This window comes from Trifolium pratense, linkage group LG2 (genome assembly GCF_020283565.1).
Source record: "Trifolium pratense cultivar HEN17-A07 linkage group LG2, ARS_RC_1.1, whole genome shotgun sequence".
Classification (NCBI taxonomy): Eukaryota; Viridiplantae; Streptophyta; class Magnoliopsida; order Fabales; family Fabaceae; genus Trifolium; species Trifolium pratense.
This window is the reverse complement of record NC_060060.1, coordinates 43,001,960-43,125,055: the sequence shown is the minus strand read 5'-3', so window position 1 is coordinate 43,125,055 and position 123,096 is coordinate 43,001,960. Positions and strand designations below refer to the sequence as shown.

At 33.2% G+C, this 123,096-nt stretch overlaps 5 protein-coding genes, 4 long non-coding RNA genes and 2 other non-coding genes across 18 annotated transcripts; 4 read left to right on the top strand and 7 right to left on the bottom strand.

The window, feature by feature from the left end:
* Positions 1-1,794: 1,794 nt before the first annotated feature.
* On the top strand, positions 1,795-3,194 carry LOC123907753. Its single transcript, XM_045958133.1, has 2 exons — positions 1,795-2,152; positions 2,844-3,194. Exons 1-2 carry the CDS (start codon positions 1,832-1,834, stop codon positions 2,925-2,927), a joined length of 405 nt encoding a protein of 134 aa, XP_045814089.1. The 5' UTR covers positions 1,795-1,831; the 3' UTR covers positions 2,928-3,194.
* Positions 3,195-4,744: 1,550 nt separating this feature from the next.
* On the bottom strand, positions 4,745-10,661 carry LOC123907752. The gene is made up of 7 exons (XM_045958132.1): positions 10,444-10,661; positions 10,232-10,309; positions 8,512-8,644; positions 8,285-8,388; positions 6,711-6,882; positions 6,462-6,602; positions 4,745-6,351 (listed from the first exon to the last, which is right to left on the bottom strand). The coding sequence occupies exons 2-7, from the start codon at positions 10,279-10,281 to the stop codon at positions 5,125-5,127; spliced, it is 1,827 nt and encodes a 608-aa protein (XP_045814088.1). The 5' UTR covers positions 10,282-10,309; positions 10,444-10,661; the 3' UTR covers positions 4,745-5,124.
* An 11,579-nt stretch (positions 10,662-22,240) lies between these two features.
* Positions 22,241-23,400, top strand: LOC123907751. The gene is made up of 4 exons (XR_006809370.1): positions 22,241-22,697; positions 22,785-22,838; positions 22,946-22,976; positions 23,211-23,400. It is a non-coding gene; the product is annotated as an uncharacterized LOC123907751 (long non-coding RNA).
* An 11,536-nt stretch (positions 23,401-34,936) lies between these two features.
* Positions 34,937-39,036, bottom strand: LOC123907750. 4 transcript variants are annotated; one of them, XR_006809368.1, is made up of 5 exons: positions 38,706-39,036; positions 38,141-38,247; positions 36,533-36,750; positions 35,688-35,800; positions 34,937-35,215 (listed from the first exon to the last, which is right to left on the bottom strand). It is a non-coding gene; the product is annotated as an uncharacterized LOC123907750 (long non-coding RNA). The 4 variants fall into 4 exon arrangements; XR_006809367.1 differs by having other exon boundaries at positions 38,715-38,747; XR_006809369.1 differs by lacking the exons at positions 36,533-36,750; positions 38,141-38,247; positions 38,706-39,036 and adding an exon at positions 36,124-36,272 and having other exon boundaries at positions 35,688-36,015.
* On the bottom strand, positions 37,224-37,320 carry LOC123912020. Its single transcript, XR_006810874.1, has one exon. It is a non-coding gene; the product is annotated as a small nucleolar RNA Z103 (small nucleolar RNA).
* Positions 37,446-37,544, bottom strand: LOC123912016. The gene has a single exon (XR_006810870.1). It is a non-coding gene; the product is annotated as a small nucleolar RNA Z103 (small nucleolar RNA).
* A 3,236-nt stretch (positions 39,037-42,272) lies between the features above and the next one.
* On the top strand, positions 42,273-57,113 carry LOC123907749. 5 transcript variants are annotated; one of them, XM_045958131.1, is made up of 3 exons: positions 42,273-42,539; positions 56,122-56,457; positions 56,592-57,113. In XM_045958131.1, exons 2-3 carry the CDS (start codon positions 56,238-56,240, stop codon positions 56,798-56,800), a joined length of 429 nt encoding a protein of 142 aa, XP_045814087.1. In that variant the 5' UTR covers positions 42,273-42,539; positions 56,122-56,237; the 3' UTR covers positions 56,801-57,113. The 5 variants fall into 5 exon arrangements, 3 of the variants coding, with proteins under 3 accessions (XP_045814087.1, XP_045814085.1, XP_045814086.1); XR_006809364.1 differs by lacking the exon at positions 42,273-42,539 and adding exons at positions 55,026-55,700; positions 55,806-55,900 and having other exon boundaries at positions 56,122-57,113; XR_006809365.1 differs by lacking the exon at positions 42,273-42,539 and adding an exon at positions 55,040-55,900 and having other exon boundaries at positions 56,122-56,386; positions 56,458-57,113.
* LOC123907748 lies at positions 46,234-54,490 on the bottom strand. The gene is made up of 12 exons (XM_045958127.1): positions 54,182-54,490; positions 53,756-53,910; positions 49,659-49,941; positions 49,342-49,569; positions 48,678-48,932; positions 47,926-48,596; positions 47,649-47,843; positions 47,444-47,548; positions 47,276-47,342; positions 47,088-47,183; positions 46,902-47,004; positions 46,234-46,774 (listed from the first exon to the last, which is right to left on the bottom strand). Exons 3-11 carry the CDS (start codon positions 49,932-49,934, stop codon positions 46,912-46,914), a joined length of 1,986 nt encoding a protein of 661 aa, XP_045814083.1. The 5' UTR covers positions 49,935-49,941; positions 53,756-53,910; positions 54,182-54,490; the 3' UTR covers positions 46,234-46,774; positions 46,902-46,911.
* LOC123904741 lies at positions 50,317-53,571 on the bottom strand. The gene has a single exon (XM_045954368.1). It carries the CDS (start codon positions 53,569-53,571, stop codon positions 50,317-50,319), a length of 3,255 nt encoding a protein of 1,084 aa, XP_045810324.1.
* Positions 57,114-60,458: 3,345 nt separating the features above from the next.
* LOC123908389 lies at positions 60,459-61,287 on the bottom strand. The gene is made up of 2 exons (XR_006809619.1): positions 60,932-61,287; positions 60,459-60,667 (listed from the first exon to the last, which is right to left on the bottom strand). It is a non-coding gene; the product is annotated as an uncharacterized LOC123908389 (long non-coding RNA).
* A 6,053-nt stretch (positions 61,288-67,340) lies between these two features.
* LOC123908390 lies at positions 67,341-68,428 on the top strand. Its single transcript, XR_006809620.1, has 2 exons — positions 67,341-68,012; positions 68,170-68,428. It is a non-coding gene; the product is annotated as an uncharacterized LOC123908390 (long non-coding RNA).
* Positions 68,429-123,096: the final 54,668 nt, after the last annotated feature.

Below are 123,096 nucleotides of genomic sequence, written 5' to 3'. Positions count from 1 at the left end.
AGCATTCTTTTCTGAGTCAAAAAAAAAAAAAAAAACTAGCATTCTTTTCTTGACCAAAAAAAAAAACGCATTCTTTTTCTATAGACACTAGACAGGATGATAAAACTCCGTTTGAAATATGTATTATTTCCAATTAGTTATGGAGTAATACATTTGTTTAAAATATGTATTATTTTACATATTTAGCCAATTACTTATTAGTATCACAAGACAGGGAGAGAAAGAAAAGAGAGAAAATCTGTTTTAATTTTCTGGTTGTAAATTGAATTAAGTAGAAGCATTCTTGTCAAGGGCCCTCTTTTGTTAAAAAAAGAAAAAATAATAAAAAATTCTTGTAACAAATCGTTAATGCATATGAAATTTTGTAAAAGATCATTTAAGAGATAATGAAAAATTGAAAATGCACTCTCTCCTGATCCGCAACCGTGACCTAATTTCTTAGGCGGTTGTGCCAAGCTTAGTTGAAATTGAAAAATGGACGGTCCTCAAAGTCAAAGAAAGATAAAACTGAGCTAAAGAAGGTATGCCAACCCATTAAATTAGATGTCGAATGAGGTTTTGTAAAAGAAAATCTATAAATTCAAACTCAATTGACAATATCGATATTGTTAAACCGAACACTTATATCCACCGAGACCTCGTAGTGTTAAATTCTAGTGAGATTTGTCATTTCATCTATAGACAAAATAGTGGGACGAAGTGAGTGTATTTTGTTTCCTCCTTTATCTTATTTAGAACTGGGACAAGCTCCTTTCCGCGTGTTGAACTGGGTTACCTGATCCACGAATTAGCAAAGTAGACCATACGATGGACACTCCCAATTACCGCTCAGCAGGGACATATGGTCTGTTTGAAAAAGTCACTTTGCCATCAGACAACACCTGTCACAATCACAGGGGGCAGTAGAATATTCTATGTTTTTACAACCCTAATATTTTTCCATATATAAATTTTGTCAAAACGATACTTCAAGTATGCAATATATAACCCTAAATACCTTCCACTCTACAACGCTTATTGACTTGACTGGTGTGTGCGCATGTCCCACTGTCTCCTTCACAACGGGGTTTCATTAACAACAACCAACTATATTTCACCGGCCAAAGTCCTTACACATCGACTAAAAGGGTGTTTTAGTGAATAAAATTTATTTACCATTGAAATGAACGAAACTAAATATTACTTTATAACCGTGCACAACTTAGGATACTATTTGAGATTAAGGATCTGTTTGATATGTTAAAAAAAAATTAGATAGGAAATTTATAGTTTTGCTGTGTTTGATTTAAAAATTATTTCTGGGACTCGAAAAATTATGGTCAAACGATTGGATAAAAATATTTTTTTTGTCTCTCACCAAACTATAAAACAAATTTTTTGTCCTATAACTTAAAGTTGTTTAAAATACTAAAATAATATTGTCAACCAAACATCATATAAGACAACAAGATGTTCAATACTTTAAAAATTTATGATATATATATATATATATATATATATATATATATATATATATATATATATATATATATATATATAGTTTTGGAATTTGGATTATGCGCAGTCGTACAATCATAGCTTCCTAACCGTCCGATCACGATCAAACAACCTAAAATTTTATGATTGAAATTTCACATTTTATAAAATCAGAATATTCCTTTATTATGGACTGCCAAATCAAAATCAAACAAACAGAAATCCATGACTGCACGATCATATCCTGATCCGTTGTTTTTACAACCTAAAGAAGGACAAAATGTGGTTGGTACTTATTAATAAGCGTGTCAACCCACCTGAAAAAAAAACATTGAATAGCAATTAAAGCACAAGAATGGGAAACAAAGATCAGTCAAGAAGAACAATGGAAGAAACATCAACAAATGAAGAGGTAGAGGCTACAAATGAGAAGAATACCACTTTTTATCTTTACCATCCATGTTCTCTACTCCAAAAATTCCTTGGAACTCTCTTCAAATGTTTAGGCTTTGAGATTGAAACCAACAAAAAAGAACATGATGAGGTAAAATCTCCTTCAGATACAGAAGAGGATGTTAGAACTGATGACAACACAACAAGTGAACATGAAAGTTCCCAAAAAGTTCTTGCATGTGCAGAACAAAAGGAATGTTCATCGAGTACTACTTCAAGTTTTGTAAGCTTTTCTCTCTTTTTAATTTAGAAATCAAATTTTTTTCTTTTCTTTTGACCATATTTTTTTTTTTTCTCTAGATATTTTCTATGGATTAATCTCTTTCTTATTTCTTTGATCCCATTTCTTATTTTTTCAATGAACATCATTTTCTGAGTTAAAAAAAATATTTGGGAGAACTAAAATGAATAATTTTTTTTTATATTTTAATACATTTACAAATAGTTTAGTTATTATATTATTTCTATTGAACAATCATATTTTGTTGGTACTACTATAATTGTTAGTATGTTAGTGAGTAAATTGGATCAAACTCAACCTCATAGTATCAAGTGATTCAAATCAAGTGGTTAATGTGTTCTTGGCTAAAGTCGAGACCCCTTCCTCTAAAAATTGAAGGGTTAAGTAAAAAATTCATGTATAATTTATTATGCATGTATAATTTATTAGTCATTAACTTATCATCAATAGTTTATATTACTCATTTTACATCCAAAGTGAGGTACTTGTATAAGAGGTTCTGAATCATATAAAAAAGTATTCTCTAAAACTTACATTTGCCCTTTTTGAATTCTTAATTTCGTTAAAGTGACAATTATAATTTCAATCTTATTTCTTTTCAACTTTTTTTATTTTATTTTTGCAATTTCTAAATTATTATCAATATTAATTATGTATTCTCTTTTTCTTACAGCAATTTATCAGAACTTTGATAATTAGGCGTGGTGGACCAAGAAGATCAGGATCTAGTTCGGGATCAGGTCCTGGGATTAATTAACTAACTAATCCAGTAGTTGATTCTGATGTATTAGTAGTAATCTAGTAGTAGAAACAAAAATATCGTTCCATAGATTCTTTTTCTATATTGTTTCAACATACAATCTTTCTATCCTTCCCTAGGGGCTTTCTATGTAAGAACTTTTGTCTATGTGTGGAAATTAACTATCTATATGTGCATGACAGTATGACACTACTAAATAATGTTCCCCGTTACCTTTGGATCGATTTTGAAGCAAGAATTTACATAAACAACGAATGATTTAAATAGTATGTTGTTTAGTATAATCTTGATTACTCTTTGGAAAATATTTGATTTGCTATCAAGTTCAACGTCAATTACCACCGGATTAATTAATGATTGATGTGCGGATTTTTATTTAACAAATAAAATTCATACGATTATTGGCTTCAACCACTTCCTCTTTGGTTAGTTTTCACAATAGCTTTTCTAATCTCTTTATATAGTAAGGTAAGTGATCGTGCTGACCAGAAGAGTGCGACTGCGCCGGCATTGATGATGGCAAAGCCCCTGTTGAAGCGGAGGGGGGTTGTGTACCTGCAGGCACTCCGACGCTCAAGTCAGTTTAGAGTGTAGAGTGGAAGTTTTCTTAGCTAGAATATGCGTACCTTGTGAATGGAGTGGAGTCACATATATATAGACCCCAGCGTAGGGCCAAGGCCCTTGATGGCATTAATGGCCATCAAGTGGCTGCCGAAAAACGGCTTGGAGGCCTTGATGTGCAGTAAATGCCCATCATTCCGGTTTACGGCCGTTACGATACGTGAGAGTATCAGACCATTGGAGAGTCGAGCAAGGCTCGCGGGCTCTTCATGGTAGGCTAGCTTGGGACGTTATTGTTCGACATCCTCCTCTGCCCGAGCATCTGTGCTCGGCCCAGAACAGTAAGATATGGGATTTGGGTGGATGGTGTGTGAGTGAGTTTGAGCATCAACAAAGGTGATAGGGAAATATTGTTACAAAGGCTAACTACTCATGTGAATCTACACAAGAGAATGGTTATTAGAGACACCATGCCACAAAGAAGCTTAAAAGAAGCATGTGTACACATTTGATACTTCTGTTCTATGCATTGATTTTTTAGGAGGCCATGAGCATGATATGTGCATGCAAGACAAAATTGCTCTGTCTGGCAATGGATAATAGAAACATCAGATAATACATTGATCCTACCTTAACTATGTTTTTCATGGTTTAAATTGTAGAGATCTCATATACAGCACCTTAATTGTACTGTAAATATTTTCTAGTGGTCCAAAAGTTATGTATTAATCATTAAAATTTTACAAGTATCTTTTTCATTTCCTTTTGAGAAGTTTCTTTCACCTGTTTTGCTTTTTGGAAATAATAGAATGGAGGTATGTTTTTTCAAGATGCACTGACCTGCTGTATTTCAGGCAGCATGCATTTTGTTGTTATGCAGTCAATAGCTTATTTAGTTGATGAAATATAATTCAAGAGGTTTTTCTTTTTTTATTTTTGTCAAACATTCATTGCTACATAATGCCATCTAATTGGTAAAGGCACAAATATTCATGTAGTAAAACAAACAAACAAACAAACAAACAAACGGAACAAATAACAATTCGTATAACACCGTTAGTCAATCGCAAATAACAGAAAATAGTATTGTTTATTCAAATTCTACTACTCTGTTATGCAATAGTATTATAGTGTCGTTATAACACCGTTATTTAACACCAATGATAACAATGATGAAGCATCATTGGCCAGTCTCAGCTCTGGAATATGGTGCAAGTGTGTAACTCATTTTACATGAATGAGAAACCTAATGATGTGATAAAGTCAATTGCATTTAAGTAAAGTGATAACATTCACACTGTAATATTCAACAATATTACAATAATTACAAACGAAGCTTTGAACGTATTATATGCCCTGTATCCTCCTATAATGTAAAAAACAAAAAGCAAAGCTGAAAGGTTTTATTCTGAAACTATCAGATTTCCACATTGCAATTAAATATTTTCAGTGATGTTCATTATGCAAAGCCAGCCATAGAGTATACTATGAAGAAAAGAAAGACAGGAATTGCATGCTTTTTGAAAAGAAAACCAAAGGTAAAGTGGATTCTGCAGCAGCATAAAACACACTCGCAAGGAAGATTTCAGGGTTCGGATTTGAAGGAAATGTGTGGTTGAATGATAGCTCATTGTCACATATCATAAGTGGAACGGTTATTATCTGAATGAGTGTAAGATCCAACATTTGAGTTTTGAGATGTAAATAAGTTGGGATATGAGAAATATGGGTCGTCATCCATTGAAGCTAACCTTTTAGGCTGGTGACTACTGGAATTGTCATCCAATACATGATCAGTAGGTGGGGAATTACCAAAATCTTCCTTGAGTGTATCGAATGACGGAAAACTTGATGAGTGAGAGCCTATTGAAGTATAATGATCCTCGTGAATATCATGATCCTCAATAACATTTCCATTAGGGTTATCTGCAACATTTTTCTCAGTGAAATTATCCCTCTCTGTTGTAGATTCACTGTTGCCTCCAGCATAAAAAGGATTCTCAGAGCTACTGTCAGGTATATGTTCATTACTTCTCATCTTGGTAAGCTCGCTAATACGAAGTTGAGCAACACTAGCTGCTGAACGAGCTGCAGCTGCTGCACGTTCAGCCGTTTCTGCAGCAGCATGTGCAGCAGCTACAACATCCTGCAAGTTCAAATTATCTTCAGATTTTGCAGTTGACAAAATGGGAGGTGAGTCACTATGTCTTGTTGCACTATATGATGCAAATGTTTCTGATGGAGGGGAGACAAATTTTGCAGTTGATAAAGTGGGAGGTGAGTCACTATGCCTTGTTGCACTATATGATGCAAATGTTTCTGATGGAGGCTCGACAGGTTTTGCCGTTGAAGAGAAGGGAGGCAGGTCACTGTGTGTTGCACTATATGGTGCAGATGATACTGATGGAGAGGAGATAGATTTTGCAGTTGATAAGGAGGGAGGTGAGTCACTATCCCTTGCATTATATGATGAAGATGGTTCTGATGGAGGGGAGATGAATGGCAAAAACTGTTTACTTTCCATTTTTCCAAATGAAGTATGGGATTCATCTTTGTGAACGATTGATTCAACATGTTCCTGCTTCAAATCTGCAAAATCTCCAGAATGGCTTGATGAATGATGATCAACTTCAGGGTGTGGCTTAGCTGCTGGAGGTATAACCATGTCTGGAGCCGTGGCAAAATTCGCATTTGGCTGGACAGATGCCTTCGGAACTTCAGGGAAGTCTAATATGTCAGAGTCCGAATCAGAGTCAGGTTGCTCTTTATTGGGTGTATCATGAGTGGAATACAACTCCTCATTGTGTTTTTCTTCAGGAAGGGGTAATTTTGACCCACTAAAAAATTCGGTCGGGCCATTCTGACAAGGAGAGGAATGTAATGTTAGCCAATGGTGCGTTAAAGAACAAATTGAGCATAGCATGATCATCATTTTCCCCTTCTAGCTACTTATTGCAAAATAATACTTACCAATAAGTCTTCATGTTTTTTCAAGAACTCAGTTTCCGCAGTAGCTGGATCCCAATCTAGGTCATGTTCAGCAGCAATGTCTTTTAGAAGATTGAGTTTCTTTTCTGCTGAAGGAGCACGAACTGACAGCAGCTCTATTAACTGCAATCGAAATTAACATTAAGAACAACATACAAGAAATTAGTCTTCTGTGTAAGATGTCCACGAAAGAAAATCAAGACTCTGTATAGCATGAAAGATTCACAGAACCTGGCGATTAACACCACAATCTGGCCTGAGCTCAGTAGCGGCAGAAATAAACTCCTTCCCATATTTGGTCGCAAATTGCATCTGAACTTGTATCAACTCTGGCAGATCAGCACACCTTGGTGCAGCAAAACATATACTAGATATAGCTTCCTTCAAATCTAGGGGACATTCCCTGAACAACATTAAGACATTAGATACATAATAAAAAGAATAATGATTTACTCTTTGTGCATTCCAAGTTTTCCCTATGATACTGAGAACTGGTAGCACAAATATTCTAATAATACTGAAAAAATCAAAGTAAAATATACGCATGTTGCTTTGCAGTGTATGCTGCGGAATCAAAATATACGAAATAATGATATATGACATTCCCTAAGAGAAACCATAAGTTGAATTGTTGAAACCCATAAAGAAGCTGAAAACAAAGCTGTCCTAAGAAGAAATTGTCAAGCAAACTCTTGAGAACAAATATCTGCAGATTGACTGTCTTTTTATATGGGAAGGTTGATTGAAAGGAAAGCGGGGGTGATGGTACTACTCATATACAGCAATTGTAAAGCATCAGACAGTATTATAAGGAAATTATTTATTTAGAATATCAAGAATCAAGATGCTTTCAACCTAACACTAGAAGGAATAAAATACATAATTGACTTGTTGCATGTAAACAGCGATCGGAAGAGTGGAAAGGGTGGTCACAAATATATAGCATTTGAAAACCATCGACAATAGTTATCATTAGTTTAAAAATTTGGAGCAAATATTGTAGTAAATAAGTTTCTCAACTACAAACGTGGTGCTCAATTGCTCACCAGAACACAGCTGAATCTAATGATGGTGATAATTGTGACAGTTTGGTTAGCTGTGCATAGTTTGTAAATCATAAATTGTCGGGATTTTTTGTTTTTGACAAAATAAATTGTCGGATGTTAAAAGTGCTAAAATTACCTCAATAACATGCAATAGCAAAGACAGTAAAAAAGGCCGTAGATTCAAATTAGTATCTACTAACAACAAAAACAAGCATTTTGCCTAGATGGATCATTGACACTATTGGGCTACAGTAGTTTTTAACAAAAGCAATTTTCTGTAAAACCATTCAGAGCAAGAACTTGTTTTACTAGTTCCTCATAATGTTTCCTTAGGTCTACCTCTATCTCATTTAATTGGATTGTATTCGATTTGATCCACTTTTCTTACTGGAGTCTTTGTGGGTGACCAAACCACCTTTCAAAAGTTCTCATCATCTTCTCCTCTTAGGTGCTATTTTGACATTCTTTGCATACATCAATATGTAAATATAGTTTTTGTCACTCGCTTAACTTAGTATTGTGAATATAGTCATCACTACTTCATAGCTTACTAGTCCAAACACTGTCACAAATTCACAATGGCTTTTGTATTGTTTTGTTCATAAAACAAATCCAGCATCCGTACTTACTGCTTGGTAAGTTATGTAAGACATCATTTATAATGAATGGCTAGCATGCGTTTAATCACTTTTACTATCACACAAATTCAAACAAAACGCTGAGCTAGTCAACTAGATTTTGATTTGATCTCTGAAATACCTTTGAGATTCAATTATTGGAAGGCGGACAGAAACAAGTTCACAAAAGAGTTCAAGGATCTCTTGAGAGGCCATCATGTTCTCCTCTCTAATAATATGCTCTACCTGCATAGATGATCATATATCAATAACAGCACTAAAAATGTAAAAATATATCAAATAGGTTTCTTGTAACCGAAATTGGTTTAAAATTTTGAAATCAAATATGCAACATGCAATTGGGTGTACCCGAATGCGAGCTGTGGCCTCTTGGCCAGTCTCAAGTAACTTGGCAATGTCACGTCGCATATTCTTCAATTGAATCTCTCTTCTGTTTCTGAGTAACTTTATCCGTGGAATTGTCAGTTTAAGCAGAGTTTTGCTGAAAGTGTCAAAATTTTAAATTAATCACTGTTAAATTTTAAAAACTAAAAGAAATGTCAATAAAACAGAACTCTTGTACAGATAACAATAATTATTTAAATCTAAGAGATTCACAATACTCATTATTTACGTGTAAACAATTTTGTTTTGATTGTTCCAAGTAAAATGTGGTCATTAGAGAATAAAGCACCCAGTATTAGATAAGTAACTGATGAATTAATAAAAAATAGGGAAAATTATCCGCAGACACAGACACACACCCTTACTTGAAAAAAGAACTTGATTTACCCAAATATTCATACAAATTTATACAAAGCAGAGTCGTTTTGCATCTGTTAGAGCAGAGCAAAAAGATATCTTAAGCTTCACATTTATTCCGACTCTTCACATTTATACAAAGACTTGTGGATTTGATTTAGACCCTAAATCTAAGATGGTACTAGTGTTTATCCTAAATCCTTAATTAGATCACTTGTATTATCCATGCCCAATAGCTATGAGCATGAGGGGGTGTGTAGCAAAAAACTCAAGTTCCAATTGACAAGAGATATGGCCATAGATAAGAGTTTGTAAAATCTTAATTCTCACCTTATGAGCTAGTTGTGTGTTTGAGTTATCCCCTAAATCTAAGACAGTAGGTTCTTTTTATGATCAACTCTAGTACAGGATCTGAAACAATGAGGTAAAACGGTCCATTGATGTTTATTTACTAAAGGTTAAGTTGGCGCAAATTTTTGCTTTAATTTTTATGGGAAGAAAGAAAATTGGGATAGCTTCATATGGAAAACAAAATTTTTCTAACTACATATCAGTATGAAAGAAATGCAAGAATAAACCTTCAATTTACTAAGCGACTTCCTTAATGGATTTATAATAGTTTAGAGACTAAATTGAAGCTTTACTCTCTAAACGAACAAACAGTAACATGACAAAGATTAATCATGTATAGTGCAAAATCCACTTATATACAGCCTCAAATCATCAATGATTCTGATACCATACTAACATGCAACAGAGTGAAAGACTCAACAGGGTGTAAATATGGATATTAGGTGCCCGGGTAAAAATATTAAGTGATTAAACAAATAATAAAATTAGTGCAATTTCCTTACAAAAAATGCAATTAAATCACTAACAATTGATTAAAAAATCGACATATGTTCAACAAAAGGTTAAATAGGACTGAAAAGTGGGTGGTATAGACCCTAAAAACAAAACTTAAGATGATCATATTTGTATCCTCGCAACTATCTAGACTAATTCCTCGATCCTTGTGGGAACCAATTGGATGACAAACTACACACTCAGACTGTGTTTTGAACCCCGGGACTTTAGTTAAGCTAGACGAGACGAGACGTGTGTGATCTCATTTAAGTGTGCCGATTATATAGACTAAAACATATTTAATTGAACAAATAAAACAAAAAATTGTTCAATTAACAATGAATTATCCCAAATAATTCTCCACAGCCCCTAATTGACACACCATACAGAAAAAAATTATACACAAATCACATTAACAAACAAATCCAAAAGCAGGCAAAAAAGTAAAATTAACAGTAAATGAAACATATATAAATAGTACCATTTAGCAGCCTTAAAACCCTGAGCGAAGAACGAATTGAGCATCGACATCGTTTAGGGTTTCGATCAGAATCACTTCCTAAATCACAAAAATTAAACAATTAAAACACAGAAATCAAATATTAGATATCGAAACTAGAGTATAGTGATTAATTTCAAGAAGAAAAAAAATTGAAATTGAAGAAGGAAAAGGGATTGATAAGTGTATAATACCAAAGAAAAACGATGAAGAATTAAGGGATTGAGAAATTTAGAGGATTTGATTTTTTTAATAAAGTGTAATTAATAATCTTTTTATTCTTCCTTAATAAGTAAGGAATTTGATTTCTTAACGAAGGATATGTGAAAGGTCGAAGATCTTTTTCGTTTACTTTACGTGTTTTTTTCATAAATAAATACTTCACTTTCGATTTGTCAATCTATTCGGTTCCAAAATAAGCTTAAGTTTCACCTGTTCATTTTAAGGGTGTATTGAATTGAGATTTTAAAATATTTTTTTAATAAAAAAAAATCTTAAAGATTTTAAAAATTTCGTGAGACTTTATTAATTTTGTGAGATTGTAAAAGATTTTTTTAAAATTTCGTGAGACTTTATTAATTTCGTGAGACTTTATGATTTTTACAAGACAAATTTTTTAGATTTCAAACTACTTTATAAATTTTTAAAATTTTGAATAATTAATTGAATTTTTTAATATTTTAAAGAATTCATTGAATTTTAAGAAAAAAAATTACAAAAGTGAATAAAAATGATGATAAAAATATTCTTTTTTTTTACATATATAAATTCTAACTTTTTATTTATTACATAAATAAATTTTAAAGTTTGAATAAAGCAAATAAAAACAATTTTTTTTATAACAAATTCATTATTGCTTACAAAAATAGTAACAAATTGATTATAAATTCATGTTCTTCTAAGTAGTCTTTCTCTACATATTTGAACCTATATTAGTGCCCATAAATTAGCATCTTTGTGATTGGGTTGTGTGGATCGAAAGAAATCATCGATTGTTCAAGGGCTCAGCAAACTCGGTGCATCATATGTTGGACAAGATCAAGACTTTTTCTTATAGGTGGTTGAAGCGACGAATAGCACTTTAGGTTTGAACTGCCATAGTTGGTGGTCTAGTCCTTTGCTTTGCTTGAGCTTTGTATAGTTTCTTTTGGTTCATGTATTTTTGACATTATTTGTAACCTTGTTTAGTCTTATTGGCACGTCTTGTGCTGAAAGACTATTATATATATATATATATATATATATATATATATATATATATATATATATATATATATATATATATATATATCATTTTGGCTTGTTCAAAAAAATAAAAAATAAAAAATCTTCGCGTTCCTGCTCTTGTATTTGAACAATGGGTTCATAATTATTGTCTTCATGATTTGGTAACACCGAAGATGAAGATGAAGACTCATCCGTAGGTCCGACTCGAAATTCATCTGAACGACAATCTTTACGAAGAAAATTATGAAGTGTTGCGCATGCCAATAAAAGCTCCGCTTGTGCCTTAAATGGAAATGGAAGTGCTGACTTAAATATTGTGAACCACGATTTAAAAACACCAAATATTCTCTCAATCACATTCCTTAAGGACGCATGTCGAAGATTGAATAATTCCTTGTCATTTTTAGGGTCATTACCATTACCTGCAAAATCTTGTAGATGATATCGTACACCTCGATGGGGATAAAAATTTGCATCTATTTGGAAATCCACAATCAACCAGAAAGTATATATGTGGTTCGATTGAACACGTATTTGAATTACAGGGTATGTGGTTCTATTCACACGGAAGGCAAAAACTCCACTAGAGAGGGGGGGTGGAGAAGATCGTGAGGTGGCATTGTCGGGACCACCTAAGGTGGTGGGGCCCGGGCTGTTACACGCTACAAATCTGGGGGAGGAAAAAAAACTAGTGGCGCGCTAGAAATCTGGGGAGGAAAAAAAAACTAGGGGGTGTGCTAGAAATCTGGGGCAGGAAAAAAACTAGGGGCGTGCGAGAAAATATGGGGGCGCGCTAGGAAAAAAATGGGCGACGAAAAAAAAACAGGGTGGTGCGCAAGAAAATCTGGGGGCCGCGCTAAGCAATAATGGGGGGCGTGTTAAGCAATTTTCATTATTTATGCATGATGCATAAGGAAAAAGCTTATGCACCATAATCACTCCCATTGTTAGATATTCTCTTTAAATATAGTATAGATATAGATATATATAGATGTATAGATATATAGATATATAATAGATGTATAGAATATATGAGTTTGTTAATAAAAGATTTTTGCTGTTAAAAAAAATATATATATGCCTTATATATGTTAGGGTGAGTTTGTTAATTAAAGATAAAAAAATCAAGGATATTGTTGGTATTATAAAAAGTTTACACCAAAAACAATGTATCCTCTTTATATTATGTATAGATATAGAATAAATGTTTCTATTTCTATATTCATAATTTTATGTATTCAGCTTGTTTGTTTTTTCATATTCTTTCCATAATTTATTTTTATTGACTAAACTCTCTATAATTTTTTTATTGTTTTTTTTTCCTATTTTTATGCATAGGTTCCTACGTAATATTTTTTTTGTACTAATCTTATTCTTTCGTTATTTTTTGTATATATTTTTTATTTATCTTATATTCTTTCTATATATTTTTTGTATATTTTTTTATTTATCTTATATTCTTTTTATATATATATATTTTTAATTTTTTATTAAAATTACAATGAATGATATAAAACTTGCAACGTGGTTAAAAGTAATAAGAATAAATCAAAAACTTTAGTGGCAATCGATTTTAATATATCTATATATATAAATCCTAGATAGTTCTCCTACCACTATTCTAACCCTAATTGTATCAACCAATCATAGCCTTTAAATTATTCTCTTCTATTTAAAATTAATTGTAACAATTTTAATTACAACCTATGAAATCCCACCTAATGTATAAAATGAAAAGTTTTCATATCGTTGAATAAATATACAAATAAAAAAAATACAATTCATCAATATTATTGTAGATTAATATCATATTATTTCCACTATGATGGAGTGTTAAAATGCATGAACCCACTATTATGATGGAGAATTAAAATGCTTAAATGCTTTCATATTTTTGAAGCCAATATAATTGCTCTAAGTGTACCACCTCTCAATAAATTCTTATGGTTATAATTGTTCACTCTTTTCTATTCTTTTCATTACCCGTTATAAGTTACATATATTGATGCTCATACTCTCTCTATTCCATTTAAATACCACATCATAGTGAGTCCTTCTCTCCATAAACCTCATTCACATCCTTATTTATTCATTTCTTTGCCTTTTGTATTCAAGTTTTATTGTTTTTCTTTGCATTTTTATTCTCTTATTTGTGATTTTTTGCATTGGGTTGTATGATATTTATGAAACTCTACAAATAAATTGTTTGAGAGATGCAAATGTAATTCATATTGTTAGACACCTTGGAGGTATGCTTTTTTCTCTAATATTCATTTATGTGCAATTTTCTCTAATATTTAAGTTTTATTTTTCTTCTTTGTATATTTATTCTCTCAATTGTGTTTTTTTTTTTTTTCAGTCGATTGCATGATATATATGAAACTGTACAAATAAATTGTTTGAGAAACAAATATAATTCATATTGTTGGAAAAATTGGAGGTGAGCTTTTTTCTCTAATATTCAAGTTTTATTTTTTTTCCTATGCATTTTTATTCTTTTATTTGTGATTTTTTTTTCAGTGGATTGCATGATATTTACTAAACTCTACAAATAAATTGTTTTACATGCAGATGCTAATGTAATTCATATTGTTAGTCATTTATGCATATATAGTTTTCTACTATGTTTAGTTTTTACCTGAAAAGAAAATCACTATTTGAAAACATGTTTTCTAATACGAAGAGGAACACTTCTATAGGTATAACTAAAAAGTATTTAAATTTAGGCACACATACATATTTAAATAAAATTTAAAGATAAAAAGATTAATTGATATTGCTTGATGTGACAAAATTATTTATAATTTATTTTTTATGTTTGATGTGTGTGCCCCTATATGTAAAAGATTTGAGATTGTGTCCATAGTAGAATTTATCCTAATACACAATAGCTAGAACAACAAATTTAAAATAGAGGAAATATTTCGTGGACTAATTATTTTATTATTTTAGTGGACTAATTAAATTTTTTGGTGGACTAATCAAGTTAAAACATTTGAGCCATTTTTATATATATTGTTTCAATTTATGCAAATAATATTTTGACGTTATATATTATAAAACAGTGCATAAGATCCGTGCATCGCACGGGTAAGCGTCTAGTTAGTAAAATAATAGATATATATATACTTTGATGTTTCGAAATCTAATAATATAGTGGTTATTTTTATGATTAAGATAATGACTTAATTTACACCAACATATAATAAAGATGTGACTAATATTGCATTGACGTTAATAATGTCATTTTTTGAACCGTAAAAATGAGCAGGGTCGTAATTTTTATTTTAAAAAAATATTATCGACGGTCTTTAGAATTTCTTACTATTTTAATCATTGGTCCAAGTTGGACCACTTGTTAAACCGGGCCACAATACCATTAGCATGCATTATGTATACAAGATGCCGGGATTTGTTTACTATTAGGGATGACAATAGGTAGGGTATGGGCAGGGTACTATAGTACCCGTCTCCATACCCGCAGTTTGAAAAAATACCCGTACCCATCCCCATATCCGCGTGGGTAACAATCTTTGTACTCATGCTCATACCCTATGGGTATTCAAGTACCCATACCGGTACCCGCATTTTTGCTAAAAATAAATTGATCAATTATAAAATATCATATCATTTTAATAGAATTAATAAAAATTCAAAGGGCAAGCACACCAGAAGCACCCGCACATCACACTCCACCTGACCTGGAAGACGGCCCCAACTCAACCAGACAGAAAGGAGAAAGAGCCAAACCAACCGAAGCAGAGCCTGACAAAGAAACCCCTATCCACCTCCACTATCTAGTCCAACACAGGGAGGGTTCCTCCCCCCACTCATACAAAGAGCAAGGGTGTCCCGATGTCTTACTAGAGAACCAGATCCACGATGAGCGTTTGGCCCATGCCTAATCGACGATATAAAACTTCTAACTCTCCTATTGACCCCCAGCCCCACAAAAGCCTCGTAATGACCCAAACGGTCCCTCGGAGACACATACCCCACTCTAACCAATAGACCACACTATACCGACCAGAAATACCTTCTAGCGTCCACTTTTTGTATCTAGCGTCTCTTTTTGGTCGACTCTCTTAGAGAAGTTTTGTTGTAGTGGACCAACTTCAAACCTAAAGTAAATTTAAGGGACAAAATATGCAATTAAGTCAGAAAATAATATTCTTATAAATATCTATTTTTTCGCAAGCATTTTTTGATCGGAAAATATGTTTCTAGCTTTCAAATAAGTGGTACGTTTGCAAATTTGCAATTGCGTTGTATCACTACTACACATTTACCTTTTAGTAACATTTTATGGCAACACGATAAAAAACGAGAAGGGAAATGAGTGGTACCAAATGCATAAGCACTGTTTCTTACCGACAACATTGGAGACAATGGCCATCATGAGAGGACAAAACATTGTGGGGAAGAAGATTGTTTGAATACTTTTATATATGCAAATGCTAACGAGAATCTCAGGGCACTCTTTAAAACCTTAAATAGTAAGTTTTTTATAGAATGACATCGTTAGAATTGTGTGTTAGAAGACCCAATTCCTGAATATAAGTGTTGTTTTGCTCATAATGTGTGACATATTTGGATCAATGCAGCGATTTGTTATGAATTGTAGACTTATCGATGAATGTTTTACTTGTAGGGAAAAAGGTTATCAACTTTTGATTTCTTCTTCCAGTAACTTAACATCCCCTTTCGCTTGTTCTTCTTTCGAATTTTGTTGTTATGCAAATTCTATAGGGGAAATTAGATACTAATTTATATATGACTTTTAGGTGAATCAATAAGTGTTAATGATTTTTTCTTTAAAAGTTGGGATTAAAATTCTAGATTTTATTGATGAATGTATGAAAAGATGAAAAATGTTAAGAAAAAAAAAGTATTGTCATTTTAGTTCCTCGTCACATCATCCATCAATTTGTCTCACAAATATGTCAACTCAGCGTGCCACATATCCCAAAAAAATATCACATCAGTTTTTATGTAAAGTTAACGATCATTTTTAACGTCAGGGATCAAAGTGACTAACGGATTGCAGAGTAAAAGACTATTTTGTATTTTTTCTTGAGTCGGAGACCATAATGACAACGAGTCGCACATTCAAGGACCAAAATGGTTATTTCCCCTTCATTTAATTATGATCATTTTAGAGTAAAAACGAAGCTTTCATTTAATTATCATCTTTTTAGAATCTATTTTTATTTGACGTATTGCAAAAATTAAAACAAAATTGAGTGCCAATACAATTATTGAAGTTGCTTAAAACAATAAAATTATTGAAGAGATTATTTGCTTGTGGGGGAACTCATCCTTCGCGGTGTTTGTGATTTTGATACTCTTCACAATAGCCATCAATGCACATAAAAAGTTCATGTTGCCTACAAATATTTGTCGACAATTGATAAATGTTGCAGTGAGATTTAGCTTATTATCACCTTCCTCGCTATAAAAAAAAAAAAAAAATTATAGCAAATATAAATTTAAATTAATAGTATAAAGTCAAAGTTGAAAGGTGTGTGAAATATTTGTGAAACATCCAAAATCAAGAGAGAAAAAAAAGACAATTTTATTTCATTTCAACATTATTTTAGAGTACATTGCAAAGTTACAAACGCAACCAACATTATTTTAGAGTACATTGCAAAGTTACAAACGCGTGAAATTAAAAAAGATAAAAAAGTATTGGTTGCTTATCCGGAGAAGTATTCTTCCCTACATATGAGGTTTCTGTAAGTATATCGCAGTGGGTTTTATACAACAGCCATCTGCGCATAGAGAAACGATCATGCCGTTTTCTATGTCATAATCCGGACAATCACTAGTGGATGTACATTTGATAGATGTTGGAGTGAAGATATAACTATAAGGAATATCAAGGGCAACCTCCTCAGTAATAAAAAACAGAAAAACTAATAAAATTATAGCGGGAGCTAACATAATAGTTTTACCCATATTTCTTTTCTTTTTGTATTTAACATATAGATTATGATTTTGTTAATTTATATTGTATAAAGCTCTTCAAATGTTTGTTTAACGAAAAAGCTCATCAAAGGTTAAAAACAATTAAATATTTTGAGTTTACAAATTTTTTATATTTGGCCCTTGAGAACACTTAGTATAATGTCTCTTCGGATTCGTTTGATCTGAAAAATATAAATACTGGATAGAACAGTACAAAACTAAAGGAAAAGACTAACTTGAAACCTAAAATAAACGTAAGGGACCAAATTAATACTTTTTAAACGTAAGGGACCAAATTGAAACCTAAAATAAACGTAAGCGACCAAATGTGTAGTTAAGCCAAGATATGAAAAAACAGTACACAATATTTCAGAATATTTTCTAACTTTTATTTCAAAAACTAGGCAGAATCACACATTTTATTTGCTATAATCCTTGTATCACATAAACTCCAGGACACTTATTAAAATTTGTATGATGCCTACAAAACTGAGGAAAAAAATTGAAACTTCTAGAATCCTATATGATGCAGTAAAAGGAAAAATCACTCAACCAATAGAGTTAACGGATCTCTACTATTGAAGGAAGTACAAACTGTTTTCACTTTCAATCATTTTGAAACTGATTTTTATGTTTCTCGTTCGAAGAATTGCATTGCTTTTAATTCTAGGTTTAACTGAAAGTTGTTAATTGGTTCTTATTTTCAAATATTGCAGAAATTGTTATAGTTGAATTGTAACTGATCTAGCTTCTAGCTAGAAGAATTGCTAAACGAGGGCACGCGCGAAAGGAGCTTATTACTTATAAATAGGTGCCTTGCATTGGCTCTAAGAGAACAGAATTTTGCATCAATATTATATCAAAAAATAATACTAATCACTTTCATTACTTTTACATTTGCTAATATATTTGCTTGAAAGCTCTTTTATATTACATAGTTTACTTTGTAGTAGTTGTGCTTCAATTTGTTATATCTACACATTTGGTGTAATCTTTCAATCTTGTAATTTCTATTTGTATTGGGTATGATTCCAAGGTTTTCAAGAGATGTGATATATCTTGGTTTAGAGGCTCTTGCACAAGGGAAGTAATATCCAATTGTTTGTGTTGAGAGTTCTCGGTTGTATAGATTATTATTAGCTTATCCTGTTATAAAAGCTTGGTTTAGTGAAATCTCAAAGTGCTATCTTTGGGGACTAGAGTAGGCCCTTTGTTTTTAGCCGAACCAGAATAATTTCTCCGTGTTCTTTCTCCTTTCCCTTTCATATCTTTTATTTTCCTTGCAAGTTACTTTCATTTTATTTACTTGTTTTCCGCAACTTTATTTGTATTTTCTTATTTTATTTAAACTTATTTACAAGCATTTTATTTGATTAAATTTTTTAAGTGCTTATTTTTAATAAGTTTTTTTTAGTACACAATTCACCCCCCTCTCTTGTGTTGTTTGCAGTCACTTGACCAAGAAGTGGCATCAGAGCTTGGACTCTTGTTTAAAGACTAATCGTCTCAAGAGCCGAGATGACTTCAAACAATTTTTATGAATTGGAACTATTATAGTGGATTTCCTTCCTGGATTGGTATCCCCCAGATTAGGTGACGTTGCACCGAACTGGGTTAACAAATAACATGTGTTATTTACGTTCTGCCCTGGGATGAATTGTGCAAAGTCCACAACCTTCGGGACAAGGTTGGTTTTGTTGGGGGAGATATTGATATGAACCGGCCCAAACAAGGTTTTAAATTGCGGTTGCGGTTGTGGATGCGGTTGCGGTTGCAGTTGTTGGAATGTGGTCACTGCGGTTGTTGCAACGACAATGCGGTTGTTGCGGCGTGAAATCATTTTGAAATTTCACAAGCTATATCACTACAAGAATTCCTTGTGATTCCTACTAACATTTCCTACAAAAATTGGATTGGTAGGTGAACAGTGTCATTTCTGAGCATTTTCAGAGAGGCGCGACTTTCAAGGAACATTTCCTACCAAATTTTTTGTAGGTTATGTACTTTGACCGTTGAATTGTGGCACATGGGTTCCAAGGAACGTTTCCTACAAACATTTTGGTAGGAAATGTTTTATTTTTAAAAATAAATTGAAATTGTAAGGACACATCATATTTTTAGTGTCCTTTCCTACCAACATTTTGTAGGAAATGTTTTATTTTTAAAAAAAAATTAAAAATGTCAGGGATATCATCAATGCTGCAACCACCATTACCACTAAAAAATAAATTAGTTTGTCTAATTTATTTGAAATTGTTGGGATAAAAAAAATATTAACGTTATTCATAAAAATGTTAGTTGGTAAAAAGTGGAGGTAAAAAATATTTTTTAATATAAATATCATTATACTATATATAGTTTTTTATAAAAGAAAATGTTAGTTAGTAAAAAACTAATTGTTTATTAAAAAAAAAATTTACGTAGTTAGAAAAAATATATTTAATTAATGTGTACAGCGTGCTAGATAAAAAAAAAAACTAATTTGAAGTAATGTCAACGATATACGCAGGAGATAGATCAATATATATCTCATCGAAGTTTGATGTTAATGTCGACGCTTCGAGCAGTGGAGCGTAAGCAGAGTGTGGAAACTTTGGCCGGATGCAAGAAATGGTCGGTGACGCTCTCGGAGTGAACATGTCCTACGAATGTGATATTGAACGGTCAAATTGATAAAATTCGAAATCTCCAATCAAAATCGGTAGTTTTAGTCAAACTTCATGACTCTTTCATTAAAACTAGTTTTCCAATGAAACTGTTATTACGATCTACCTATAGATCCGAAGTCCGATGATCAAAATTCTTTTTCTCATTTGTTTGTTAGTCCAATTAGGTGATATTGAACGGTCAGATTGATAAAATTCGAAATCTTCCATAAAAGTCGGTAGTTTTAGTCAAACTTCATGACCCTTTCATTAAAACTAGCTTTCGAGTGAGACTGTTATTACGATCTACCTATACATTCGGAGTCCGATGATCAAAATTCTTTTTCTCATTTGTTTGTTAATCCAATTAGGTCATATTGAACGGTCAGAATGATAAAATTCGAAATCTCCAATAAAAATCGGTATTTTAGTAAAACTTCATGACCCTTTTATTAAAACTAGCTTTCCAGTGAGACTGTTATTACGATCTACCTATACATCCGGAGTCTGATGATCAAAATTCTTTTTCTCATTTGTTTGTTAGTCCAATTAGGTGATATTGAACGGTCAGATTGATAAAATTTGAAATCTCCAATAAAAGTCTGTAGTTTTAGTCAAACTTCATGACTCTTTCATTAAAACTAGTTTTTCAGTGAGACTGTTATTACGATCTACCTATACATCCGGAGTCCAATGATCAAAATTCTTTTTATGATTTGTTTGTTAATCCATTTAGGTGATATTGAACGGTCAGATTGATAAATTTCGAAATCTCCAATAAAAACCGGTAGTTTTAGTCAAACTTCACGACCCTTTCATTAAAACTAGCTTTCCAGTGACACTGTTATTACGATCTACCTATACATCCGGAGTCCAATGATTAAAATTTTATTTCTCATTTGTTTGTTAGTCCAATTAGGTCACATTGAACGGTCAGATTGATAAAATTCGAAATCTCCAATAAAAATCGGTATTTTAGTAAAACTTCATGACCCTTTTATTAAAACTAGCTTTCCAATGAAACTGTTATTACAATCTACCTATAGATCCGAAGTCCGATGATCAAAATTCTTTTTCTCATTTGTTTGTTAGTCCAATTAGGTGATATTGAACGGTCAGATTGATAAAATTCGAAATCTCCAATAAAAGTCGGTAGTTTTAGTCAAACTTCATGACCCTTTCATTAAAACTAGCTTTCGAGTGAGACTGTTATTACGATCTACCTATACATCCGGAGTCTGATGATCAAAATTCTTTTTCTCATTTGTTTGTTAGTCAAATTAGGTGATACTGGACGGTGAGATTGATAAAATTCGAAATCTCCAATAAAAGTCGGTAGTTTTAGTCAAACTTCATGACCCTTTCATTAAAACTAGCTTTCCAGTGAGACTGTTGTTACGATCTACCTATACATCCGGAGTCCGATGATCAAAATTCTTTTTCTGATTTGTTTGTTAATCCAATTAGGTGATATTGAACGGTCAGATTGATAAAATTCGAAATCTCCAATAAAAGTCGGTAGTTCTAGTCAAACTTCATGACACTTTCATTAAAACTAGCTTTATAGTGAGACTGTTGTTACGATCTACCTATACATCCGGAGTCCGATGATCAAAATTCTTTTTCTGATTTGTTTGTTAATCCAATTAGGTGATATTGAACGATCAGATTGATAAAATTCGAAATCTCCAATAAAATTCGGTAGTTTTAGTCAAACTTCAAGACCCTTTGATTAAGACTAGCTTTCCAGTGAGACTGTTATTACGATCTACCTATACATCCGGAGTCTGATGATCAAAATTGTATTTCTCATTTGTTTGTTAGTCCAATCAGGTCATATTGAAGTATCACAATTCTATTACAATTATTATTTTTTTTGTTCCGTATCGAAGTTCTAGTTCTGTGTGAATATTTGAGACATATTTCACACGGACTATGTAACAAACTTTTTTAATTATTTTTTATACAAAAAGTAAATTTATTTTTTTTTACGTAAAAAGTAAATATAATTAGTCTACTAAGTTTTTACGTTTTTTTAAAATAAAAAAAATGTGAATTTTAGTTATTAAAAATTAATCTGACTGCTTGTAAAAAAAAATAAAAAAATTATTTTGACTATTGACTATAACTTTACAAGTGAGAAGTATACATGTTAAAACTTAAAACCCTAATTTACCTTGCGCCGCTCCCCTCTTTTTCCCTCATCCTTTTCGGCTTTTTTGGCTGTAACAGAAACCCTCTCCATTTCTCTCTAAATTCTCAGCCTCCACAGATCTCAAAAGGAGAATCTAAGATCAGATCTAGATCTATAGAAAAATCATTCGCTCTCAAATTTCAATCTCTCAGAAATTCAGAAACGCTCAATGGCTCAATCTCATTCAATCGCTCTCAAATTTCAATCTCCACAATCAAATCGTTCTCAAAATTCAGAAATTCGTTCTATGAATCTTGCTCAATCGCTCTCAAAATTTCAATCTCACTCTCTATCCGCAAGTTAATTTTAGTGATTCGGTCTGATTTTCTAGCCGTGCGATGAAATTGAATCAATCTTCTCAGATCGGTGAGTTCGTAAACCCTAACCAGCCTCGTTCTTCTCCAATTTCCAGGTATGATTGGGATACCGCAACTACAACAAATTTCTTGCGAAAATCGCCAAATGATTGAGATTTTGAAATATGGCTTTGTGTTTTCAGTGTGGGTCGCGGAAAAGAAACTCAATGGTGGTGATTTACCAGCGAAGTAGTGAAGTGGGTTATTTCCCTCTCTTGTTTTCTCTTATATTTCTTCTCATTTGTTTAATTTCGCACTGTCTTTGTCATTTATGTTCTTTCTGATTTATTTTTTTCAATTGCAGAAATGAACTCAAGTCAAAAGTTTGTTTTCAGGTATGAAAAATCCAAGTTATTGCTGTTGTTGAAATTTAGATATAATTAGTATTTGATAGGACAAATCTATAACATAGAATCTTAGAACTATAATATGAAAGCAAAATTTAAGTAGGCAATAAAACTTGTTGAATTGTACTAAAATTAGGAGCTTATTGGTAGTTATATTACATAGAATTATATAATGTGTTATATAATGTGTGGTAACTAATATATGATTTTGAAATTGTTCAGATGGAGATTCAGACAGATCAACTATAACAATGTGCAAGAGCTACTTCAACAAGTTTTGATAAGGAGGAGAACAACCTTTCATGGGACACTTGCATTTTATTTTTATGTAAATATTTTAGTGATAATATTTGTAAGGCTCTGTATATTTCAAACTACAATTTAAATATTAATTTATTTATTTTTTGAATTATATCTTGAATATTATGATAAAATCTGTTACATAATTTTATACATTTTATTTTCAATTTAATTTAATTTTTACATTTTCAATTAAAATATTTTATTTTAATTTTGCTGAAAATAGCTATTTTTATTTTTTTAAATATCAAATACAGTTCCTACAAAAATTTCGTAGGTAATGTGCTGACACATGCTGACCAAAGTGGCAGCTGACACAAATACGTTTCCTACGAAAATTTGGTAGGTAATGTGCTGACTCATGATGTCACTGACACAAATGCATTACCTACGAAGTTTGTCGGAAATGTTGTAGGAATAGTCAGCTTTTTACCTACAAAGCTCTTGGTAGGAAATGTCGTCGGAAATGCTACATTTCCTACGAAAATAGGCACTATTCCCACGAAAATTTTTGTAGGTAATGTAGAGGATTCTTGTAGTGTATAAAATGAAACTAGTATGTAACTACACTATTTATCCACCATTACATAGTCTTAGTTTATTCCATAAACAATAATTTGAATGTATTGAAAATACACGGTTGATAGATTTTGTTAAAAGTAAGATTTTTCATTAATTTGACACAAATTAGGATCTGAAGTACATAAATTTTATTTTTTGGAGAGAAAATTTGAACGAACATCGCCGAAAACATTTGATGTGGCTTCCGATGCGGTTACGATGTGGCCGTACACGTGAATTAAGATCACACCGCAATTGCGGTGTGATGCGGTTGCGGTGACTACCGCATCAGCAATACTGTGGCCACAATTGCGGATGCGGACCGCAATTTAAAACCTTGAATAGCGTTGTGATGCGTAGGATGTAACATTCATAGAGTATATGATACTTCCTTTTAAAGAGCAGAAGAAAAGTGCCAAGTCCTTGAAGATTGATTGTAATTTGAACTATCAAATAACCGATTATCCCAAAATCAATGGTTTATATTATTTCTAACATGTACAAATTAGCATGTAAGCTGAAATAGGATAAATTGTGTACAATGTTATGGTTGCTGTCTAACATATCTTTAAGAATTTGTTTTTTAAAATTTGAATCCTTAACAAATGTCCCTGAGACACTATTTAATATTTTCCATAAAATTATAGCAAAAAATCAAGAGAGAAGAACATATATTAATTTCATTTAATTACCAACATTATTTTAGAGTACGATGTCAAAGTTACAAGTTCGTGAAATCAAGAAACAAACAAATAAGTAATTCTACCCTACATATGGTGTTTGCGTAAGTAATTTGGATTCAAAGTGACTTTTACACAATAGCCATATAGGCATAGAGGAATCCCCACGTCGGGTAGTATGACATCATCCAGACAATTTTCGGTGGATGTACATTTGAGAGATGTTCCAGTGAAGACAAAAGTAGGAGTACTGGCAACCTCAGTAACAAAAAATATGAAAACAAATAAAATTACAGCGGGAGCTAACTTAATAGTTCTATCCATATTTGTTTGTTTCGAATATATCATATAGAATTCGTTTTGTTAATTTATATTGTATAAAGCTCATCAAATGTTAGAAACACTTAAAATATTTTTAGTTAACAAATTTCTTGTATTTGTCCCTATAAAACACTTAGTAAATGTCTATTCGTTATGTGTTGAGTTTGTCTCTTAAGCATACTTAATGGAGTAACATAAAATACTTTTTATTTTTTTAATTTTTTTACAATTGAGCAAATGAGTCGCGGTTATTATTCTCATCAGTTTAGGGATTGATTTCGAACTGATTTTAACTCGAAGAGTCAGAAATTGCTTGCTGCCATTTGCTGCAAGGAGTTGATGGTTATATGGAATGATTTTTTTAGGAATCATTTCAGATTACAGAATTTAAGATTCACTTAGCGTTTCTTTTTGTTTTAATTTGTTCCTTGAGGATTAGGTTTGGCCACCTCTTATACTTTTTATTTTTCTTATATAGAGTAATGCTAATGCACACCCACTCACTTTTGTGAAGATGTGCATGCACCTCTTGAATATGACAAAAGGATCATTGTTTTTTAATGGGTCATGCTAACCGGTGCCCCCGGGGCACTGGTTAAGAAAACCAAAAAAAGAAAGTTTTCAATAGAAAATAACACTATTTAAACTTTTGAGAAGTTGACTGTACAAACTCCAATGCCAAATTACTATTTTTGCTTCCTTAACCAGTGCCACTGTTTAACATTTTCCTTTTTTAATTAGTAAAAAGTATAATTTGGGGATAATAATGTAATTTTGTCATTATTGTTGTTTCCAGTCACTTCTCACTGTTTTGAACCTGACAAAAAACAACATTTTCCTTGATGGATTTTTCATGAAAGTTAAATTGCAGAATGGGGAGATATAGGGCTACTGTGTCGATAGTAATTTGGGGGAATATGAAAATAGGTCTTGTGATTCTGAGTTTGTGTTGTGGAAACAATAATGGAGATGTGAGCAAACAAATTCAGGGGAAATTGGTTGAATTAAAATCATAATTACTGTTATTAATTTTATGTTTATTGATTTTTTTTTCTTTTCAAAGTAGCCTTTAGAAATTTCACAGGTGAATAAGTGGAGTGTCTGCGGTTCGAACCCGGCTCCTGCACATATAATACGAAATTCCTACTAACTGCGTTAAGCTCACCAGACAAATTCTCTTCTTCTTGACGGCTAACAATAATTTTTCTTTATTCTTTTGCATCTCATTTTTTCCATTTGGCATCATAATTTTTCGTTAATATGAAGGGTGTATATTTGTTTGATTAAAAAAAATAAATGAAGGTGTATAATCTATGAAACACGGACACCTTGAAATGTCTCCCACAATCTACTACACACGAGGATATATTTTTCAGCATCATCATCATCATCATCACTCCTTGCAGTTATTCAAATATAGTCTCTTTGTATGCTAGTGCTTCTACTTGTGTGATATGTGGATTAAGGACTTAATTAGTTGATCACTTATTCGGTTTTTGTAACCAAATCTCACAAGTTTAGTTTGGTATTCTTCGGTGGTTGGGTGTGGAGTTGGTGCCCCCTCGTGGTGTTTACGGTTTTTTGAGGCTTTTTCTGGCATAGGTAGGGGTAGAAAAGATAGATTGTTGTGGTTGTTAATTTGGCAAACTATTGTGTGGACCATCTGGAAATCTCGAAATGACGTCTTATTTTTGGAAGGGACCTTTTCTGTCGAGTGTCTTACCGATATATAGGGTGAAGCTTTTATTTTGGAAGTGGTTTCTAGGTAAAAACCCTAACTCTCCCTGTTCATTTTACGAGTGAGGTATATCCACCCTTCTTTATGCTGGAATCGGTAGAGTTTGTTTGGGTGTTGTGTTGGGTCTCAATGGGTCAGGGGGATTGAAGGCCTTCTTGTTGTTTTATCCTACCCGTGGTTGATCCTTTGTCTCTCTCTTCCTGACGGGTGTTCTTCTTCTCGTGGTGGTGAACTCAAGGGGTTCTAGTTTGTTGGTATAGTGTGCCTCCTAGTTTCCTAGTACTTTTAAAATTGTTTTCTTGTCTTAGAGATTGTTTTGTTCTGGTGGATTGTACTTCTTGTACCTCCTTGATGTACTGAATTTTCTCTTGTATTTTGTTTTCCTTCTTTATATTTAGATATACTATATTTGCCATTAAAATAAAAATAAAATATAGTCTCTTTGAATCCCTCAACCAATTATTTAACAATTCTTTATTCTCAAAATTTATGGAAGTCTTAAGGTACTCTATGTTCCATCTCCCTCTTCTATTTCGATGCCCCATATTGATTCCTATATGTATTATTTTATTGACTCTATTTTCGTATTCTATAAACCTATTGTCGTAGAATTTCAATTGCGCTTTCGTCAACGGTCGGATCGTTAAACCGATGTTTAGAGTGATCGCCAGAGGCGGAACTAGGGGTGGGCCGAGGCCACCCCCGAAAGAATAGGAAATTACTAATACACCTTTAATATTATTATAAAATAAACCCTATATACCACATATATAATTGGTTACGTGCACAATTTCCAAATGGAAACGTTAGCTTAGTGGCTTGTAGCAGGCCTTACATGCGCAGGTTGTTCGTTCGAATCCTGCAAAGCATGTTTATTTACATTTTGTTCTTTTTTCTTCTCTTTTCTTCACTTTGTTTTCTTTTCCTTTTTCTTTTAAAATAATAATTTTAATATCCATAGGTATATTTCAATAAAAAAGAAGAATAATTTATATTTTTTCCAAAAAAATATATAGATATATCAATACAAAACAAACAGAATTTCTATCATTTTTTCAAAAAATATATTATTTAAAGTTATAAAATTTAAGTTTTTAATGATCAAATTTGTGCTTATTATGACTTAATTTTTTGTATGAAATATAAATTTATATTTAGTTTAGACTTTAGAGTTTAAGGGAAAGTAACGAGATGATTTGGCAGAATAATCGGTTACTATTAGTGTAAAATTATTTTACATTATCGGTGCAAATTATATTTTTTCTTTAATTTATATATTATAGAATTTTCTCGGCCCACCCCAACTTTTTTTCCCAGTTCCGCCACTGGTAATCGCAATCCTGGTTCTAGTACTGAGCACGAATTTGGAGTTTAATGTTGTGCTTGGAAGGAAAACGCTTGAGGTAAGAGTTTTTTCTCCATACACTCACGCTACATAGGGACTATGTTGTGACATGATAGTAGAATCTTTGTCACTTAAAATAAATCAATAGAATCAACCTTATGCACAACAATAAATAAATAAAATTATTTGATGTAATTAATCAGAAAAAAAAAAGAACGAAAAAGAGGGGTACAATATTAAGAAATGTTTGGTTCTGTTTATGCATGTTTATGTTTGTACCAATTGCTTGCTTTCAATTCTGCCATGTAAAATATCCAATTATATGTTGAGTGCTTGTTTTGTTCTTATCACAGTGTAACTGTGTAAGGGACATAAAATTTTGACCATCTTATATACATAAATAAATAAATATAAATAAAAGTATAATGAGGAAAATATAAATAAAAGTATAACGAGGATTAAGTATGTCGCAGGTCAAGTTGGCCATGTTAAGGAAGTAGAGTTTCATGTATCATATAGAATGTGTATAGCAGAGTCTATATAGATAGCTTTTGTGGCTGATTTGACTTTTAGCTTGTGTAGCTGGAGTCTGTGTGCCTGGTTCTCTCATTGGTATGATATTTATTATCCGGATCATTAATATTTTATATAGGGTTGTCTTAGTCTCATTGCATTTCATTTGATAAAAGAAATAATTCTACTTTTTATAAAACTAATAATTATATGTTTTTGAAAAGGTGTGTTTTGTTATTATTTTATAACATTTTTTTTGTGATGAGTATGATTTAATATGGGTAAAAAAATTGACCCTTACATGATAATTGTTGTAGGTACTAAAGATGAAATGCAAAGTTGATGTGTTGCTTGAGGATAAATAAATATGGGTTTTGTCAATATGTAATTTAAATGAAACAATTAATTATAAAGTTCAAATGATTATTATTCTTTAGTGAAAAAAATTATAGTCATACTTTTAAAAAAATGTAGTTTTTCTAAGCAAATTCTTTATTAAAAATTTGGGACTGTTACGGTTACTACAGAAATTAATTCTAAAACAGTTACTATTACTACCTGTTATGCCAATGAACAACTTTATTCTGAACTTCGGTATTAGAATCTGAAAAACCGCCATGAACTTTTGAGGTTTGGGCTACATAATCTGATACAGCGGGAGTATTAAAAGCAGTAGTTAGCTTAGCATCCTAGATAAATTTAGCGATAATGAAGTTTGAATTTATCTATTGAGGACCAAAGTGTTACAAAAAAAAAAGATAAAAGACCAAAATGTTAAAAAAAAAAAGATAAAAGATCTGCATTGTAATTTTGCCTATTAAGATTTTTAACTTTAATTACAATTGAAGCACATGTTCTAGTGGTTAAAAAACTTTATTGTAAGCAAATGATGCGGGTTCGATTCCGACTGTAGACAAATTATCTTTTTAATATAAAACTACAATAAAAAGAAAGGGAAAATGATTAGGTTTATGGTTAGGTTATCGGAATAAGCTTAGAATATAAGAGATAAGCTTATAATATAAGAGATAAGAGAATATTATAAGTACATTTAATATTAGGTTAACATATTAGGATTTTTAACTTTAATCACAATTGAAGTACATGCTATAATGATTGAAAAACTTTATTGTAAGCAAAAGATGCGAGTTCGATTCTCACTGTCGACAAATTACTATTATTTTTTTATATTAAACTGCAATAAAAAGAGAGAAAAAATTATTAGGTTTAGGGTTAGCTTATCGGAATAAGCTTAGAATATAAGAGATATTGTTAATATTTATAAATATCATATGAGTATCAATAGATTAATGGCATAACTACATATTTGGTCCTTTAAAACGTATCAATTTGGTCATTTACGTTTCTGCCGTTAGGATAAATTGTCCTTTCCGTTAGATTTTAAGTTAACTCCGTTTATAAAAAAGGACTATGTATATATGATTATCATAACCACCCAACACTAGGTTATGATTCATCTTCTTGTTCATCACCTCATTCACTCAACACCACCATCACCTTCTTCTCTCTACCAACACCACCAAAATCACTACCACCACTCCCAAAACAAAAACAAAACAACTTCAACAACTACACTTAAAATATAACCTAAAAAACTCAGATCTACCAAAAGAAAAGAAATTAAAGAAAAGGGAATTTCATAGTGAGTAGGTTGAGCAATTATGTTTGTATAGGGTTTCATAGTGATTTTTTATTGTTGCAGGAGAGGTTTGCAATGGTGAGGGCAAGATGTATGGTTATTATTTAGTGTGGGGGGTCTATGATAATCATATATGGTCTTTTTTTTATCAACGGTGGATGATGGAGATGACAAGGGACAAATATGAAGCGTTAGTCACATGACATTTTTAAAAGGAGTTAACTTAAAATCTAATGGAAAGGACTAACTAATACTGGCAGGTGAAATTTTGTGTTGCAGTTCCATTAATTCGTCTGATATTCGTAACTGCAACAAAAAATTCTTAGAATTGGGAGTCGAAGTGACATCGAATATTCGGCAGGACAATCAGGAGGCAGGGGCTATGGGAGAGATGGAAGAGGTATGTCTTCAAGAAATACAGGATAATGAAAAAAGAGATTCGGAAGAAAGAATCAGAAGGGAGCAACAACAACATTTACATAAATGAAAATCGTCTCTTTGAATATGAGAGGGTGGGGAGGGAGTGCAAAAAGGAGAAGGTTGAGTTAGTTTCTACAAAAAGGAGCTTTTGATGTTTGTTTGCTTCAAGAGACAAAGAAAACTTCAATAGATGATTTTCTCATTCATAATTTATGGGGGCATCAGGATGTTGGATGGGTGGCAAAAGATCCAGTGGGTCTCTCAGGTGGATTGTTAGTAATTTGGAACTCTGTCACTTTCAATTTACTTAACAACTTTTCTGGCGAAGGTTTTTTGGGCATTAGTGTTGAGAAAGAAGGTGAGGTGATGCATATTGTTAATGTTTATTCTCCTTGTAGTGCTTCAGGTAAGAAAAAGCTTTGGGAAGATTTGTTGGCACTCAAGCAACAAAACAGTGTAGGGGAGTGGTGTGTGGGAGGAGACTTTAACGCAATTCTACACTCTTCGGAAAGAAAAGGAAGTAGTGCTGTCAATAGACGAGGTGAAAAATTGTTATTTAATCGCTTCGTAGAAGAGATGGAGGTAGTAGATGTCCCGGTGTTAGGCAAAAAATTTTCTTGGTTTAGCGCCGATGGAAAATCTATGAGTCGAATAGATAGATTTTTATTGTCCGACGGTTTCATTGTCAAGCATGGTATCTCTGGACAGTGGATAGGGGATCGCGATATATCTGACCATTGTCCAGTTTGGCTGATTGTTTCTCCCGTTAATTGGGGTCCTAAGCCTTTCAGAGTGATCAATGGTTGGTTGGAGCATCCGGATTTTTTGTCGTTTGCGGAGACTTCTTGGAAGAGTTTCGCGGTACATGGTAAGAAGGCTTATGTGTTGAAAGAGAAATTTAAGTTATTGAAGGACTGCTTGAAAAAGTGGAATAAGGAAGTATTTGGTTTTCTTGACCTCAACATTGAGAAGACGGTGAAAGATTTAAACGATATCGAAAACATGATGGATGGAGATGTTAGGGATGTAGAATTAACAAGAAGAGAAGGGTTAAATACAGATTTTTGGAAACAACTTCATCTAAAAGAGAGTCTTTTAAAACAAAAATCTAGATTACGGTGGGTAAGAGAGGGTGACTCAAATTCTAGATTTTTTCATGAATCTATCAAAAGTAGACGAAGGAAGAACCAATTGGTGGCCTTAAAAGATGGTGATCAATGGGTTGAGGGAGTGGATGAGGTGAAGGGTTGTGTAAAGAATTTTTATGCGGATTATTTTCAAGAGAAATGGCTAAACCGACCGAATCTTAATGGTTTACAGTTTCAAACTCTTTCCGATGAAGACAATCTTCTTCTAATGGCACCTTTTTCAAGCGAAGAAGTTAAAGAGGCGATTTGGAGTAGTGACGGTAACAAATGTCCAGGACCAGACGGTTTCAATTTCACTTTCTTGAAGGCTTGTTGGGATATTATTAAAGGTGATATTATAGACTTTCTTCATGAATTTTATAATAGCGCAATACTTCCTAAAGCCATTACTGCATCTTTTCTGTCTCTCATTCCCAAGAAGGATCATCCGCAAACTTTATCGGATTATCGACCTATTTGTTTGGTTTCTAGTTTGTACAAGATTTTGTCAAAGGTCTTAGCGGCAAGATTGAAGAAAGTTTTGGGAAAGGTAATCTCGACCGTCCAATCGGCTTTTCTGCCCAATAGGCAGATATTAGATGGTGTGTTGGTTGTGAATGAATTGATAGATTTGACAAAAAGAAAGAAAGATAAATGCTTGATGTTTAAAGTAGACTTTGAAAGAGCCTATGATACGGAGAACTGACATTTTTTGGATTATATGATGGTTAGAATGGGTTTTGCAGAAGGTTGGAGGCGTTGGATACGTGCTTGCGTTTGTCAGAGTTCTATGTCCGTACTGGTCAATGGCAGTCCTACGGAGGAGTTCAGTGTTGGTAAAGGATTGAGGCAGGGTGACCCAATGTCACTGTTCCTCTTCTTGATTGTTGCTGAAGGTCTTTCGGGACTTATGAATAAAGCGGTTGGAAGCGGCTCTTTTCATGGTTACAAGGTAAACAATAATTTAATGTTTCATACTCTGCAATTCGCGGATGATACCATTATAGTAGGCGAAGGCAATTGGGACAACCTTTGGACTATTAAAACTGTGTTGAGAAGCTTCGAATTAGTTTCTGGATTAAAGGTAAATTTTTTCAAAAGTAAGCTTTATGGTATTAATTTGGATGATAATTTTTTGCGCGCATCTTCGTCTTTTTTGCATTGTGCTGTGGATTCTATCCCTTTTCGCTTTCTTGGCATACCGGTAGGTGCTAATCCGAGAAGAAAGGCTACTTGGCTACCTATTATTGATTCCATGAAAAAGAGACTTGGTGTTTGGAATAGTCGTCTTTTATCTATTGGAGGGAGAGTCACTCTCATAAATTCAGTTCTTTCTAGTTTACCTCTCTATTTCTTCTCTTTTTTTAAAGCACCGGTTTGTGTGTTGAAGGATATGGTGAGCATTCAAAGGAATTTTTTATGGGGTGGAGGAATGGATAGATCAAAAATATGTTGGGTTAGTTGGGATAATATTTGCCAACCAAAGGATAAAGGAGGGTTAGGCATAAAAAATTTGGAGTCATTTAATGATTCACTCTTATGTAAATGGAAGTGGCGGTGTCTGAATGATTTGTCTGCTTCTTGGTTCAATCTTTTGCATTTTCGTTATGGTTCTTTTGCCGCTAATTTCTTATATGGGGAAGGGAGGGAGAGTCTCAAACATGCTTCAATTTGGTGGCGGGATATGTAGAAAACAGGAGGAGCGGAGGAAGGGGTTGGTTTGTTAATAATATTAGTAGCATTCTCGCGGCGACGGTAACTATATAGCTTTTTGGAAGGAAAAATGGTTAGGAATGAAACCGTTAAGTGAACTGTATCCATCTTTGTTCCAAAAATCAACTCATAAAGATGCTTGCATTTCAAATATGGGGATATGGAATAACAACATGTGGTCTTGGAAACTTAATTGGATGGAAGCACTTGATGATGCAGATATTGAATCCCTCAATGAATTGCTTCAATTGCTTGAACAAGTTCGGCCTAACAGAGCTTCTAGCGACAGGCGAAGATGGTCATCAAATTCTGATGGTTCTTTTTCGGTTCGATCAACGTACATGGTTTTGCAGGACAAACGTGTAGGTACTACTCTTGATACAAATACAGTGGCAGCATTGAAAAGTTTATGGAAGAACAATGTTCCATCAAAAGTTAGCGTTTTCGGTTGTTACTTGAAAAATTACCAACCCGGGAGGCTTTATTTTGCAAAGGTATTATCACGAATAATCATGAGAGAAGTTGCGTATTTTGCTTCAAAGAGGTAGAGGACATACAACACATCTTTTTCACTTGCTGCATTACTTCACAAATTTGGCAGAAAATATTTGTTTGGTTGGGCACTAATGTGATCTCTTTTGAGGACGTCACAAGCCATTTTACTTTGTTTGGTGAATTAGCAAAAGGCAACCATAGCAAGCAAATTCGTCATATAATTTGGCTGGCGACGACATGGAGTATTTGGCGCACGCGTAACAACATTATTTTTAGAGGAGACTGTGTCAACATATCATCTTTAGTGGAGCAAATTGTTTATTTTTCTTGGTTTTGGTTTATAGGCCGAACAGGGAACAATGTTAATTTAGTTTTTTCTGAATGGCGTAATAATCCTTTAGATTATTTTCAACGCATCTAAAGTGATCTATTCTGAATTGTAAGGGTTGAGTACCCCTTGTACTCCTTATAATTCATTTTTTTGCTTATCAAAAAAAAAAAAAAATACTAACAATTAAAACGTAAGGGATCAAATTGATACGTTTTAAACTTAAGGGCCCAAATTGAAACATAAAATAAACGTAAAATATCAAATGTGTAGTTAAGCCTAGATTAATTTAGAGACTCTATAATAATAAATGTTTGTCTAACCTGTGCAATATTGCACATGTTAAAATAACCAAAAATAGTAGCTATTTAATGAAAAACAACAATTATTTATTAAAAAATTAAACATTCACTAGTAGAAAAAAGCTTTTTTACATCTGGCGAAAAACACTTTTTACATCTGAAAAATGTCAGATGTAGGCGCACGAGACTTAGTAAGTATACACGTTTTACATCTGGCGCAGTCAGATGTAAAAAAACACTTTTTACCTCTGACCAAGGCAAAAATCAAATATTATTTTTTTAAAATTAAATTGGACCTTTTACATCTGACCAAGTCCACCAGATGTGAAATCTTAACTTTATTTAATTTTTTTTTTGAAAAACCTGCGTTTTTTTTTAATAGATTTTAAATCCTTTTTTTTTTATTAAAAAAATCTAACCCACAATGCCAACAATAAAACATAACTTGCATCAAGAACATAATACTAAAATTCAACATTCAACATATAGTAATAATGTCGTTAAAATACAACCATTGAACATCCAAAATACAAATAAAAACATCATCATAATTAATACTAATCCATTGTAACTTCACACAAACCTAGCTAGCTAGCTCCTAATCTTTCTCATCAGCATCATCATAATCTACCTCAGGATTATATAGGTCAAGAAAACAAGTTGCCCAGCGGTCTCGCAAATCATACAGCTCCTCCTTTGTTAATGTCGTGGGATCATTGAACACCTACAATATGTAAATAACTTAATTCAGCCACTTATTACAAGAAGTACTTAGGAAGTTACAAGGGTCAAGGAGCCCAAACAAACGAGCACACCAAAAAGTTGCAAACACACACAACACGCCGAGCTAAAACCAAAACAGAAAAACGCAGCAACAAGCTCTTGATTAATGGACTACCTATAATGTACATATAGTTTTACACTACCAATGAACCTTGCATGTATGTGGTCAAGTTTTTTAATACTAGCTCTTGTTAAGAAGGGAACTAGTCATGTGGTTTATAAATTAACATTTCTAGGACCAGGTTAATGATTTGAGCAAGGGCTCTGTTTTATACTAGCTCTGTTCTAGAACTAGCCATGTGTTTTATACTAGCTCTGTTTTTATCAATTTCCCATTTCTCTTGTCTACATTCCTACTCCTACCTAACAATCAATGACAAACTAATGAAGAAAAAAAGAAAGATTGTTCACACCTCATTGGTTGAATTTACAACAGAATCCATCTACAAATAAATCCTCAAATTGATTTCATGATCAACGGGAAATCTAGATACCGACAAGCTCCCATCTACTCCCGAGGTTGATGCTGAAGAATCAGGAAGGTATGAAACAAGAAATGGACAATCTCCATACACTAAGACTTTATATATAGAAAGTCATCAACAAGGGAAACACCATTAACATAATAGAAAAGGGAAACAAAACCAAGAAATAAAGAGAAGATAAAAAGGCACTAAAATATATAATTTTGATAAAATTGTAGAGTTCATCACCAAGGATTAATGCAATGGAAATAAAAACCTGCATCATGAAAATAAAGGAAAGTTAAGGCTTAAAATGGAAAAAAATCAAAACTGAAATCATGTTAGTTCTAATAGTATGTCCTTCAATTTGTGTTCATTCAAAGACCTTATAACCATTAAGACTCTTCATGCTACTCTCCGGTAAACTTTCAGAGAACCAACTTCCTTTAAGTACTCTGATCAATGGCCACATAATGCCCCATGAAACCACAACACCGAAAAACAATGATAAATTGACAAGATGAGAACAGATCATTCCTGTTCCAACATAAGTCATGCTGAAATCAAAGTAAAATCCGCAAAAAAATCAAACATTCAAATCAATACAATCGACAAATGTTTCATAGTTCTGATTCATAAAAATCAGTTTCAAAATGATTGAAAGTGAAAGTAGTGGCAAGTACTTCAGGCAAGGCATTAGTACTTCATTCATTCAGAGAAAGTAGTGGCAAGTACTTAAAAACCAAAATTGAAATGAAAAAAATTGCAGAAAAATTTCTTAGGATATTTCATACCTTTTCTGCATAACTTTGCACATAGAAGCATCCCCTGCTAACATATAAGCCTTACTTTTTGGAAGAGAACCATTGATACTATTTCCTACTTGTGTGGTAGAAAATTCTGAGCTTGCCGCAGAATCTGACAATTCATCCTCAGTGAAACCATTTTGCCTTCCATTAGCAGCACTCCTCATCACCGGATCCCTCGTCATTCCTTGTCTTCCAGTCAGGTTCTAGAAATGAGCAAGATTGAATATGATAAATGTAAAAGACAAGCCAAACTTGCTATCCACACAGAAAGTAGTGCAAGCATTAAACATCTGTTTATTGATATCCGGAGAATACATTCTCTAAGTAGTAGGATATACTCATTGCTAAAATTAAGAGTTCTAGTGTCATATACCCTTTACTTGTTCTCCAAGAATAATTATACGACCAATTGAACCATAAAAAATTATTAGAAATTTACAACAACCAACCAAGTATAAAACACATATAAGTTAGTCAATTCTATGTGCACAAGTAAGACATATCCTGCATCGTTTGCATGCTAATTTATACCAGTATATACATAAATCGCAATAATAAATCAAATGAGTAACAACTGACTTATCAATCAAATGGTACAAAGTCAACATGTGCATGGTACTAGAGAAATGTTTGCTTGTAGACATTAGTGATGTAACAACTAATTCAGATTGTAAAGATGGATCAGATTATTTGGCTTGATTTCTCTAATGAGAAACAAAATTCGCACAGATATTTCAGCTTCGATCGTCTGGGGAAATAATCATCACATCCATCTTAAAATACAATCATATAATAAGCAATCAAATAAATACACATAAAGCAGTAAATACTTACTCACAAAACAGAACATTCAAACATTTAAATATTTTATCATAAATATACAATTTAAGAATGCAAATTGGATCAGATTATTTGGCTTGATTTCTCAAAAAAGAGAAACAAATTTCGCACAGTTATTTCAGCTTCGATCATCTGGGGAAATAATCATCACATCCAAAGTCACAATGAAAATTATGATATGACTATAGCATTAACAACACCTATAACAGATTAATATGTTAAAAAATTATACATATATTATTAAAACATGGAAAATAAAGAAAAGAAACACTTCATAATTCAAATCAAAAGTATCAATATTTGTATAGGTTTTAATTAGTTCTAGCACAGAAATTTTCATCAAAGAATAGCTATTCAGATGGTAATTCCAATTCAATCTAATCCTCATCAGCTTCACTGATAAAACACCAGCAATATTATGAAGACAAAAACTTATGTATAAGCTCAAACAAATTCTAAATATTGAAAGTACAACAACTAATACAGGAATTTATACATGATAATCCTTCCTATCTATGTATTTTTTTAAAAATGTGGCTGGAAAAAAAAAATTGAAGCCTCAGTACCACAGCCAAGAAATTTACATCAAAGTTATTTTATAAGTCATTTTGTAAGTCATTCCTGTCCAGCTGCAATAGATCCAATGCTATTTTATAAGTCATTTTGTGACTTCAATTAACAAATGATTCAATAGAAACACTATGAATCACAAGCTACCCGGATTGAACAAAACACTCTATAGTATATACACACCTGTGTCCCAAATAGTAAGTTCACAGCAGATATCGATATAGCCCTTGCTTAGCCCTGTTCAAACTCGGCACTTAATCTACTAGCTTTCATCCAACTACGATTCATACCTATGTTGTGAAATTAAGTTAAAACATTGTAACACCAATTAAAGTATTGGTTTCGTACCCGATGGGAATATATCCTAATCTTACAATAGGAAACAAAACTAAAAAAGAGACTACCAGGGCAACACGCCCACAAACCAAAAGAAGAACAAAAAGATAAAAACCAAATTTTGATAGAATAACACCCTTTCAAATCCTATTCACAAACTAACTTATAAAATGTATATTAATAGTATCAGTTTTAAGTGTATATTACAAGTATCACGTACAATCACCTTTGTAAGCAAAGAAAAGAAAAGGCCAGCATATAAAATGTATACCACTAGTATCAGTTTTAAGTGTATCATACACTTAAAACCATGATGCATATAAAATGTATATTACTATAGTATCATTAAATGTATACCGCAATAGCTACAAGTTTAATTATTAAGTGAAAGATTAACAAAAAGTTCACAAACCCAGAATACCATTGACAATCAATCTCAATATGTTCTGTCCATACGGGGTTAGCTGCAATACAAAAAGCACCTTTGTTATCACAGTATAAATTAAGCCAGTTTAGAACTACCATGAGTAAAAGATCTTAATCATTTCATATATTTCTTATGATGCTATTCCTAAATTTCAAGTCTTCCTCTATTATTATTATATATATTTACAACAATCCCTTTTCATAACACTCTTTTGGCGGTATTAACTTTTAACACATTGGTTGATAGCGAAACAGTTAAACCAAGTACACAAGGAATTAAAAAGTAAAGGATATGAGGACTGTACATGTATACATACGCCGAACCCTTTGTTTGCTCAGATTGAAGGAACTGATGCTGAATGGATCACACATATGCTTCATTTATAATTTAGTAATCATCATTTTCATCTATAAAAGAAGAACAATTGAGTAAGATAAACATGGAAAAAAAAACTTCTATAACAAACCACACAAATCACTTACCTTATAATAAAACCATGATGCATATAAAATGTATAGTATCATTAATACATGTATACCGCAATAGCTACAAGTTTAATTATTAAGTGAAAGATTAACAAAAAGTTCACAAACCCAGAATACAAATTCACAATTAACATTAGAGAAATTAAAACACAATTAAAATACAAGTTTTATTATCATTAGAGAAATTAAAACACACAATGATAATAAAACTTGTTAAAATCACAATTAACAGTAAAGCAGGCACAAACATACCTAGATCTATATAAACTGCAAACTAAGGCAGAGGATGATAAAATTGAACAATACCACTAAACTCAAAAACCTAGATTAATGGATACAAATTGAACAATATTGCGTGCGTGAAGTTTATATTAATTTCCATTCAAATAAAATAAAAAATCACATAAGACTTTTTACATCTGGGCATATTATGGGCCAGATATAAACGTATTTTAGACAATTTTCACCATAATTACAGGATTGCCACCGCGTTTAGCTTTTCATCTGAGGATATTTTGATCAGATGTAATAAGTTGTGTCTATGTATTTTTCACATCAAGTACGATTGAAACCAGATGTAAAGAGTACTCCATATTACTTTTCACATCTGACATCTCTTCCACTGATGTAAACGCTTTAGTAATATGTCATATTTGTACTAGTGATTTAATATGAAATGCACAAGTTATAATCCAAACTTACTATTTTGAATTTCTTAACATGTGCAAAGTTTCACATGATAGAAAAACCCCAATAATAATCATATATTGCAAATGTTACGTGTATCAATAGATTGTTCATAAAAAAAAATAATGTGTATCCTTAGATTAATCACAGACTATAGTGTTTGTTTGTGCACGGTCATTGCTTCAACAAATCCTACATTGCCGTTTTTTGGAAAACATAAGCATTGAAACTATTACATGTTGAAGTCATTTACAAACTCAACCATTAGGTCATTTTGATCTTTGCAATAAATTTAATCCTTAATTAGATTGCTTACAAAAAAAAATTCCTTAATTAGATTGTCTCTTTTTGATGTGTTTCTTATGTTATTTACAATTTAAATAAATGATAATTTTATTTTATTTTTTATATTTTTTATTAGGAGTCCATTTTGAATATTTAACTCGTCCACAAATTGTCAGAGCCGTCCCTGACATTACTGTATATATTATATCTCATAATTACAATCATCTACACAAGGCTAAAAAAAATTAGTATGTAATATTTTTCAAGTAATCATACGTGATCACATGGAGTTTCACTCTCCATGCAAGAGAGAAGTGAATTGAAGTGTTTGAAAAATTTAACCTATGACAATATTGAAACAAAACATTTTCCTTTTTCAACTTAGATATCACATATTACAATTATAATTAAAAATCTTTACGGATAGAACTATAATATCATTTTTTGAATAACTATATATAATATTATTTAGTGTCTTATTTCATTTATCATCACTTTAGAGTACAAAGCAATAGCATCAAGGTACGTGAAACTGGAAATTCCGAAACGACATCCTTTTTTTGGAAAGATCTTTTCTATCGAGTGTTTGATAGATAGGGGGAAACTTTTATCTTGGAAGTAATTTTTAGGTAAAAACCCTGACTCCCATTGTTCTTTTTGTGAGTGAGGTATAGAGTTTGTTAGGGTGTCATGTTGGGTCTCGAAGGAATAGGAGGATTGGAGGCTCTCTTGTTGTGTTGCCCTACCTATAGTTTATCTTTATCTTTCTCTCTTCCCGAAGGATATCTTTCTTGTCGTTCTGGTGAAGGACTCTACTTTGGTGGGGTGTGCCTTAGTGTTTCTGTATAGTTTTACTTGTCTGTCTATTTTTCTATCTTATCTTAAAGATCGTTATGTTCTGGTAGAGTGTACTTCTGATATCTCCTTATTTTTTTGAATTTTCTCTTGTATTTGTTTCGTTTCTATATTTACATATTATATATTTCCCATTAAAAAAAAGTACGCGAAATTACCAATTGAAAAAATAAAGTTTGTTATTCTTATTAAAAAAGTACGTGACAAAATTATTCGGTGTTTTAATACAATTATTGAAGAGATTATTTGCATGTGGGAGAATTCATTCTTTCCGGCACGGCGTTTCTCTAGTTCACAATAACCATCTAATGGATTGAGTACCCTTTATACTCTCTTATAATATTTTCTTTGCTTACCAAAAAAAAAACAATAGCCATCTAATGCCATTGAAAGTTCATATTTGTAGACAATTGTACCAGTTAGCTTACCAACTTCTTTAACAACAAGCTTATAAAAAAAAAGCACTTCTTTCACAACAGTAAATTAGAAGGAAAAAAAAAAAGAAAATTATAACTGCAACAAATTTAAATTGGGAATATATATCAAATCACAGTTGCAAGGGTCGTTAAATATTTATGAAACAACAAAAATCAAGAGACGAAGACAATTTCATTTCATTAACAACATATTAGCTTTTTTTTTTTTTTGGAATACATCACCAACATTATTTTAGAATACAAAGTCAAAGTTGCAAGTATGTGAAATTAAGTAAAAATCAAAATAAAATTATTGATTGCTTATTATAGTAGAAGTCATTCTTCCCTATATAGACGTATGACGTTTGTGTACATCTTATGGATCCAAAACCCATTTAACACAAAAGCCATTTAGGCAACAAGTTATGAATTGGTTGGGTGCAATGACTTCATCAGGACAATCTTTAGGGGATGTACATTTGATAGATGTTAACGTTGGATTGCTTTCAAATTCACCACCGGCAAACACCTCTGTAATAAAAAATAGGAAAACAAATAAAATTATTGCGGAAGCTAACTTAATAGTTTTACCCATGTTTCTTTTCTTTTCTTTTCTTTTCGTATATAACAAAAAGAATACAATTTTATCAATTTATAGGGTATAAAGCTCACCAAATATTAAAACAATTAAATATTTTCTTCTTTAGGATATTTAATAAATGTCTCTTCGGTTGATCAATGTGTAGAGTTTGTCCTTTAAACATACTGATCAAGTGATATAAAAATCTTTCTAACAAAAAAATATGCCACATTTTTGTGTAGAGACAAAAATTAAATTTGATAATTTTTTAGGGACAAAAAAACATATTTAACAATTTTAAAAACAAATTTTAAGAACATTTTTAGCGTCAGCCGTATACATGTGATTACGGCTTCAACATAGCATCCCCCCAAACGGACGCTGAATAGCGTTTGCTGGACACAACTGTCTAGCTTCATGCATTTAAGTGTCAGCAACGGTATGACATCCGTTTTTTGTCATTTGGCGTCTCATTTTGAAGTCAACATTTGGCGTCCTGCACCCACCCAAGGTATTTTGTGTCTTTGAATTCTTTCTTTAGGATATCATTTATTTTTTTTTACGATCTTTAGGATATCATTTAACGCTTAAAACTGATCCTTTTCTTTCTTCTTGTTATGACTAATCTTGAAATTAAGACTAAGAGCATTTTTTATAAAAAATTAGCGTGCATAGGGATCACATGATAACTATGACATCCCAACTATGTTGGCACCCCATAATCATCACATATCATTTGTTGGAACAAAACTGATTCTAAAGCCCCAAGTAAGATCTATAAGTTTTGATGATAACAATAAGTATTAAAATGCGCAATTGGTACTGGTAGCACTAACATTTAATTCAAGTGTGCATAATCTTATAAGCAAATTCTGATATTCCTAAGTTCTTAAGAAAAGAAACAGACTTTGAAGGGACTTAAAAGCAAAGATGAACAAGAGGATCTTGACACATATTTGAATTGAATTCCACTCAATCTTTGGAATGTATTTTGGATTGGCCTGTTCACATTGCAGTTTGATCATTGGTTGAAGGGCCTTTCACTTTGTTGGTCAAGTTAAGATGCTTTATGCTCTTGTTATCTGTTTGGAAATGCTGAACTTCTTTGTTTTTCCTGCTGGCAACTCTGGTGCCTTTTGATTTACATACTTTCACTTAGCCTTTTGATTTATATACTTTCATTTAGTTTTTTCTTTGATTCATTTATCGTATACTTTGTTATATTGATTGAGAACATGGTGCTCGTACTTCTATTATGTTTTATGATGGGGTACCTATAATATCATACATTCATACTTTGCATGATATTAAGTTGCTAATAGCTCTACTTTGAATTTTCAAATGTCTTTTTATGTTGCTTAATGCTCGGGAGGATACCGAGGTACCATTTCTATTTCTTTCTTTTCCAAAATTGATTCAAAATTACTTAATTTCAGTTTGTTTAATAAATGCATTTTATGATCCTATTTTTTTAGCATATATTGGGTGTCTTTTGTGGAGAATAGTTTAGCTGACTTCAATAGTTCAAAGTGCACTTTTAGATAGCTTTCCTTGTTCTTACCATTAACATTTTTGCATTAAATTTTGTAGCCCTGTTGTTATAAACTTGTAGTGCTCATGGATCTGTTGCATTGTTTTTTTCCAAAACTATTATTATATTTCTATAATTGAAGGACCAAATTGATAGTTTATCTGATGATAAGTTAGGTCTATTTTTCACTTTTTCTATGTCTAGTGGATGATGAGATAACTTATTAGATGTCCAATGATTGTGAATTGGTGCATTTTACAAGCATCTAGATGCAACACCAGAGTAGATCAAGAAGCTTACTACAATTGTATGAAATATTTCCACTCGGGTTTAAGTCGACGAAAAATCCAAGAGGCAAATATAGGGTTGGTGTTTATATCTGATTTGTGGATTTGTTTAATCAATTGGCTTTGAAAATCAAACGGATGTAAAGAGGCTCATTAGCCAACTAATGTTAATTAATATTAATATATTCTTTCATGTAGATTTTGGTTTATCGTGCAATGGCTAATGCAGCAATTGTGATTGGGTTTGATGATTTTATTGCAGATGCATTTGTGAGGTAACTTTTCCATTCCAAATAAAATGTTGAAAAGCTAAAACTAAAGTATAGATGCAATGCTGGTTTTGCTCTAAGTGTGGATCAATTTTTTCATATGCTCATTTTCATGCCATGAATAGGTATGACATTAATCATGAAAGATTAAGACTTCAGTTATATATTGGATATTATATTTATTTGAAATATTAGACTTATATCTTGTTCTTGTTTTTATGGATTGAACTTTGTTTTTTGTGTTTTTATGAGGATTTAATGATAATGACAATGATGCGAATATGATACTGTGAAAATGATTCTCTACCTGGTGCTTTGTATTATAACCATATGCTCATTTTCACTTCTTTGCAATTTTTGTACTTAACTTTATTTTGTTGTGTCTGTGTGCAGGTGCGGTGTCAGGGATCTCTTTGTTGAGGCTCTGGTGCTATTTGGTTTTGTGCTTCTGTTTGCAGTATTGGTAGTAGCATTCTTTAGTTTTGTTAAGATATATTTAAATCCATGATACTTTTGGTAACCTTGTTTCATGAATATTTTGTAATTGAATTTATTTATAGTTTGGTATGAAATTTGATTCTTTGATATTTTTTTATTAATGATTGTGTTTGAAATATTAAAAGGAATGTGTGGGGAAATCTGTTTTAATGTCTAAATCATTTATAATTTGAGGGAGAGAATGATTTTTTTTTTTAAAAAAAAGATTTTAAATCGGGTGAACCGATTTAAATTGTTGTTTTTAAATCAGTTCAATATAGATTTAGAAACTTAAAGTACTTTTTGAACTTTTTTTAAATCAGGATTTTAAATCCAACTAATCGATTTAATAAAAGATTTTAAATCAGATCAAAATCCGATTTAAAAGCGAAAAACTTTCTAAATCGACGGCTTGTAAATCGGCCGCCCAACCGATTTAAAAAGCCTTCAGGAACCGATTTAAAAGGTCTTTTTTCCACTAGTGTGCCTATATTGTAGGAATTGTGTAAGAGAACGTCTGCTTATGTTATGCTTTACTTTAGCCAAGTGTTTAGTATTTGTGATTACTTGCACTTTTATTGATGTCAATTACTAACTCTTTGTTTTGTGTATGAACCGGATTTTTGGGGGTCTAGATTCTTAGGTCGAGGACTCTAGCTCTAAGGATTAGAGGATTGCAGAGGTTAATAACAAAGTCCATATAATCAAGGAAATTCCAACTAACTGAGTCATACGCCTTTTCAAAATCCACTTTAAAGATAAGACACTCTTTCCTAGACTTCATTGCGTAATGAATTATCTCATTAATTGCCACCACACCATCAACCAATATATTGTCTCCCATTAATGAAAGCCGACAGATTACGAGAAATAAGATTTTTTCCATCATGATTTCCAGTCTTCTAGCCAAGACTTTTGCCACCAGTTTATACAAAGAAACAAAGAGAGAAATTAGACTAAAATCCTCAATCCGAAATGGTGAGTGCACTTTTGGAATAAGAGTAACAAAATAAGAAGAAAAGCTTTTAGGATGCTTAGAGTCACTAGTGCAGAAAGGGGATTCCACTACCGGCCAAATAGGGATTCCACTACTGGCCGCGGCCGGTAGTAAACACACTCGTCGTTGTAAGTCAATACTTTCCACGACGGGTCTTTTTATACCCGTCGTGGTATGTCAGGTTTCTACTGTATTATTAATTAAATTTATGAGGATTCCACGACGGTTTTTACAAATACCGGTAGTGGTATGTATGAGATTCCACTACGGGTATTTTCAATATCCGTAGTGGTATGTATGGTTTTCATTTTTTTTTTTTTAGAGTCTGGGATTCCACTACCGGTATTTGTAAATACCGGTAGTGGTATGTATAGTTTTCATTTTTTTTTTTTTAGAGTCTGGGATTCCACTACCGGTATTTACAAATACCGGTAGTGGTATGTATGGTTTTCATTTTTTTTTTTTTAGAATCTGGGATTCCACTACCGGTAGTGGTATGTATGCTATTCCATTTTTTTTTTTAGAATTGAGGATTCCACTACGGGTAATTACAAATACCCGTAGTGGTATGTTAGTTTTCACTACTGATTGTTATAAATATCAGTAGTGGTATGTTAGTTTTGTAACATGACCAAATTACAAATATCCTGTGCCTGCATATTAGTAGTGGTGTGTAGTTTTGTAACATGACCAAATTTCATCACAGACCCCAAAGAATGAGCCATTGCTGCTAGTGCTAAAGCTATATGTTAAAAATCAGTTGCACTAGCAACCAATAACCACACAACAATTGCCTTTAAATTTCCAACATCTTGATGCAAATTAGATAAGAAAGTAGCAAGATCATTTCCATCAAACAATTCATGTGCAGTTAAACTATGCTTCTCAGCAACAGCATCATAAAATTCCATCACCTGATAAACAGTCCTAAAATACCAATTCCTAAAATACCAATCCTAAAATACCAATTCCTAAAATACCAATTCTAAAATACCAATCCTTCATAAAATACCAATTCCATCACAAAAATACCAATTCTAATACCAATTCCTTCATAAAACCATCCTAAAATAGTCCAAAATAAACAGTCCAAAACAGTGAGATGCACATCCGAGCCAAAATACCAATTCCATCACCTGATCTGCTTCCAAGACTCAAACTAAAGCTAATAACCAATTCATCACCCTGCAGAATCTCAAATTTGACAGAAACAAAGTTCAAATAAACAAGTGTAAACTAAAATTGCTGCAATGTATTGAATAGACCAATTTGCAAAAACAAAGTTCAAATAATTAACTATTCTATAACTCACCAGATAAATCTTAACCCTCCAATAACTCCAAAAAATATGTTGACCAACGTAATCGCAAGTCATACATCTCCTCAGCTGTTAACTCTTTTGGGTCATTAAATACCTACAATAAGTAAATAATAATATAAAACTATTCTTGACTCGGTTATAAAAAATTATTGATGTATAAAAAATAAAAATTATTACCTCCATCCAAGAATCAGTTATCTTAGCAGTGACAATGTCCAACATATTTTTCATTACATAGTATCCACAGTCATTTGAATTATATTGTTTCCTCGCCTACAAATTATATATAGTAACATTTGATCAAAAAATACCACACTTACTTATCAAAAAAGTAAATATATATAAAGTTAGAATACCACACTTACTTGTGGATAAAGCCATACGGTATTGTTCTTTCTATTGCCATTCGCCATTTGATCAACCGTAAAAACACTAATTCATAAGAAAAAAAAGCCGCATAAAATCATATAAAATTTGTAATAATTTATGTTTATAGTATATAACCAAAACCCCTAAAGTATAAACTTAATTACCTTGAAACAATTTTCTCCATTATTGGATTAAGTTTCCAATGTAGTGAACAAATAACAACCACGGTATTTATCTTTGGACAAAGTATTATCAACTGCCAATGTCCTCTGTACGCGTGCGTGGAAGAACAGTATTATATTGTTAATAACTATGAGTTATAAAAAATAAATAAGTATTAAAAAAATACACAAATTCATACAAACTTACCCATGGTTAAATGGTAATAATTGACACTCTTTCTTTTCATTTTGTAACTTATGCCGGATGTATTTCTTGCATTTACTTTGAGATATTCTCTGATCACTTTTTTTCCCAGCATCACCAACAATGTTCAGAAAAGTTGGTTCCAAAATTCCATATACATTTGTGGTGTTGTTTTCAATGCATAAACGATGAATGTACCTGAATATAATTTTAAAGTTAGGAGAGATATATAACATATTAACAGATATTGAGATAGTAGTAAATAAGAAAGTACACTTACGAGCACCAAACACTTAGAGTACTCATGTCGAGCCAAATAAAACCCACCAACAACTCTCTTATACACTTGCAAGACATGAGAAAATTAGTACACATTGAACAATGAATTAATTCTACATCCAAATGATCATCACCCCTTTTCAGAACCATCATTAACAATTTCTGAACATCGTCCATGTTATCTTGAGCCTCTGCTACCGGTGCAGGAGAACGACTTCCTTTTGCGCTTTCAGTGACAACAACCTCCTTGAGTTCATTTTGCATCTTGACCGGTGCAGGAGAACAACTCCCTTTTGCGCTTCCGGTGACAACAAGTTGTTCAGTTTGCGCTTCAGGTACCATGACTCTATTATTTGTATCAGAGGTTTGGGATAAACCCATGGACTTTAGTGTCTCCATAAGAGAATCTTGCATCATCTTACGCTCTTGCGCCAACTTTTCCTCAAACTTAGCTTCCAAATCTGCTTTAAATGCTGCTAGTTGCTCTTTGACATCTATACCTTGACTTTGACGTGAAACCTTTGATCTTCCCCAGTAAGTGGTAATGTTATGTTTTTTTCCAACACCACGAACACTACCACCATGCTCAGGTGTTCCAATGGCTTCTGTTAGGACATCGTGACGTCTCGTTGGAACAAAGTCACCCTTTTTTGAGTCTTCAACAATTTTCTCCTACAACATGCACAAACAAAGTCACAATATAGTAAATAATTGTGTTACTTGAAGCAAAAGCATGATTATAATGTTACTTACAATTTTCTCAGCAACTTTTTTTACAGGCTCGGATGTGAATTCTCCCCCTTTCTTTTGTCGTGCTCTCGTCCATGTCTCATAGCGTTCCGGTGGAGATGGATGACGATCATCATCAGTTAAGCCAGAACTATCTTTCGATAAGGACAATCTCTTTTCATTGATCATCTGCTCCTCGAGCCTCTTATACCCTCCACGGGATAATACATGTGGGTAAACATTCTTTGCATGATTCTCCCTACCCTTTTGACTTTTTTCCTATTATAAACTCAAATAATTAGTAATGTAAAAATCACATTCAGCAGTTTCAGCAGTTTCAGCAGACTTAGGCAATGTTAAAGACAGTTTCAGTCAAGTTTCAGTCAAGTTTCAGTTTCAGTCAAGTTTCAGCAGACTACCAACAATGTTAAAGACAGTTTCAGTCACAGTTTCAGCAGTTTAGGCAATGTTTTAACGCAGTTTCAGCAGAATCACAGTTTTAGGCAATGTTAAAGACAGAAACAGCAGTTTTCGCGCGGTTTTAGCGCAGTTTTAGCGCGGTTTTAGCGCAGTAGCAGCAGTCAAGACATAAAAATCACAAAATCACAAATCACAAAACACAATATTTAACACAGTAGCAGCAGTAGCAGCAGTCAACACAGTTTAATGATTTTGAAATTACACTAACCTTAAAATCAGAGGTCTGTCGATACTTCACAAACTCTTCCCATATATCTTTTTTGATGTAAGGATACTTGACGTATGGAGGAACGTCATCTGGTTTGGGGTCTGTGATATAAGTTCTAGTCAACCGTGATTTAAAATCTTTCCACCGCTCCGCCGCATAGTGAAACCATATTTTCTTAAAATGATCATTCCTTTTTGCATCATCAAACTCGGGTATAACAAAAATAGCCTAAAATATTTACATTAAAAAATTTGGTGTTAGCATAAGATGTATTTGATATGATAATAAAATATAACAAAATGTTGAATTTCAAATACCTTAATATCTGTCCACATAGCATTTTTTACTCCTTCAGGTATATGTTTCCACAACTCTTTCGCAATACTGCATCTTTCTCGAGTAAGAAGTGCTACGTAACTCTTAAAATGGGAGGCATTGTTACCATAACACTCTCCAGTTTCTAGATCAAACTGGAGAGGGATCTTTATACCCGTTTTACGAACGTTTTCAATTGCTTTCAACATAGTGGGACCTCTAACACTTTTTTTATTACGTTGACTAGTTTCAGCAGAGTTGTCGGTTGAATCAGCCATATCGTATCTGTTTACACAAAACACAAAAAAGTTATATTGTCGGTTGAATCAGATTATGCAGAAAAAATTATGCAGAAAAAAAAATTATGCAGAAAATGGTTCTAACCATTTTAAATATCAAATTATGCAGAAAAAAAAAATAAGCACAAGCTCATAATTAAACATAAGTTATATTGCCCAGAATCTCAAAACAGATTTCTTAAGGTTCAAGTATTTAAACAATACAGCAGTAGCAGAAGTTTTTTTTTCAAAACATAAAAGCTAAAAACTAACAGTACATATTCAAAACATTACAGATGCATTACATAAACAGCACATCAAAACATAATCAAAATAAAAGGAGAAAAGCAATGATATGCTAGCATCTGCAGCTTTTTCTTCTCTAATCCCATATTCCTTCGTCATGATCTAAACGAATAGCTGCATGCACATCATCCTCTTCGTTTTCTTCAATGAAGGTAGGCACATCTGATGAGAAAGGAGGAATTTCGGAAATATCAAGCTCTTGATTTTCATAACTACCATGCACATTTTTTCCTTGTAGAACCACCGACCACCGTTCATTAGAAGGATCTTTGACATAAAACACCTGTTTTGCTTGGGATGCCATGATGAAAGGTTCGTCTTTATAAGCTAACTTGCAAAGATCAACTATTGTAAATCCTAATTCATCAATTCTCACACCATTGTTGATATCAATCCATTTACATTTAAATAAAGGCACTTTAAACACAACGTAATCAACCTCCCAGATCTCTTCAATCACCCCAAAGTAGGGTGTAGATGCCATAACCGGATTTTTATCTTTGGAACTAGAGAAGTGCATGGACTCTGCCACAATCATAACCCCACTATTTTGCATGGTACTGCGGTCATCCTTTGATTTTGTATAAAAGGAAGTTTTGTTAATATCATATGCACTCCAAGTCAATATGTTACATTTAGGCTCATAGGACAACCACTTTATTGTATCGGAAACACTATCATCTTGGCAGACCTTTTCTTTAAACCACTCTGAGAATTTCTTATTATGCTCTCTTAACACCCATTTTTCATTCATCTTATCGTGCATTTTCTTTATGATGCTTTTGTGAGCAGACAAGTAAGGTTGAACTTCATCAGTGTTATTCAATATATACAAATGCGCTTGAAGAATTATATCAATATGCATGCTCTTGACATTTAAACCTTGCGTGCCCACACCGTCACATCTTCCATCATGACGAGACTTGGGAACCCCTATAGCATCCACTTCTGACAAATAGTTTGAACAAAACTCAATAGCTTCTTCTGCAATGTACCTCTCAACAATCGAAGCTTCCGGACGGTGTGGGTTTTTTGTATACCCTTTTAGGATCTTCATGTATCGCTCTATTGGATACATCCACCGTAAATAAATTGGGCCACACAATCTAATCTCCCTTACTAGATGAACAATCAAATGAACCATAATGTCAAAAAATGAAGGAGGAAAATACATCTCCAATTGACACAAGATAACTGCAGCTTCGTTTTCCAACTCGTCTAACTTCAATGGATCAATTGCTTTACAACATATTGCATTGAAGAATAAGCACAACCTGCATATAGCTTTCCTAACATTATCGGGCAATATCCCACGAATAGCCACAGGTAGTAGTTGTTGCATCAAGACATGACAATCATGAGATTTTAAGCCGATTAATTTGAGATCTTTCATTGATACAAGGCTCTTGACATTTGACGAGTAACCATGTGGCACTTTGATACTTTGTAAACACTTGCAAAAACTTGTTTTCTCGTCTTTAGACAAAGTGTGACACGCGGGAGGCAAATATGTCTTGTCATTGATTTTTTGTGGTAATAACTCTTGTCGTATACCCATCAAATCCATATCAAGACGAGCATGTGCACCATCTTTTGTCTTGCCTTTAATGTCGAGAAGTGTTCCAATTACACTATCACATACATTTTTCTCCACGTGCATCACATCAATACAATGTCTTACATCAAGACTAGACCAATATGGAAGATCAAAGAACACTGACCTCTTTTTCCATATACTTTTCACAACAGGCTGCTTTTTCCTTTTGACACTTTCACTTTCGGCTTTTGGCACTTTCGCTTTTGGCACTCTCCCTTTTGGCTTTTGGCACTTTCCGAAGACAACATTAATGTCTCGTTGTCGTTCATAAACTTCCTCTCCAGTTAAGGGCGTTGGAGCAACACCATTCTCTTGGTCTCCGTCAAAAGCTTTTCGCAATCTACGATATGGATGATAACGATTTAGAAATTTTCGGTGGCCAAGATAAACAGTCTTCTTTCCATTTTTCAGTTGCTTATAACATGTTTTTTTTTCACATATGGGACACGCATTATGCCCTTTAACGGAATACCCAGACAAATTGCCGTATGCCGGAAAGTCGTTGATGGTGCAAAACAACATGGCACGCATGTTGAACTGTTCACCAGAATACGAATCAAAAACATCCACTCCTTCCTCCCACAACACTTTCAAATCATCAATTAGTGGACTTAGATAAACATCTATGTCATTTCCTGGTTGTCTTGGGCCTGAAATCATCATCGATAACATAATATATTTACGCTTCATGCACAACCAAGGAGATAGGTTGTAAATCATCAGGAGAACAGGCCATGAACTATGGTTAGTACTTTGATTACCAAACGGATTCATTCCATCAGTAGCAAGTCCAAGTCTAAGGTTTCTCGACTCTTTGCCAAAATTTGGAAACAAAGAGTCAATTTTCTTCCATTGCAAAGAATCAGCTACATGGCGAATTTGGCCATCACATTTTCTCTCTTCTGCATGCCATCTAAGATTCTTTGCGTCATTTGCATTAGCAAACAATCTCTTGAACCTTGAAATTATTGGTAGGTACCATACGACTTTCGCGGGAGGACCCGTTTTGGTCACCTCATCATCACTAGAATCACCATCTTTCTTTTTGTAGCGAGACGCCTTACATGTCGGACAATGATTATAGTTTACAAACTCTTTTCGGTATAATATACAATCATTAGGGCATGCATGTATCTTTTCATACTCCAAACCCATTGGACACAATACTTTTTTCGCCTCGTAATAACGATTTGGCATTACATTACCTTCTGGAAGCATTTGTATCAACAATTCAAGCAATTCAGTGAAACTTTTGTCGGTCCACCCATTTTTTGCTTTCAAATTAAACAATTTTAACACCGCAGACAAACGGGTAAAATTTGTGCATCCCGGATACAATGGTTCATCCTTGTCACTGCATAAAGTTTCATACACATGCGCCCTCTTAAACGAATCTTCTCCAATATCACGCATCATGTCTTCCAGTCGATCATCGATATCCACACTACCACTTTCTCTATGGGACACACTTGGCGTTGCAACTACTTCACCGTGCCATATCCATTGTGTATAATTTTGACAAATCCCGTCACAAATTAGATGATTCATGATTTCTTTCTTAGTACGTTTTGGTTCTTTATTTGCACAATTTATACACGGACATAGAAAAAGTGGAGGAAATTCAGGAGGAGGACGTTCTAGTTCAGCATTACTTTCCGCAAACTGTAGAAATTCCATCACTCCATGTCTGTACTCAGTACTTAATCGATTAGCTCTCATCCAACTACGGTCCATACCTACGTTTCGAAATTTATGCATTCTAAGTTAAAGGAATGACTAGGTTGTTACTATTGCGAAACATTCTCTCGCCCTATTTTAATAAAAATTCATAGCCTATAACAGAATGACTAGATTATGCATTCTATTTTAATAAAAATTCATAGCCTATAGCTTCTATGTTTTGAAATAGAATCGGTACCTGTAGATGAGACCGTGATTGAACCTTCTAACTTCAAACAAAGATGACAACACCAAAAAAGAGCAACACCAGCCCCTGCACAGCACAAGCAACACGCAGGAGCAGCAATCACCGCCTAACGCAGGAGCAGCAATCACCGCCTAACACAGCAACCCCTGCACAGCACAAGCATTGATAATTTTATAAATATGTTTATACAAAAAGAATGAAAACCCACACAAAAAAAACACAGACCCACAAGCAGAAGAAGAATGAAAACCCACACAAAAAAACACAGACCCACACAGAAATGAACATCACAGACCCACGAAAACGACGTGAATGAAAACGAATGAAAACCCAAGCGAATGAAAACGAATGAACAAGAATGAAAATGAATGAAAACGAAAACGAATGAAATTTGGAGGAAGTTTGATTTATTCATACCTTTACCGAATAAAAACGAAGAAATTTGGAGGCGATTCAAGCATTCTAGGGTTTGGAGAATGAAACCGAATGAAATTGGAGAGATTGGAGAATGGAGAATGGAGAATGGAGAGATTGGAGAATGATTGGGAAATTGGAGTGTTTGATTTGAAGAACTTGGGACGATTTGGAAGAACTTGGGACGATTGAGAATGGAGAGTTTGCAGTGGGAGGGAGATTGAACGCGTATGAAAATTGGGAATGAAAATAACAATATGAAAAATATAATAACACTATTAGGATTCCACTACCGGTGAATCCTAGATCGGTAGTGAAAAGTGGGAATATGAAAAAAATAATAACACTATTAGGATTCCACTACCGGTGAATCCTAGATCGGTAGTGGAAGATAATTAAAACAAATTTGTACGTAATTACGACATTGCCACCGTGTCTACTTTCCACTACGGATTTAGCAAAGCCGGTAGTGAAATCCCTTGTCTCTGAACTTTCCACTACCGTTTTAAAAATATCAGTAGTGGAATCCTTTGGTCAAATGTATTTCACTACTGGTATTCACATACCGGTAGTGGTATCTCCAAACCAAAAGTCATTTTTCTACTAGTGAGTGGGTCAAGGTTTTAAATTGCGGTCCGCATCCGCAATTGCGGCCGCAGTATTGCTGATGCGGTAGCCACCGCAACCGCATCACGCCGCAATTGCGGTGTGATCTTAATTCACGTGTACGGCCGCATCGTAACCGCATCACAACCGCATCGAAAGCCGCATCAGATATTTTCGGCGATATTCGTTCAAATTTTCTCACTAAAAAATAAAATTTATGAACTTCAAATCCTAATTTGTGTCAAATTAATGAAAAATCTTACTTTTAACAATCTATCAACCGGGTATTTTCAATACATTTAAATTATTGTTTATGGAATAAACTAAGACTATGTAATGGTGGATAAATAGTGTAGTTACATACTAGTTTCATTTTATATAGCTTGTGAAAATTCAAAATGATTTCACGCCGCAACAACCGCATTACCGTTGCAGCAACCGCAATGACCACATTCGCAACGACTGCAACCGAATTTAAAACCTTGGAGTGGGTATTGAATTGCTCAAACATAACACCAATATCCCCCGAAGAAGCTGCTAGAACTGCTTAAAAAAAGAAAAGTGAAACCGTCAGGACCAGGGCTTTTATTACCTTCACAACTAGCCACTGCCCCATCAAAACCTTGATATTATCAATTACCACCTCAATTCGATGATCATGATTATCAAACACCTCCGTACTCCACTTCTTGAGATCACCTTTGAGCACTTTATGTTTTTCTTTAAGGGTGAAAGCCATCCTACCAAAAATCTCATAACTATTCCAACTACGGGAGATCACCTCTTTGAAAGTGCTTCGGGCCCCAAAGTTGCGAAGAGTACCTTAAGACTAGAGGACAATAATTAGAAAAGCCCAACAATTATTATTCTACCGATTAATTATGTAACCATTCATAGCTAAACTTTATAAAGCAAGGTACTTTCCGAATTCCTCTCTTTTTGAATCAAAAATTGGTCATAATCCTAGTTATGTTTGGAGAGGTATTTGGAAATCTCGGGAAATTCTTATGAATGGTTGTAGGTGGAGTATTGAAAGTGGAACTAGCATCAAAATTATGGATGATCCGTGGCTGAGAGGACAAGGTGCTGCATGGCTGCCTTCTCCACAAAACCAAGGTGTGCATAACTTTAATGTGAATGAGCTTATGATTCCTAATATGATGGTGTGAGATAGAGGGAAGATTGAATCTTTATTTCCTATAAATATAACTAAATGTATTCTTGAGACTCCTTTACTTGATGTGATTGAGCATGATACGCTTACTTGGACGGGTGATGTGACATACATGGTTAATATACTGTTAAAAGTGGGTATAAACTGATGTTGAATGTTGCAGGCAAAGTAAGCACTGAGTTGCAGCAGCAAGATTATGGTAGTATTTGGACGATCCTTACTCCACCAAAAGCAAAGCATCTATTATAGAGGATTATTAAAAGGTGCATTCCTACCCGTATGAGGTTACAAGAAAGGCGTGTTCCTTGTCCGTTAATATGTCCACTTTGTAATCAACATAACGAAGATGATTGGCACGTGTTTCTCGGATGCGAAGTAAGCATTCAGGATCGGCAAGTAGCTGGTTTAACGCAGGCCATTGCATCGAGGTTAGTGCAGACCTGCGATATTGCACATGTGATTCTTGATACCTGTTCGACTGAGACTAAGGAAATAGCAGGTAATTTTGCAATGATGCTATGGGTACTGTAGAACAATCGGAATGATTGGGTTTGGAACAATATGAGCGAACCAGGGACAAAGTTGGTAGACAAAGCTCGATACCTATGGGCTGATTGGTTTTCCATTACACAGGTACAGCAAAATCAGGTTCCAATAGAACAACATCAGCAGGTTATACATTGGCAAAAACCACTGCAAGGATGGTACAAGTGCAATGTCGATGCAGTGTTTCACAAAGAGCAAAATATGACCAGTTTTGGTTGGTGTCTTCGCGACGATGTGGGGAGATTTATCAAGGCAGAGACAGCATCGATGATCCATTGCTGAAGGAGAATCCATAGCCTTACTTTAAGCATTGAAAGCATTGGAACAAAGAGGCATTTCTCATGTTATTTTTGAGACGGATTTTAAGAGCGTGGTGGATGCAATTCATCATTTACGTGGTGGAAATTCTGAATTTAGTTCTATTATTTGTCATATTAAGCATATTTTGTTATGTAATCCAAATTTTCGGGTTAAGTTTATTAAGCGGCAAGCGAATATGGTTGCTGACACCCTTGCTAGGGCGGCCATTTCTTGGTCTAGTCGTTGTACTTTCAAAGTTTTACCTACATGTATTACCTTATTATTGAATAATGAAATGAACTAGTTTGTTGTCTGTAAAATAAGAATACACACAATTTAATTGATTAAATTCAATTAGTCAAATTAAACACATACGATGAAAACCAACTAATTAATATTAATAATTAATTATATATACGATGAAAACTAGACCCTTACCCGTGCGATGCACGGGTGTGATGCAATTATTTTTATTTTACAATTGCATAAAACTGAAACATTACATATTATCAAAATAATAATAATAATAAAATAGAGAATCCGAAATTCAAAATATTTATTTTCTAAGGAGAAGTGGTGTGGCATTGTAAGTGAGTGGTTAAATGAAGAAATATTATTGGTTTAAGGATTATGGTTTACTTTACATGAGTAACAGAATGACTATCTAAAATTTATATATACAGGAGTAATATGATATATCTCCGCACAACATATAAATCTATTTCAAAACACACAAAGGATTGGATGAAAAGATATGTGACAAAATCTAAGTCACACAATTGGCATATAAATAGTGACAGAATTATAGAAAAACTCAAATAAAACAAATAAAATTAAAGGGTACATACCTTTTAAAAATATTCCAAAGGGACATATGTGAAGAGCATCAACCTCACAGTTCAGTTCGTTTGAGTAAGAGATGATGACCCAAAGTCTAAAATCAAAAATTATAAAAATAAGTATATCAATAAAAAAAATGAATAAATAAAAAAGTAAAGGAAAAGAAAGTAAAACAACTATTACATAATTCAATTAAAAATAAAGTATATATTATTTAATTTGTATCATAATAGAATATAAATACACATATACAGTAACAATTAACTAAACCTATAAATGATGTGCAACACAAAAGTTGAATGTATGATCTGCAAGAAACAAAAAATGTCAAATTCTCTTAATTATATTTGTTATGCAAAAAGTTAATTTTTGCAAAAAATAAAATAACTACAACAAATCATAGTTTTAGAAAATAACATAAGTATTTATACCTGATGCACAAAAGATGAAGAGGCATGATAATGGAAAGAGAAATTGCACATTATAAGATATGAAAAAATCTATTCTCACATTCAACCGGAAAAACAAATGGTAATCTTATTAAGCACATGATTGAGCACCAGGGGATGAAAATATTTGTTTATAACATTCGTAATGGTTAGTTAGGAAAATATGAATAGGATACAAATTAAAACAGTTGTAAGCTATATATTAAAATATTGGTAGAAGAGTTCAAGGGATGAAAATTGAATTGTGACTTAAGAGATGAAAAATATATTACCGAGAGTTACAAAGTTAATTAGTGTGTATTTTTGTATTCTCCTTATTATAATATAGTAAGCAAAAATTATTATATTCACCAAAAAAAGTAAAGGCTAAGTAAAAGCTTGAGTGAGTGTATATTAAAAAGGTATAAGTATCTAAATGTAGAATATGAAAAGTATAGAGATGACAATAATAATTATAATAATAACTAATAATTATAATAATAATAATAATAATAATAATAATAATAATAATAATAATAATAATAATAATAATAATAATATAGATGATGTGGCTAAATGAAACAATTTGATTGGTCTAAGTGGATTAGGGTTAGGAGAACTATTTAGGAATTATATATATAGATTATATATACGATGAAAACCGTGCTTTTTAAAGGGAGGGAGTCTCATGTAATTTGATTGTATTTATTGACCTTGTGCCATTTTATGATTAATATTTTTGGCCTTTTTACAAAAAAAAAAAAAAATTAAAAAAAATTTAGGATCATAGAACCTTTGTGTTATTTGCTCTGTTTGATAATCGGTGCACATGACAATCAATTCTGTACCATACCTTGTTTGATATATTAAGCATGGGACAAAATAATACAAAATTTACTGTAATGCCCTTTTTAATGTAAAATATACAAAATTCACACTCTTAAGTTGTTCATCTTCTCCAACAATTGAATTTCTTAAACATGTTTTAGATCCACTTCTTCCTTCTCCCAAAAACTAATTACTTGATCCCAAAATTGGAAGCTTGTTCATGGGTTTGTATTTCTTGTTTCTTCTCTTCTTATTCTTCTTAATTTATAGAAATCAGATTTATTAATAACAATGAACAAAAGGGAAGGCAACATAGGTTGGAATCCTTCTATTGGTTCTATTAAACCAAACACCCAAGTCTTTCTTTTGTTATTTTCAATTAATGAAATCCTTCTATTTTATTCAACAATTCAACAAATGACAAAAGGGATATGGAATTGAAATCAATTTCAAAAGGGACACAGAGATGAAATAAGAAATGGAAAATTGAAATAATTAAGAAAAGCTTGAAGCCACTATGCCACTACGCCACCGTCGGCCATGGTTGACGTTGGTGGTGGGCGGTTGGATGATTTGCAACACTACTTGAGTAAAAAAAGTGAACGAACAGGTTTGCAAAATAAGCTAAGGAAGAGCAAGAAAACCTAGGGATAAAAATGTATTTTTCTTTTATTTATCTGCTGGACAAAAAGTTGTCCACCACTTTAGTGGGTAACAAAAACGTGGGTAGTTGTCCTGTCCTTAGTATATTTTTTTGTGCTGTCATTTTTTTCTTTTTTAAAACAAATGTTGGACAACTATATTTTTTATTTTGTCACGTCCTTTTGCAAATCAAACGCAACCTATATGTTTTAAGTTTCAAATTAAGTTTCACGTCACTGAATAAAAAAAAAAATTTTAAGTTCCGGGTTGTATAAAAATATATTGAAAGAGACTTTGAAAAAAAAACACTAAATTGCAAGTTGTAAAATATAAAAGACACTCAATAGCGTTTTTGTGATGAAGTGCTACTAAATATAGGATATATGATAAAGCTTTTGAAGCCCAAAAAAGCGCTATAGTAGCATTTTTCTAGTTAATGTTATTAAATAATTAAAATCAAATAAATATTCATTCTACTGCTAATGTATTAATTAGAGAGACCTATTTTTCATGCTAGTCCAAATTTAGTTTTATAATAAAAAATAAAATTTTAGAACTATTAACGAAGAAAAAATTATTTCTTTATTTTGTATGATTTTTTCAAAAGAACTCAAAGGAGTACTCCCTCCGGTCCTTTTTATAAGGAACACTTAGGGCAAAAAATTTGGTCCTTTTTATAAGAAACTTTGACCAATTTTCAAATGTTTTAAATGTTCAATTTCACTTATGCCCTTATTTATTATGAGAGAGAATTTAAAAATAAGTAAGTTAGTTGAATAAAGAGTAATTAAATAAGGGTATACATGGAATAAATTAAAATTTATAAGAGTATTAAATGAAAATAACTATGTTAAATGTGCTTCATTGGTCTGTGTGATTTTTTCAAAATGTTCCTTATAATAAGGACCGGAGGGAGTATTATTTAGTGTCTTATTTCATTTATCGTCACTTTAGAGTACAAAGCTATAGTTTCAAGGTAGGTGTGATTACCAATTGAAAAAATAAAAACAAAATTATTCAATGTTAAATACAATTATTGAAGAGATTATTTGCTTGTAGGAGAATTCAATCTTTCCAGCACGGCATTCACAATAGCTATCAATGAACACAGAAAGTTCATATTGCCTACAGAAAGTTCAAGCAACTGTGAGATTTAACTTTTTTCAAAACAACAAATAACAAAAGAAATAAAATTATAGCTACAACAAAGTTAAGTTGAGAATATGAAATCAAAGTTGCAAGGTGCGTGAATTTGTGTAACAACCAAAATCAAGACAATTTAATTTCATTACCAACATTATCTCTTTTTTTTATTATTGGAATGCATTATCAACATTATATTAGCAAAATAAGGCAAAAATAAAAAAAAAATGATGATTGGTTCCTTACTAGTAGAAGTCATTCTACCCAAGTAATTTAAGACAATAGCCACGACTGCAAATAGCAATGAAGTAGTTGGGTCTCACGACTTCCTCAGAACAATCTTTAGCGGTTTTACATTTGATATTTGTAGTCGTTGGATTCATTTCAATTTCATACGTTGGAGGGCTTCGATAGTAATCCGCCTCTGTAATAAAAAATAGAAAAAAAAATAAAATTATTGCGAGAGCTAACTTAATGGTTTTATCCATTTTTTTCTTCCTTTTTGTATATAACAAAGAGAATACGATTTTATCAATTTATAGTGTACAAAACTCACCCAATGTTAAAACAATTTAATAATTTTTAGCACTTAAGTTTACCAAAATGTCTTGTATTTGCCTCTTTAGAATATTTAATAAATGTCTTTTCGGTATATTAATGTGTTAAATTTGTCCCTTAAACACACTTACCGATCAAGTGATATGAAAATCAAATAATTGTAGAATTTAGGGACTAATACATCATTGAAGTTGTTTTTTTATTATACTTTTTTATATAAAATCATTTGATTGTTGAGACCTAATATCTGAACTATGCAGCCACCTCAGCAAGACAACTTTCTTTTGGAACATCCAATTAAATATATTAATAATATAACTTAAGAATCAAAGTTTAATTATTGTGCAGTGTCAAGTGTTTTAAAAATAAGAGTTTATAATTCACCAAAAAAAAAAAGTTTATATATGCATCCAATAACATGTTACTACATTATTTAATGAATGTGACACGTCATGTATTTTAAAACAAATTACATATTGGTCAATATATTATTGGATATAGGTGCTCTTTTGGCTTGGTGTAGGTGCTCTTTTGGCTTTGGTTGTTGCCGGGTCAACCTAGTGTGGTTCTCTTGATCTTGTCCAACATTTGATGTAAAGAATTTGTTGAGCCGCTAAACAATCTGTGGTTACGTTCATTCCACACAACCCACACACAAGCAAGTCATATGAGTTGCATGAAGGAACGCCGTGCTCGAAAACAACCCGTTGATGTAGTGAACTGAACGAAATGATCTAAAAGGATCTGAGCTGTCACCGATGAAGAGCCGATCCATGAGCTAATAAGAGACCAAAGACCACCAAATGTGCTGCAAGAGAGGAACAAGTGTTGAGCCGACTCAACCTCACCACAACCCGAAACACAAAAATGAGCCGCCGAGGATAAAATACGTCGAGAGACCAGGTTTTCTCTGGCAGGTAACCTGTCCCGCAAAAGTCGCCAAGCATATCTTATGTTTATGGGTTGTGTGGTTTAATAAAAATTTGCAGTTCAAAAAAAAAAAGATACATGTGTGTAAAATAAGTTTACACCGATTATATATATAAATTAAATTCTAAAAATAAGTGCCGACATAAACCTAATGTTTGGCAAGAAAAACTACCACTTAGAAATCATCATGAAAATATACTTAAGTTTTTCTTCAAGTGGTCCATGATGGATCAGTCATAAATAACGTTCGAACTAATATGAATTTCACAAAATCTACCGTTGGATTGAATGTTTATATCATATAGATCGTCCATAAAAAAAAATTAGCAAAATTGAAAATCATTTGATATGTCATTGAGACCCATTAAGATTAACGATTTATGGGTTTTTCTTAAATACCATTAATCTTGATAGCTCTCAATAACATAGTTATGAATGGATTTTTTTATCAGGTTAGTTTGCTTAGTTTTGAAATTTGTTTCCTGTAAGTTTTATTCCTCAAATTCAATGTTATACAATGTTATTCAATGCCTCATTTGAAATTTTTTGTAGTGAGTTTTCAATGTTAGGTCAAAAGTTTCAAGCGAATGCGGAAGGTAATTCCGATGAGCTTGTAGATCCACCAAAGGTGGAGGATAATATCGGCGCTGTCCCACATGGACTTTCAACAGATTCGGAGGTGGTTAAGAGGTGGTCAGGGACGGCCATAAGGGGGGTAAGTAGGGGCTGAGGCCCCCACTCTTGTCGTATTTTTTTTTCATATACTTGTTCTTGATATATATGTACACATAAATTGATATTTGAGAGATGTGTTTAAAGATTAGTAACTACCGTTTGGAGCAAAACATGTACCCACAACATAGTAATCGTAACAATTTATTTTAAAATATTTTGATAATATATATTTTACACTACTAAAGTCCAAATTCAATTAAGTTAGTTTTGATTGTTTGCTACAAGTGAGAGATGATTTTCTGCTATGAAGATTGTGAAAAATAGGTTGAGAAACAAGATAGAAAATGAATTTCAAACTAATTATGTGATTACTTACACCGAGAAAAAAATTGCTAAAAAATTTAATCCAGGTTTGCATAGCTAACCTTCAATTTAAGCATCTATTTTTATATCATTACATTAGATTAGTTAATTAGTTTATTTTTGCTATATTTTTTTTGTTAATTTATGACGAATACCTAAGAAATTCTTATAGTTAATTGCTTTTTTAGTGGTTTATTTTGTATAATTAAACCGTGTTATGTACGGTTATAGATTAAGTTAGATAAAGAAAAGAAAATTCAATCTATTAGAGACAAAGGTAAATAAAATTTGGTGCGTTTGATTTGCTAAAAAATAGGGGACTGGACAGGACAATTTTTGTTGTACTCTGTTTGATTTGAAATTTATTATGGGACTGGACAAATTAGATAGCAAGGGACAGGACAAAAACAAGATTTTTTGTCCCTCACTAAACCACGGGACAACTTTTAGTCCACAGTACAAATATAAAAAATACGAAAATACTCATTTTATTTTCGAATATAAAAATATTATCGTCCTATATCTTTCCGGTACAGGTTTGTCCTGTCCTGTATTATCTTGTTATGTCCTGTACTCAGGGACGGATCTAGAAATCAATGAGACGGGGGGCCGAATGGGCCGTTTTTTTTAATAACAAACAATACATATAAAATAAAATCACTATAGTTTTTTTTAGGCAAAATTACACTACAGATCCTTTATCTTATTTTTTTGTAACACTTTGGTCCTTTATCTTTTTTTTGTAACATTTTGGTCCTTTATCTTTTATTTGTAACACTTTAGTCCGTTATTTTTTTTATTTGTAACACTTTAGTCCCTTTTTATGTAACAATTTGGTCCTTTATCTTTTTTTATTTGTAACACTTTGATCCTTTATTTTTTATAAATAAATAAGATAAGGACCAAAGTGTTACAAAAAAAAAAGATAAAGGACCAAATTGGTACAAAAAAAAGATAAAGGACCAAAATGTTACAAAAAAAATAAGATAAAGGACTTGTAGTGTAATTTTGCCTTTTTTTTACAAACATTGTAGCACCTAAAACAAAATAAAATTTTGTGCTAAAATAAAGGAAAATACTAACATGTTAAAAGTCGGATATGGTAATTTTGACTAAAAAATCGTGTAATCAATTTCTTAATATTACAAAAAAAAAATGCTCTTATCAATACAAAATTTCTATCTTTAAATTCATTATTATTAGCAAAACTCTAAAATAGAATGTATAAAAAGAAGTAGCTAGGAAATAGGATGTGTCATTAACAACCCATAAACATTAAATGATCATCTATTTAAACCACTAGTACACAAAAAGACAACAACTAAAACAGACAACAACTAAAACACTCGCTCTCTCCATTCACTTATAGGATATACATACACATATGCCCAACTTAACAACTTATAGATTATAATATACATATATATATAACATAGTATACATATTTAGGGAGGGGTTGGAGCCCCTGCTCGCCCCCCCTCCGGTCCGTCCCTGCCTGTACTGTTCTGTCCAGTCCTTGTTGTTTTACGAATCAAACACACCCAGTGAACACTAAGTTTAATTAGTGTTCTTATACTTTAATTAGTTGAGAAAGTTAGGATTTATATAACTTGTATAGATTGTTGATTAAAGCTCATTTAATCATTCTTTAGCTTTCATAAAACAGAGACAAATAAGATCTGAGAGAATTTGAGGAGAAAAAGATTGTGAGTTTGTAATTTATGAATGTTGAATTTCATCCATTCCATTGTGCTCCATAAATTTAAACAGAGATTTAGGCAATTGTTAAGCATTGAATTTGAACTCAATTTGGAATATCCAACGAACCACCTGGGCTGGAAATTTATTGATAGATGCAGAACACAAACTATTTTTACAATGTACCATTTGCATTTTCTTTTTAATTATTACTCACAAAACAGGTTCTTGACATCAATTGCATTTTTCATTTTTGTTTTTTATCTTCTTTCTGAAAAATAGTGTTTTTAGTATAAGTAATTATCAAGATTGGATGAGGAAGAATGAAAACTAACGTGTTTTTAGTATAAGTAATTAAAAAGAAGCCGTGGTAGTTGGTCATTGGTGAATCTCAATTTCCATTGTTGAGATAACAGATTCATATTTTGTTTACACATGTCACTCAGATTATTGTCATTGCATGTTATGCTCTATTTTTGCCACCTTCAGTATTTGTTGTGTCATAGGTCATATATGTTGTCCAGTCTCTTGAAATGCCATTTTACATATATCCTTATGCTCAATTCTACAGTTTTTCATTCAAGTTAGGTTAGAGTGACCCATAATTTCTTAATTAAGTATATATTGTTTTTCATATGCTTTATAGGTCATATGCTCAATTGAATAGTGTAAGAAAAGGAAAACCAAGGAAAAAGCATGAAAGAATAGCGGTTAAATTTTGCGACTTCCAGATAGGCCACACTCAAGATTTACGTGGCAAACATTATTAGCCACGGGTAAATCCCCATTTAGCTATGGTCTTGACGTGACTAAACCACAAATTTTTTTGTAGTGAATGGTGATCTACCATAGCATCAGCCTAAGTCTTTATACTTGTTTTTGTATCATCAAACTTCATTTGCATGGATTCTTTGCCTTTGGTTAATCACTTGCATCATCTCCCTCTCTTCTTCCTCTTCCTTGCAATTCTTCATTAGTCTCTCGTTATCTTTTCAAGCTTAATGGTCTTATTGAAGATGTGAAAACACAAGAAGGAGGGGTTGAATTGTGTTTTAAGATAAATTAAAACTTTTTTGAAGTTTTATCTTAAGCAAAGATTATAGCGGATAAAGCAAAGTAAACACAATAAGAGAGATCAGAGGGAGAGAAAAGACACAGCAGATTTATACTAGTTCCTCTCGCAAAACGAGAGTAGTTCAGTCCCTTGATATTTTGCTGTAATTTGGAGATACTTATATGCTATGTGTATGATGGAACATATGCTTGCGGATATGAATTTCTAGTTTGATATGAATTTTCAAATTAAAATTGATTATACAATTAAATGTGAATTATTTATATGAATACATTTAATTTCTAAAAAAAAAAAGGACGAAAAGTAAATATTCTGTCACAGGATTGGAAAAAACAAAAATACGCTGTGGGGACGGAATGTGAATATTCGGTCACTTTTTTGAGACGGAATTAAATCATTATGTCGTAGTATTGGGACGAAACGTAATTTTTCGTGTCAATGAATTTGCAATGCTCTAATTGCGACGAAATAATTTTGTCACAACCTTATAAAGAGAAGAGAAGACAATTTTATTTCATTTCATTACCAACCTTATCTTAGAGTACAATATTAAAGTTGCAAGTGCGTGAAATTAAGAAAAGTAAATTATTGGTTGCTTGTTGGGAGAAGTAATTCTACCCTACATACGGTGTTCTTGTTGGAAATATGGATTGACTACCGATACACAATAACCATTTTCACAATGAGCAACGGCCAAGTCGGCTGATATGATACAAACCGGACAATCTTTAGCGGAGGTACATTTGATAGATGTTTTAGTGTAGATAAAAGGCCTAAGTTCAGTAGGATCAGTACTTGCAACCTCCTCTCTAAAACAAAATAGGAAAACAAATAAAATTATAGTGGGAAACTTAATAGTTTTATCCATATTTCTTTTCTTCCCGTATGTAATGTTAGAATACGATTTTGTTAATTTATATTGTATAAAGCTCATCAAATGTTTTTTTTTTCTTTCTTTTTAACGGAAAAACAATTAAATATTTTTTGTTGCCCAATTTTCTGTACTTGACTCTTTAGAACACTTAGGAGATGTCTTTTCGGTATTCTTAAACAATTTTAAAATATGGGGAGTATTCTTAAATACAGAGCAAAATGTAGGTACTAAAAACATATTTAATCCTATATAAATTAAATTGTCAAGTCAGCGTTCTGTTAGTAGAATACACGAAAGGACCAAACTTGATAATGAAAGATATTATAGGATTTTTTCTTACACAACTTTTAAAATACTCCCTCAGTCCCAAAATATAAGCAAAAGTGGGTCAGCAAAAGTGAATGTATCTGGACTAAATTTTAAACCAAATTCATCAATTTTTGTTGACCTATTTTTGCTTATATTTTGGGAGGGAGGGAGTATAGGAACATTATTAAATATATAAAATACAATTTAGACACTAAAAACATATTTAACCCTATTAATAATAACTATTACAAACCAGAGGTGACATAAACAAAAACTCGATGACAAAACTAATAGTACCTAAAATTTGGCAATGAAAACTGTTAGAGCAATATCGTGACAATATTGCTCCATCCATTCATACTCGTGAGCGACCCTTCTCCTTTGAAGAACTTCGTAGCCACTTGCTTGCTCATGATGAATATATTCATCGTGAATCTCAAGTTGAAAATCAAGTTCCAACTGCAAACCTAGCCCATAAAAACTTCAAACATGATGATCTCCCACGAACACCATCATCTGGTCGTGGTCACTCATCTTTCACTCCACGTGGCTCACACTCTGCTCGAGTTTACGGTCGAGGCAAATCCAAAGGCTCTAACTTTCGTGGCAATAAACCCCTTCAACGTTGCCAATTTTGCTCAACTATTGGGCATATTGCTCTCTGTTGTCCATAGATTCCCCAACCAAGCAACCCCCCAATGGCTCACTATGCTTATGCTAACCCACCAACTCCAATAGGGTACTAGATACTGGAGCCATTCACCATGTTGCAAACAATCTCAACAACATGCATATTTACTCTGAATATGATGGCTCTCAAGAAGTTCAGATCGGTGATGGTACAGGTTTAAAAATCTCTCATATTGGCTCAGCCACACTTCCTACACCAAACTCAACTTTTAATCTCAAAAATATTCTTTGTGTTCCTTATTTCTGTTTCTAAATTTTGTAAATCTAACAATGTTTATGTTGAATTTCATTCCTCTTTTTTTCTGTGTGAAGGATCAGGTGATGGGTGCGGTTTTGATGCACATTCTAAGTAACAGTGATCTATATACCTATAGCCCAACCTTCAACTCTCCCATGGCACTATCCACAACTATGTCCACCATAGATCTTTGGCATGCAAGATTTGGTCATCCATCTCCAAAAATTCTTACACAAATGATGTCTATGTGTGGTCTATCTAGGAATTTTAATAATAAAACCATGCATTGTAATTCTTGTTCTATCAATAAAGGTCACAAACTTCCATTTTCTATATCCTTTATACATACTACTTCTCCTCTTGAACTTATTATTTTTTATGTTTGGGGACCATCCCATATATTGTCAATAAATGGTTACAAATATTATATTGTGTTTGTCGATCATTTCACTAGCTACACATGGATCTTTGTTTTTGTTTTTATTTTTAATTTTTTTAAAAAAAGGGGTTCAAGGGGTCAAGGGTTCGAAACCTACCCACCACCCTTTTTAATTAATTTCAAACGCAGGTTACATGCTTTAAAAGCGTTTTTTTAAAAGCGCTATCATAATGCTTTTCGTTTTGGGCTTTAACAGCGGTTTCTTTACAAAACGCTCTTATAAAGTTCACAAGTTGGAGCTTTTAATAGAGGTTTTCATACAAACGCTATCATAAGGGCTCCGTTTTAAGTTTTAATAGCACTTTCTAAATAAGCGCTATTAAAAGGGCGCTATTAAGAGGGCGCTATTAAAACTCATTTTTGTAGTAGTGTTTAGAGTAGTTTTAGTAGCAATTGAAGACCAAATACAAGCAAATACCTAAAGTTACGAAGTTACTTGTCCAAGAATCAAGAAAAGTAGAAAATTCATAAAAAAGGTCAAAAAAGGATGGAATTGAAGAATCCATCGTACCCACGATGGATGGCCATCGTAGAACGATGAAGCAATACGCACATCGTACCAAAATTGTGATAACTAGAGCTACGAGTTTCGGATCGAGGCCCGTGACTATGCGTTGGAAAAATAAGACAAGGAGCTACAACTTTAGCGTTGGAGCAAAAATCAAATTATGGACGTCATCATGGCTACGATGGGTTACATCGTGGTCACAATGACAAGCAAACATGGCCGAAAACATACAAACCATCGTACCCACGATGATGACGGCAAAAGCACATAGAGAATCCGAGAAAATCTTTCATCGTACTACGATAAGATCCATCGTGGCCACGATGAGGCGAATTTGAACGCCATCGTGGCTACGATGGGTACGATGGGTCGCAGGAAAAAGCCCAAACCCAGCTGAAAAACTATAAATAGAGCTCTCCTCCTTCGAAATTATTCATTCAGAAGTTCAGATAACTATAAGCTCTCTAAGGAGCAAAGGAGGAGGAGGCAAGGAGGGCTCAGGAGCTCTAAAGAGAGGGAGACTCTCCCCCACCATCGGGAGACGAAACTTCCTCTGCAAGGATTCGAGGTTATTTTTATGCATGTTTTCTTTATTGTTCAATATGCTTAATAGTAGCTAAGTCCCTTTAGGTTAGGGCAAGTAGATGACCTCCCGTATGAATGATTGAGAAAATGTAATCTGGTTACTTCTAAGTTTATATATAAATTGCTATTCATTTATTATCTGTCTGTATTTGTATTTATCGTTTTATACACTTTCATATATGAATGGCCATATATATTGTTAGTAACTAGGGTCGAAGTGGATACCGAGACACCTCTAAGGCTTCGAAAACAAAGGGATACTATAACCCACTTACATGAGACCAATAAATTCAGTATTGAGGTGAGGTTAGAGATTAAGAATTACACATAGCTAAATTCTGTACTGATATTAGGGAACCAGTTATGCTAGAGAACTTGTTAAATTAGGAACCTCTAAAAGTAAGGATGCCTATTAAAGGCTAAACTCGTTAAGATAATGACAAGAAATAACGAAGGCTAAACCTAATTTGATTGATTCACCCTAGACAGATTACAATAGAAGTAAGTATAGTTATACTAGGCTTACTTTAATAGAAATTAATCTCCAGATAATACGTCAATAGTGAGCAGATATAGCGCCAATTACCAAGCAGAAATAGGGGAGGAATTCGAAAGCACTTAACCTAGTTTTATCATCTTGAACTCTTTATTTTATCTTTGGTCTTATACTATCTAACTTTGTCTCAAAACCTTTTTCAAACAAACAAAGCAAAACCAAAACTATCCTAATTCCTAACCGAAACTAATAGCTTTGGCACATTCACTGTCAACACTATACAGACCAAGTGTTGAGAATTCGTCTTTAAAATCACACCAATGATAACTTGATGTGTGGAGCAATAGAACAACAACCAAATCACAATTGGAATAAGCAATAATAATAATAACTGATAAAAACGATAAATGAGAAGAAAGAACACGATAATTTGTTTAGCCAGTTCGGTCCAATAATGACATAGTTTGGGGGAGAGAGCAGCCCCTCCGTTCCATTGTATCAAAGAGTAACTTTACAAAGAAATTCCCAATTGGGTTACAAGAATTAATCATAATTCTGTCCAAAACACGAATGTCTTCTCGTGGCCAAAAGACTCAATTTGATATGTGTATCCCAAGGTATACCACAAAGATAGTTCGCCCACCCTAGAGTTGTACCAAGAGAAAAATCTCTTTTTCCTCTCTAAAACCCTAGCCCTTGTGTGGTGGCAAACCCTAATCATTGCCTCTACATCGCCCACTCCCTAATTATTGAAAAATATATGCCAAAAAATTAGTAAGAAATCTGTTTTAAAATAAAACAAATCCAAGTCAGAATGTCCTCCGAAAAAAGATATTTTTCCCAAAAAAATCTCCAAAACAGCAAAGATGCAAAAAAATTCAACAAAGATTTTTTCTGACTTCTTGTAACTGAGATTTCAAGGCGATCCAACAGCAAGAGCAGAAGAACCATCAAATGGTGAAACATCAATAAACTAGAAGAGGAACCATTGCAATCTATCTTCAAATTTCAGATGCAATGAATACAATAATCAAATTATCTTCAGAATAGAAAACAGTTGTAGGAAAGAAGTTATTACTAAAGCACCGCAGCGACGATGGCAAGATTTACGGCGATTGGACCTTCAAAAACGACAAGATCAACCAAATGTAGATTGAATCCAACGCAAGTTCCAACGCACAAAAATGATAACAAGAACCAACAATCACACCAAAGTTAAAAATGGAGTGGAGATAGAAGTAGACTGAAACCTGAAATCAGTAGGAGATGAATCATGAATCGCGATAACAGCAAAACTAAATCGCAAGAATCTCAAAACGAAATTGCGAATAAAATTGAAATCATAAACCCTAGAATTTGTGAAAGGATGAAGAATTGCGATTAGAAATCACAGAATGAAAATGAAATAGGAATTGATCGGTAACAATGAGGAACAAATTTATGGTTATGAAAAATAACAAAACGAAAAACTGACATCAAATCTGCGAAGAAAGAAGGTGAGTGAATCGAAACTGAATCAAGATCAAAGAATTGAAACTGAATCAAGATCCAAATTCGAAACTGATCAAAATTGAGAAACAATATTTTATCGAGAAACAACAGAAAAATGAAGATGAATGAGAAAAGAAACTGAGAAATGAGAAAATTAGATTTTCTAGGATGAAATGCAGCAGAAAAATTTGTTCAAGGTGGATACTGAATTTGCTCTGATACCATGTTGAAAAACATGGCATCGATAGGAGGAGAGAAAATAGTTCAGAAGTGTATAATATTGATCAGGGAAAAATATTACGAATGAGAAAAGTGAGAGTAAAATATTACAACAAAACCTATATATAGTCATCAAGAAACTACCGACTTATCCTTCTGATTACTAACTAAATCTTTAACGATTTTTATTCTTTCTTCATCGGTGAGTGGTGATTTTAGGTCATTTTTTGGCCTAAAATCACCCCCTCGGCATATTTTTTTTCTTGATTTCAATCTAAATAAGTGATTTTTACATAGATTAAGTTTTTTAGTTTTTCTTTCTTTTGTTGTGATATCGTCGTCTGAGTGCGGCGTTGTGTTGTTAGTCGTCATTAGTACGGCGTTTGATTTCCCATCTTGTTGCAGTGTTCGTTTAGTTCGTATTGAAAGATCAACTTCAATCAATTGCAGATTCAATCAATGATCCGGGCATCATCTGGAAGCATGGACATTCCGGTAACTTTAAGGGGGGTGTATTGGATTATGATTTCACAAGAAAATTTTAGCAAAAAAAATCTTGAAGATTTTAAAAGACTTTGTGAGATTGTATTGATTTTATGAGATTTTAGAAGACTTTTTTGAATGACTTTTTCAATCAAGATTCTTAACACAAGAATTTGTGAGACTTTATGACACAGACTTTTGAGATTTTGAAATACTTTATAGACTTTTAAGATTTAAATGAGTCAATAAATTCGATATAAATTCCTTCTAAAATAATAATGAATCAATCAATGAAAATTAATCATTCCTTAAAAAAATCAACAATCATTAATATAATAAAAAAAATCAATGAATAAAATTCTACCAAAAAAAATCAATGAATAAACAAAAAAACAATTTAAAAAAAAAAACACGAACAAGGTTTGTTGTTGTTGTTGAAACATGTTGTTGTATATATTTTCAATGTCTATATCCTATAATGAATCGTGACACTATCTATGGTAGCAGGACAACCATGAAGAGAGGAAACGTGATAGAGAGGTAGGGAGAAAATATAAGTGATTATAAAAAACATAAGATAATCAGGAAACATGAAATAGAAACATGAGGAAAGGTGAAAGAAATAAAAAAAATGATAATCCATCAAAATCTCATGATATGAGGAAAGACTTTTTGTAGCTCAAAATTCACTGAAAAGTCCATCAAAATCCATTAAAATCCTATTTTTTAAACAATCCATCAAAATTAGAATACTTTTGAATACCACAAGACTTTTTGTAAGTTGTAAAGAGTCTTGATTGAATACCACTAGACTTTTTTAAAGTCTTTTAAAATCCTAATTGAATACCACTAAATTTTTTTAAAGTCTTTTAAAATCTTAATTGAATACCACAAGATTTTATCATCATAAAAAAGTCTTTTAAAATCTATTGAAATCCTAATTGAATACACCCCCCTAAATTTATCATGTTGAAATTTGTACTTTCATTTAATATACTCTATCAATTATTCGAATGAATGAATATCGTTGTGATTTTTAGTCAAAAAAAATACACACAATTTAATTGAATAAATTTGAGTAGTCATATTAAACACGTATGATAAAAACCAACTAATTAATTATAGATCGTAACATAAATGGTCAGGGAGCTTTTTTTTTTTTGGGATTAATCTGGGAGCTTATTTTGAATGTTGTAGTAAACCAAGCTTTTTGAAGGGAGAGAGTCTCCTGTAATTTGATTGTACTTATTGACCTTCAATAGTGCTTTTGTGAAGAATTGCTATTAAATATATATAGGACATACCAATTAAATATAGGACATACCAACTGACGAATTACTAGTTGTAAAATATAAAAGAGACACATCACTTTAGAGTACAAAGCTATAGTTTCAAGGTATGTCATTACCAATTGAAAAAATAAAAACAAAATTATTCAGTGTTTAATACAATTATTGAAGAGATTATTTGCTTGTGGGAGAATTCAATCTTTCCAGCACGACATTTGTCTAACTATTATCGTGAATTTGATATCCACTCTCATTCACAATAGCCATCAATGCACACAGAAAGTGTTGGAAGGAAGCTTTAATAGGTGGAGAAAGTGTTTAAGTATTTGAGAGAGGATATGAAACTTGTTGGAAGGGAATGCTACTTATATTATTGAGTGTTTGTAATTTTCTGCTTGATACAAACTCAAGTTCATCACCTCTATTTATACTAGTGGCATCCCTAAATCAATGACTAGGATTTTGCCACCACAAAGTTGATCTAATGGCTATAAACTACTCTCTAGAATTTTCCCTACCATTCTACATAAATCTTAACTTATCCTTATTTTCTAGAGAACTCCATGGATTTCTCTAGAATAGGCTTCTAGAAATTGGACTTTCTACATCAATAATTTGGGCTTAAAACTCCCAAGGCCCAAAACTAACAAACCCAAAATCAATTTATATATTCAACACCCCCCCTTAAACTTGATTTTGCTACTCCAAGTAAATATCTTAACTTGACAAAGTGTTCACGCTTGAGAGGCTTGGTGAAGATATCCGCTACTTGGTCATCTGTCTTCACGTACTCCAACTTCACATCATTGTTAGAGACACACTCTCTAATATAGTGATAGCGTGTATCAATGTGCTTACTTCGATCATGGAAGACTGGGTTCTTTGCCAAAGCTATTGCTGACTTATTGTCTACGAATATCTTGGTTGGCTCCTTTTGCGGCAGACTTAACTCCTTTAATAGGTTTCTCAACCAGATTGCATGACAAACACATGAAGTGGCCGCCACGTACTCCGCCTCACATGTGGAAAGAGTGACAATCGGTTGTTTCTTTGACATCCATGTGAAAGCTGTGTTTCCAATATAGAAAACAAAGCCGCTTGTGCTTTTTCGGTCATCCACGTCTCCTCCCCAATCACTATCGCTATATCCAACGAGCTTGTAATCATCAGAAATAGAGTAGTACAAGCCTAAGTTTGTTGTACCTTTGATGTAGCGAAGAATCCTCTTTGCCGCCTTCAGATGAGTTGTTGTTGGATGCTCCATGTATCGACTTACAACTCCGACCGCATACAAGATGTCAGGCCTCGTGCATGTTAAATATCGTAAGCTTCCAACCAAGCTCTTAAAGAGTGATGGATCCACTGTTTCACCGTCCTCTTGCTTTGATAGCTTGATTCCACATTCCATTGGCGTGCTAACTGGGTTTGCATCATCCATCTTGAACTTCTTGAGTACCTCCTTAGCATAACCTTCCTGAGTGATTAGGATTCCATGATCCTCTTGTTTCACTTCAATGCCGAGATAGTAAGACATTAATCCAATGTCGGTCATCTCGAACTCCTTCGTCATCTCTTTCTTGAACTCTTCAAACATGGTTGGATTGTTCCCCGTGAAGATCAAGTCATCTACATATAAGCACACAATCAAAATATCTCCGCCTTGCGCTTTAATATAGAGTGCGTGCTCATATGGGCATTTGATGAAGTTCTTATCTTGGAAATACTTGTCAATTCGAGCATTCCAAGCTCTTGGGGCTTGTTTCAACCCGTAGAGTGCCTTCTTTAGCTTCAAGACCTTTTCTTCTTCTCCCTTGACTTCGTAGCCTTGTGGTTGCTCAATGTAGACTTCTTCGTCAAGGACCCCATTTAAGAAGGCTGACTTGACATCCATTTGATGTATCTTCCACTTGTTTTGAGCTGCCAATGAAATGATTAGTCTAACAGTTTCTAATCGAGCAACTGGAGCGAATACCTCGTCATAGTCGATGCCGGCTCTTTGACTGTATCCTTTTGCCACCAATCTTGCCTTGTATCTTTCAACTTCTCCTTTGGAGTTTTTCTTTGCTTTATACACCCACTTTACACCTATCGCCTTGTGCCCTTTTGGAAGTGAGACCAACTCCCATGTTTCATTCTTCTTTATCGCCTTGATCTCTTCGTCCATGGCAGTTCTCCAAGTCTTCTTCTCAAATGCTTCTTGGAAATTCATGGGCTCGCAATCCGCAAATAGACAAAAAAGAGTAAGATTGTCTTGATTTTCGGTTACCTCGTAAATCTCTTGCAAACTTCTAAAGTGAGGAGTCTTTTCACTTGAGCTTTCTCCTTCTTCAGAACTCGGGGTTGGTGAAGCCGGCGGAGTAGCAAGATCTTCTCTTGATTCCTCTAGTTCCACGTCATCTTCTTCAAATTGTGGAAAGAAGTTGTAGTCCTCATTACTCATTTTCCAATCCCACTCTCCTTCTTCATCAAAAATGACATTTCGACTAATGATAGTCTTCCCCGTATCAGGATTATAGAGCTTATAGCCTTTGGAGTTGGCGTCGTAACCAATGAAGATGTACTTTTCACTTTTGTCATCTAGTTTGCTTCTTTTCTCGTCCGGTATATGAGCGTGAGCTATGCTTCCAAAGACTCTTAGATGGGAAATTCCAGGCTTTCTTCCACTCCATGCTTCTTGTGGTGTTTTTCCCAACACGCTTCTTGTCGGAGAACGGTTTGATAGATAAACAGCGCACGCAACAGCTTCTGCCCACAGTTCCTTTGGTAGTCTCTTGCTTTTTAGCATGCTCCTCGCCATCTCAAGGATTGTCCTGTTCTTTCTCTCTGCTACTCCATTTTGTTGGGGGGATCTTGGTACCGTCAGTTGTCGTCGAATTCCATTGTCTTCACAATACTTAAGGAATTCGTTTGAAGTGAACTCTCCTCCTCGGTCGGATCTTATGGCTTTAATCACGAGGCCACTTTCCTTCTCAACCAGGGCTTTAAACTTTTTGAAGTTTTCAAACACTTCTGATTTCTCCTTCAAAAAGTATACCCATGTTTTTCTTGAAAAATCGTCAATAAAGAGAAGGAAGTAGTTACTCTTACCGAGTGATCTTGGCTTGATCGGACCGCACACATCCGTATGTATGAGCTCCAACGGCTTTTGCGCTCTTGAGCTTGACTCCTTAGGGAAGCTCATTTTGAACTGCTTTCCAAGTAAACATCCTTCACATACTTGATTGGGGTGGTTGATGTAAGGCAATCCTCTGACCATTTCCTTCTTAGAGAGCAACTCTAATCCTCCAAAATTGAGATGCCCAAATCGAAGATGCCAAAGCCATGACTCTTCTTTGTAGCACATTTTGAGACATTGCACAACATCATTTTGTATGTTGAGCACGAACATTCTATTTCTTGACATTGGCAGGTTAGCAATGAACTTGTTTGAATGATCTCTTATAGAAAGATTATTATTCTTCAATTGAATGTCATAACCTGTCTCTAAGAGTTGTCCTAGACTCAGGATGTTGCTCTTCATGTTTGGCACATAGTAAACATTGGAAATAAATTGATGATCCCCATTTTTCAAGCGGATGAGAACGTTTCCTTTACCTTTCACTGCCACTTTTGATTCATCTCCGAAAGCCACGTTCCCGTTCACTGATTCGTCTAACTCTACGAACATGCTTCTTCGCCCACACATATGGTTGCTTGCACCGCTATCAAGGTACCATTGATTATCTCCACCTCTTTCATTATCTTTGTGTGCCAACAATAATGTTCCATCTTCTTGGTTTATTTCTTCAACATAGTTGGCCTTCTCTTCAACTCTATGATTGCTAGGAGCTCTACATTCGAAAGCATAATGCCCAAATTTCTCACAATTATAGCATTTGACTCGTGACTTATCGTACCTTGGTTTTGGAGATCCTCTCCCACGACCTCTTGATGAGATTTCTCCTCTTTGGTTGTTGTCATCATTAGGTCTCCAACCTCGTCCACCTCCATATCCACGACCACGTCCACGTTCTCGAGCGCCACCTCGTCTTTGGTTGCTTCGACCATGTTCTTCTCTAGGTGAATCGAGTCGTGTCTTGAGTACTTGCTCCTCGATATCTTCCTTCTTCTTCTTCTTTTCCTCATAAGCTTGCAATGACCCAAGAAGTTGCTCCATTGTCATGTCCTCTAAATCTTTTGTCTCTTCGATGACGGTGACAATATGCTCAAACTTTGGATCTACCGATCTAAGAATTTTCTCCATGATTCTTACATCATCATACTTCTCTCCGTTTCTTTTTAGATTATTAGTAACCGTCAAAACTCTTGAGAAGTAATCAGAGATAAGTTCACCTTCTTTCATATGCAAAGCTTCAAACTCTCCTCTTAGTGTTTGAAGACGTACCTTCTTTACTTGATCGGCTCCCTTGTAAGAGGTTCGAAGTTTCTCCCATGCTTCTTTAGCCGTCGTTGCTCCCGAGACCTTCTCGAACGTGTCTTCATCTAATCCTTGATAGATTAGACAGAGAGCCTTCTTGTCTCTCTTCCTTGAGTCTCTCAAACCATCCTTTTGAGTTTGAGATAAAGTACCTTCATTCTCCGGGATTACAAGGCCTTTCTCGACTATCTCCCACACGTCGTGTGCGCCAAGGAGAGCCACCATTCTCAGACTCCAATTGTCGTAGTTGCTCTTTGTGAGCATCGGGACTTGGAGAGGAACACCACTATTCGCCATCTTTAAGAGGACCTTCAAGCTCTTGATACCACTTTGTTGGAAGGAAGCTTTAATAGGTGGAGAAAGTGTTTAAGTATTTGAGAGAGGATATGAAACTTGTTGGAAGGGAATGCTACTTATATTATTGAGTGTTTGTAATTTTTGGCTTGATACAAACTCAAGTTCATCACCTCTATTTATACTAGTGGCATCCCTAAATCAATGACTAGGATTTTGCCACCACAAAGTTGATCTAATGGCTATAAACTACTCTCTAGAATTTTCCCTACCATTCTACATAAATCTTAACTTATCCTTATTTTCTAGAGAGCTCCATGGATTTCTCTAGAATAGGCTTCTAGAAATTGGACTTTCTACATCACTAATTTGGGCTTAAAACTCCCAAAGCCCAAAACTAACAAACCCAAAATCAATTTATATATTCAACAGAAAGTTCATATTGCCTACAGAAAGTTCAAGCAACTGTGAGATTCAACTTTTTTCAAAACAACAAATAATAAAAGAAATAAAATTATAGCTGCAACAAAGTTATGCTGAGACTATCAAATCAAAGTTGCAAGGTGCATGAAATATTTGTAACAAGACAATTTAATTTCATTATCAGCCTTATCCTTTTTTTATTGGAATGCATTACCAACATTATTTTATCAGAATTAAGCAAAATTAAAAAAAAAAAAAAAATATGATTATTGGTTCCATACTAGTAGAAGACAGTGTTCCCCTTAGATTGAAATTCAACACAATAGCCACCACTGCAAATAGCAATGATGTTGTACGGCTGTAGGACTTGATCAGGACAATCTCTAGCAGTTTTACATTTGGTATTTGTAAGCGGTGGATTTTTTTCAGAAAAAAAAGATTTAATCGTTGGATTGCTATGTACTGACATCCGCCTCTGTAATAAAAAATAGAAAATAAAATAAAATTATTGTGAGAGCTAACTTAATAGTTTTATCCATTTTTTTCTTCCTTTTTGTATATAACAAAGAGAATACGATTTTATCAATTTATAGTGTACAAAACTCACCAAATGTTAAAACAATTTAATAATTTTTAGCACTTTAGTTTACCAAAATGTCTTGTATTTGCCTCTTTAGAATATTTAATAAATGTCTTTTCGGTATATTAATGTGTTGAGTTTGTCCCTTAAACACACTTACCGATCAAGTGATACGAAAATCAAATAATTGTAGAATTTAGTTAGTTTGTCTGCTACTTCATTTTTGAAATATAAATACTTCAATTTTAAGCTTGCCAACTCCTTTTTATAACAGTATATTAAAAAGAAGCCATGGTAATTGATTGTTGGTCATTGGTGAATCTTAATTTCCATTGTTGAGATAACAAATTCATATTTTGTTTACACTATTCAAGATTCCATGTCACTAAGATAGTTTTCATTGCATGTTATGCTCAATTTTAACCACCTTCAGTATTTTGTTGTGTCATTGGTGATATATAGGTCGTTGAATATGTTGTTTGTGTTGTCGGAGTTTGTTTGAAGTCCCATATTGTTTAGGTTCTCGGGATGTGAAGTGTATAAATATGTGAGGACAACCTCACCTTTTAAGCTAGCTTTTGGGATGAGATCTAACCATATTTAACAGTCAAGTCTCTTGAAATGCAATTTTACAATTCAAGTTAAGTTAGAGTGACCCATAGTTTCTTAATTAAGTATCTATTTTTTTCATATGCCTTATTTGTTTCATATTTTTTTCATATATTTTTTAGCACATCTACATGATTCAAAACTATAACGAAAACAATGTGCAAAATTTTAGCTCAGACCCCACTTGTGAACAAAATATAGATTCAATCATTGGCACCGTTTGTTTACAATAGTTATCAATGCACATATTTGTGGACAATCATTGGCACTTTTTCTGTCGATTTCCTTCGCAGCAAGAAATAAGAAAATAAATAAAATTTTAGGGGAAACAAATTTAAAAAAATATTTGTGAAATATTTGTGAAATATCCAAAATAAAAAAAAAAAAAAAAAAAGATAATTTCATTACCAACATTATTTTAGAATACCAATTCAAAGTTGCAAGTATTAAGAAGAAGAAAAAAATATAATTATTTGTTGTTTAGTTGGAGAATTTATTCTTTCCAACATATGGCCAAGAAATATCGAACTTAATATTTCATGCATATTACTCAGCTCCTTCCCAATTGAAAGCGAATTTATGACAATAGCCATCAATGCAAAAGGAAAAGATACAGTTGGGTACTGTAACTAAATCGGGACAATCTTGAGTGGATTTACATTCTTGAGATGTTGGAATGGTTTCATATGGATCATTGCTATTACTGGCGACCTCCTCTATAATAAGAAATAAAACAACAAATAAAATTATAATGGGAACTATCTTAACATTCTTAGGCATTTTTTTTCTTTAGGTATATAACAAATAGAATTACAATTTGATCAATTTATAGTGTACAAAATTTGTCAAATAAAAGCAACAAAAACAAAAAAAAAAAAAAAACAAAAAATTCGTCAAATGACTTTTATTTGTCCCTTTAGAACATTTAGTAAATGTCTCTTGGTATATCAATGTGTTGAGTTTGCCTCTAAAACATAGTGATGGAGTAACGTAATGTTTTTCCTAACTATTTATTAATGTTAAATAAGTTTTTGTCGTTTTAAATATCCTCAACTATATATTTATAGTCCTTATAAAATATTTCAGCAAGTTTTAATCCTCCGAATAGTTTTCAAAACAACTTTTTTTTTTAAGAAGCAAAACTTTATTAACAACCCTCCAATTTAGTAGTAATGCATGTGTATCCTCCAAATATTATTTTAAAGAACATAAACTTTTATTTTAAAATGGCACATAAGTAATTTTAAGTCAAAATGTCAATCGGGGTAAAGTTGGGTGCCAAAATCAAGCAATTGAGACTTGAGTGGCAAAAATCGGATAAATTGTGAAATTTGCGGTTTAAAATAAAAAAAAATTGAGACATGAACACAAAATCAAGCAATTGTATAAATCGGACGACCATTACTGCTTAAAAGTTTATTTATTTATTTTTTTATATAAAAACATTTCATTATGATACAGATTAAACTTCACTCCATCTCAAAACTATGGTTCAAAAGAGAGAATTGTCAAATCCTATATAGATTTTCACACTGAATTCATGGCTTCTCATATGTGTCCAAGTTTAATTCATGAAGCCCAACTTGCACTTGAAAATTGATAACATATTGTCAAACCTAATATATGATCTAGGCAGCCACCTCAACAACGCAACTATCCTCTGCAACATCCTAATAATAATAATAATAATAATAAAATAAAAAAATCTTAAAAATAGGGGTGATTAAAACAAAGTTCGATAACAAAACTTATAAATCCTAAAATTTGGCAAGCAAAACATACCACACACAAATCATCATGAATAAAGTTAGGAATGGTAACGTTAAAAGACAGCCAATAAAAAAAATAAAGACGTTGAAATTTTAACGTGGAAAATTCTCGATTCGAGAGTAAAAACTCACGAGTCGTTCAAACTAAAGAAATAGCCCCATTAAAATCAAATAAGAGTATAAGAGAGTCTTAAAGTGATGTACAAACAACCGCTAGCCACCAACCAAACAAGAAAGCACAAAAGCTTGCAAAACAAGAAAAAATAGAAATTGAAAATTTTCCCATAAACCTAGTGCAATGTGACCTTGATTTCTCTCAGCTTAAAATTTAAAGTCATCGTGAACAGAGGGGAGATTAATCAAACGAGGGATCTTTTACATTATTTGTAGAAGATTTCACCAAGAGTATCAATCGCAAGCAGGCGACAAACAGCCGGTACATGCTACATGGACCGTAGTTGTTAGATCTTATATTGGGGTGTCTCTATAAAGGTGGCATTTAGAATGCACAAATTGTTAAATTTGTGCATGGATGCACAACTTTATAAGTTGATTTTTGACCATTAGATCTAATAAGGAACACAATTTAATTATAGTCTATCAACACTAGATTTTATCTCACACCCAAATTAAATCTAACCTCATTCTCTATCACCTTCTCTCTCCTCACCATCACTAGTTTCTGACAAAAAAAAACTACACCCATTCCTAAAAACTGTGTTGCTGTGAGATTTTTGCTAGCAAAAAAACTGAATCAGTCCAATATTCCAGATCTGAAATTTTCAAGCTTCCAAAGAGAAGAAGATGCAAAAAAATTATACAAGAAAAATCGATTATAAATTTAAGCTTCACTCTTTGTTGTGCTAGTAGTAACAGATCTTTATTGTCAGAGACATCCAAATGGAAGAAACCAACTAGTGGATGATAAGATTTATAATCACATATATAATAGAATCCGGCTAGTGAAATTTGGGAAGAAAATAAAGTTTGGAAGAAGAAGGGTATGTGATAAGGTGTAGGAAGTGTATGATAAGATTTAATGGAAATGCAAAATCTAACCTCACATCTTGCTTTTTAAAATTTGTGCATGGTGCACAAATTTTACATTTTGTGCACCCTAAATGCCACCCTCTATAAATAACTTGGACAAAAAGAAGTTGAAGAATAATATCATGAAGGTTGCACTTAAATTTCAAAGTTTACCTACAACAAAAACGACACATAACAAAAACAAAATGACATATACCAAAGGGTACTTTTAGCTACAGTTCAAAAATAACCAATCATTAGTTGGTTCAGTGGTGATTGGCGCCGAACTTGGTAGGCTCACGATTAGAACCCCTGCAACTGCGATCGGGAGGGGACTGGAACCACTTGATGCCAGAACTAATCTCCGAACCAGATTCAATTGGTAGTGAAAGACAAAAAAAAAAGACGGACAAAAAAATTCGCATTTCCGCAATAATATCAATTCCATGATTCTATTTTGGTAGTGGTGTGCTTTCCTGTTTCTTTGTTATTTTATAAACTACGTATAATAAAAAATATACTTTAGTTTTTAGTTTTTAAAAATCAATTTGTAATTTATTTATTTATTTTAAATACTTATTTAATTTTCAAATTCCACATAACCAATTTTTAATCAAAATATTCGACGGCGGGCTAGTAAATATAAAGGGGGGTAAACTTGGGAGGCCAAAATCGAGCAATTGAAACTTGGAGGGCTAAAATCAAGCAATTGTGAAACTTACGGGGTTAAAATCAAGCAATCGAAATGTTGGGAGCCAAAATCAAGCAATTGTGAAACTTGGGGGGTCAAAACTACATTTAAGCCTTCATTTTATTTTAGAAATTGTTATGTTTCGATGGAGCGTATAATTCTGGTAGTTATTTTCCTGAACTTTCTCTTGTACTGTTTTCGTTTCTATATTTATATATAACATATTAGCCATTAAAAAAAAATCCAAGAAAGTATTTCAGGATCTCTCCAACAATTATTACGAAAACAACCATAACTAGTAAATCTTCGTGATTGATGTATATAGTATATACAGAATTAGAGTTTTGTGTTGAATATTTTGGATTCACTATTAATTTATTAAAATATAATTAAATGTGTATAAAATCAAATATATTAACTTGTGGTATTTTATTTATTTTATAAATATTATATGTTATTGCTTAATTTGAACGGGCCGTGATGGGTTGGGCCGTTCTTTCTAGTCAACCTATTGAGAGGTCCTTTACCTCCACTGGAGAGCTTATATTCTAGCCATCCCATTAAGCTAGATACACGGGAAAACATAACACGCATAATGGATCATCAGTGATAGGTAGAAGCACCGTCTTGATGAACCATCGGAGATTAACCCTAAACCCTACTCCAAACCCTAAACCCTAAACTTAAACCTAAACCTAAACCCTAAACCCCTAAGCCCTACTCCAAACCCTAAACCCCTAAGCCCTACTCCAAACCCTAAACCCTAAACCCTATTCCAAACCCTAAACCCTAAACCCTACTCCAAACCCTAAACCCACCCTAAACCCTAAACTCTAAAAGCTAAACCATAAACTCAAAACCCTAAACCCAAACCCTAAACCCTAAACCCTAAACCCTACCATACTCCAAACCCTAAACCTAAACCCTCAACCCAAAACCCTAAGCCCTAAACCCTAAACCCAACTCCAAATCCTAAACCATAAACCCTACTCCAAACCCTAAACCCTAAACACCTAAAACCTAAACCCTAAACCGCAAACCCTAAACCCTAACCCTAACCCCAAACCCTAAACCCTAAGCCCTAAACCCTAAACACTAAACCCTAAAAACCCTAAACCCTAAATCCTAAACTCTAAACTCTAAACCATAGGATACACCATATTTCTTGGAATTGGTTGTTAGCTAAAAAGATTAACTCTCCATGCCTATTTTATGAATGGTGTGTTAATCCTATCGATTGTATAGCTAGATAGTTTTGGGTGTGTAGCTTATTAATCTAACTAAGTTAGTTCTGACTTGGTTGGTTATTGTTGGGTTGAGTACTACGTGTACTTGTCTTACGGTGGTTGGCCGAGTACTTCTTGTACTTATTCCTTTACATTTATAATATATAATATACAACGTTGTTCAAAAAACAAAAAACACCGTCTCAGTCTTCTCTCTAAGTTTCAATCAACGGAGGATTCACTGTCATTCCAAGTACACCGTTCCCATATATTCTTATTTACAATATATATGCTATGCTTCATATCTACAATATAATTATTTAAATTCTTTCATTTTGAGCTTTGAAATGAAACAATTTTTTTTCAACTTTTTTTAGTGAATTAGAGTTTTGAGTTTTCAACTTATATATCACAAATTGGAATCATAATTAAAATTCTTTAGTGATAGGTCTAAAATGAAGGCCACGGTGAAACATAAAATCAAGAGAGAAGAAGACAATTTAATGTCAAATAACCGATTATCCCAAAAGATTAAGATGTTAGGATAAAGCCACATAAATGGTTTTCATTATTTATAACATGCCCCATCACGCAAGAGCCCACTTGGGCTTGAAGTGTGGATAATGCATAGGTCCACCTACCATATGCTTAAATTCCACTTTTTAATTAGAAAGTGAGGGGAGTAGGGATCGAACTCTAGACCACTTAGTCATAGAGGCTCTGATACCATGTCAAATAACCGATTATCCCAAAAGCTTAAGCTGTTAGGATATATAGAGCCACATCAATGGTTTTATATTATTTCTAACATTTAACTGGAATATTATTTTTCTTCTTTAGTGTTTTATTTCATTTAATTATCATCATTTTAGATTACGATACCATAGTTCAAGGTGCCTCAAATTACGAAATTGAAAAAATAAAAAAAAAATTTATTGAGTCCTGATACAATTAAGGCATATATTATTTTCTTTGTTGTCAACTCTCTTGAATTTATACTCATTGTTGTTCAAAATAGCTATTTGCGGACAAACGCCAACACTTTTACATTAGATACTCATTGAAGTGTTTAATTTGAGGCTCGGTTTGAGGCTCGGTACTTCTATACTCTTTTTTGTGGATACTCATTGAATTGAGATTTGGCTTACTGTTAACTTCTTTTCGTAATAAAAAATAGGAAAAAATAAATAAAATTACTTTGGAAACAAATTTAAACTGAGATTACAAAGACAAAGTTGTAAAGTACGTAAAATATTTGTGAAATATTCCAAATATAGAAGAATACAAATTTAAAGAAGCCACGAAGAAATAAAAATATAATTTTTGGTTTGTTTAGTTGGAGAAGTCATCTTTTCCAAAAAAAAAAAGTTGGAGAACACATTCTTTCCTATATAGGCTTTATTGTAAACCACGGAAAAACAATTTATGACAATAACCATCGGTGCATACATATTGAATATATTGGGGTACTACAACAATATCAGGACAATCTTCATAGGTTTTACATTTGATAGATGTTTGAATGTTTTCAAGTTTTGGCGTCATTTCTGTATTACTTGCAACCTCTTCTGTAAAAAGAAATAGAAAAACAAATAAAATTATAGTGGGAACTAACTTAAGATTTTTAGTCATTTTGTTTTTTGTATAAAAGAAATAGAATACCATTTGAATAATTTATAGTGTATAAATTTCATCAAAGGACTAGTATTTGTCTCTTTAGAATATTTAGTAAATGGCTTTTCGGTATATCAACGTGTTGATTTTGTCTCTTAAACACACATAGTGATATTTTATTTTTTTTTACTAAAAACACACTTAGTGATATGAAGTAACATAATCATTAGAAATTTTTTTCTTAAATAGCGTTAAATATTTTTACTTAATTTTCATTAGAATTTTTGTTTTTTTACTAAAAACATAATTAGTGATATGAAGTAACTTAATTTTATTTTAGAAAATTTTAAAATAATTTTTTTAACAATTTTTTATTTTATAAATATTGTCTAAAAGACATTTTTAAAACAAATTTTATTTTTAAATTTCATTTATTATTTTGAAAGCAATTTTTATATTTCATAATGGCATATAAGTAATTTTCAGTCAAAATGCCAACGTGGGATTAGCAATGCAAAATGGGATAAAAAGTTGGGGACCAAAATCAAATTATCAAATTATAGTAATATTTCGAAGACCATTGTTGCATTAAAGGCTTTTATTTATCTTTTATATAAAATCATTTGATTGTTGGGACCTAATATCTGAATTATGCAGCCTCCTCAGCAAAGAAACTATCCTCTGCAACATTTTCATAATAATAATAATAATAATAATAATAATAATAATAATAATAATAATAATAATAATAATAATAATAATAATAATAATAATAATAATAATAATAATAATAAACTCTTAAAAACAAAGGGGTAACCTAAAGAAAGTTCGATAACAAAACTAATAGAACCTAAAATTTGGCAAGCAAAACCTACCATGTAGAAATTTGGTTCAACTAAGTGGTGACTAAGAAAGTTGGAAGGGGGAATTCGGTAACAGTAAATTCTTTGAAGGACGTTTGAGTCGGAAATCAATCTCTTGCATGTACTCCGATTTCCTAGACTGTTCGGAATTTCGGTTCAACAACATGAAATGGTTGGAAATATGGGGAGGTGGGAGAATGGTTTGTGGTGCTGGGGGTTTCTTTGGAGGATTCGAAATGAGAAGATTTTTAATAATGTGGCTGGGGTGGTGGAAGATGCGGTGGATATGATTCAAAGACGGTAAAAATTAACAATTTAGAGATCAATATATTATATGAAATTAGAACACACTTACTTGATAATCAAACGATTGTGTTTACCCAAGAGCCAATATCGGAACCACCGATATGTTAGACAAGATCTTCCTTTGCCTATCACTTGCTCCGGTCTTTGAGGTCTTTGATGGGTAAAACCACAAATGAGCTTATTGTATTTGTGCGTGACCGCAAAGGGGACCTAGCCAATCTTATATAAGATCACAACCCTAGTACCACCCATCATGGACTCTAGAGTTGGGCCTACACTTTGTTTCTACACAAATCAGAATTAGTGTTCAAGCCCATTATTATTTATCATAATTATCGGGCTTAAGCATCATCAAATGGATCACAACAACATCAACCCGTTTTTATTAAAATCAAAAGCCACAATTAATTGCAGCCCACAAAATATTAGAAAATACTCTAACAAAGACTTCATGGCAATGGTATCTTAGCAATACAACAAAAGGGCCGTGATTACTGTATGAATGATTTTGGAACCTATGTGAGCGCATACTTAGGTGATATTTTTTTGTTGTGCTGCTGCTCGGGTGCTACTGCTTTTTCTACTTCTCCCTTGTTAGTAGTTGATGTATTAGTGATAGTTGAGAAAATAGTTGATAGTGTAGAATGTTTTTTTTTTTAATAAGCTAAATTAGCCCACCCAAATTGGCATCAGAGATAATCGAACCTCAGATCTTAAGAGGAGCACACTCCCAGTTCCTAAGCCAATACAAATGCACCAACCCAAGTGGGTTTTTAGTGTAGAATGCTTAGTTGATAGTTGAATAGTAGTAGCAAGTAGTATGAGGATCACTTAGAGCAATATATTGTATTGCTCTCCACTTGGATACAATTACAAATGATCCATGGTTACATATTTATAGGTGTGGATGACACATTCTAGGTCCTTGATTCTAGATCTTTCATGATATGTCCGAGTACTTAATTATTTCACTAACTACACAAGTAATCTAAAAAGTTTTACAAGTTTACATCATCACTTATTAACTACTCTCTCCGTTTCAAATTACTTTACTTTTTAGAAGAAAAAAACAAGTAATAAAAAATGTGTATTTTTGCACCTTATTTTTCTATTATACCCTTATTTTAGTTCACCAATATTTTTTTTTGCACACACATTCTCTTTCCATTAAATTTAATATGTTATGTATCAATTTTTTAGGCACACATATATAAGTTAAAAAAATTAAAAGATAAAAGAATGGATTAATATAAGATGATGTGACTAATTTATTTATTTTTAATTTTTTTTCAATGAGGTGTGTCTACCTAAATAAAATTGATTTAGGGTTGTGCCAAAGTTAGCATTTCTCTAAACAAGTGCAAGATCACGTTGAACAGGTTCATGTTCTGGATGCAAATATTCAAGATTGTTGATGCAGAAAAATTAAATAGTGCATGTTAATTATGAACTTGTGCATGTTAAGATGCATCTTTGAATGAACCGGTGAATGACGCAAGAATTTGGACTCCGGAAGCAATAATGAACCGGTTCATGTCTGAATGAATTGGTGCATGCGTGTAGATTTTGAGAAAATTTGTTTTGATTTTGTTTTGAAACTATTATGGTTCTATTTGATTTTTTTTGATAGAAAATGGTTCAATTTGATAGTGTTTAATAAAATTAAAGATTGAAATAGTTTATAAATATGAAATGACATAAAAATAAAATAAAATTGATTAGTATTGAATTTTTTTCAAATAAAAATTTGGGAGAAAAATTAATATGCTATGAGCAAAAATTTTGCACGTAAAAACTACTACTATACATGAGAAATTTTTCTTGACAAAACTATACATGAGAATTTATTTCCTTATTTTTCAGATTTTGTAAAGATTTGTTTTTTTTTTTTTTGTTTCATAAAGATTTGTTTTATTAATACTCTATTACTTATTTTTAATTATTAAGGACTTGTAATAATTTAATTGGTTGTGCCTAATCATTAATGCTTGTGCATTGATTTGGTCAAAATCAATGATGGACCCATGCGAATGAACAAATCTATAAAGTATTAAGATTATAAAATCGAAATTGTAAAGTGCGTGAATCGTAAGTTTGTGAAAGATCCAAAATCTAGGGAGAAAAAGATAATTTCATTTCATTTATTATCAACATTACTTTATTATACAAATTTAAATTTGCAAGTATTAAGAAGAAAAAAAATAAAAATAAAAATATAATTATAGGTTCTTTAGTTGGAGTCTTGGAGAACTCAATCTTTCCTATATATATTGGGTGTAATTGAATTCAATTGGTGACAATGGCCATCGATGCATGCAGCAATGAGAACGTGGGGTAGAAAAACTACATGAGGGCAATCTTGAGTGGTTGTACATTTGATTAATGGGATAAATGGGGAGGTTGCAATTGGATGAGCGGATTTAGTCTCCTGAGTAATAGAAAATAGACAAACAAATAAAATTATAGCAAGAGCTAACTTAAGATTTTTTGTCATTTTTTCTTCTTTTCGTATATAATACATAGAATACAATTTGATCAATTTATAGTGTATAAGTTTACCAAATGACCTTTATTTTTGGTTACTCATCAAATGACTTTTCTTTGTCCCTTTAGAAAATTTAGAATAAATGTCTCTTTGGTATATCAATGCATATGTATTGAGTTTGTCTCCCAAGTAAATGTCTCTTCGATATATCAAGGAGTAAAATTTTTTTTTTTCTTTCTAAACATTAGAATTAATTATTTCTTTAATGTTAAATAAGTTTTGGTTCTCTAAATGTTTTCCTCACAATTTTTAGTTCCTACCTTTTTTTTTTATTAAAAATAAATGATATTCATTCATTCATTCAAATTGATAGAGTACACCGATGTAATACAAATTCAAATTCGCTAAAAGCAAAAAGGATGAATCTACGAACAAACTCACAACATTCATGTTAATAGCATAAAACGACCAATTACATAAGCCGCTACGAATATGACTATATTGAAGTGTCTAGAATGTCCATGACTCCAGATCTGTAGCGTTGATTACACAAAAATCGACATTGAATGTATTTGCACTTGATCGAAATTAATCATTCAACCTGAAACAAATGAATACCACACAAAGGCGGGACAACCGAATACACCGCACTAACAAATATGTGAAAAATCACACTTATAACGGGCCTGGAAAGAAAAAATAATTTGAAGGGATGATTATAAGTCAAGATTTGGATTAACTAAGAAGAAGAAAAGAGTGGTGACGGCTAGGATTAGAACGAGTAGAGGAGAGAGATGTCTTTTTTTTTTTAGTTCCTACTTAAATTCAATTCATGTGTATGCTTTAAAATTTTGAATTATTTTTTGCGGTCATATTTATTATATTATAGAAATCTTTCTTAAAAAAGTTTAACTTTATTTAACAAAATTTTAAAATAATTTTTTTTATTTTTTAAATTCTTTAATAACAATTTTTTATTTTATAAATATTTTTTAATAACAAATATTTTTTAAAACAACTTCCTTTTTAAATTATATTTTTTATCAAGTAGCTTAGTGACTAGAAATTCCATCCTTAAGGTGGATACGTGTGACGACTGAAGTTCGAACCCCAACCCCCTGCATATATAATATAATGTTCTGTCAATTGAGCTAAAATCACAAGACTTCCTTTTTAAAATTTTATTTATTATTTTAACAACATTGTTTTAATTTTAAAATGGCACATAAGTAATTTTCATTCAAAATGCCAACAGGAACTAACAAATACAAATTAGGATAAATTTGGAGGCGGAAATCAAGCACTTGAAAATTAAGGTGTAAATTGTGAAACCGTTTAAAATTATAAAAAATAAATAAATCCAGACTTAGAGGCAAAATTCAAGAAATTGTAAAAATCAGAAGAACATTACTGCAATATTAAACAATAATTTGATGCATCACACCATGAAGCAAGAGGCTTATCCCCTTTGCTCATGACAAGCCTGCCGTGAAGGTGATTACGGCAGCTTTTAACAGCATTGTCGTATTCCTTTTGAGTTAATTTGATGCATACTGAGTCACCCTTGACACACGGTTGTGGAAGGTGTGAGTGATAAGGAGATGTCATCCGAATGCGTGACAGCTTCCGGCGGTGGTTTGGTCAATGTTGCAGCCACCATGCAAGGCCACGCTGCCATGGCAGCAGTCGAAACAAGCAACGCACAAGCTTGCTGTTGTTTTGGATGTGCCACCGATTTTGATGATGCAGTACCTGTTTGATGAAGTGATGATTGATGTTGCAATCGTATTGATCAGATACTATGATCCACCAATATATTGAAACCCCGTGATCTAAAAACTTGGAATTATGGCACCCATTGTATCAAATTTCCACACTAAATCAATTGTGAAATGAAATCACACGTATTGATTACGAGCAAAAGCTTGAGCATCTTACTACAAGCTTCCTACAATCTTCTTCGGATCAATGGGTTCTACAAAGGTAAACCCACATGATTTATGACCACATTCAGTTTGACAGGTGTTGGGGTTTTTGTGTTGGCTGCATTTTGCAAAAACAAGTTCTAGCCAGAATGTTGCACAAGATGTTGTAGGATGTTAGTACACTATTATGCTGACCTGAAGCACACCTAATTTGTATATCATATATTTGAAGATTTGTTTCAGAAATAGGCTTGTGTCTATCCACGTATGTCACGCCATGCCCTGTCCAACACGTTACTAAAGACGGTTTTTGCTCTGTTTGTTTCCTGAAACTAAGATGCTATATTTTAGGAACATATTATTTGTTTGAAGAATATATTTGAAGAATATTTTTTGAAGATTTGATTTAAAAATTAGGAACATATTATTTATTCATCAAGCTTTGTATCATTCCTAAAAAATTAGGAACATATTATTTATTCATCAAGCCAAGTCGCGCCTTGTTCCCTCAGTTTCTAAAGGCGGTTTGTATATTTTATTTAATCCAAAAATATACTTCAATATATTTTTTAAGTGAATCAAATCTTTTATTTATTTGAAGAAAATCTTTGGGCTGGCTGCACTTTTCCTGCTGTGTGTCTGAAGACCTAACTTGCGCAGCAAGGCCATCTCAGACTATAAATACATGAAGAATCAGGCCTATTTTGCGCACGGAAACCGAAGCCATTGTTCATCAAAGATGTAGTCTTTTAGGGTTTCGTGTCTTTGAGCCACTATCTAGGAGAGTTGGTGTAAGTGAACCACTCGGGTTGTGAGATGGTCACTATGTCCTCACTCAGAAACCTGTAGGTAATAAGTTGAGTATTGTACTTGGAGGAAGCTTGTAAGCAACTCCAAATTGTGAACTTAGTCAAGGGTGTTGGCTAGGTATTTGTCATTGAAGAGTGTCTTCATCATTGTCTAGGAGAGTGTATCCATTCTTTTGTTATTGAAATTCTTACTGGTTGTAAGGTTGAGGGGAAGTGAGCAGATGTTCTCATATCTAGGAGTTCCTAGGTAGAAATTAGCACGTGTAGTGAATAGGCGTGAAGTCGTAAACCGGGAAGTTTGCTGAGGGCTTCAACTAATATTATCATAGTAGATTTCCTTCATGGATTGGTATCCCCCAGATTATGTGACATTGTACTGAACTGGGTTAACAAATATTCCCGCCTGTCACGCGGGTGACCCGGGTTCGTTCCCCGGCAACGGCGCCAAAAACTTGATGACAAAATTAGCAAGTGTACTAACTTATCGTTAAGTAATAAAATTTATAAAGTTCGTATCCGCAGGGATTGTTCCAATCTCGACAAAACAATTGCATCGTATTTAGGACGTAAATAAAAAGGGGGTATGCTTGGCATATATTTGGTTTTCAAACAATACTAAATAGATGATTTTTAATAAAGGTTAACGGATGATTAGAATTTTCGATTCACTTCCTCTTCATGATTTGGTAAATGCGGTCCTAAGCTACCTTTTCACTCTTATTGTCACGATGAATTAACTAAATAGTTCAGACCGGTGTTAATGACTAAGAACCCTTTTCCATAAAAATAATTCCCTAATGTCTTAGGTCAATTCAAATTCATAGAAAGATTTATGCACGTTAATTCTATTTATCATAGTTCAATAATCCGATATTTCTAAAACGACTATTGACCAAACAATTATTTCATATTCAGGTTTCAAAAGTTATGGTTAGTAATCATTCGATTCCTAAATTCAATTCATAAATTCGTCAATTCATAAAAAGCATTACACACAGAAATAACTGAATAACAATAATATTAAAAAGGTCCCAAGGATCCTCAACAATTTACATAGTTCAAATCAATTCAAGGAAGATCATCTACTAGTTCTAATCAATAGAGATTTAGCTACACATGCTAAACATAACAATTAAATTCTGAAAATTATACATAATTTAATTGTGAAAAGCACCTTAGAATAAAGCTCCCAATGGTTCAATTGCTGCTTCTCTCCGTGACGGCGTGAAACTCTCTCCCCAAGTCTGTGTATCTTCTCTAGGTTAAAAATAAGGCTTTTATATATGCTTTTTCCCAAAGACAATCACGTGCAATTAAAAGGGAAGGGATCCAGCCATTATAGTGGACTGACACATCATCAAGGAATAAAGTAAAAGTTGAACGTGGCACTGTAGCACGCATGTATATTAAAGAAAGGCTGGTCACGTGTGCCGATGCATGCTGACGTCATGTGCGTTGTAAGCCAAAATCGTGCCACGATCCGAATAGCACAGGGACGCGAAAATTACAGGGGCTGAAGGCGTGTGAATGTTTAAAACTTTGGAAATTTTCTAAGTGTTTTTCCTCTTTTTTGCCTTTTGTCTTCAAACATCTTGCTATTGTAATTTCTTCAAATAATCTCCTTTTTGACCATGTATTACTCTTAAAAATCAGTAAAATACTATAAAATAATAATTAAAAATACTCAAATGACCAACTGTCATCATTTGCTGAGGGCTTCAACTAATATTATCATAGTAGATTTCCTTCCTGGATTGGTATCCCCCAGATTATGTGACATTGCACTGAACTGGGTTAACAAATAACCTGTGTTATTTATGTTCCTGCACTTAATTTATTTTTAACTTGTCTATTGTATTATGTACTGGTACGAGATGTTGTACCATCTTCCACAGCATCTTTCCACCACCCTGCCAATATTTCAATAGGTAAACACAACACAGACACTCTTCATTAACTTCATAACAAAATATCAAGTAAATTTTTTTTGGTACATTAAAATATCAAGTAACTTTCTCCTAGAGAAGATCAAATTTATAAACTTCTAGAAAAACATAGATATGATAAAATAAAATAAACCCAGAAAAACGAAAATCAACAATTGAAACTCAGTAGACTTACTGTGATATGAAGAAGATGTATGATGGGATCATATATGTAGACAATTCTACATGTTGTATTTTTTAATCTAAGCCATTAGTTTGATCTAAATGGTTGAAAACCATTTTTCTTGTTGTCTCATAGGTGACGGACCTATTTTGCTTATTCATGCTAGCATTCGCCATGAGTTAATATCTACGTGTGGGTCAACTTGCTGATAAGACATATAAGATACGGCCCACATGTGTGTTGATTCAATGAGATCAAACTTTTATGAAATGGGCTAAAGTTAATTATGGGTCAAAATTGCTATTATAAATGTTAGTTGGTCAAAAGTTCAATTTGACATTTTTATTTTATTTTGTCTGTATAATATTTTTCTTGCACATAATTTTATCCCCTACTAAAACTAAATTTGTGAATTATTTTTATAGTCGTATTTGGTTTATTTATTAAAACTAGCGATATACCCGTGCTATCGCACGGGTCGTAACGTTACGCCGATTTTTTTTAAGTCACACTTTTTGATATCAGATTTAATAAAGAAATTATTTCATTAACACAGTAATTTGATAAAAAAAAAACAGATTTTAATTAAGTAGACATTGATAACATTTTCTTAACATACATTTGCTTGCATAACCTAAAGTAGGTATCAAAATAAACTTACATGAGCACAACATTGTTGATTAAAATGTCATTGTCAACCAATCCATTACAACTTATATTTTAAACACAAGAAACTTGAATTGAATTCCAAATTCTAGTTGTCTAAGTACTGAACAATGCAGAGGCAAAATTCAAACTAAAATTTTCATGAGCAACAATTTGTTCCCCGTATATAATAGTTAATTAAAAAATTTCATCAACAACAATTTGTTCTTTGTATATAATAGTTAATAATTTTTTCATCAACAACAACATCTTCCCCGTATATTATAGTTAATATACGTTTTTCATAACCAAATACCTTGTTTCCTGTATAATAGTTAATTTAAATTTTTCATCACCAACAATTTGTTTCACGTTACGCCGATATTTTTATGAGTCAGTAGTATAATTTGTCCCATGTATGATTAATTTAAGGCTTAAATAGTCTATTGGTCCCTTAAAAATATTTTAGGTTTCACAATGGTCTCTTAAAGAAAAAAAAAGGTCCGGATTGGTCCTTTGAAGAAAAAAAAGGTCCGTATTAGTCCCTTAAAGACATATATGTTTGTCATATTTGTCATTTCCGTTAAATTTTAACTCCAAATATAACAAAAAATTCCAATTGTTAAAATTTTGAAAATTAATAAGGTTTTTGGTGGAACACTTACACTTAGGGTCCGTTTGATTCGCTAAAAATAAGGGACTGGACAGGACAACTGTAGTTGTACTGTGTTTGATTGTAAAACTGTTTCAGGAACTGGACAAACTGGGAAGCAATGGACAGGACAAAAACAGAATTTTTTGTACCTCACTAAACCACAGCACAACTTTTTGTCCGCAGTACAAGTTGTCTAAAATGCCAAAATACCATTTTATTAACAAAATATCGTATAAGACAAAAAAATGTTCAATATCCCAAAAGTTTGTTCTGTGTTGTTCTGTCATGTGTTGTGCTGTTCTGTCTTGTACTGTTCTGTCCAGTACTTACCCTTTAACAAATCAAACACACCTTTAATGACATCCACAATTAAGTCAACTAAAACTAACGTTTTTTGTAAAAAATTGACGGAAAGAACCAATGTGAGAAACAGATGTTTCCGGACCTTTTTTTCTTTAAGGGACCATTGTGAAACTTAAAATGTCTTTAAGGGGCCAATAGACTAATTAAGCCTTAATTTAATATATATGATAGTTATTTTGAAATTGTTATTAGTTTTATGAATGAGTAATATAATTTGTCCAATATATATATGATGATATATTTTCTTCCAATATATACTTTATTTAGTATATTATAGTTATGTGTTTCCCGTATTAGTTCATTATAAATTATAGATAAATGTTTCTTGTATTTAAAAAATTTATCACTTTTTTTTAAGCAAATTTTTTTTATCACTTATTTATTACAAATATTTCCCGTGTATAAATTAATAATATTACTTTGTCCCTTGTTTAATTTTTTGAATAATAGTATATTTTTAGTCTAAGATTTATTTTCTTAAAAATACAAAAATAATTTTTTACTTATTTAAAAATACTAAAATAGGTTTTTACTTATCAATTAAAAAAAATTATTTTGTAAAAAGATAATTAAAGTGAAGTCCAATTATTTGATGAGAAGAGACCAATTTTGCAGCCCAAGCCCAAAAATTCATTACCCAACACAAACCTTTATTATTATTATTATTATTATTATTATTATTATTATTATTATTATTATTATTATTATTATTATTATTATTATTATTATTATTAAACTTTTTCTTTTGTTTGTGAATTTTGACAGACAAATGAGTCAATTTTTAAGTTTAACATTAAATCTCTCACAAATCATTTACTCTTTTCTTTCTCTCTCTTCATCAATTTTTTTTAAAGAACCTCTCTCCCCTCGGAAAACCCTAGCCGCCCAGCACCCACACAACCTCCTTCAATATGTTTTAGACCTTGTTTGGTTGTTCAACCATCATCATCTTCATCCTCTCATTATCCTCTATTCTTCTATCAAATTTATTTTCAGATTGGAGACATTTTTTAATATTCTAACCGCCACCTTTTTGCTAGATCTTGACCACCATACAACATCTTTGAAAAACCATCACCATATAAAGACACTCCTCCATCTCCTCTACAAAACCCATAAAGAAAATATCAAGATTTGAGCACTTCGTCGGTGACCACCACGCCGAGAAATACAATCTTTGGCCGGAAAACACATCGTCTTTGTTGTCTTCCTCTTCACTTCTTTAATACATGCAACAACAAAAAAATCAGGGTTTGGATATCAATTTTTTGCATTGGCTGGAAAATGTGTATGTATTTTTTTTAGATCTGTTTTTTTTGTTTGATTTAGTAAAGATTATATTTGGATTTTATGTTTTTTCGTGAATAACACATATTTGTACTTTCTAAAAACCAATAAAAGTGAAGAAAAAAAAAGTGTATGTATTTTTTTTAGATCTGTTTTTTTTGTTTGGTTTAGAAAAGATTATATTTAGATTTTATGTTTTTTCGTGAATAACACATATTTGTACTTTCTAAAAACCAATAAAAGTGAAAAAAAAAATAAAAATTCAACCTGTTCTTTGTTTTGTAAAACACCACATTTTTATATTTTTTATTTGATCTATTTTTTTTTCAAACTGTTCTTTGTTTCATATTTATTAAAATAAGTATTATCATATTTATTAAAATATTGTTCTTTATATTTCATTTCACTACTTTTTTTAATGTGCAAGTTGTACTTTTGTACTTGATTACTACTCTTTTATCATATTAAATTGTGTAAATGATCTTGATCTTCATACAGTTGTACAGCTTGCAAGCTGTACTTGATCTTGACTACTACTTTTATATCATATTAAAATGTGTACAACTCTCTTGAGACCCACAAAACAGAATAGTACTCACAGTCTCCCAAAACTTTAATCCATTATTGATTATTGTGTATCTTTCATCTGTTTTATTTTTCCTGACTAAAGAAGAGAAAGAAAATTTAAACAATGTAAATGAAAATTCATTGAAGAATATAGCATAAGCATATAACTGGATGTTTTATTTTTTCTAAACTTTTACCTTTGCTATTGTTCTTTTAATTAATGGTGTTCTATTCTTCCTCTTATTTGTTCTTCCTCATATTTTGTACTCCAACTGTCTACTGTGTAGTATTATACTACCATACTTGACAAATCACATCAAATATATGATATTAAATAGTTACAAAATGAAAAATTAAACTATACTGCATCATTGTAGCCAATGTTCCTCTCTCTGTATCCTTTTCTATTTTTTTTGTTATCGATCTAATCTAATAAAATTACAAAAATGATGATGTGGTGATTTTTAATGTTTTGAATGGTATTACTCGGTATATTTTAGTTTATGTTTAAATCTGTTTTTTTTATTTACATACAATTATATTTTGGATTTTATGTTTTTTTTAATGAATGAGACATATTTTTTAGTCTACCTAAAGAGTGTTTAAAATCAAATTGTTCTTTGTTTTATTTTGTGTAACATCACTTTTTTTTTTTATTAATAAAAGTAGAGAATATTTTTTTGAGTTCAGAGAACATAGAAAAAAGATTTTAACATAGAATAAAAGAATGAAGTTCAAAAAAGAATTGGAAGATAACAAACATGAGTTTGATTTTCATACCTTCATACATGTGTTTGATCTTCAGATATTTATTCGGTTGTGATGAAGTTCAAGAAAAAAAATCATAAATATGATATGATAGAAAAAAGAATGAAGAAAATTGAGTTTCATCTACATACCCATGTTGTTGTTGTCATTAGATAGAGATGAACTTACTCGCGTTGTTGTTGGATTGAGATGAGTATATTCTTGTTGTTGTTGGATAGAGATGAATGCCTGTTATTTTTTCTACAAAACACAAAAAAAAAAGGATTTTAGTAGAATGGAGAATACCACAAAATATGAATAAGAAAAAGCAAGAGAGTGAAGAGTTAAAGGTAGAAGAAAGAATGAGGAGAGATAAATGATATATCAACTTTTTGATTTGAATTTTGAATTTGAAAGTTTGCCTCCACTTTGATGAAAAGGAAGTTTTGTCCAATTGTGATGTGACATAAAGCCACCAATTGAAATCCAATTGGTATAGTTTAAGTGGAACCATGGCTTGCAAATAAAGTGGTATTTTGTCTCTCAAAATAGCTATTTGGCTTAGTTAGCCAGCAATATGGCTTGGTTAGGCAGAGATCTGGTTCCATTACTTAATTTTTGGACTCAAAATACCCTTCAAAAGGACAGGTGGTATTTTATTAAGCAAGGGCAAAACTGATTTTACCAATGTCATTAGTTTTCTTATATTGTAATAGATTTATATGAAATAAAAGTTGACTATCATCATTTTATTGGGTCCTAAAAAAATCACCGAAATCATCCATTCAAAATATTTCTAGTGTATATGTGAACGTGAAAAAGGAGGAAGGAGGAGAAGAGTTGGGATAAGGATATGATTTGAGTGTAGTGATATTCTCGAAGAGCGTAAAAGGGGAATAAAAGTAGAAGTTTGATTTTGAATTATCTATAAGGTATAGAATGAGATGACGGTGGTGATATAAGGAAGGAAATGGGTAGGGTATGGGTATGGTTACTTAGATACTCATAGATTATGGGAACGGGGATAAAAGTTATTATCCACATGAGTATGAGGATTTTTACTAAAAATAAATTGATTAATTATAAAATATCATATAATTTTAATAGAATTAATTTTTTTTTAAGATTTTAATATTGACTAATGAAAATTATAAACAAAATTATTACTAATTATGTTAAAGTCCATATTTAGGTTAAATATTCACACTATTTTTATATTATGTTATAAATAAACATTTTTATTAAAAATATGTAATAGTTTAGTAGAGTTGTATTGTTTTAAAATTGATTCATATATATTATCATATACTAATATAAATAAAATAAATAAATATATATTATGCGGGTATGGGGCGGGGTAGATACTAAGGTACCCGTACACGCACCCATACCCGCTCATTTTTTCGGGTAATTACTCATACTCGTGCCCGTACCCAAAATGCAAGTTTTTACCCTACCCGTTGTGGGTAATTTTTGCGGGTACCCTCTGGGTATGAGTCAAATTGCCATCTCTATGGTTATAGACTGTGGGGAAAGATTAAAAAAAATTTAGAAGGATTGTAATTTCGATTTATTTTGGTATTTTTTTTATTAAATTTAGGTTTATTTCATTGTTTTGGGATCATAAAATGTATTAAATATGATCTCAATAAATAATTAAAGATTTTGAATAATATGCACAAATTGAATGAAAATTTGGGATAAAAAAAATCATGACAAAAAATATTTTAGAGACCAAAAATTGATAATTTTTTTTTAAAAGAACAAAAAATTAAATTTGAGATATTTATAAAAATTAAAAACATATATAACTCTTGTTATTATGGATCCGCGCTGCGTAGAAACGGGGCACTTTATTTTATTTTATTTTGTTATTGTGCTAGTATGTGTAGAGAGAGAGAGAGAGGAGAGAAAGAGTCAAAATTTTAGAATACAAAGTCAAAGTTGTAAGTGTGTGAAAGTTGTATAAAATAAAAATGTAATTTTTATTTGCTTAGCTGGAGAACTCATTCTTTGTTACATATGGTTGGCGTCTGTGTACTTTAGATTTATTTTTTTTTAATAAGAAAGATAAATATATTAAAAACAAATAACGACACTTGAGAAAGTATCAGTACAAACAAAGGAAATAGACAAAAAGAAACAACAAAAAAAGTGTCGGAAGTACTCCTCAACACAAATTAACATCTGCCACACAGCTCCGAGCACCACACCACTAAAACTCTCACCCACCGTAATGTGGAACTTCCTTTATATCTTGACAATAGCCATTGATGCACATAGAATACCTCTGGTTGGGTCCTATAACTACATCAGGACAATCTTTAGGGGTTGTACATTTGACAGATGTTGCAAATACCATTAACTCTGAACTAGCAACCTCCTCTATAATAAAAAATAAAAAAACAAATAAAATTATAGCGAAAACAAATTTAAGAGTTTTAGCCATATTTTTCTTTCTTTTAGTATATAACAATTAGAATACTATTTTGCTAATTTATAGTATACAAAACTCATCGACAGATTAAAAACAAATAAATATTTTTAGCTTTTAAGTTTACCAAAATGTCTTGTATTTTCCTCTTTAGAACATTTAATAAATGCCTCTTCGGTAGATTAATGGGTTGAATTTGTCCATTAAACACACGTACTAATGGAGTAATATAAAAAAATTCCATATTTTATTTTTAGCAAAAGAGTGGTAATACAAATTAAAATTCTAATCCTCATATGTGTATTGTTGGCTCTTGGAGTGATGCAGTAACAAAGAAGTGAAATTTAAGAAACATAAGAAAGAGAGGTTTGAAAGAAAAATTAAATCCTTTTTCAAATCAAGACACGCTAAGCAAAGACAATGACAACAATATTAAAAGGGACAATAGCAAAGTAAAGATGACACAGTAGTTACATGACCAAGAAGTAAAAAAAAATGAGAAAAAACACAAAAAAGGAAGAAAAATGCGACCTCAGCGTACCCACTATGAAGTCGTTTTTAAATTGAAGAAAATCTGTAACAAATCTTCCATCGTACCACGATATGACCTATTGTGGCCACAATGAGGCGTTTCCTGAAGCCATCGTGACTACGATGGATACGATGGGGCGTGATATGAAGACCAAGCCTGATAAGAAAACTATAAATAGAGTCTTCCTCCTTCACAATTATGCATTCAAAAAAATACACAACTACTCTAAGGTTGTGAGCGCTCCAAGCAAGAGTTAGGAGAACCCTAAGGAGGAGACATGGAGGGCTAAGGAACTCCGAGGCTTAAGGTTAATTTCCTTTTTGTTGTCTTTTGTAATTTAGTTTCTCTAGGTCAGGTCGAGTAGATGAACTCCCTTATGAATGCTTTAGACATATAATTTGGTTCGAACAAGATTATATTCAATTGTTATTCAATTATTATCTATTATGAGTTTAATTGTTGTGCACCGTCGGTGTAAATTATTTTTACACATGCATCCAATGACGCGTTGCCACGTCACATAATGAATGTGACACATCATGTGTTTTTAATGACCATACATGATGTGTCGGTTTTTTATTGGATGCATGTGTAAAATGACTTTACACCGACGGTGCATATAAATTAAATTCATCTATTATTGTCTTGTTGTTATCCCATATTTTAGTCGAGCTAAAATATGAATTAAATCTCTTATTTAGAGTAGTGTTGACTACATTCAAAGATACAATGACTTTGACTTTCATATGATGAGGAGTAAATGTTTTCAAGAACAAGAGAACCTTTATTTAAATTCTCTTAATTATGAAGGTTAACGGTAATGTGTTTAAGAAAAAGAATTTTAATAGAAAATAACTAAGTTTAAAAAGACAGAATTGCCTTTCGATCAATTTGTATTTCGATTAATAGTCAAGAGATCGAAATAGTATTTATTGTGGACTTAGAATATTTTCTTTATTTTAAGTACAGTTCCTTTACTTTCAAATCCTTACTACAAAAGTTTAATTAAAAAAAAATTATTTGTTAAATTATGTAGTTTATGAAAAGAATATTATTTAATAAATATTTTTTGAATGATCACGTTTCCTATTGTGTGGCAACTCAAATTGTCGTCTACGACCGAAATCAACTGTCTCTCTAAATCTAATTTGCAGAGTGAACCCAAACATAAACATTCAAGGTGACTAAAAGAGAAACTCATTATGTAATTGAATTTTGTAAAAAGAAAAAAACAAATCACATAATTAAAACAAATATTTGTTTATAACTAAAAATTACTCTCTAGGAACTCATTGAACATGAACACACCTCACAATCCTATCGACGAAATCACACCATCGTGGTTTCTATTTCTATCGAGATCCTTCAAACCTCCATTTCAATTTCTTCCTTGGTTCATGTCGCGATTCTTGCCACGGATCGCAGAGCTGTAAACGTGTTCATTCTTGATTCTCCCTCTGTTGGGTTTCAAGTGTGAGTGGTTAAGTCCCACATCGACTATGTATGGGAAGAATGTTGGGTTTATAAGAGAGGTGACCCATTAACCTAATACCTTAAGGTTTTGGGTTGGGATGTGGGGTCTCCCTCTCTTGTGTGGTCCTGGAGCATTGACCCATTGTTTCTCCCGAGCTCCCCCGGACTCCCCAATAGTGGTATCAGAGCCTAGGTTCGGCTTGGTGGGGGAGCAGGAGGGGATCCTGGTTTGGATCAACTATAGTATGTGGGGGAACTCACACTTGGGGGAGAATGTTGGGTTTCAAGTGTGAGTGGTTAAGTCCCACATCGACTATGTATGGGAAGAATGTTGGGTTTATAAGAGAGGTGACCCATTAACCTAATACCTTAAGGTTTTGGGTTGGGATGTGGGGTCTCCCTCTCTTGTGTGGTCCTGGAGCATTGACCCATTGTTTCTCCCGAGCTCTCCCGGACTCCCCAATAGTATTGTTGTGCACAAATAGTAACAGAAGGTAATAATAACGAAATTGCAAACAATAAGAACACAAGAAGTTTGATAACGGAGTTCCCCTTAGGTACGTCTCCGGCTGCAGAATTCGCTACAGCTCGTTTCTATTAGATGAAAGAATGAATTAGGGTTTCATATATGAACCATACACTTCTTTCTGCGATTCCGTAAGGATTTTACTCTCAATTTTACTCTCTCTCAGATCTATGCTTCAATAAGTTGCTTTAATTCCTTAATCAAATCTCAATTTTTCTGCTGTCATCGATGAATCCAAACTAGTTTACGTAAAAGTGTGTGTGAAGTTTTTTTTTTTTTTTAACAGCAAATATATTATTAACCAGGTCTCTGCACAAGACGAACAGAGACCGGTAAAAAAGTAACTACATAACAAGGCGCCGTATATATGCGGAAAGCCAAAAATAAACACCAAAACAAACACCATCTAATAGAGGTCCACCTCCAAATCCCAAAGTCAGAAAGACACCTCTCAGATTTCAAGCCACCAAAGACATTAACCCAGCCCCAAAGTTGCCACTAGATCGACACTAACTCTCGATCTCGAATCAAAAGTGATCGGCCCATCAGAATCCAAAAAACAGCTCCTTCAGGCTAAATGCTGATGAGACAACGGTAGAATGAGAACCTAAGCAGACAAGTCTCAGCTTGAAGACGCCCTACATTTCAAACGACGGCAGAGCCAACACACACGCAGCAGTAACCGGCAGACAAGTCTCAGCTCGCAGACCACCTCAAAACAGTGAACACCAACACGGAAGAAGTCAACCAGAAACACAAGAAACCTGCAAATCTCAACAGATTTGGACACCAACAGAGACTCAAAAAGAATCCTGCAAATCTCAACAGATTTAAAAAGCGGTCAGAGAATCAAGTATCCTAGAAAACCACTACACACAGCATCAACCAAATATCAGCGGCGCCATCCAAAACGCCACCCATCACCACTTTACGTGTCAACCCCACCACCACATTACCTTACCAAACCTCGGCCACTACCACTCCAAACAAGACTCACCACCGCAACACCAATAACTCACCAAACCTCCGGATCCACACCGAACCACCACACTCGCCGGAAAACAGCAACAAAACACCGAAACAAAGTCCAAATCCGCACCAACACAGGATACGAAATCCGCACCAACACAAAATCCGAACCAACAAAGCCCAAACCCGCAACAACAACAACTTTCCGCGCGCGGAGAAGAACAGCAAACAGATGAGGATCAAAAAGGCTCAGCGATCGACAACGGTGAAACGGAAGAGCTCGCCGGAAAGCAGAGCACAACCACAACTCAACACCAAACAAAGCCACCATATTCCAACATCACCACCATCACAAACACCACCCATCACTACCGTACATGTCAACCCCACCACCACATCACCTCACCTCACCAAAACCACCACGATCAAAACCCGAACCGGCGAACCCGTCGGAATGTTTCCCACCAATTCACGGGTGTCAAGCCAGATCCATACACCAAGCAAAACGAAAATTGCCCAACAAAACTAAACCGGAAACCACACCAGAACCTCGCCACCACCCCCACACAACATCATCCCCTCACAGCCTCCGACGGCGCCGGAAACGAAACTGGATCTACCACCATCCGAGCCGCCATCTACCACCGGGAAATCAGGAGGTGCGATAATGAACGCCCCGAACACCACGAAGAAGAAAAAAGAAGACGAACACGAAGAAGAAAAAGCTACTGGCGCCGGAGAAGAAGCACACAGAGCCTGCGTCGATTAAGACGCGGTGGTGCGAAGGACTGACCTCATCCTCGTCGCACTACCACCACCGTCTTTTCTACATAGTGAAAGGAGAGGTTTGGATTTTAGGGAGGATTGCAGATCTGAGATGGTGACGGAGAATAAAACTTGATTGATGCGGGGAAATTATATCATTCAAAAAAGGCTTATCCTTCTAACAATAACTTTAGAAATAAGTATTTTTCTCTTGAAATCATTTCATTTGTCTATACAAAGAGATAGTGTGTGTGAAGTTTATTTGCTTCTGCATTACACAGTCACAAGAGCAATTTTACATACACGCTTGTGCATGCATTAAATTAGTTTATATGTTGTGTAAATTCATGCTATATCTTAGCTCTTATAAAGAGGTCTGGTTTTGTATTATTTCTAATGATGATGCACAATGGAGATTGTTGTTAACTGATAGCTGTGAGTTTGTGTGTTGGTGAGATATTCTTCGATGGTCACGTGACCATGAAATTGTATTTTTGTCATTCTCACAAAAATATAAATAAGTATTCAAAAACTAATTAAATAATATTTATTTTTAAAATTATTAAATAATATAATAATTTTTGTTAGACTGACATGCAATTTCTTAGTCATGTGACCATATAAGAATAATATCTTTGTGTTGGTTACTAATTTAAATAAATTACATCAGAACACTACTTTAAAACAGAGTTGCTTCTATTTTGCACTTTACACTACCTACGTCACGCACCCCATCCCACTGTCACGAACCACACCAACGCCATCGCTATTATTCTTGGTCAAGCTATTATCGATCTCTCTTGAACTAACAACAACGTGACATAATGATTTTTTTTTCTTTTATGCAATTTATATATTTTAGAAATCTAAAACGAATCATTTTTTATTTATAAAAAATAAATAAATCATCTTTGTGTTGCATTTTATATAGGATAGCATATACTCTATTTTTCCATGGTCACGTGATCTTATTTAGTCACATTCGCATAATTTTTTATTATTTATGAAATAATTAAAAGAATTAAATAAAAATTTCTAATTTTGTAAGTATATCCTAAAAATCATATTTGATCATGTGACAATAATACAAGAATAAGAATTAATAAGAATAATTCCACTAAAGTCTGGTATACTACCTTAGCAGCTTTTTGTTTATAGTGTGCAGTGTAATGCAAGGAAGGTAAATAACATTAGTAATTATTTCCTCTCTGGAATTTATTACTAACACTAGTTGACAATGACAATATTTATTGACAATCGTCATCAATTTTACATTTGATATTTTGGTAAAATTTGGCTTAATTACTTTCAATTTTTTTCACCAAGAAATAAGAAAATAAAATATATCAGAAACAAATTTGAATTGAGAGTGTAAAGTAAAAGTTACAAGAAGCGTAAAATATTTGTAAAACATCGTAAATTAATAAAGAAGAAGGCAATTTAATTTTATTCCATTATCAGTATTATTTGTTGCTTTGAATGCATAATCAAAGTAGCAAGTGCATAAAATTATAAAAATAAAAATATAATTATTGGTTTCTTAGTTGAATTTAATTTATATGCACCGTCGGTGTAAATTTATATTGCACATGCGTCCAATAATATACCGATACATCATGTATGGTGATTAAAAACACATGATGTGTCACATTCATTAAATGATGTGGCAACGTGTTATTGGATGCATGTATAAAAAAAAATTACATCGATGGTACACAACAATTAAACTCTTCTTAGTTTATTTTTGACGAAATTATTGGTTTCCTACTTTTGACAATAGCCGTCCAAGCAAACAGCAATGCTGAAGCCGGGTTGTCCTGTTATTTCAGAACAATCTTTGGAGGACGTACATTTGACAATTGTTGGAGTGAGTCGAAATGTAATATTAATGAAACTCTCCTCCTCCTCTGTACTGGCAGCATCCTCTACAATATAAAATAGGAAAACAATTAAAATTATAGCGGAAACTAATTTAAGAGTTTTAGCCATATTCTTTACTTATTGTAAATAACATAAAGAATTTGATTTCATCATTTTATAGTGTATAATACACATCAAATGTTTATAATAATTTAGTATTTTTAGCTCTTCGGTTTAAATTATTTTTTGTATTTGCCTCTTTAGACACACTTAGTGATGGAGTGAATTTGTCCCTTAGACACACTTAGTGATGGAGTAATAAAAAAATATCATCCTTATAATTAATTATTTTCTTAATGTATTTTTTTTTTTTTTTAAATAATAGTGTGCCAAACTTTAAGAAAAAGCTTTGACGTGCCAACTAGGTTGGTATTTTTTTTTCTTTTCTTTTTTTATCGAACTAGGTTGGTACCTATGTATGTATAACCCTCATAAATATATATTAACAAAAAAGAAAAAATATGTATAAGAGTGGGCAAAACCTAACCATCAAGAAAACAAGAAAAAAAATTCTCAAGAGAATTTTTTTTTTTTTTTTTTAAACCTCAAAATAGATAAAGAAAGAAAAGGAGAAAACAAAAAACAAGGAGGGGGACAATAACCAAAACCTCCTTACAAATTGGTAAACCTATAGTTAGGTAAACCAAACTTTTTTTTTTTGATAAGCAAACAATATATTATAAAGGAGTACAAAGGGGTACTCAATCCCTCACAATATAAAGCAAATTATAGTATGCTTTTAAGACATACAATAGGATCTAAATACCATTCAGAAAAAGAGAAAGAGGACTTACGACCAAAACGACCCTTAAACCAAACCTAACTTGTTTCTAAAGAAACTATCTCTAATCTCAGTAGGCAAATCAAACCAAATAGTAAGGTTTTCCAAATTTAAACCTATCCTTACTAAATTATTAGCACATGTATTTCTTTCACGAAAAACATGTGATACAATAACATTCATATTCTTGAGAAGACAGTTACAGTTTGACCATCTATTTCTAAGCTTCCAAGGGATCAAAGCATCGTTCTTGAAAGCTTTCACCACAAAAACGAGTCCATATTACGTTGTACTCTATGCAACAAAGACAACAATCTACAAGGACCAATATAGATATTGACACCAGCAGCCGACCTAGGGGTAGGCTGAGGTGAGCCACGGATCACCCCCACCCAATTATTATTTTTTTTTTATATATAGAATATTAATTTAAAAGTATTAATAATGATATTTTTAGTCACTAATATATATATTTGTACAAATATTAATGTAAGTATAATTTAAAGTTGGGGGCTGCTAACTTAGACCCAGTTGGGTCTAAGTTAGCAAGGTGCACCTTTTCAGTTGGACAAAAATACCCATTTTTTTAATTTTTGAAAGAATAGAGCAACAGGGGCATTTCTGTAATTTACCCAACAGTACACGCGCCCCCACCTTCTTTTCCCACCCCCCAGGACACGTGGCAGCGTGTGATTGCACAAAATCCAAGCGCGTGCATCACACGCGCCGACAGACGCGCGTGGCTGCAGCCCACACGCGGAGAGAGAAACTTTTTAAAAAAGAAAGGCCACGTGTCAGCATATGATTGGCTGCGTTAATTTTTTTTTCATTTAATACTTTAAACTCAATTATTTCATTGTAAATTAATTTTTTTATTTTTATACCAAAATTCATAATTTTTTTTCTCTACAAATAGAGACTTGGTTCGTTTGATTTGGACACAGAAAAAAAAAACCCAATTTTTCACTACCTAAATCTCATTTTTCACTACCTTACATCAACTCACTTAAACCATTCTACTAGGAAAATGGTTTCAGAGTACAAATCTCTGAAACCATTCTACATGCTAAATGGTTTCAGAAGCAAATAACTAATAATCAACTTACTGAAACCATTCTACCAGCAAAATGGTTTCAGATTACAACTCTCTGAAACCATTGTACCAGATAAATGGTTTCAGAAGCAAAAACAATTAATAAATTACTCACTGAAACCATTCTACCAGTAAAATGGTTTCAGAATACAACTATGTGCAATCATTCTACAAGCTAAATGGTTTCAGAAGCAAATGACTAATAATCAACTTACTGAAACCATTCTACCAGCAAAATGGTTTCAGATTACAACTCTCTGAAACCATTGTACCAGATAAATGGTTTCAGAAGCAAACACAAATAATAAATTACTCACTGAAACCATTCTACCAGTAAAATGGTTTCAGAATACAACTATGTGCAACCATTCTACAAGCTAAATGGTTTCAGAAGCAAATAACTAATAATCAACTTACTGAAACCATTCTACCAGCAAAATGGTTTCAGATTACAACTCTCTGAAACCATTGTACCAGATAAATGGTTTCAGAAGCAAACACAAATAATAAATTACTCATTGAAACCATTCTACCAGTAAAATGGTTTCAGAATACAACTATGTGCAACCATTCTACCAGTAAAATGGTTTCAGAAGCAAACATTAGTTTTTAATTGTTGGGTTTTTGTATATTGGCTACATTTTGCAAAAACATATTTTAGCCAAGTGTTGAGACAAGTGTGCTGACCCCAAGTGTTGTGACAAATGTTGTGACACTTTGGAACAACACCTGACTCTGTTCTGCGCGCGCCAGCTGGATGTTATTATTTTCTACTCAATCTTTTGAAGATCTGTTTGAAGAATTATGTCAAGGTTTCTTACAGAAGAAGGCGCACGTGTTTAATGTGTTTCATGAGGCAGCTAAACCCTAGTTTTATTTTCCAAAGGAATTATATTTTTGGAAAATATATTTTTGCGGTTTCAAAAATATAACTATTGTTTTCAAAAATATATCACTGCTGCCGCAATTCTAGAAGCCCTAATTTTGTCTTGAAGCCCAAGTCGTTCAACTACTATAAATACGAAGGCAAGCATATGGTTTCAAGCATCTAAAATCGTGTATTACAAAGCGTGTGTTTTTAGGGATTTTAGAGTGTTAATTGTGAGCCTATCTTGTGTCTCATTGATGCAAGCTTAGGACCTGAGTGTTATTGAGTTGTAAGTGTGAACTTCTCCTAAGCTTTGAAGTACGGAGATTGTTCTATTGTGTTGTGTGGTTTGCTCGCAAGCTTTTAAGCAAGAGTGAATCCTAGTTTGTAGGAGTGTGTCTCCAATCGTTGTAATCGTCTGAGTTGAATAGCAGCGCTGTCTGTGTTGCTAAGGTAGGAATTGGGACGGGGTCTCATATCTAGGAGTTCCTAGGTAGAAGGGTCATTGGGTAGTGATTAAGTGAGAAGTTGTAAACGGGTGAGTTTAGCTTCGAAGTAATACTGCTGATAGTGGACTTCATTCCTGGATTGGTATCCCCCAGAGTAGGCTTTAGGCTGAACTGGGTTAACAACTCTCGTGTGTTATTTACTTTACTGTTTGTATTGTTTTATGTTATTTGTTCTGTTTATAGACAAGTGTTGGCGCACTAGTAACAACATCTGTCTACAACAGACAAGTGTTGCTACACCTTGAGCAACACCTGTCCACTGTGTGCCAGGAATTTCAATTGGTATCAGAGCAGGCACCCTGTTCTGAATTTTAGGGTGAGCTCCAGGGAAATCGTTTCTGGCAAGGATGGACAAAGAAGGAGGTTTTGTTACCAGACCACCTCTCTTGGTTGGCGCTTCAAACTATGACTATTGGAAGTCCCGCATGATGGCCTTCCTAAAACAAATTGATAGCAAGACATGGAAGGCAATTCTGAGAGGATGGACTCCACCTGTGAAGATGGACAAAGATGGTAAACCAACTCTTGAGTTGAAATCTGCTGAAGAATGGTCCAAAGAAGAAGATGAGCTTGCTCTTGCAAACTCAAAAGCATTATATGCGCTATATAATGGTGTTGACAAGCACATATTCAGGCTCATCAAAAAGTGTGTCTGTGCTAAGGAAGCTTGGACAATTCTTGAGACTGTTCATGAAGGTACCTCTAAAGTGAAGCTGTCTAAGCTACAACTCCTAACAACTAAGTTTGAGAATCTAAGAATGAATGATGATGAAACCATTCAGGATTTTCACATGACCATACTTGATTTTGACAATCAATTTGATGCCTTGGGTGAAAAGATACCTGAAGAAAAGCTGGTAAGAAAAATGCTCAGGTCTCTACCTAAGAAGTTTGATATGAAAGTCACAGCTATAGAAGAAGCAAAGGATATCACAGATATGAAGCTAGATGAACTAGTTGGTTCATTACAAACCTATGAGGTAGCCACAAATGAAAAGATGGATAAGAAAAACAAAAGTATTGCTTTTGTTTCAAATGCTGAAGAAGAAGATCAACTGAGTGACACAGAATCTGAACAAAGCATCTCTGATGCAATGGTTCTTCTGGGAAAACAATTTAATAAGGTGCTAAAGAGAATGGACAAACGCTCTAAGACAGGTGCAGCTGACATTGGTCGCAACACTTACAGGAATTTCAGAAAACCTGTAACAGATGAGAAATCAGCTCCAAATAAAGGTGTTCAGTGCCATGAATGTGAGGGGTTTGGTCACATCAGAAGTGAATGTGGAACCTTTCTGAAGAAACAAAAGAAGGGGTTAACTGTAACTTGGTCAGATGAAGATTCTGAAGGAGAAGCTGATACTGCAAAAGCTATACATGTATTGACAAGTGTTTGCACATCTGACACTGAATCATGTGAAGAAGAACTAACCTTTGATGAGCTTGCTGAATCATATAAAAAGCTGTGTCTGAAGAGTGCAGAAGTCTGCAGAGTCTCTGAAGAGCAAAAAGAGACAATCACTAAGTTGCAAACTGAGAAAGCTGCTAACTTGTCAAGAATCTCTGAATTTGGTACTAAATGGGAAGATAGTTTAAAGATCATTGAGCAACAGAAGGCAACTATCATCAACTTAGAAGCTGACAAGATCAAACAACTGACTGAGATAGCCCATCTGAATGAAGAGGTAACTGAATTAAACGCTCATCTTGAGAATTTAAAGAAGCATGTTCTTAGGCTATTCAAAAGAAGTGATCTAGATGAAATCCTAGAAACTTTGCCTGCCCCTAGTAGATCCAAAACTGGTATTGGGTATGAATACAAAAATGTTAATAGGATTATGGATTACAACAAAGAGGGGAAATATATGCCTGAGATAAGGAAACAACCACCTCCAAAAATGCATGACAGGATGTCGCCACACCTGTCTCCTAGACAGCAGAGACAAGTGTTGCCACATGTGGCACCACATCAGCAAAGATGGCAGAGACCTAGGTTTATACCTAGACCAAGAAGCAGGTACCATTCATGGAGATGTCATCACTGTGGAAGAAAGGGGCACATAAGGCCTTATTGCTACAAACTGTATGGTTATCCAAGTGAAATTCCACAAGAACCTGATCAATCCATCACTAAAACAAAGATGGAATGGAAGCAAAAAGATGATGCAACCAATACCAAGGAGTATACAGCTGAAAGCAGTGGGAAAAGTCTGATTGCCCATACATCTCTCAGAGCATCATCAAAAGAAGATTGGTACTTTGATAGTGGCTGTTCCAGACACATGACTGGTGTTGAAAAATATTTAAAGGAAGTAAAATCTTATGCCACAAGTTTTGTGACATTTGGAGATGGAGCAAAGGGGGAAATCAAAGGTATTGGAAGACTTATTGACCATGGCCTACCAAAACTTGAAAATGTTCTCCTTGTAAAAGGACTAACTGCCAATCTAATCAGTATAAGCCAACTATGTGATCAAGGCATGAAAGTCAACTTTACAAAAAATGAATGTCTGGTCAGCAATAATGAAGGAGACATCCTTATGAGGGGTGTTAGATCAAAAGACAACTGCTACTTGTGGATCCCTTTTGAAGAAGGTAATGTATCTACATGTCTCTTAACTAAAAATGAAGAGGTCAAGCTGTGGCATCAAAAATTAGGACACCTTAACCTGAAGAGCATGAAGCGAGTCATATCAGAAGAAGCTGTCAGAGGACTACCAATCTTACAGATACAGGAAGGCAATATCTGTGGTGTATGTCAGATTGGGAAGCAAACCAAAGTGTCGCACCAAAAGTTGCAACACTTGTCCACCTCTAGAGTTCTTGAGTTACTACATATGGATCTGATGGGGCCCATACAAGTTGAGAGTCTTGGAGGTAAGAAATATGTTCTTGTTATTGTTGATGACTTCTCTAGGTATACTTGGGTGAATTTCATTAGGGAAAAATCTGAGACTTTTGAAGAATTCAAAAACCTTTGTGTACAACTTCAAAAAGAGAAAGACTGTGGTATTGTAAGAATCAGAAGTGACCATGGTAAGGAATTTGAAAACTCTAAATTTGCTGATTTTTGTGCTGCTGAAGGAATAATTCATGAATTCTCTTCACCAATTACACCGCAACAAAATGGTGTGGTTGAAAGAAAGAATAGAACCTTACAGGAATCTGCTAGAGTAATGTTGCATGCCAAAAATGTTCCTTACAAGTTTTGGGCTGAAGCCATGAATACAGCATGTTACATTCACAATAGAGTAACATTAAGGAAAGGTACTGCTACAACATTGTATGAACTGTGGAAGAATAGGAAGCCTACTGTGAAGTACTTCCATGTGTTTGGGTCAAAATGTTATATTTTGGCAGATAGAGAACCTAGGAGAAAATTGGATCCCAAAAGTGAGGTATGGGATCTAGTACCTAGACCAGATGGTATAAATGTTATTGGTACAAAGTGGGTGTACAAGAACAAAACTGATGAAAATGGTGATATTACTAGAAATAAAGCCAGACTTGTAGCACAAGGATACACCCAGATAGAAGGAGTAGATTTTAATGAGACTTTTGCTCCAGTTGCTCGCTTGGAGTCCATAAGATTACTCTTGGCTGTGGCATGCATTTTGAAATTCAAGCTATATCAAATGGATGTAAAAAGTGCATTCCTAAATGGCTATCTAAATGAAGAGGTATATGTTGAGCAACCAAAAGGGTTTGTAGATCCAAGCTTTCCTAACCATGTTTACAAACTAAAGAAAGCACTTTATGGATTGAAACAAGCCCCTAGAGCATGGTATGAAAGATTGACTGAATTCCTTGTCAGCCACGGATACAAGAAGGGTGGTAATGATAAAACCTTGTTTGTAAGAGAAGAGAAAGGGAAGCTAATGATAGCTCAGATATATGTGGATGATATTGTATTTGGTGGAATGTCGCGACAAATGGTGGAACATTTTGTGCATCAAATGCAATCTGAATTTGAAATGAGTCTTGTAGGTGAACTAACTTATTTTTTAGGTCTTCAGGTCAAACAAATGGAAGACACCATATTTATCTCTCAAGAAAAATATGCAAGAAACATTGTAAAGAAATTTGGTATGGAAGGTGGTAGTCACAAAAGGACACCTGCACCTACACACTTGAAGCTTACCAAAGATGAGAAAGGGGTTGATGTGGATCAAAGTCTCTATAGAAGTATGATTGGAAGCCTACTATATCTCACAGCTAGCAGGCCTGATATCATGTTTGCAGTTGGAGTTTGTGCTAGATACCAATCTGAACCCAAGATGAGTCATCTGACTCAAGTAAAGAGGATCTTCAAATATGTCAATGGCACATGTGGCTATGGAATTCTATACTCTCATGGTAATGATTCTACCTTAATTGGATATTGTGATGCAGATTGGGCTGGAAGTGCTGATGATAGAAAGAGCACCTCTGGTGCATGTTTCTTCTTAGGAAACAATCTAGTATCTTGGTTTAGTAAGAAGCAAAATAGTGTGTCTCTATCAACAGCTGAGGCAGAATATATAGCAGCTGGGAGTAGTTGCTCTCAATTGTTATGGATGAAACAAATGTTGAAAGAGTATAGTGTGGAGCAAGATGTCATGACACTTTACTGTGACAATCTGAGTGCTATAAACATTTCTAAAAATCCTATTCAACATAGTAGGACTAAGCACATTGATATACGTCATCATTTTATAAGAGAGCTTGTAGAAGAAAAAATTGTTACACTTGAGCACATTGCATCTGAAGAACAGTTAGCAGACATTTTCACTAAGGCGTTAGATGCAAGTCAATTTGAAAATTTAAGAGGCAAACTTGGAATTTGCCTTTTTGAAGACAAATAGCAGTTACAGCATGTGATGCGTGTAACTACCTCTCTTCACTTAAAGTTACACGCTAATCAAGGAAGTTTTCATTCAACTTCCCACAACCTCCATCAACCACAATCATTATTTTTCATCTATTCTCTCTCTCACGCTCAAAAACTCTCTATCTTCCTCATCAACATCTCTCTGACTTCTCCTCTTCTCAGAAAACTTCAAATCCAAATCATGTCTAACTCTGCCAAATCCTCACCAACAAAGTCAGATGCTACTCCATCACTACAAAAGGTGGTAATCGATGCTGTTCCTCTAACCACCATACCTTCCACAAGTCCAACGATGAGGAGAAAATCTGTTGCAAAGAAGGATAAATCATCTCGAACAAGTACAAATCCTTCATCTCCCTCCGCTTCGATTAAAGCTTCAAAGCGTAAGAGCAAGAAATCGAAGTCTGAATCAAGAAGAAGTTTTACAATGTCTGAACTGCATGTTGATCCACTTCCATCGAGTGGTGTTGCTACTCCTGTCGTAAAAGCTGCAGAGGTTAATGTTGACACATCTGGTAAGAACTCACTTAATCAAAACTCTGATGCTCCAAATTCTGTTAAAAACCTAGGTTTAGAGAAACCTACTGTGTCTGAAAATTTGGGGAAAAGTGTTCCTAACTCCCCTGTTGCTGATGATGATAATATTGGTGCTTCTACTGAGACCAATAATCCTGTTGCTAATGAGTCCATTAAGAAAACTGCTCTTAAGACTCATGTTGCGCCGAATGTTGCAACACATGGCGCTGCGCCAAATGTGGTGCCAGATGTTACCACATCCTTGGCACAAGAAAACCTTGTGGACTATTCTGAGTCTGATGAGAGTCCCCCACCTAAGGATACTGATAAAGAAGCTGTTTCTGATAAAGTTGTGAATGAAACTCCTGAGGTGATAATTGTTAATGAAAATGAAACTACTGTTAGTGATAAGGCTATTCCTGCACATTCTGAAGCTAGTGTGGCTAGGAGGACTAGAAGTAGGATTAATAAAGGTGTAGAGACTGCTAGTACACCTGTCCAAACACCCAAACCATCTAGGGCTGAAAAAGTTACTGGTAAAAAGCCTGTGTATGGACCTCCAAAACCTGTAAGTAAGGTGGTTCCTAGAACTGAGACTAGAAAAAGGAAAGCTCCACCAACAAGTGATTCTGAGTTTGAGCCAGAGACAGATGTTGCTGCATCTGGCAGCACATCCAGGAAGAGTATAGGAAGGAAGAAGATCCCTCAAACTGTTCCCTATGCTCCTTTGGATAATGTTTCATTCCATCTGGAAAATGGGTCTGCAAGATGGAAGTTTGTATATCACAGGAGGTTAGCTCTGGAAAGGAATTTAAAGAATGATATTCTTGAATGTCCTCTTGTTGTTGAAGCTCTTGAGTATGCAGGTTTGATGAAAACTGTGGTTGGTTTGGACAAGTGCTATGACAGGCTTGTGAAGGAATTTTTGATTAATGTGGCTGCAGACTGTAATGATCCAAAAAGCCCTGAATATAGGCAAGTTTTTGTACGAGGAAAGTGTGTTCAATTCTCTCCAACTGTGATCAACCAATATTTGCAAAGGGATTCTGAAGAAGTGGCTCCTCTGAAAGCCACAGATAATGAAATCTGCAAGGTCCTCACTGGAGGAAGAGTTAAAGTATGGCCAAGCAAGGCTAAGTTGTCTGCAACTTCCCTCTCTCCATTTTATGCTGTTTTGAATAGGATAGCTGCACACAACTGGGTCCCTACAACCCATTCAGGTGATGTGGCCAGAGGATTGGGAAAGTTCATATATGCTGTGGGTACAAAGGCAAAATTTGATTATGGGTCATATTTCTTTCAAGAAACTTTAAGTCATGCTTTAACGTATGCTGTTGAGAAACCAGTTGCTCTCCCCACTCTGCTATGCAATATTATACTTGAACAACACCCAGATATTTTGAGAAGTTCTGATGTTCCTTGTAAAAGGAAAGGGGTGTTGGTGATTGAGCAGAGGCTGCTGGATGGGACAAATGCTGCAGCAGGTGTTGGCACATCTGTCCAGGGTGGTGTACTTTCAAGGAAACAGATGATTGCAGACTTGACTGAGACCAGCAGAGCTCTTGAGGCCAGGAAGCTGAAAATAGACCGTGTGATTGAGGCACTCAAGGCTGAGGAAGCTGCTGAGATGGCTGAGGGTGAGCCAAATGGACAAGAAAGAAAAGAGGCTAGTGAGTCTGAGGATGGTTCTGAGGATGTGATGGAGGACTCTGATGAAAGTTCTTCAATCTGATTTCTGATGTTCTCCTTATATTTGTTTCTGATGTACTTTTGTTGTTTTTCTTGGTGTTTCTTTTATGGGCAAGGCCCTGAATTTCTAGCACGTGTGCGTGCTCTTTGGTCTGTAATAACTGCACACTGATATTCTCTATGCTCTGGTACACTATGATTTCCTATTCCTGATGTTTGTCTAAATTGTGGCTAAAAAGGGGGAGTAGTGTGTGTGTGTGTGACAAGTGTGTGGTCAGATGTTCTCACATCTGGTGACTGTTGACTGTTGTGTGTGTGTGTGACAAGTGTGTGGTCAGATGTTCTCACATCTGGTGACTGTTGACTGTTTTTGCATGAATTGTTCGTATGCTCGTATTGAGGGGGAGTGTGAGTAATATGCATGTATTGAGGGGGAGTAGTGAATATTCTTTCTCTATCTGGTGTGTGTATGCATGAATTCAGGGGGAGTGTGAGTGAAATTATCTCTTGATCGCCTGAATGTGTTTGACGACAAATGTTGTGTCAAGTGTTATGGCACCTGACTATTGAGTCCACTATCTATTATGACTGAGAATTTATTTTTCTCAGATGTTTATGGGAATTTATTTTTCCTGTTGTTCTTATGTTGAAGAAATGCGCCTTAAACTATTAGGAGTTTATTTCTCCTACTTCTAAGCATCTACTATTGGGAGTTTATTTCTCCCTTGTGTTGTTCCATGAGGCTAGTTGTGTTTTATTCCGCTGTTGCATTGCCTCTGATGCTACTTGACTATCTGGAAGTAGTTTTTATTATGTGTTACTTTCTTTCCTAGTTGTGTGATCATGTTGACTCGAAGGAAAGGTAATACTGTATCTCTCTATATACTGGTCTAATATTGTTTTAGCCAAAATTTGCCAAAGGGGGAGATTGTTGGGTTTTTGTATATTGGCTACATTTTGCAAAAACATATTTTAGCCAAGTGTTGAGACAAGTGTGCTGACCCCAAGTGTTGTGACAAATGTTGTGACACTTTGGAACAACACCTGACTCTGTTCTGCGCGCGCCAGCTGGATGTTATTATTTTCTACTCAATCTTTTGAAGATCTGTTTGAAGAATTATGTCAAGGTTTCTTACAGAAGAAGGCGCACGTGTTTAATGTGTTTCATGAGGCAGCTAAACCCTAGTTTTATTTTCCAAAGGAATTATATTTTTGGAAAATATATTTTTGCGGTTTCAAAAATATAACTATTGTTTTCAAAAATATATCACTGCTGCCGCAATTCTAGAAGCCCTAATTTTGTCTTGAAGCCCAAGTCGTTCAACTACTATAAATACGAAGGCAAGCATATGGTTTCAAGCATCTAAAATCGTGTATTACAAAGCGTGTGTTTTTAGGGATTTTAGAGTGTTAATTGTGAGCCTATCTTGTGTCTCATTGATGCAAGCTTAGGACCTGAGTGTTATTGAGTTGTAAGTGTGAACTTCTCCTAAGCTTTGAAGTACGGAGATTGTTCTATTGTGTTGTGTGGTTTGCTCGCAAGCTTTTAAGCAAGAGTGAATCCTAGTTTGTAGGAGTGTGTCTCCAATCGTTGTAATCGTCTGAGTTGAATAGCAGCGCTGTCTGTGTTGCTAAGGTAGGAATTGGGACGGGGTCTCATATCTAGGAGTTCCTAGGTAGAAGGGTCATTGGGTAGTGATTAAGTGAGAAGTTGTAAACGGGTGAGTTTAGCTTCGAAGTAATACTGCTGATAGTGGACTTCATTCCTGGATTGGTATCCCCCAGAGTAGGCTTTAGGCTGAACTGGGTTAACAACTCTCGTGTGTTATTTACTTTACTGTTTGTATTGTTTTATGTTATTTGTTCTGTTTATAGACAAGTGTTGGCGCACTAGTAACAACATCTGTCTACAACAGACAAGTGTTGCTACACCTTGAGCAACACCTGTCCACTGTGTGCCAGGAATTTCATTAATTACCGTTTTATCTCATTTAATTAACTAAAAATAGTTTCAGGTCTCCAAAAATTTCATAAAATATACCAAAAGTTCCAGAATATTATTTACTATTTTCCTGGTATAATGGTTTCAGTGAGTTGGTTGAGTGGTGCGTGTTAAATTACAACACACAAGTAACGTATTTAGTAGACAAAAAATGAGATTAAGGTAGTGAAAAATTGCGTTTTTTTTCGGTGTCCAAATCAAACGAACCAAGTCTCTATTTGTAGACAAAACAAAATTATGAATTTTGGTATAAAAATAAAAAAATAAAAAATTAATTTACAACGAAATAATTGAGTTCAAAGTATTAAATGAACAAAAATCACGCCCAGCCAACCATTGTGTGACACGTGTCCTACTTTAAAAAAGCAAATTTTTCTCTCTCCAGGTTGTAATCCAGTGTGGCGCAGGCACTGGAATCTGATGGATCAGGATGATCTGGGCTGTCTGATTGATCAGACAGTCTTGATGAGATCAGATCTTGGCTGTCTGATGGAAATCAACGGTCTGTAACCATGGTCCTTCGGTACGCGCGAGACACTGGATCCTCGTCTATTAATGGTTTCAGAAGGTGGGGCGCGTGTACTGTTGGTGTAAAATTACAGAAATGCCCAATAGCTCTATTCTTTCAAAAATTAAAAGAATGGGTATTTTGGTCCAATTGAAAAGGTGCACCTTGCTAACTTAGACCTAACTAGGGTCTAAGTTAGAAAACCCCTTTAAAGTTTATTATTGATGATTATAAGTAACTCGGTACATGTATTAATTCATGTATTATTGTACATATTAGTTCATAATTAATTGAATTTATGGTCTTAGATTAGATAAAATTAGCAATTGAACTAGCATATATAAATATGAAATGACAAAAAAATATGTTTCATTAAAATTTAATTTTTTAAGTCTCATATTTTAACATTCGTTGCAATTTTAGTCTTATATATCAATGTTTTTTTTACCATAAAAATAGCGAACTTTAATTCCAAAAAAATGTGAATTTTGGTCAGGGCCGGCCCTGTGAGTGTGCAAGGTGTGCCACCGCGCAGGGCCTCAAATATTTAGGGGGCCTCCGATTGTTTATATCGGTTTATTAAAAAATTTATATATGTAAAAAAAATTAATGACTTTGTTACTACAAAAAATATTTTATTACTCAAGAAAAAGAAAATTTAATAGACACACTTTTAATTTTATAAGTAACTTGCGGTTGATTGTAAAAAACGAAGCAGCATTACAAAAAAGTTTTTTTTTTCCGAAAGAAATGTAAAGTTGATAATGATATTAGATTGAAGATGTATTTTAATGTTATTGATTAAAATATGTTGGTTTTACATGTTATTAATTTGATGACTATTTTTTATGTTATTTACAATTTAAATAGAGAATGACTTTTTTTTAAAAAAATTATATTTTTATTAAAGATTCATTTTTAATTTTCAAACAGGGCCTCCAAATACTCGGGACCGACCGTGTATTTGATCATATGACAATACAAGAATAAGAATAATTCCACTGAAGTCTGGTATACTACCTTAGCAGCTTTTTGTTTACGGTGTGCAGTGTAATGCAAGAAAGGTAAATAACATGAGTAATTGTTTCCTCTCTGGAATTTATTACTAACACTAGTTGACAATGCCAATATTTATTGACAATCGTCATCAATTTTACATTTGATATTGTGGTAAAATTTGGTTTAATTACTTTCAATTTTTTTCACCAAGAAATAAGAAAATAAAATATATCAGAAACAAATTTGAATTGAGAGTGTAAAGTAAAAGTTACAAGAAGCGTAAAATATTTGTAAAACATCGTAAATTAATAAAGAAGAAGGCAATTTAATTTTATTCCATTATCAATATTATTTGTTCCTTTGAATGCATAATCAAAGTAGCAAGTGCGTAAAATTATAAAAATCAAAATATAATTATTGGTTTCTTAGTTGAATTTAATTTATATGCACCGTCAGTGTAAATTTATTTTGCACATGCGTCCAATAATATACCGATACATCATGTATGGTAATTAAAAACACATGATGTGTCACATTCATTAAATGATGTGGCAACGTGTTATTGGATGCATGTGTAAAAAAAATTACACCGACGGTGCACAATAATTAAACTCTTCTTAGTTTATTTTTGACGAAATTATTGGTTTCCTACGTCTGACAATAGCCGCCCGAGCAAACAGCAATGCTCAAGCCGGGTTGTACTGTTATTTCAGGACAATCTTTGGAGGACGTACATTTGACAATTGTTGGAGTGAGTCGAAATGGAATTGGAGTGATCTCCTCCTCCTCTGTACTGGCAACCTCCTCTAAAATATAAAATAGGAAAACAATTAAAATTATAGCGGAAACTAATTTAAGAGTTTTAGCCATATTCTTTACTTATTGTATATGACATAAAGAATTTGATTTCATCATTTTATAGTGTATAATACACATCAAATGTTTATATATAATTTAGTATTTTTAGCACTTCGGTTTACCAATTCTTGTATTTGCCCAATTTTTATTTATGGCAAACCAATTATTTTTGTATTTGCCTCTTTAGAACACTAAGTAAATATCTATTCGATTGATCAATGGGTGAATTTGTCCCTTAAACACACTAAGTGATAGAGTAATAAAAAAATATCATCCTTATAATTAATTATTTTCTTAATGTATGTTTTTTTTTTTTTTTGAAATAATAGTGTACCAAACGTTAAGAAAAAGCTTTGACGTGCCAACTAGGTTGGTATCTTTTTATTCTTTTCTTTTTTTTATCGAACTAGGTTGGTACCTATCGTATGTCTAACCCTCATAAATATATATTATCAAAAAAGAAAAAATATGTATAAGAGTGGGCAAAACCTAACCATCAAGAAAACAAGAAAAAAAATCTCAAGAGAATCTAAAATTTGATAAAACAATTCTTAAATTTAAAACTGACGAATCAACTTACTATCAACACAAAAACGAGTCCATATTACATTGTACTCTCTGCAACAAAGACAACAATCTACAAGGACCAATATAGATATTGAGACCAGCAACCGACCTAGGGGTGAACTGAGGTGGGCCACGGCCCACCCCCACCCAATTTTTATTTTTTATTTTTTTTATATATAGAATATTAATTTAAACGTAT

Coding starts and splice junctions, on each gene's coding strand:
- LOC123907753 (XM_045958133.1), top strand. CDS start 1,832: ATGGGAAACAAAGATCAGTCAAGAAGAACAATGGAAGAAACATCAACA. Junction 2,153..2,843: donor CGAGTACTACTTCAAGTTTT/GTAAGCTTTTCT, acceptor TTTTTCTTACAG/CAATTTATCAGAACTTTGAT.
- LOC123907752 (XM_045958132.1), bottom strand. CDS start 10,281: ATGTCGATGCTCAATTCGTTCTTCGCTCAGGGTTTTAAGGCTGCTAAA. Junction 8,389..8,511: donor AGGCCACAGCTCGCATTCGG/GTACACCCAATT, acceptor TCATCTATGCAG/GTAGAGCATATTATTAGAGA. Junction 6,603..6,710: donor ATTGTGGTGTTAATCGCCAG/GTTCTGTGAATC, acceptor TTTCGATTGCAG/TTAATAGAGCTGCTGTCAGT.
- LOC123907748 (XM_045958127.1), bottom strand. CDS start 49,934: ATGGCTGATTCAACCGACAACTCTGCTGAAACTAGTCAACGTAATAAA. Junction 47,343..47,443: donor ATGGAGAAAATTGTTTCAAG/GTAATTAAGTTT, acceptor CTTATGAATTAG/TGTTTTTACGGTTGATCAAA. Junction 47,005..47,087: donor TAACTGATTCTTGGATGGAG/GTAATAATTTTT, acceptor TACTTATTGTAG/GTATTTAATGACCCAAAAGA.
- LOC123904741 (XM_045954368.1), bottom strand. CDS start 53,571: ATGGACCGTAGTTGGATGAGAGCTAATCGATTAAGTACTGAGTACAGA.
- LOC123907749 (XM_045958131.1), top strand. CDS start 56,238: ATGAGGTTACAAGAAAGGCGTGTTCCTTGTCCGTTAATATGTCCACTT. Junction 56,458..56,591: donor TGAGACTAAGGAAATAGCAG/GTAATTTTGCAA, acceptor TCCATTACACAG/GTACAGCAAAATCAGGTTCC.